Source organism: Trichosurus vulpecula, chromosome 5 (assembly GCF_011100635.1).
Source record: "Trichosurus vulpecula isolate mTriVul1 chromosome 5, mTriVul1.pri, whole genome shotgun sequence".
NCBI lineage: Eukaryota > Metazoa > Chordata > Mammalia > Diprotodontia > Phalangeridae > Trichosurus > Trichosurus vulpecula.
In genome coordinates, this window is record NC_050577.1 from 224,035,984 (window position 1) to 224,180,162 (window position 144,179).

At 37.5% G+C, this 144,179-nt stretch overlaps 1 pseudogene; it reads left to right on the forward strand.

Annotated features, from left to right (window-relative positions):
* The first annotated feature begins 31,060 nt into the window (after positions 1-31,060).
* On the forward strand, positions 31,061-109,696 carry LOC118851210 (annotated as a pseudogene).
* The last annotated feature ends 34,483 nt before the right edge of the window (positions 109,697-144,179 follow it).

A 144,179-nucleotide genomic window follows, 5' to 3' on the forward strand; every position in this document is an offset into this window, starting at 1 on the left:
ACACCAGGAACCTGAGCATTCACCTTATATTACTCAGATCTAGGCCTCTCGCAACACTTCTGGGTGATGTCCTGTTTTCCCCGCTACCAACTCCCACTCTGAGAACAGTAATCAATTTAGTGCCACCATTCCTGGAATGAACAGACAAATCAATTGCCTCAAGACTATAATCACCATTTCCTTTGACTCCCCTCTCCAAAGCACTCTTCTCTTGCCATCACTCAATGCTATGTGTTGACTTCATTAATCAAATATGAACTTACTGAAAAAAAGGACTGTCTCATAAGCAGTTAATAATTTTTTACATTAATATGGTTCTTTACATATAGGGGTGTATGCTCACAATAATCCTTTGAAGTAGGTGCTATCATTATCCCCATTTCACTGGTCAGGAAACCGAGACTTCATATAGGATCTTTCTAGGGTCCCAAAGAAAGTGAGTGTTAGTGTGGGATTTAAGTGTAGATCCTCCGAATTCTAAGCCCAGTGCTCTATTCGCTATACTCCTTAACTCACAGGGTTGTTGTAAAGATGAAATGAAATTACATCAAAAGTACTCCATGACCTCTAAGTGTTATTTTCACATTAGCTACAAGCCAAGCAGAGAAGGACTTTTGTTATAATCATCATCATTATAATAAGTAACGTTTATATAGCACCTACTAGGTACCAGGAACTTTGTAAGCCCTTCACAATTATTAACTCATTTGATCCTCAAAACAACTCTGGAAGGTAGGTGCAGTTATTAACTCCATTTTACAGATAAGGAAACTGAGATTAAGTGACTTAGGGTCACACAGAGAGTAAACACCTGAGTCTCGATTTGAACTCAGGTCTATCCTGATTTCAGCCCAGGTGATTTACCCACTATCTCACCTAAGTGCCTTTTATGTACTACATCATTAATTGTTCAGTCATGTTTCCTTACTATAATTACGGACATCTGGGTTTCTTTTAGGTCTTGTATAGGTGATAAGTGTTTCTGTGGATAGATTAATGGCAAGTGATGAATCCCCTTCCAATTCAAATCTACACACACACACACACACACACACACACACATACGTACCTTGAGAGCAGGTATTCGGGCATGCCCTAAAAGTTCATTGCCTTTCTTCAAATCTTCTGGTGATGAGCTTGTCAAAAAGTTAGGATGATAAATGGAGTCCAGAAACCTAGATCCCATTTTAAATATAACAGCAACAACAATACAGTTGTCTTTTAGACAATGCTTCAAGATGTGCAAAAACTTGTCCATGCATGATCTTATTTGATTTTCAGAAAACGCCTCTGTACATTTCACATATTAAAATCGGCATTTAATACATGAAGTCTCATGGCAGTTAGGTGGTGCAGTGAATAGAGTTTGGGCCTGCAGTCAGACCTAAGTTCAAATCCATCCTCAGATACTCATTAGCTGTGTCATCCTGGGCAAGCCAAGTCACCTTACCCTGTTTGCCTCAGTTTCCTTATCTGTAAAATTAGTTGGAGAAAGGAATGACAAACCATTCCAGTATCTTTGCCAAGAAAATTCCAAATGATGTAATAGAGTTGGGTAGGACTGAAGCAAGTAAACAAGCCTAACAGTAGTAACACATGGGATCACGGAGGCTCAGATGAGTTAAATGATTTATCCGTAATTGTCAGGGATGGGATTTTAGCCCATCCCTTTCCTGACTCCAAGTTCAGTGCTCTCTCCATGACACTATTGTGCCTCTTGCATAATGGAAAGAGTTCTTTATTTAGAGTATGAGGGCTGGGTTTGAAGCTTAGTTCTAACTTCTGATCATGGGTGAGTCACTTAATTTCTCTGGGCTCCGTTCTATACGTTGGTAAAATGGGGTTAAGGGTATGAGAACTGATAAACTCCTCATGACCCCATTTGGGGTTTTCTTGGCCAAAGATACTGGAGTGGTTTGCAATGTTCTTCTCCAGCTCATTTTACAGATGGGGAAACTGAGGTAAACAGGGTTAAATGACTTGGTCAGGGTCACACCACTAGTGAGTATCTCAAGCTGGATTTGAACTCAGAAAGATGAATCTTCCTGACTTCAGGCCAGCACTCTACCCACTGTGCAACCTATCTGCCCCATAGGGTTTTGAAGATATGCCGGAATTCAAATTACTTATTGATTGCCCTTCATCTATACCATGTCCTCAAAGTTTTAATGCAGTTTTAAGCTTAAAATGTGGACACTTTGATTACATGCATTACTTCTGGTGATTATGATGGATCTGATCAAAGACAGAACAAGGCAAAATATGTTCCATATACAATGTTTGAAGTGTCCTGGTTATACTAGAAAATTATTTTAATTGTTCAAAATGTGTTTTGCTTCTATGAGAGTATGACAGGCAATGTGACATAGTAGACGGCAAGCCTTAGAGTTAAAATAACCTGTGTTCAAATCTTGCTCAGACACGAGCTTTGTGATCCTGGGGAAATGACTTATCTTCTTAGTGCCCTAGGCTATTCTCTAAACTGACAATTGTGGTGCAGGTACCAATTTTCTTGAGTATGTGGAATTTCCTCATTAGTGATTTCACATGCCAGTGGAATCACAAATCCATTTTTAAATTGATTTATGGAAAATAATGGAAGAAATTTCTGCCCACAAAAAGCTGATTTGGCTATATAAATAAACTTTTCCAGACAGCTTCAATAACAGAGTTTACAATGAATGTCTTCATTTCATGGAAGATGGCTCCAATAAGCTTCTTTATCAGGAAAGGAAAGAGAATGATAGTGAACCTGATGAAATGCAGAGAAAGACAGAACTGGGAATACCTGCAAGATGTTGGAGATGAAAGGAACCTGAATTTGCTGCCCCTGGAGATCTCCAAGTCTGGAACTGGATGAATGCTTCTCAGGTTAAATTCACATTTTGGCTAAGAACTAGATTAGATGGCTTAATTCCCTCTGACTCTGAGATTTTAGGATTGTCCCATGTAGGAACTAATTGTCTTGCCAATGGAAGTAATTTCCTTCTTTCTTTCTTTCTTTTTTTCTCTTTCTTTCTTTTTCGTTCTTTCTTTCTCTTCCTTCCTTCATCTCTTTCTTCCTTTCTTTCTCTCCCTCCTTCTTTCTATTTCTTTCCTTCTTTCTCTCTCACCTTTCTTCTTTCTTTCTTCCTTTATTCCTTCTTCCCTCCCTTCCTCCCTTCCTTCCTTCCTTCCTTCCTTCCTCTTTCCTTCTTTTTCTTTCTTTCTTTCTTTCTTTCTTTCTTTCTTTCTTTCTTTCTTTCTTTCTTTCTTTCTTTCTTTCTTCTTCCATCCTTCCTTCTTTCCTTTGTTCTTTTCCTGTCTTCTTTCTTTTCATTTTCCCTTTCTTTCTCTCCCTTCTCTATCTCTTTCTTCTTTCCTCCTCCTCCTCCTCCTCCTCCTCCTCCTCTTCCTCCTCCTCCTCCTCCTCCCTCCTCCTCCTCCTCCTCCTCTCTCTCTCTTCTTCTTCTTCTTCTTCTTCTTCTTCTTCTTCTTCTTCTTCTTCTTCTTCTTCTTCTTCTTCTTCTTCTCTCTCTCTCTCTCTCTCTCTCTCTCTCTCTCTCTCTCTCTCTCCCTCTCTCTCTCCTTAACTCCCATCTTTCCTCTGTCCCTTTTGAAATGTTCTATTGGTATTTTTATCTTTTCTTCCTCTTCTTCTTTTTTTACATCCCTGTCACTTTTCATGCACTTTTCCCCTGTCACAATATAGCCCTGTCTTATAACAAATAGGGATAGTCAAGATAAAAGAACCAACAAATTGGTCATCTCTGAAAATATCACATATAGTCCAGTCATCAGTCTCTCTGTCAAGGGGCAGGAAGCTTGATTCACCATGAACTCAATGAAAGAGAACAGTATTTCTTCAAGGGTTTTACTTTACTTTACTCTTCTTTTCTTTATTTTCATTTTTTTTTATCTTTGTACCCTGAATGACTGGCAAATAACAAATGCTTGCTGACTAATCTGTGTGTGTGTGTGTGTATGTGTAGATAGGGTATTGATAGTAACTGCTCTTATATGCTAGAGTACAAACAATGAAATATCTATTATTTTTAAAAGAAGTTGGATTATATACAGGGTCAATGCCATGATGTATGCTTTAAGTTACTATTTCTACTCCCAGTCAACCATAAGGAATTTTGAGATCTGTCAAGTGTGACTCAGGACTAATGGTCTTATGCTTTGTTATGATAAAGGACCCTGTTGTCTCTGCAGCTATGCACAGAACCAATGTGGTCTTATAAATAGCAGTAACAATTGCTTAAGGTAAGGATGATATAAAGATTTTATTTTTTTATTTAATATATTTAGTTTTCAGCATTGATTTTCACAAGAGTTTGAATTACAAATTTTCTCCCCATTTCTACCCTCCCCCCCCACTCCAAGATGGCATATATTCTGGTTGCCCTATTCCCCAATCAGCCCTCCCTCCTGTCACCCCACTCCCCTCTCATCACCTTTTCCCTTCCTTTCTTGTAGGGCAAGATAAATTTATACGTCCAATTGCCTGTGTATCTTATTTTCTAGTTGCATGCAAAAACTTTTTTTTGTTGTTTTTGAACATCTGTTTTTAAAAACTTTGAGTTCTAGAGGGGTGGAGCCAAGATGGTGGCTGGAAAGCAGGCACTTGCATGAGCTCCCTGCCAGGGTCCCTCCAAAAAACCTATAAAAATTGGCTCTGAACAAATTCTAGAACTACAGAACCCACAAAATAGCAGAGGGAAGCAGGGATCCAGCCTAGGACAGCCTGGATGGTCGCTGGATGAGGTCTATTGTTCACAGAACGGAGGGGAGTGGAGCTCAGCCTGGGCGGCTGCAGGAACAACTAGACCAGGGGCCGGGCAGAACAGGCCCTAGAGCCCTGAATCAGTGAGCTTTGGCAGTTACCAGATTTCACCAAAGACAACAGAGAAGGTTAATGGGAAAAGCTGCGAGGGACAGAGTTTGTGGTTCGGCTGCCCCAGGGACAGCAGGGGAGGAACAGCTACAGCTGCAGTTCCTTCCGGCCCCAGGCCCACCTGGTTGGGAGGAATTAAGTGGTGGATCAGAGCAGGAGTGCAGAGCCTGCTTAAGATTTTTGTCAGGTCCGGGTTGGTGGTTCTTGAGGAAGGAGAAGTGCTGGTGAGGCAGATCTGGCTGTATAGAAATTGCTCTGAAATCAACGGCTCATCCCCTCAAGCTTGAAACATAGAACTCTTTGCTCTACAAGCAGTCATACCCTGACGAAAAACTCAAGTGTCAAGTAAGTTGGCTGGGAACATGGCCAGGCAGCAAAAACAGACTAAGATTCGGTCTCAGACTTTGGAATCTTTCTTTGGTGACAAAGAAGACCAAAACATACAGACTAAAGACGTCAATAAAGCCAAAGATCCTACAACAAAAGCCTCCAAGAAAAACATGAACTGGTCTCAGGCCATGGAAGAGCTCAAAAAGGATTTGGAAAAGCAAGTTAGAGAAGTAGAGGAAAAACTGGGAGGAGAAATGAGAATGATGCAAGAAAACCATGAAAAACAAGTCAATGACTCGCTAAAGGAGACACAAAAAAATACTGAAAAAAATATTGAAGAAAACAGCACTTTAAAAAATAGACTAACCCAAATGGCAAAACAGCTCCAAAAACACAATGAGAAGAATGCCCTGAAAGGCAGAATTAGCCAAATGGAAAAGGAGGTCCAAAAGACCACTGAAGAAAATACTACCTTAAAAATTAGATTGGAGCAAGTGGAAGCTAGTGACTTTATGAGAAATCAAGGTATTATAAAACAGAACCAAAGGAATGAAAAAGTGTGAGACAATGTGAAATATCTCATTGGAAAAACCACTGACCTGGAGAATAGATCCAGGAGAGATATTTAAAAATTATTGGACTACCTGAAAGCCATGATCAAAAAAGAGCCTAGATATCACCTTTCAAGAAATTATCAAGGAGAACTGCCCTGATATTCTAGAGACAGAGGGTAAAATAGAAATTGAAAGAATCCACAGAATGCCTCCTTAAAAAGATCCCAAAAAGAAAACTCTCGGGATTATTGTTACCAAATTCCAGAGTTCCCAGATCAAGGAGAAAATACTGCAAGCAGCAAGAAAGAAACAATTTCAGTATTGTGGAAAAAACAATCAGGATAACACAGGATCTACCAGCTTCCACATTAAGGGACCGAAGGGCTTGGAAAACGATAGTTCAGAGGTCAATGGAGCTAGGATTAAAAGCAAGAATCACCTACCCAGCAAAGCTGAATATCATGCTCCAAGGCAAAATATGGACTTTCAATCTTTCTCAGTGAAAAGACCAGAGCTGAATAGAAAATTTGACTTTCAAACACAAGAATCAAGAGAAGCATGAAAAGGTAAACAAGAAAGAGAAATCATAAGGGACTTACTAAAGTTGAACTGTTTTGTTTACATGGAAAGATGATATGTATAATTCATGAGACCTCAATATCATAGTAGCTGAAAGGAATATGCATATATATATATGTGTGTGTGTGTGTGTGTGTGTGTGTGTGTATGTGTGTGTGTGTATGCATATATATACATATGTGTGTGTCTATGTATGTATATATGTAGATGTGTGTATATATATATATATATATATATATATATATATATATATATATAGAGAGAGAGAGAGAGAGAGAGAGAGAGAGAGAGAGGGCACAGGGTGAATTGAATATAAAGGGGTGATATCTAAAAAAATAAAATCAAATTAAGGGATAAGAGAGGAATATACTGAGAGAGGGAGAAAGGGAAAGATAGAATGGGGTAAATTATCTCCCATAAAAGTGGCAAGAAAAGCAGTTCTCTAGGAAGGGAAGAGGGGGCAGGTGAGCAGGAATGAGTAAATCTTGCTCTCATCAGATTTGACCTGAGGAGGGAATACTATACACACTAAATTGGGTATCTTACCCCACAGGAAAGAAAGAGAAAGAAGATAAAAAAGGGCGGACAATAGAAGGGAGGGCAGATGGGGGAGGAGGTAATCAAAAACAAACACTTTCGAAAAGGGACAGGGTCAAGGGAGAAAATTCAATAAAGGGGGATAGGTTAGGAAGGAGCGAGCAAAACATAATTAATCTTTCACAACATGAGTATTGTGGAAGGGTTTTACATAATGCATGTGGCCTATGATGAATCACTTGCCTTCTTATGGAGGGTTGGTGGGGAGGGAAGAGGGGAGAGAATTTGCAACTCAAAGTTTTAAAAACAGATGTTCAAAAACAACAAAAAAAGAGTTTTTGCATGCAAGTAGGAAATAAGATACAAAGGGAAATGGAGTGTAGAAATTTATCTTGCCCTACAAGAGAAGAAAGGAAAGGGGGATGGGAGGAGAGTGGGGTGACAGATGGGAGGGTTGACTAGGGAATGGGGCAACCAGGATATACACCATCTTAGAGTGGGTGGGGGGGTAGAAATGGGGAGAAAATTCATAATTCAAACTCTTGTGAAAATCAATGCTGAAAACTAAACAAATTAAATAAATTAAATTTAAAAAAATTTGAGTTCCAAATTCTCTCTCCTCTTCCCTCCCCACCAACCCTCCATAAGAAAGCAAGTGATTCAACATAGGCCACATGCATATCATTGTGTGTAATCCTTCAACAATACTCATGCTGGGAAAGACTAACTATATTTTGCTCCTTCCTAACCTATCCCCCTGTATTGAATTTTCTCCCTTGACCCTGTCCCTTTTCGAAAATGTTTGTTTTTGATTACCTCCACCCCCATCTGCCCTCCCTTCTCTCATCCCTCCCTTTTTTTAATCTTTCTCCTTCTTTCCTGTGGGGTAAGATACCCAATTGAGTATGTATGGTATTCCCTCCTCAGGTCAAATCTGATGAGAGCAAGATTCACTCATTCCCTCTCCCCTGACTTCTCTTCTCTTTCTAAAGAACTGCTTTTTCTTGCCACTTTTATGGGATATAATTTACCCCATTCTATCTCTCCCTATCTCCCTCTCTCAATATATTCCTCTCTCATACTTTAATTTGATTTTATTTCTTTTAGATATCTTCCCTTCATCTTCAACTCACCCTGTGCCCTCTCTCTCTCTCTCTCTCTCTCTCTCTCTCTCTCTCTCTCTATATATATATATATATATATATATGTATATAAATATACATACATATATACGTACATACACACTCACATATACATATATACATAAACATATATATGTTAATATATATGTATATATAGATATATAAAAATATATATCTATATAAACACATATGCATATTCCCTTCAGCTGCCATAATACTGAGGTCTCATGAATCAAACACATCATCTTTCCACATAGGAATGTAAACAAAACAGTTCAACTTTAGTAAGTCCCTTGCAATTTCTTTTTCTTGATTACCTTTTCGTGCTTTTCTTGATTCTTGTGTTTGAAAGTCAAATTTTCTATTCAGCTCTGGTCTTTTCACTGAGAAACCTTGAAAGTTCTCTATTTTATTGAAAATCCATATTTTGCCTTGGAGCATGATACTCAGTTTTGTGGGTAGGTGATTATTGGTTTTAATCCTAGCTCCATTGACCTCTGAAATATCGTTTTCCAAGCCCTTCGATCTCTTAATATAGAAGCTGCTAGATCTTGGGTTATTCTGATTGTGTTTCCACAATACTCAAATTGTTTCTTTCTTGCTGCTTGCAGTATTTTCTCCTTGATCTGGGAGCTCTGGAGTTTGGTGACAATATTCCTAGGAGATTTCTTTCTGGTATCTATTTGAGGAGGCGATCTGTGGATTATTTCAATTTCTATTTTGCTGTGTGGCTGTAGAATATCAGAGCAGTTCTCCTTGATAATTTCTTGAAAGATGATATCTAGACTCTTTTTTGATCATGGCTTTCAGGTAGTCCAATAATTTTTAAATTATCTCTCCTGGATCTATTTTCCAGGTCAGTGGTTTTTCCAATGAGATATTTCACATTGTCTTCCACTTTTTCATTCCTTTGGGTCTCTTTAATAATATCTTGATTTCTCATAAAGTCACTAGCTTCCACTTGCTCCAATCTAATTTTTAAGGCAGCATTTTCTTCAGTGGTCTTTTGGACCTCCTTTTCCATTTGGCTAATTCTGCCTTTCATGGAATTCTTCTCCTCATTGGCTTTTTGGAGCTCTTTTACCATTTGAGTTAGTCTATTTTTAAGGTGTTGTTTTCTTCAGTCTATTTTTCAGTATTTTTTTGGGTCTCCTTTAGCATGTCATTGACTTGTTTTTCATGGTTTTCTCGCATCTTTCTCATTTCTCTTCCCATTTTTTCCTCTATTTCTCTAACTTGCTTTTCCAAATCCTTTTTGAGCTCTTCCATGGCCTGAGATCAGTTCATGTTTTTCTTGGAGGCTTTTGATGTAGGCTCTTTGACTTTGTTGACATCTCTAGGCTGTATGTTTTGGTCTTCTTTGTCACCAAAGAATGATTCCAAAGTCTGAGACTGAATCTGGGTGCGTTTTTGTTGCCTGGCCATGTTCCCAGCCAAGTTACTTGACTCTTGAGTTTTTCAGCAGGGTATGACTGCTTGTTGAGTAAAGAGTACTATTTTCCAAGCTTGGGGGATGCGCCAGCTCTACCACACAAGCACTCCTCCTTCCCCAAGAACCCCCAACCCAGACTGGGCTTAGATCTTCAGCAGGCTGTGCACTCCTGCTCTCATCCGTCACTTAATTCCTCCCACCAGGTGGGCCTGGGGCCAGAAGCAACTGCAACTGTACTTTGTAGCTGCCTCACCTCCACTGACCCTGGGGTGGTGGCCAAATCATGAACTCCTTCTTTCACTCTGTCCCCAGCGGCTTTTCCCAATAACCTTCTCTGTTGGCTTTGGTATTTGTGGGTTGCGAAGTCTGGTAACTGCCACAGCCCACCGAATCAAGGCGCTAGGGCACGCCCCGCCTGTCTCCTGGTCTGGTTGGTCCGTGCCGCCCACGCTGGGCTCTGCTCCACTGCGCTCTGCTCCCAGCTCCGTGCGTGAAAGACCTGACCCAGCAACCATCCAGGCTGTCCTGGGCTGGAGCCCTTCTTTCCTGTGCTGTTTTTTTGGCTCTGCAATTCTAGCATAGGTTCCGAGCCATTTTTTATTGGCTTTTGGAGGGACTTGGCGTGGAGCTCACGCTAGTCCCTGCTTTCCAGCTGCCTTCTTGGCCCCTCCCCCCCCTTCATATAAAGGTTTTTAACTGGAAGAGACTGATCTTCTATAGGATGCCTCTCCTAACCCTTCTCTTCTAATGTTTTCCCTTTATTATCTATTTTCATTTTATCCTGCATATAATTTATTCACATATATTAGTTTCCTTTTTTGTTCCATTAGAATGTGGTTTTCCTGAGGGTAGAGTTTTTTCCATACATCTTTTGGTATTCCCAGAGTTTGGCACAGTGCCTGGCACAGAGTAGGAGCTTAATAAGTGCTCACTAATGAGCCATTGACTGACTGATCTTAAAGAGCATTTGTTCCAATCCTATAATTTCTACAAATATGGAAAAAGTATAACGTGGTTCATTGACTTTAGGATCATACATTAAGAGCTAGAAGGCAATCGTAGAATCACAGATTTTCAGAGTTGAAAGGCACTAGAAAAGCACACTTGGGCTGCTAAGGCTATCAAGTGCCTTTAGTGAGTCTGGCTTTTGTTTGAATGGGGCAGTTAAAATGGGATCTTTTCGTTTTGGAGTGTTTCTCAGCACTAAGGCAATCTGCAGTCAGTGATTTGAAACAATGTATATGACATGGTGCTAGTGATTGAAGAACTTTCCCACACTCTAAATGGGCCCCAGCCCTCAGGGTCCTATCAGGGTCCTCCTAAAAGAGCTCTGAGGTTGATGTTTTGCCTTTGGGGGGGGTACACTCATCAAAAAGTTGTTGACAAAACCCTGGGCAAGCCATTGAAACAGCCCCCCCACTACCCTACCCTCCCACCCCTCCGCTTTGATAACCCAGGTGTTGGTGCTTCTCTGGTAACTATGTATTGCTATGGATAGACCTGTTTGTGTTATTTGCTCCATTCCAATAATGTATGCTTGTAATTTCTATTTGCATTTGCTCTGAATTTCAGGGGGCTGATCTTTTCCCCCTGAATTAAGTGAATTATAAACATATGTTTAATTAAACTGAGATTGCTAACTCCTTAACCTTGCTTTCCTTAGAAAAGCAGATCAAAGAATCTCTGTTGGCAGCCCTTCTGTGTGCTGGTGTCATTGGTCTTACATGGCCACAGTAGCTACCAGCAACATTGTTGTTACACCATCTAATCTAATCTGTACATGAAAAGAATCTCTGTTATAACATAATCAAAAAGTGGCTTTCAAACCTCTTCTTGAAGCTATCTAAAGAGTAAGGAACTCATCACTTCTGGAGGCAGTCATTTCACATTTGGGTGGTTCTGGGATGGTGCTAGGTGGTGCAATGTTTGGAGTCAGGAAGACCTGAGTTCAAGTCCAGCCATTCACTTAACTCTGTTTGCCTCAGTTCTTCATCCATAAAATAAGCTGGAGAAGGAAATGGCAAACCACTGCAGTATCTTTTGCCAAAAAACAAACAAAAAAAAATGTGGTCACGCAGAGCCAGACACAACTGAAAAATGAGTAAACAACAACAATTAGGAGGGAGATTTTTCTAGATAGATATCATGCCTAAAGTTGAGCAAAGGTCACCTTTCCTCTCATTCTATGGAAAAGAAAATGGAAGCCTGAAAGGGGTAAAGTCAGTTGCCCAAGGTTGCACAGGAATTTGAACCCAGAACTTCTGGTATAAAATCTTCTATTCTTTTCTCTTCACTACAATGCCTTAGGAAAAACTCAGAGGGTCTTTGTTTCAATAGTATAACCTGTACTGTCTCTTCTTGACTTAACAGAAATTTAACTTATAGTGGTTCACTTTACAGCATTTCGCTGATTTCACCAATGTTATTCCTTAAGCACAAACTATGTCACCCAGTTAATCTATTTCTTGACATGCTCTGGTACCTAAAACCTTCTTCCCTGCTCCTTTCCTGGCTTTCACTTCAGTTTCCAGCCTTAGGCAGAGTTCCTTTTCTTAGGCTGTCTCAAATTCCCAGCCTCAGGCACAGCCCCTTTTAGGACGTTTCTCTAGTGTTTGGCCTGAAGCTCAACACCCACTCCTTGGAATTTTCCAGCTACTTCCTTGAATTCCCAAAGTTCTCACATGCCTTGCACAGACCCTTTTCTGGAAATCTTCGAAATAAATGAAACTAAATAAAATTATTATGCCTTTCTTACTCTATGTATGTAGACTCAAACAAACTTTAAACAACATTTCTAACTATGTTAGTAATTAAGTCGATGACCTAAAAAATGTATTTTCCACAATGTCCATCAAATTTGAACCTCAAGTAGTTGCTCAGAAAATTGGTCCTGTTAACATGCACTTTATTATGGGAACCTTCAATCTGACATACATCAATTCAACTCATATCATTTAACTCTTAGCACATTTTCTGGAAAGTTAACTTCAAATATAAGTTTGAAGATTGCCACATAATGTTGCAAGGGTAAAATAGTAAAGATTGTGCCAAGAAATAAAGGTAACTGAAATCCATCATATAAATGTTATTTGATGCTTTGAGAGAGAAAGCATTTGGTAGGTATGGGTCTTCCAGTCACTTAAATACCCTGCTTACATGAGTTGCCCTGGCTAAAAAATTCATCTTGTAGTCCTGCCTAGAATCAGGAAGACTCATCTTCCTGAATTCAAATCTGGTCACAGACACTTATAAGATGTGTGACCTTGGGCAAGTCACTTACCCATCCTTACCTAAGTTTCTTCATATGTAAAATGAGGTAGAGAAGGAAATGGCAAACTACTCCAATATCTCTGCCAAAATAAACCCAAAAAAACCAAAAACCCAAATGTGATCGTGAAGAATCAACAACAAAGTGAACCTTTTGCCTAATAAGACTTGTTTACGTTTAGTTATTCAGGTCTTTTAATGACAAATATACAGTCTGTCCCAATGCCTAGATTCAAAGGCTTCCTATCTTGATAAGAAGTCTTACTAGAGGCTGTCTTCTACTGGTATGATCTTCAAAAACCCTAGGTCACAACCAGGCCTTTATGAAGCAGCAGAATAGACCTTTAGTGAAGAATGGCAAATATTTAAAATGAGTCATTAGTATTTTATGTCATTTTCCCTCTGTGTATCCTTTGGGTTTTCATACTATCTGTAGGTATAAATTTAAGCTCTTGGGTACAGCACTGTCTTCGAATCTGGATGCCATGAGTTCAAATCCTTCCAAATCCCTCTTACTACCTTTTGAAATGTTTAGCAAGTCTTTTAATCTCCCCAGGTCCCAGTTTCCTCAAATGTAAATTAAGATAGAAGAGACTCAATGGCCTCTGAGGTTCTTTCCGGCTTATGGAAAGATGCCTCAAGCTGTCTTTCCTTGCTTGTTACATAAATCCCCTTTCACAAATTCTATGTTTCAGCCAAAGTTATCTTCTTGTTCCTCATAGGAAGATTTCCATTTCCCACCTTTTTGTGTTCCCACTCCCTATCCCTGATGCCTTGTCTATATTTCCTCTTTACCTCGAGCTCTGGAAATTCCTAGTTTTCTTTAAGACAGCGCAAGAACCACTTGCTATGTGAAGCTGTTTCTGATTTAGTCACCCCTCACTGTGATTACCGTCTCCCCTAAAATCACTGCATTTATTTTCTATATTTCTTTTCATAAGATATCTCTTCTGATAGGATGTAAGTTCCCCAATGTAAGGATTGTTTTACTTTTCTTTTGTTTTGTTGTTGTTAACAGTTTTTTTTGGGGGGGGGTGTTCTATTCCAATGTTTAGCACAGTGTGTGGTATGCAATAGACTCAAAAGTTTGTTGAGTGATTGATTCTTTTTAAATTTTCTTTCCAATTAAAAATGTGACTGTAACCAAAGTCCCAAAACCTCTTGATATGGGATTCTCTCTTCATTGGTGGAGATTAATGCCCCATGCCTACATGAGGGCAAGGCAGAGTTAGTGAGAGTGGGAGAGAAGAGAGCTTTCCTGTATTTAATCTCTTCAGTTTTCTTCAAGTGCTCTTAAGCATCTCAAGACTTCTTTGGGCTCTGCAGTCCTTGGGGTGCTTATGGTTTCCAGTTTCAAGAGAGAAGATGGGTATTGCCAATCCCACTTCAGGTTCCTAAAGAAAGAATTGAGACTCTGGGAAGAAGCCTCCATGAGTGGAGCTAGCAGTCTCCATCAAGGCCTTAACCCCAGCTTGCTACACTAGAAACTTTGGAGAATTTTGCTTTGGGTGGGATCTAGGACTCTCTCTTGGTTGAGCTGAGTTATCTCATGCCCAATGGGAGAGCTCCATCACACTGCAGCCTGGTTTATACTCTCTTAATGTAAATTTTTTAAACAAAGCTTATTAAAAATCCACCATATTGGCCAGACTCTTAAGGAGTCTCAGCACTGGCTTGACTCTTAAGGAATCTGAGCCGCTTATGTATACTGTCTTCGATTTCTGTTTTGCTATCAATTTGGATAGATTGATTTCTTTACTATTTACCATGTACGTTCATTGTGGAACTTGTATTTGGTGGGAAGTGAGTTAAGTCTTAGATTTAGAGCTTGGTGTCCTCCTTTCCCCATTAATGAACAATTATCAGAAGTAGACCTTACACTTTAAAACTAAATCTCTTAGATTAATGATACTTAAGGGAGTAGATAGATATAATTCTAGCCCAGTACTTCCCCTCTCTGAGGAGAGCAGAACAGTGTCCAAGCCTCTGACTCCAACGTCCTGCTTCTCCTCTCAGCAGGAATTAAAGTCTCCTTTGGAGAAGAGTGGGGGAAAAGAGGCTAGAGATGGTCTGCTCTGTTTCCCTTCGAGCCGTATAAATATAGCACAACGTTACATATGTGAGTTAACCTTCACTAGACAAATATCTATTTTATCTCCCTCTCACCCCCATTCAAAAAGAAAGAAAAGCAAAATCTTTGTAGCAAATATGTATAGAAAAGCAAAATAAAGTTCCTTATTGCCTATGTCCAATATGTATGTGTGTATGAATATATATGTGTATATGTGTATATATACATATATATGCATAACACACATATTCATATACACATACACATACACACACACACACACACACACACCCTGTCTACCTGTAGATACCCTGTATGTATACCCTGAACCCAGATCGATCGATTGATTAACATCAGCTATAGAATGTAAGATCCTTGAGGGTTGAAAATATTTCATCCTTGTCTTTAAATGCCTAGCATTGAGCAGAGTGCCTGGCATAGAGTAATTACATAATAAATGCCTGCCTGTTGTTGCCCTCTGTGCTCAGTTCCCTTCAGAGTTATGTTAGTAAATGTTTAAAATTCAGCTATCAGGGCGAAAACATCTCAATATATTTTAAAATATAATCTGAGTTATTAACATATTGTTCATCACTTTCTTAAGTCTAGACACTAAAACAATAAATCAAGCTTTGAGTTTAACCATTTACCCATTTCCAAAGTGTAAATGCTCACACAGAAAATTTAACAATTGACTCTCACTAGGCAGTTCCAGCTGGCTCCAGCACGTTGCTGCTTTATGTATTATTTTCCCCCATTAGATTATAACCTTCTTCTGGATAGGGAATGTCTTGCTTATATTTGTGCCCCTAGTGATTAGCATAGTGTCTGATCCATAGTAAATATGTAATACAGGGGTTCGGAACCTGTAGCTACATGTGGCCTCAAGGCCACAGGTTCCCAACCCCTGATTTAACCATTGTCTGCCTCTGTTTATTCAACTATAAAATGGGGATAATAATTGCACTTACTTTCCAAGGTTGTTATGAACATAAAATGAGGCAATATTTATAAATTTCTTAGCACGGCAGTTGCTTTATAAATGCTTGTTCCTTTCTTTTCCTCTTCCTGCTTGGCATCCCTATATCCTAACACTGCTCCTGTAGCTTTGGATAAGTTCATTTTCTTCTCTGACCTTCAGTTTACTCATGGATAAAATGAGATCACCGGACTTAGGATCACCAAGCTCCCCTCCAACTCTCCATATCTTTGCCCTTTGTCATATATTTCAGTATTACTTCATAATTCATTTTGGAACATCACTTCTAATCCAGGAACCCTGAACCAAAGCCTTGGGTTTACATAGGAATGATTTAATCATGGGGATGCCTCAAATACACTTCCTTTAGCTCATGTGCTCATCCAGGATTTCCTCTGGGATTATTAGAATTTGGCTCATTTTTGGTTTCATAAAGAAGAAAGCAAGATAAGAAGCCACAAAACACAGAATATGCTTATTCCATGAGGAATCATAACCAAGCCCACTGAAATTCAAAAATGTTCCCCCTCTGGTGAGCCCCTCACTCCCTCATGTTCTGTACCAGCAGTTCTCATTTTCTTTTGTCTCAGGACCCTTTTATACTCTTGAAAATTATAGAGGACCCCAAAGAACTTTTCTTTTTGAATATAGGTTATATCTATCAGTATTTATAGCATTAGAAATAAAAATATCTAAGCAATATAATAAAAATAGTTTTGACCTCAAGAACTCCTAATAGGGTTTTTTAGACACCAAGGGGTCCCTGGACCACACTTTGAAAATCATTGCTCTGTATACCATTAATACAGCCCTATAATGCTAGCCTAGGACCAAGCTTTTCACAATGCCCAATATTCTAGGGCCTTCCCTCTGTTGATCATTTCACATTCATCCCATATATAAAAACTATTTGTATGTAGTTGTTGGCATTCTGTAATCCCCACTAATTATGATCTCCTTGGGAATAGGAACTCTTATCATGTGTGTGTATGTGTTTGTGTTCGTGTATATACACATATCCTATAAAGAACCTATATGTTTGTGCATATATACACATGCATATACACCCTCATACATATCATATATATATATCCACATACATTGTGTATCTATGTATATATGTGTATATACATATGTGATACATGTGATACATACACATGCATATGTACATATACACACACGCATACACATGCACACACACAAATCCTCAGTGTTTAGCGCAGTGTCTGATACATAGAATACATTTAATAAAATATTTATTGAGGGATTTTATTGACATACACCAACAAAAAATGTATTCAGGTTGATATGGAATCAAGCAATATATTCTCCTATTGGGACCTATCATCTTTTAAGACCTAAATAGTGTGGATGACAATGTCAATGAAGGGAAGGATATAGGTTTGTTCTTTGACATGGTTCTGTGCATTACTATTCATTGGATCTGTCCCTTTTTGGGTCTGTGATTCAAGACTCTTATTTCTTCCTGGCCATCTCCATTCCTCCCCTGATTCAATCATACTGATACACAGTCATAGAGAAACTGAAGTTCTGGAAACATGAACTAAGTTTAACCCTAAAGCCCACAGACACATGGGAAATGTAGTCTTTTCCCTCATATGATTCCCTATTACATATCGAAATTTCATGTTGTGATCTTAGGAAATCAGTCATGTAAATACAAACACAATGTTAGCCTCTCCCTCTCTCCCTTTCAAGTCTTCTCGTTACTTTTGTGTACTTGCACATTTTGTTAAGAATCTCACTTCCAGAATAATGCAAAAGTTTAGACTATGATTCCCTTATAGCTGTGACCTTGTAGCTCTCTGTAAAAGTACTTCTTTATGTGTTCTTCAATAGACCCTTGCATTTTTACAACCTAATCTAATAACTGTCGCACATGGCTGGGAGAAAATATGGGCATACACAACTGGTAGCTTCGGAACAGTGATTTTTATTTCAGGAGAAAATCCAAAAAGAATGTAAGCCATTGGTCATTAGTAGTGACTCATTGCCTAGGAGGAGATGGAAGATTTTAAAAACTGGTATTTACTATAAGCGAAGTATAAAACCACACCCGAGCACAGTGGCAGCTAAAATGTTGGGCCATTCATCAGAGTGAGTAATATTTTAAATTCATATGAATTGGAAGGAAAGTGAAGGTTATGTCCATTTAAATTATTCAGCCCTTCTGTTCAGTTTCACCCACTATAATATACTACAGTTTATACTAGACTTTTTGCTAACTCTTCACTGTATCCATATTGTGGTCCTGAAAACAACTAGACAAGTTATGCCAGCTCTCTTGACACAGAAGTGTCTCCCCCTGCCCACCAGTTCTGTATTAAGAACATTGACACTAGCAAATTTGAACTTAGAAGCAAAATGTAGAGAAAAGTGCTATAATCCTAATAGTGTGAACTTATTTTCTCCCCCAACGATGTTTACACAGTATTGTTGTGGTTTCCCTAAAATGAAGGGTTTAAAAAAATAATTCCATTAGAATTAGGAAACATATTAAAGCCACGACCTCATATGTTGTTTTAAAAAGATAAAATAATGACAATAGCTCTTCTTTGTGTAATACTTTATGATACTTTGAAGTACGAAGATATGAAGTATGATAGTATGAAGAGTTTTCCTTGCAATAGCTCTGCGAGATAGCCCTGTGCTTCTCTTCCCTACCGGGCCTGTGAATATGAGTTTTCTGGATTTCCATTTTTTTCATCTGTTAAAGGCAGACAATAGTAGTATAAGTTAGGGGGATGTCAACCCCAAGTATGTGAAGAGTTCCCCAGATGCAATTGGCAGATGAGAGCAATTTGTCCCAACAGCAGTGAAAGTGGCTAAAGCAAGCATAGGAGAACACTTAGAGCTTGGTCAGACATCAAAGACACCAAGGTCATGTAGAGTATCCTGGGCTATTGCCAGTCGTCTTGACTTTTCTCTTGTCACTGGACTTCAATGTCTCTGGAAGAGAGAATGAGTCTGACAACTTTGTGCAGCTCCGCCTCACCTAAATCCAATTCAGATCAAGACACCACCTCATGATGTCATTGATCCTCTTTGAGAGGAAGGACAAACAAAACACCTATCTTATTATTTCTTCTCTACAGAACAGTAATATTCCATTATGTTCATAAAACATAAATTGTTTAGCTATTTCCAATTAATGTCACCTACTTTGTATGCATTTTAATTACTGTAAGATATGCAACTGTGAATATTTGGTATATATGGAACATCTTAACTTTTATCATTGACCTTCTCGGGAAATATGACTAACAGTGAAATCTCTAGTTCAGAGGGTGTAGACAGGGAAATTTCATAGTGACTTAGGGTAAAAGGAAAGTGCACAAAAAAAGACAGGTGGTTCCCCTATCACATGGGTGATGGAAAGCACAGGAAAGTACAGATGATAAGCTAGATAGCCTATAAGAAGATATCACTTAAATTGGTAAATAGGATATTCCAAATAAGCAAATGAGAGAAAGTCCAAGTGTTAAGAAGAGAAGAACAAACATAAATGTACTAACCAATCCCATATAATGTATAATGTTAAAAAAGCTACTGAAAAATGTCAGCTTAAGTATTTTGTTGACTTTCTGACATTTCATATTACTTCTTTATTATTTCTATTTTATGTCATCAATAAAAGAATAATTAGGAAGCCAAAGGATTGATCGAAGATCCTCCATTTTATTTTGAGAACACTATAAAAATGTATCAAGTATTGAAAAAAGTTCTTTCACAATTTGTCATTTTGATGAGATACCATATATACTATTTGCATATATTATAAATGTTAACTATTATCACTTCCACATTGTGAAAATAGTAGCTTCATTAAAAATGATTTATGGGTGCTTTTTTTTTCTTACATTAGTATCATTTCCCAGTGACCCTCCTCCAACATTTGCATGCCAATATGACCATCTATTTAAACAAAGAAGCGTAGCTTAGCAAAACAGTTCAACTTTAGATACCATCTGCACCGTTCTACATCTCTACTTCACTACTTCTCTGTGAAAGAGGAGACGTGTTGCATAAAGAATTCAGTGAAGTCACAGTTAACCACTGTGATGATCAGAGCTCTGATGACTTTCTATTTTGTCTTCCTTTATGTTATCGAGGTAATGATGTAATTTTCCTTCGTAGTTTTGTTCAGTTCACTCTAGATCAGTTCATGCAGCCTTACAGGCTACCAGACTCCTGGAACCACACATCCCAATCTTTGTGTGGCTTATGTTGTGTCTAGAACATATAATGTAAGTTCTTTGTGTCCATGAACCACTTTAATACATTTGTATGTTAAATTATTTTACAATCTCATCTCAATCTATCTTTCTAACCCTATTGTGTATTACTCCCCTTCATGCATATTATAATCCAGCCAAACTGTTCATTCCTATTCTTCTTATTCCTTATACATTGCTTACAATCTCCTACCTAAGCCTGTTTACATTGGTTTTTTTTCATGCCTGGAACGTTTTTTTTTTTTTTATTTCTCACCTCTACCTCTCAAGAACCTTCTATATTAGGCCTTTTCTTGTATAATATTCCTTTTACTTCCATTATCCTAAAATAAAAAAAATGTCATATGTTTTCGGCACTATTTGTGTATGCATCTTTGAAACAGGCTTATATATAGTGACCAGCATATGTGGCATACACAGGGTGCAAAAGTCTGTACTGTGCATTATCTTAGTGGATAATCACATCAATCTTCACCCCATTCTAACACTGGCTCATTTCCTTAATAATGCTATTCTCCAGTTTCTAAGGCAATCAAGGAAAATTTCCTTCTTTCTTCCTAAATACATAAACTCAATTAATTAATTAACTCTGATTCTGCCATGGTAGTTTATAAATAAACAAAAGAAACCTATTTTGTGTAAGCCTTTGTTCATTTCTCAGTATATTAGGCAATGAGCCTTTAGGAAGTCTTATTGGCACATAGTCAGGCTTTGTGCTAAGTATGAGGGATACAAGAAGAGGTAAAAGTCAGCCCTTGAGTTCAAGTAGCTCACAAAATAATGAGGGAGATGATGAGCAAACAAATATGCACTAACAAGCTATATGTAGGATAAATAGAAAATAATTAAAAGAGGGGAGGCACTAGAATTAAGGGGGGGTTGGGGATGTCTTCTTGTAGAAGGTGGGATTTTTGGTTGGGACTTGAAGGACACCAGGGAAGTCAGTAGGTAGAGATGAAGAGGAAGATCATTCTGGGCATGGGGGGACAGCCAGAGAAAATTCCCAGAGTCTAGAGATTGAGTACCTTGATCATAGTGTCAAATCTTCATCTCATAGACTTAGGCTCACCTCACAGTTATTGAACATACAATTTATTAACAGCATAACCAAAAATGCAAAGACGTATTCTAATACTTCTTCTAAATGTAATAGTTGTTAAAATATTGATAGTCAGAGTCTCTTCTAATGATCAGTTGCAACTGGGGACTCCTTCTAGGTAAAGGGATCACTGTTCTGTCAGGGTAGCAGATAAATTCTCCCAAGAAGTCTCCTCAGTACATCTTTTCCACAGGATAAAGGTTAAATTCAATTTTCTCAAAACAGTTCATCAGACTCCTTTTCCTTGTCAGGTAACTCAATATCTCAAAACATGAATTCTCTTAGAAGTTAGATTATTTCTGGGTTTTATGTGAAAATATTCATTGAATTATAAAATGTTAGATTCCACTTAAGGTCAAGTTCTTCTTTGTACTCAACTTGTAGAGCAGTTGTCCACTCTGGGACAACATTGTATGAGCTCTGAGTCTTGGGCAAATTATCACTATTTTAAAAATGGAATCTGTCTAGAAGACTCAAAATGTATTCTTTGCTTATTTCTAGAATTTGCTTCATGAATCTTTTATAAAAAATATATTTTATTTATTTTATAACACACCACTTACCCCCACAGATGACAAGATAAAGGTCCAAAGATGCTGAGATGTTGATAATTACCCACAACCTAATGATGGAGTCTATATTTGAACCCAAGTATCTTGTTTGCTCTTTCCAATAGGCCAACATATTTATCTTACCACACAATAGTCAAGGTTTATTTCATGAACAAGATGTCCTCGTTGCTTTGTGACTTGAAATTGAATGTTAAATATGAAGCAGATTGTGTGGAGGTCTGTCAATTAGCCGACATACATTTAAGCTCGTCTTTAGTGTTTGTTTTTCTTCTCAAACCAGGAGATAGATATATCCTTTCTCCTTCAGACTCGATTCAAACTGCAACTGAATTGAAAGTTTTTCCCTCACGGTTTTACTTCCGTGTTCTTATCCTATTCAATTCACAAAACTTTTCCTAGACATCTCTTATGTGCTAAGCACTTTGAGAGGTACTATAGTGTTCAATCTTTTTTTTTTAACTTTATGATCCCATTTGGAGTTGTTTTTTTTTGCAAAGATAGTGGAGTGATTTGTCATTTCCTTCTCCAGTGCATTTACAGATGAGGAAACTGAGGCAAACAGAGTTAAGTGGCTTTCCCTGGGTCACACAGCTTGTAAGTGTCTGAGGCCAGATTTGAAGTCAGAAAGATGAGTTGTTTTGACTCCAGACTCAGCACTTTATCCACTGGACGATAAAAAGGTAAAATTCAACTCACTGAATATTTATCACATATTTTCTCTAGTGGTTGTGTTTGGACAGCATAAATAGTAAGTAGATGGCTGAGCTTGGAGGTCGGAAGATCTGGGTTCAAACCTCATCTCTGACATTTGTTCTCTGTGCAACCATAGGAAAGCCATTTATTTTCACAAACACGTAGTATGTATAGAACAGGAAATTATTCTAACTCAAAATCACAAAAAGCACAAGAGAATAATAGTGTACAGAATACAAACATTAGCCTAGAATTGCACTCTCCATTTATTATTACTTGTGAAGTAATAGAGGGCAATATTCAAGCCTCAAAGTGATATACACATTTTTTGCAAGAATGCTGATTGGCCATGTCACCTCTTTCAAAATATTGTTTATCATTGCCCAGTCAATGGATATCAACTTTGTTTCTCAATTTTAGCTACCTCCAAAAGTTGTTGCTGTTCAAGCATTTCAATCATGTCTGACTCTTCATGACCACATTTGGGATTTTCTTGAAAAAAAATGGTTGATTTCTCATTTTCTTCTCTACCTCATTTTGCATATGAGGAAACTGAGACAAACAGGGTAAAATGACTTGCACATCCTTTAAAAGAACTGGTCTCAGGTCATGGAAGAGCTCAAAAAGGATTTGGAAAACCATGTTAGAGAAGTAGAGGAAAAATTGGGAAGAGAAATGAGAATGATGCGAGAAAACAATGAAAAAAAAGTCAGTGAATTGCTAAAGGAGACCCAAAAATACTGAAAAAATATTGAAGAAAACAACAACTTAAAAAATAGACTAACTCAAATGGCAAAAGAGCTCCAAAAAGCCAATGAGGAGAAGAATGCCTTGAGAGGCAGAATTAACCAAATGGAAAAGGAGGTCCAAAAGACAACTGAAGAAAATGCTACCTTAAAAATTAGATTGGAGCAAGTGGAAGCTAGTGACTTTATGAGAAATCAAGATATTATAAAACAGAACCAAAGGAAATGAAAAAGTGGAAGACAATGTGAAATATCTCATTGGAAAAACCACTGACCTGGAAAATAGATCCAGGAGAGATAATTTAAAAATTATTAGACTACATGAAAGCCATAATCAAAAAAAAGAGCCTAGATATCATCTTTCAAGAAATTATCAAAGAGAACTACCCTGATATTCTAGAGCCAGAGGGTAAAATAGAAATTGAAGGAATCCACAGATTGCATCCTCAAATAGATCCCAAAAAGAAATCTCCTAGGAATATTGTTGCCAAATCCCAGAGCTCCCAGATCAAGGAGCAAATACTGCAAGCAGCCAGAAAGAAACAATTTGAGTATCGTGGAAACACAATCAAAATAACACAGGATCTAGCAGCTTCCACATTAAGGGACCAAAGGGCTTGGAATATGATATTCCGCAGGTCAATGGAGCTAGGATTAAAACTAAGAATTGCTTCCCAGCACAACTGAGTATCATGCTCCAAAGAAAAATATGGATTTTCAATAAAATAGAGGACTTTCAAGCTTTCTCAGTAAAAAGACCAGAGCTGCATAGAAAATTTGACTTTCAAACACAAGAATCAAGAGAAGCATGAAAAGGTAAACAAGAAAGAGAAATCATAAGGGACTTACTAAAGTTGAACTGTTTTGTTTACATTCCTACATGGAAAGATGGTGTTTATGATTCATGAGACCTCAGTATCATAGTAGCTGAAAGGAATATGCATATATATGTGTATGTATATATATATACATATGTGAGTGTTATATATATATATATTATAGTATATATATATATATATATACATAAGTGAGAGTATGTATGATAGAGAGTATGTAGATATATTTAGAGAGAGAGAGAGAGGGCACAGGGTGAGTTGAATATGAAGGCATGATATCTAAAAAAATAATTGAGGGATAAGAGAGGAATATGTTGAGAGAGGGAGAAAGGGAGAGATAGAATGGGGTAAATTATCTCACATAAAAGTGGCAAGAAAAAGCAGTTCTGTAGGAAGGGAAGAGGAGGCAGGTGAGGAAGAACGAGTAAATCTTGCTCTCATCAGATTTGACCTGAGGAGGGAATACCATATACACCCAATTGGGTATCTTACCCCACAAGAAAGACGGAGGAAGAAGATAAAAAAGGGGGGACAATAAAAGGGAGGGCAGACAGGGGAGGAGGTAATAAACAACAAACACTTTTGAAAAGGGACAGGGTCAAGGAAGAAAATTCAATAAAGGGGGATAGGTTAGGAAGGAGCAAAACAGAGTCAATCTTTCACAACATGAGTATCGTGGAAGGGTTTTACATAATGATATGCATGTGGCCTATGTTGAATTGCTTGCCTTCTTAGCGAGGGTGGGCGGGGAGGGAAGAGGGGAGAGAATTTCGAACTCAAAGTTTTAAAAACGGACATTCAAAAACAATAAAATAGTTTTTACATGCAACTAAGGAAATAAGATACACAGGCAATGGGGTGTAGAAATTTATCTTGCCCTACAAGAGAAGAAGGAAAAGGGGGATGGGAGGTGGGATGACAGAAGGGAGGGCTGACTGGGGAACAGGGCAACCAGAATATATGCCATCTTGGAGTGGGGGGGAAGGGTAGAAATGGGGAGAAAATTCATAATTCAAACTCTTGTGAAAATCAATGTTGAAAACTAAATATATTAAATAAATTAAATAAAATTCTAAAAAAAAGTACTGCTATGAATATGATGTTGTCATACTGCTACACCACAGCCCTGGCTGGGAGAGGGGCCTGGCATGGATTGGGCCTAGAGCACCATCATCTTGCTCAAAGGTCCCTTGGCATTCCAGTAGTGGAATCTTTCAGTCACAGTATGGAAATTTTAGTGACTTCTTAAATAATTCTAAATAGTTTCTCTGAATGGCTGCATCAATTCCCCATAAGTGTCTGTCTTTTTACGTGTCCTCCAATATTGATTATTTTAGAGTTGCTGCTCTTTGTTACCTTTATGAATTTTCTGGATGCATGGTAAAACTTCAGAGTTGTTTTAATCGATATTCCTAAAACATAGATCTGACCATAAATCTGATTTTTTTTTATTTTTGCTATGGGCCACACCACATTTTACCCTTGTTGAAATTTTGTTTAGCCAATGTCAAATCAATAGATACCAATTTTGATTTTCAGTTTACTCTGCAGTAGCTTACAAAACCTTCCAGGCTACCAGTCTCCTATCTATAACTTCATATTCCAACCTGTCTATTATTTATATGTTTTATCTGACAGAAGAATGTAATTTCCTTGTGGGCAGGGACTACTTTAATAGGTTTGTATGTTAAATCTTTTCAATATTCCCCTATAGCTTTTAGACCAAATTAACAATTTTGATATTATTACTATCATAGTAAGCTGGGGCAACATTCAAAGCTCAACTTAAAATTTAAGGCCCTCCACAATCCAGCTCTCACCTACCTGCCAGGCATATTTCATATTATTTCATATTATTCCCCTTTACTCTTCATTCAAAATTGTCCTTTTTGCTTTTCCTTGGCCATAATATTCACTCTCTTTCCTCTATGTCTTTGGTCCAGTGATGCCCACCCCTATCAGGAACATACTCCCTCCTCACTTCCATGTTGTAGAATTCTTTGCTTTCTTTTTTCCATATCACAGATCATCTCCTGCACAGAATCTTTATTTACTGCCCCCCTCCACCCCATTTATTAGAACTCTTTTCCTCTTGAAGTTACTTTATATTAGTTGGTATATAATTTATAATTACATGCTTGTATACATTTTATATATCCCCCCCTCCAAAGCAGAATGAAATCTGATTGAGCTCTGGATCTATTATTTCTCCCCTTTGTATCTACAACATCTATAAAGTATCTTGCACATGGTAGGCACTAAATATTTTGGATTATTATATTCAATTTAGTTATAGTGAAACTTTAGAAAGGTACAGAAAAGCACTTTAGAAGGTGTTTTTTAGAAAGTGAGCCATTATGAGGACCTGTATACCAAGCTGAGGACATGGTTGGATTTTATTCTTTAGACATTTAGGAGCCAATGAAAAATTTTAATTGTAATTATGACATGGAGGAAGATCAATTTGTCATCTATAACCCTTATTCGGGCCTAAAGTGCTAAGGTTCTTGAAGAGAAAGTGTGGTTGTCATGAGAAGGAGAGAAAACGGACAGAGGCAAGAAACATTTAAAGGAACAAATTAACGTAACAGTGACTTATCAAATATAAAGGATGGAACAGGGGGATGAATCATATATGACTCTTAGGTTTAAACTTGGCAGCCTGAGAGAAGTGTAGTGTGGGCAGAAAAAACAAGGAAACAGGACTAGGAATATGTTATTCTTTTTTCAGGAGCAATGATGGAGGAGGAATGGAGAATGAGCTGGATTTTGACATATTAAGATTGAGTTGACAGCAGGATAACCATTCATTTATCAGATGTTTATTTGCCACCTATTACATGCAAGACACTGTGCTTGGCATTAAGCATGGGTGGGATCTGGAATGGATGCACAGATTAAAATGTCAGAGGAAATGAGAATCTTGGAGCTGGGAAGAACCTCAGAGCTTCATAGCATCATTCATTTAGAGCTATAAGAGACTTCAAAGGCCATTGCATCCACTTTCTTCTGTGTTTCATGGCACAGATAGGTTGAATTAATTGACCAAGTTCATACAGTTCATAAGACTTGCATGACATGGAATTAGGACCCATTTTCCAGACTGCAAGCCAAATTTTCTGTCTACTTATTATTAGCATGGGAAAATTTCATATTAAGAAACTCCAGCTCTGTAATTTATAGTGTTTAGAAATAATAGATCCAGAGCTCAATCACATTTCATTTATAGTTGTCTAGGATAGTGGAAGGATAAGTGACTTGCCAATGTCACGTAGTTGGCAAACGTCAGGGGCAATACTCAAATCCAGCTCATTCTAATATTGAAGACAATTTTCTAACAACCACTTTCATTCTACTTTATGATATACCTAACCAACAGAGAATTTTTATATTATGTTGAGCCCAAATTTGCCTGCCCACAATTTCCATCCATTGCTCCTAGATTTATCCTCAGGGTCCCATCAAAAAAAGTTTAAATACTGTTTCAATATAACAACCCTTCAAATATTTGGAAACCTCTATCACCACCCCCATCCTCAGTCTTCTTTTTCAGACTAATAATCATTAAATGTTTCTTACAGTCTTCCTAGTCATTTCACTGTCTTGGGATCTTTCCTCTGGACATGCTACAACTCACCAATGATCTTAAAATGTAGTGCCTAGAAAAAGGGTTGGGGATAGGAGAAATTTTGGCATATCCAGAATTCAGTATCTTAAGGAAAAAGATGAGCTATCGCATTAAAGATTGTTTTCTTAGTCCATTAAAAAAGTGAAACCATTTCATTTAGAAACAAAGTTATGTTGACAGGCAAACCAAGAAAGATCCATTAGATTCATAGATTGTAGCATCATTGATATGGAATTGGAAGGGACTTTAGAGGTCATTTGGTTAAACCCCCTCACTTACACATGGGGAAACTGAGGGAAAAGTGATCAGGTGACTTGCCCAAGATCCTACAGGTAGTAAGAGTCAGATATGGGATTTGAACCTATGCCATCAGACTCTGACTTTAGTTAAATTTAAACTCTAATGGTATTGTTGGTCTAAATAAGTGTTTTATAACAGGTTCAGTTTTACATAGCAATGTTTCCAAGATGCAAAATCTTGGAGGATGGGCCCATTTGTGAATTGAGTGTCTATTGTTAGGAGACAATTTTCCCCTAATAATAACTCGTATTTCCATAGTACTTAAAGTCTTATAAGAGCTTTGTTCCTGATAAGCTTGTAAGGCAGGTACCGCAAGCATTGTTATCTTCATTTTACATATTAGAAAAAAAGAGAAATTGGGAATTAATTAATTAGCACACAGTCACAAAGTGATAGAGATGAAATTTGAACTAAAGACTCTTCTTACTAGAGGTTTGGTGCTATATTCCCTCCACTAGGATGCCTCAGAGAAGCTCATCATCAATAAGACAGGCACCAAGCGCTGAATTTTCTGTCTTGGTAACTCATAAAGACCATCTGTTAGGACCTAGAGAGTTGTATGAAGAGAAGAAGGCAATGTGGTTTAATGGAAGGAGGGAAAATTTGGAGTCAGAATATTTAAGAATCAAATTTTACTTTTGTTATGTAAGACTTGTGTGATGCTATTCACCTTCAGAGAGAGAAGGTTGGTCTCAGAGTGCAGATTGAAACATATTTTTTCTCTTGCTTTCATTTTTTATTTTTGGAACAGAGACTAGTGCAAAAATTTGTTTGACTTGACTGTACATATTTGTCCCAGGTTTTGTTTTTCTTGCTTCTTATTGGGTGAGGAAGAGGTAAGGGATAGGGAGAGAATATCAAACTGAAAAGAAGAAGAAAAATGTCTTTGTACTTGAAAAAATGAAAAGAAAAGAAAGGGAAGTCCAGGAAGGAAGGAGGCAAGGAAGAAAGGAAGGAAGGAAGAAGGAAGGAAGGAAGGAAGGAAGGAAGGAAGGAAGGAAGGAAGGAAGGGAGGAAGGAAGGAAGGAAGGAAGGAAAAAAGAAAGAAGGAAGGAGGGAGGGAGGCAGGGAGGGAGGCAGGGAGGGAGAAAGGAAACCTATGAGGCTACAATCAGGGCTTGTCACTATACACACTTGTAATTTTTAAATATGTAAAAAAATAAAACATTGTATAAGTAAATAAATTTAATATTTTTTTTAAAAAGAGCTGTGTGATCTTTAGCATATCGCAGTCTCTCTGGATTTCAGTTCCCTCATCTGCATAATAAAGGTCTTGGACTAAATGATCTCTCCCAAATGTAGATCTTCTGTTTTTCTTGTATAGGAGGAAATAATACTTCGAATGAGTCAATTCTGAAGCTAGTCTTGTTCAAGACTTAATAGCACTTATTATGTTATGGGAAAGATAAAATAAAATATAATTCATTCATGACACATGTAACTACTGAGGAAGGGAAACCATTGATTTCATTATGCTTTTTGGCAGTGATTAAGTGACATTTTATCTATATCTGCAAAATGATTTACATAGTAAGGTATTTGTGACAGAGATCAGTTCCATTCTTGGAAAAGTGAATAGCTGTCTCCTCTTTTGTGAAGAAAAGGAACATACAGTACAATAACCTCCACTTCAATGTATTTTTGAATAACCTTTTTTGTAAGTCATTTAAAGTAATTTGTAAAAAAAAAGTATCAACATTATCTAAATGAAATGAATGATATGAACTCAGCTTCTCATTTAACTATCTTACCTTCTATCAACTTTTAGAACTCAAATAGATAGATAAATACATACACACAGACTGACAGATACATAAATAGAATACATTAAAAACCAACTTAATCTTTCCCAAAGGAGTCATAAAATCATGCATATAAAGATAGGATGCAAGTCATCTAGTCTTTGAAAAGACCTTAAAAGTATTCTTGAAATGAAGAAGTTGATGGTAGGATAAGTGGATGACATGCACAATCACATAGGTATTAAGTAACATAGTTAGAATTTAAACCTAGAACTTCTCCCTCTAAATACAACATTCTTTCCACTGTGCCACCCTCTTCTGTGTAAAATACACGGCCTAAATTGTTTTCTATTTAACTCCTATAATCATTAATAAGCTATTTCTATGACTTAGCAGTGGTAGTGATAGTGGTGGTGGTGGTGGTAGTAGTGGTAGTGGTGGTGGTGGTGGTGGTGGTAGTGGTAGTGGTGGTGGTAGTAGTGGTAGTGGTGGTGGTGGTGGTGGTGGTAGTGGTGGTGGTGGTGGTGGTAGCGGTAGTGGTGGTGGTGGTGGTGGCGGTGGTGGTAGTAGTACTAGTAGTAAGTATCCTCATTATCGCTGTTTTCATCATACCTGTTGCCATAGCTTCTCATCTTTTTCAATAGAGTTCAGACAGAAATAGTATTATGTCAAATCACTATCCTGCCATTATTTTTCTGTATCTGTTGCTCAGAGGATTATTATTACAGATGTATAAAATAACTGATTTTTGTCAATGAGTAAAAGAGTTAGGATGTAAGCTTATCCACTGCACCCTTGCTGAAAGCATCCTCCATACAGCTCCAGTAGCAGACAGGACAACAGGGAAGATGTAATTCCATTGTACTCCTTTACTAGACCCCTATATTGGAGTGATACATGTCCTAGAACTCTGCAAATAGCTTCCTCTGTGCATCATGATCATCCGTCATTTTAGTTCAGGAAGAGTTTTTTAAAAAATTCTCAATTATTTGCCAAATAAATAACACCAATTTTTTCGGTAAAAATGCATCCTTATCAAATTTTTAGGTAAGACAAAGCTTTGCATGGTCATTCTCATGCTGGATGATAGAGTCAAGGTCCCAAAAGTTTTTGACAGGATAGAGTGTTGTAATGAATCTAATTGGATGACATTCAATGGGGATAATTTGAGTCTTAAAAATCAACTTCATGAATATGGAGTGAAGGAGGGATGATGGATAACCCATCAGTTCATCTGAAAAATGTCTCATATTTTCACTAGATTGAGAGCTCAGTGTGAGTTCAAGTGTGATGTGACAGTCCAAAACGATAATGTTATCCCGGACTACCTCAGGACTGGTATATTGCTAGGCCCATTGTACTTTGTCCTTGATAGACCATATCTTGAGCATTGCGTTGAGTTCTGGTTGACACGGTTGATGGATGCTGACAAACAGCAGGCTATTCAGAAGAGGGCAACTAGAATCCTGAAGAACCTTAAGTCCGTATCATATAAGGATCATTTGAAGGAATTAGGTAATTTAGCGTAGAGAAAATAAAACTTTGTGGGAGACACAGTTTTAATCTTCAAGTATCTGAAGGGCAGTCATGTGGAAAAGGGATCAGATTTGTTCTGTTTGGCCCCAGAAAGCGGAACCAGGAACAACAAGGGAAAGTTATGTGGTAGAAAAATATGAAAAAAGTTACAACTATCCGTAAATAAAATGGGCAACTTGAGGAGGTATTGAAGAAGTTAGATGAACATTTATTGGGTATATTGTACTGATGCTTCCTGATCATGTAAGGATTAAATTAGGTGGAAGCTGACATTCTCTCCACTTCTAAAAATCCATGATCCTGAGAAAGGCACTGTGGGATAGTGAGCTCACCTTGGGAGCAGGAGACATGTAGTGACAAAATAAGTTTTATGAACCTTAAAATTCTATAGAAATAAGAGCTATTGTCATTTTAATCTGAATTTTTACATTACTAGCAATGTGTGACTGAGTAAATCATGGAACCACTTTCATCCTCATTTTCTATAAAACGCAAATAATAACCCTTGCATTTTCTCAAAAAGCCATTGTGAGTAAAATCTTTTGTAAACTTTAAAATGATAAATATGAAGTTATCTTATTAAAATGATCTATATAGGTAGGTATTTTTTCTTTCCTGCCTTGCTTAAATGTATGTGATTTTCTCTGGACTTTTGAATTAGGTATCAGTAATGGAAGAGAAGGAACACATTGTTTTTATGTTAGCAATTACTAAAAATAACTAATTGCCTTAATACTATAAGCCTTATGCTATTAAAGTAAAATTTTAAATAAAGCTTTATTCAAACTTTTTAAAAATAATTTTAAGTAAACTTTAAATAAATTTAAACTTTAAAATTTTAAATAAACTTTAAAGTTTTAAGTAAACTTTAAGCAAGCTTTTAAGTAAGTTTTAAGTAAAGCTTTATATAAACTTTAAGTAAAGCTTCACATAAACTTTATTTAAATAAAGTTTTGAGTAAACTTTATTTAAATAAAGTTTTGAGTAAACTTTATTTAAATAAAGTTTTATAGTATTTAAAAATTCAAAAAAAAACATTCTTAGTAACCTAGTCATATAAAAACCTGCTGTGAGTTAGATTTGGCCTTTCAGCCATGGTTTGCTTGAACCCTGACATAACGCAAGACTGAATGCTGGAGAGTTAGAGGATCCACCTTCCACTCATCCATCCTTCCATTCCACACATATTTATTGAGCATTTATTATGCTTACTCTGATTAAGAAAGAGTCCTAGGACCCATGGAGCTTACAGATTATGAAATATAAGATGTACATACAAATACATTGAAGATATAGAGAGAAGGTATAACAAGAGAAGTGTAAAGAGGCAGTACTGGTTGTAGAATCAAGAAAGTGTGGAGATGGAATTTAAGTTCAGGTTTGAAGGATAGGTAAGAGTCAGGCAGGTGAAGCTAGGAAAACAGTATTCCAGATGGAGAAAACAGTGTGAACAAAAACTTGCAGGTGGGAAAGCATGGGATATGTTTAGGAAAAAGTAAATTATCCAGGTTGGATGGAACATAAAGTTTGTGAAGGATAAAAATGGAGAATAATATTGGGAAGAAGGCCTATGGCCATGTCACAGAAGACCTTTAGTGCCAGGCTAAGGATTTTGAAATTAATTTAGGATGCAAATCTTTGAGTCTAATCAAAGCATTGTGGTAAATGCATTGGAAGGGAAAATTGAGCATAAAAGTGAAAGCATAATTCTTGACAAAAGATATGAGGGTGGTGTAGTCCTGCTGTGGCAGTGGGCATACAGAGAAGGGTTTGGGTTTGACAGGTATTGAAAGACAGAAACAAGATTTAGGGATTGATGGAGTGAAAGAAGAATCAGTGTTTTGAGTGTGAGTGACTGAGATGACAATCATTCTATTTACAACAGAGATGATCTATTGAATGCTAGGAATTAAAACATTAATGGAATGGAATGCATTATATTGGGTCTTGTGGATTCCAAATACCTCCATTATTCTCTCAGTTCTCAATATTTATGTAGTCTGCAATTCTATGGAATGCACTATACCTACCTAGCACATTGACACTTATACAGAGAAATATATTACATGGCAGGTAGGTGATAGGGAGCACCAGGACTAGAGTTAGGAAGGCCTAAGTTCAAATCTGGACTCAGACACTTATTTGGTCCATGACCCTTGGCATAACCCTGTGTACCTCCATTTCCTCATCTGTAAAAAGAACTGGACAAGGAAATGGTAAACCCTTCCAATATCTTTGCCAAGAAAATACCAAATGGGGCCATGAAGAATCAGACACAACTCAAATAACTAAACAACAACATAATGTGGTAGAGTGGATAGAATGTTTGATTTCTAGTCAGGAAGACCTGAATTTGAATCCTGAATCATTCACTAGCTCTATGACAAACCATTTAACCTCTCTGTGCCTCAGTTTCTTCATCTGGTAAAGGGGGATAATAATAGCACTTAGTTCCCAGGTTTCTCTAAGAATTAAATGAATTCACAGTCCTCCATAATCCAGCCCCCTCTAACCTTTCCAATCTCCTTATTCCTTACTGCGCAACAAATATTCTTTTGTCAGGAGACATTGGCCTCCTAGCTATCCCTCAAATAAGACATTTCCTCTCTCATCTCCATACATTTTCTCTGGCTGTCCTCCAAGCCTGGAATGCCTTTCCTCAACTCTGACTGCTGACATCCTTGGCTTCAGTGAAATCCCAACTAAAATTTGACCTTTTATAGGAAGCTTTCCCCAACTCCTCTTAATTCTAGTGCTTTCTCTCTTTTAATTATTTCCTATTTATCCTGTATATTGCTTACTTTGCATGTATTTGTTTGCATGTTGTTTCCCCTATTAGATCAGATTGGATTAGCTCCTTGAGGGTGGAGACTGTCTTTTGCCCCTTTTTTGAATCCCCACCACTTGGTACAGTGTCTGGCACATAATAAGCATTTAATAAATGTTTACTGATTGATTGAGATAACATATATATGCATATATATAAACACACACATACATATATATACATATATGTATTTATGTATAAATAACTATGCCAACCTTAAAACACTATATTTTGATCCTTACTCTTAAAAACATTTGAAGTTTAGCTAAAGAGATAAGAGATGGACAGATGTAGCCAGAATGGACTTTGTTTTCTTTGAATGACTCAGCTCGCCTCACTGAGCTTCCCTGGATGCTGGGGCTTGCTCTTCCGGGGCAGGACCAGAGCTTCCTGTGTGATGAGTCGTGGCGCTGGCTGAGGGGAGGTGTGTTAACGTGGTCTACGCTGGGGGAGGGGCCAAGTCAAGAACCAATCGGCCCTGGTCGTTCAGGCGGCGCTTGATGATGTCAAAAACTCTATAAGAGGGGAGAGGACAGCTTGAAGATCCTCCTTTCCTTTTCCGGTTGGAACCAGAGACACCTACAGCCGAAGCTGAGCTGCCGGTAGCAGAGCTGACTAGAGGCTAGTGGGTAATCTTCTTACCATAGAGGGGAAGCATGTATACGATTTTGTCTTATACCATCTCGCTTCTCTGTGGCCTTCTGATTACCCTTGTAAGGTGGACTTTTTGGGCCTGGAAGCTTTTGATGAAAATATCAAAATGGGGACGCTGGTTTGTGGGCTTGTTATTGTGGAGTGTAAATACATGCTTTAGTTCTCCTGCCTTCTGCCTAGAGAATTCCTTATATCCTGCGGTTCCGGACCTTTTAGGTATATATGAGATTCTCTTTGAAATCATAAATTCTGCCTTCCTAATATAACAGATCATCAATAAAACTAACAAGAAAAGACAATGTCTGATAGAAAATATTTATTAAGTGGCCATTACATATGCAAAGCACCAGCTAAGAACTAGGAATACAAAGACAAAATTGAAATTGACCTCAAGACCTTAAATTTTACTAGGGGGAAATAATATATAAATAGGCATATATTTAAGTAAATACAAAATATTTTTGGAGGGGGGAAGGCAAGGCAATTGGGGTTAAGTGACTTGCCCAGGGTTACACAGCTAGTAAGTGTGTCAAGTGTCTGAGGTTGGATTTGAACTCAGGTCCTCCTGATTCCAGGGCCAGTGCTCTACTCACTGTGCCACCTAGTTGCCCCAAAATATATATTTTTTAAAATACAAATAGTTTGGGGACTGGGGAGAGTAGTAACAACTGGCAGTATCAGGAAAACCATTATCTTAGAGAAATTACTAGAATCAACTTTGAAGGGAAAGAGGGATTTTATGAGTCTGAGGTGAAAGTTGTCTTGGCTTTAGTGGCTGCAAATAATTTGATATGACATGTGCCCATTTGAGCCTAACAAAAACCGTGTAAGGTGAGTACTGCAGATAATCTTAGTCTATTTTGTAGATGAGGAAACAAAGGGCCAGAGAGTTTTAGTGACTTGACAACAGTCACATAGTTCTTACTTGTCAGAGATGATATTTGAGCTCTATCCTTCCTGATTCCAAGGCCAATGCCCTATCCATTTAACTCTCACCAAGAAAGGGGGGCACAGGAAATACATGCTATAGAAATAAAAGATAAGATAATTATGTCCAGGGTTATTAGAGAAAGTTCCATATAAGAGGTGGGGTTTAAACTGAGCCTTGAAGGATAGATAGGAATTATATGGGAAAATATGGGAAAGAACACAAACCAATGCTCAGAGGAAAGAAATTAATATTTTGAGACAGATAACAGGGAAATTTTGCTGTAATAAATGATTCCTCTGAGATAATATTCAGAGATAATGCTTGAAATGTAGAAGTAAAACCATGAAGGTGAATAAGGAGAGCAATGATGGGGGCTGGGAAACTGGCACCTTGAGAAAGAGCTTCATTTATTTCCCACAGTTGGAGCTTCCTACCTGACATGACATGCTCTATGACCTTAGTCTCAAGGCATGACATCACTCCCCATTGCCTGTTCCAAGCCATGATTCCCAGTGTCCAGTCACCATGGCATAATCTTACTGTAGAACTCATCATCTTCTTTCAGTCCCATTGGAGTATGAGGCATTTTGGGGAAATATTTTTTTAACACCCAAAACTCAACTTAATTTGCCCAAGATACAAAAATTCCTATCTGTGGCTCAAGGACAAGAGAGTGGAGGGCCAGGAATTCCAGGCTAAGAACACTCTATTTGAATGTGTAGATAGTAAGAAACCCTAGATTTGAAATCAGGCTCTGTTGATTAATACCTTTTGGCCTTTAGCCAAGTGCCTTTATTTCCTGTGTCATGGACTTGAACTAAAAGAATAATAGCCTCCTTCAGAACTAAATACTATGATGTTAATATAAACTGTTGAAAATACTTAAGGAGGAGCATATTATGATGAGAATTCTTCAAACCCTTAGATTACATGCCAAAAGCTTGAAGTACACGTTTTAGTCCACAGAGGATACTTAAAAAAGTTTTTGGTTGGCATCCAAATAATAGATATTTTTTTTGAAATATACATTCTCTTCAAATGACTTTTTCAAGTTTCTATCCAATTTATTTGTCATTTGCCTGAAGATTTTAAATAACTTCTCTAGTCAATTTTTCCTCTTGGAGCAGTAGGTTCTAAATCATAAAAATTATTATCAATAATATGTATAACGATTGTGCAGTTGCCTGCTACACTCAGTAAGGAAATTCAGTATTTGATTAAATGAATTTCTTAGAAATACAATCACAATATTTATAATCTATGAGCTAACATCTTTTCATCCATCAGTAGCAGAAATCTTGACCATTTTAAGCCTTATTCAATGCTCTTCATGAGTTACTGTGACCAATGAAATCCATCATTTCGTGGTCAGCTTCTTGTTCATGACCATTTCTGAACTTAGCTAAGCTGTCCCTGACTGAATACCATTCTAGCTTATAGGCTAGGCCCTACCAGAGCTTATGGCCCACTGGTAAAACCTTACAGAGCATATAGATGAAATGTCAGAGTAGGACTTTAGAGAAGACCCCAAATGATCTTGTGATTTACATTTCCTTACATGTTTTCCATGAGGATAAAAACTACACAACCCAAATACTTCACCAGTATACATAAAATAATCAAAGAAGCAGAGGGCAGATGCTCTATTCAATCTGACCAACTGAATTTTCAAAAGGCATATCAGGGACCTAAAATCTGAGGGCTACTGTGAAGGGGACTAGGGTGTATGTGTGTGTGTCCATACATATATTACATACATATATACACATACCTACATACATACACATACATGTGTATGCATGTGCATATATACATACATATACATACATATACACATACACATACACACACATACGTACACACCCACCAACTATGCTCAAGGAGTTTAAATTCTGTTGGTGGGAAACATGTAATGTGGGTAAGTAAACACAAGACATATAGATTGGACCTGCCTTGTTATTTTATTGGCATTGGTAAGACCCAGATGAAGAAACTCCTTCTGTCAATGTAATATTAAATGATTTGCCAAGTATCACATAGCCAAGAAATGTTGAAGTGAAGGGGAAGGGAATAAACATTAATACACCACCTACTATGTGCCAGCAATTGTACTAAGCACTTTTTACAGATATGAGCAGAACTAGAAGCCAGGTCTTCTTGACTCTGACTCCCTGTCCATACTGTCATTCTGCCTCCTGAAAAATAAAATGTATATTCAGTAAATTCAGGAAGTTGGGAGAAGGCAAAACCAACAACCAGGACAATGCAGAAGGGTCTCATGTAGAAGATAGGAGTTGAGGTAACCTTTGAAGAGCTTTCTAAGAGGTGTGTGTTAGGAAATAGTTCAGTCTCTATGAAGGACTTGTGGAAAAGTTTGAAGAAGGATTGTACCATATGAACAGTGGGGATAGGCTGCAGTCTATCTCACTGGAAGGAATGACCATGCTGTTAAGATTCATTACCATGTTATGTATGCAAATTATTCATAAGTTAGATTCAGAGTCTGAGAAAATCATTGAAGCATTGAAATCATTGCCACCATATGAAAACTGGGATTTGTCCTCTATGAATATCAATTTCTTTATTTACAAAATGAGTATAGTAATGCTTCTGATACCTCAAAGGGTCAATGAGTCTACAGTTAAATCAATTTGCTAACTTTAAAGTCCTATATAAATGGATGTATTATAATGGTTGTTATCATTATTATAGAAAAATCATTCATCCCATCTTGTTCAGGGAAGATCTAATACAAATGGTCCTGGGACAAGCCACTATCCTACTATATTTAATGTTCTGCAGACTACTGAAAAATGGATATAATAACTGTTTCTTGTATTTGAACTGTCTTACGGAATAGATGCATCTTCTGTATTTTTATAGAAAGGATGCTTGGTACAATTCCTAAAGCAGATGTAGTAGCGAAGGAATGATATGTACCTCATCCCATGTGATATGGTCTTCTTTGGGAGAGAGCTTTTCAATATCTGTAACTTGGAAATTGTGAAAACATTGTACAACGACATTTATATTAAATGGTGTTCTTGAGTTTTTATGAATCAGTGTCATGCCTGTTTCTGTAATATTAGTTCCAGGTAAATTTATTGGTTGAGTGTTCTGGAGTATCTTGAAGTCTGTACTCATAATACATATCTGCATGTTGTCAAGAGGCAGCATGAGGTAGTGGATGGAGGTTTAGCCTGGAAGTCAAGGAGATCTCAGTTCAACCCTGGCTCTGAAACATAATGCTTGTGACCTTGGGCAAATCACTTAACCTCTTAGTTCTCCAGGCAATGCTCTAAGTCTAAGTTGTAGAGAAAGTTCCACCCTACATTGGTATAGGGACCTTTCTCCTCTGGGCGTTCCCTATACTAATGAAATAAAATGCACAGCTATTATTCCATTTGTAGGATAAGGATTTGTGGTATATCAATCTATGAAAAATAGCAAACTTTTCATTTAAAATTCTAGCCACCAGATCATGATCTCCTATGTTTTCACCAAGTGCCAGATTTTTGCTGGCTGCAGTACTCCGCTATACGGTTTCTACTGCTTTGATCATTAAGTCTTAGTTCCTTAAACATAACTCTTCTGTCACATCTGGTGGTACTGCCTTGTTCAGAAACTGCTATCATCAAATCCTCTGTTTACATAAGGCAACCTGGGAGATTCAGCCACTGGTTCAGCCCTTCTCCATGTAGCATATATTTGCTGAGTTCATGTGGATATCATTCATGGAAGGCCTTTGGATTCTACTCTTTAATATTAGCTCATGCATGGATTTCATCTGGAAGTAGACTACTTGTGATTACATTCAACAAATCCAATGGTGAATACCTGTTGCCATTGTGTGCTATTGCTCAGTGAAGTAATGTCTTTTTGTTAAAAAAAACCAAAACTTTTCTGTCTATCATGACTTCTGAGAATCTCTATAAATTCTTTTTCTCCTTTAAAAATTTGTTTTAACAAGGTTTTGAGTAGAAGCATGACTTTTTTCTATTTGCCTTTGGGTAACGAGACTGTCTCTGATTAATATTATGAAAGTTTTTGTTAATATAGTTTTCAAATTTGCTATGGTTCTTTTCAGTTTTAGAACAGTATATTAAAAGTAGTATTCCACAGGTGTCAATTGTTTTAAATACATTTTCCTGTTGTGTTTTTATTTCAAATATAGTAAACATCTTAGAATATCCAGCCAAAGAAATGATGTGAAGAAATAATGCTCATATGAAGAATTGTGAGTGATTAACAACCATATGAAACATTACTCTAAATCATTAATAAGAAAAATAAAAACATCAGAATAACTCCAACATGGTAAAGATGACAAACTGGGAATAATCAATGTTGGAAGGCATATGGAAAGACAAACATACTGTTGATGGAGCTACAAATTTTTTCAAACATTACGTAAAATAATCTGCAATTATGCTATAAATGTGAGTGAAATCTCCACACCCTCTGCAGAGATCCTAGTGCTAGACATACACGCTATGGAGGTAGAAAAAGAAAGGTACTGTGAAGTTCCTGCAAATGGCCCTAAATTCACCCTAATACACCCAAAATCTTAATGAATTTATAAGATTTAGTCATTTAAAACTACAGTAAGACGTTTGAGACAACCTGTATTTATAATACTATTTATGGTAGCAAACAAAGTAGATGCCTATCAGCAGGGAAATGATAAACCAATAGCAGCATATGAGCGTATTAAAATATTACCATGCCATGACATATAATATGAAGGATACAGAGATTCATCAGAAAACTTTTAGCAACTGAAGCAAAATGAAATAAGCAGATTGACGAAAATAATAGCCATAATAACTATAACAATGTAGATAGAATAAATAATAACAGCAATCAAAACTGAAAGCCGCATAATTATGATGATCACATGTTGACCTAAAGAATAAAAGTGGAGGGGGCGGAGCCAAGATGGCAGCTGGAAAGCAGGGACTAGCATGAGTTCCCCACCAAGTCCCTCCAAAAACCTATAAAAATGGCTCTGAACCAATTCTAGAACTGCAGAACCTGTAAAATAGCAGAGGGAAGCAGGGCTCCAGCCCAGGACAGCCTGGAGGAGGTCTTTCAGGAACAGAGCTGGGAGCGGAGCAGAGCCCAGCAGGGCTGCGTGGACCAACCAGACCAGGAGCCGGGCAGAGCGGGCCCTGGCGCCCAGAAACAGTGAGCTGTGGCAGTTACCAGACTTCTCAACCCACAAACACCAAAAAAAACAGAGAAGAACTGCAGAACCCACAAAATAGCGGAGAGAAGCAGGGCTCTAGCCCAGGACAGCCTGGATGGTCTCTGGGTAAGGTCTATTCTGCACGGAGCTGGGAGCAGAGCAGAGCCTAGCATGGGTGGCGCAGACTAACCAGACCAGGAGCCGGGCAGAGCATGCCCTAGCGCCCTGAATCAGTGAGCTGCAGCAGACTTCTCAACCCACAAACAACAAAGACCAAAACATACAGCCAGAAGAAGTCAACAAAGTCAAAGAGCCTATATCAAAAGCCTCCAAGAAAAACATGAACTGGTCTCAGGCCATGGAAGAGCTCAAAAAGGATTTGGAAAAGCAAGTTAGAAAAGTAGAGGAAAAATTGGGAAGAGAAATGAGAAGGATGTGAGAAAACCATGAAAAACAAGTCAATGACTTGCTAAAGGAGACCCCAAAAAATACTGAAAAATACACTGAAGAAAACAACACCTTAAAAAATAAACTAACTCAAATGGTAAAAGAGCTCCAAAAAGCCAGTGAGGAGAAGAATGCCTTGAAAGGCAGAATTAGCCAAATGGAAAAGGAGCTCCAAAAGACCACTGAAGAAAATACTACCTTCAAAATGAGATTGGAGCAAGTGGAAGCTAGTGACTTTATGAGAAATCAAGATATTATAAAACAGAACCAAAGGAATGAAAAAAAAATGGAAGATGATGTGAAATATCTCATTTAAAAACCACTGACCTGGAAAATAGATCCAGGACAGATAATTTAAAAATAATTGGACTACCTGAAAGCCATAGAGCCTAGATATCATCTTTCAAGAAATCGTCAAAGAGAACTGCCCTGATATTCTAGAGCCACAGGACAAAATAGAAATTGAAAGAATCCATCGATCGCCTCCTCAAATAGATCCCAAAAAGAAATCTCCCAGGAATATTGTCACCAAATTCCAGAGCTCCCAGATCAAGGAGAAAATGCTGCAAGCATCCAGAAAGAAACAATTTGAGTATTGTGGAAACATAATCAAAATAATACAAGATCTAGCAGATTCTACATTAAGAGATTGAAGGGCTTAGAATATGATATTCTGGAGGTCAATGGAGTTGGATTAAAACCAAAAATCACCTACCCAGCAAAACTGAGTATCATGCTCCAAGGAAAAATATGGAGTTTCAATAAAACAGAGGACTTTCAAGCTTTCTCAGTGAAAAGACCAGAGCTGAATAGAAAATTTGACTTTCAAACACAAGAATCAAGAGAAGCATGAAAAGGTAATCAAGAAAAAGAACAAGAAAAAGAAATCGCAAGGGACTTACTGAAGTTGAACTGTTTTGTTTACATTCCTACATGGAAAGACGATGTGTGTAAATCATGAGACCTCAGTATTAGGGTAGTTGAAGGGAATATGCATACACACACACACACACACACACACACACACACACACACATACACACACACATATATATGTGTGTGTGTATGTGTGTGTATGTATATATATATATGTATATGTGTGTGTATGTATGTATATATGTATGTGTGTATATAAATACATATGCATATATATATATAGAGAGAGAGGCCACAGGGTGAGTTGAAGATGAAGGGATGATATCTAAAAGAAATAAAATCATATTAAGGAATGAGAGAGGAATATATTGAGAGAGGGAGAAAGGGAAAGATAGAATGGGGTAAATTATCTCACATAAAAATGGCAAGAAAAAGCAGTTCTGTAGGAAGGGAAGAGGAGGCAGGGAGGGGGAATGAGTGAATCTTGCTCTCATCAGATTTGACCTGAGGAGGGAATACCATACACCCTTAATTGGGTATCTTACCCCACAGGAAAGAAGGAGGAAGAAGATAAAAAGGGGGGATGATAGAAGGAAGGGCAGATGGGGGAGGAGGTAGTCAAAAACAAACACTTTCGAAAAGGGATAGGGTCAAGGGAGAAAATTGGATAAAGGGGGATAGGTTAGGAAGGAGCAAAATATAGTTAGTCTTTCACAACACGAGTATTGTGGAAGGGTTATACATAATGATATGCATGTGGCCTATGTTGAATTGCTTGCCTTCTTAGTGAGGGTGGGTGGGAAGGGAAGAGGGGAGAGAATTTGGAACTCAAAGTTTTAAAAACAGATGTTCAAAAACAACGAAAAAAGAGTTTTTGCATGCAACTAGAAAATAAGATACACAGGCAATGGGGCATAGAAATTTCTCTTGCCCTACAAGAATGGAAGGGAAAAGTGGATGGGAGGGGAGTGGGGTGACAGAAGGGAGGGCTGACTGGGGAACAGGGCAACCAGAATATACGCCATATTGGAGTGGGGGGGGAGGGTAGAAATCGGGAGAAAATTTGTAATTCAAACTCTTGTGAAAATCAATGCTGAAAACTAAATATATTAAATATATTAAATTAAAAAAAAGAATAAAAGTGAAAATGCATCTCCTTCCTCTCTTTTCATACGTGGGACCTAAGGAGATGGAACACAATTTATAATGGTTGCAATGACTAATAGGTTGATAAATTTTCTTAATTTCCTTTTATTATTTTATTTTATTATTTTATTATGAGTGACATTTTGGTAGATGGTGGAGGGATATATTGGTAAATAAAGCTGATGTAAAACATATAAAGGAAAATACATAAATATATATTCATAACATATATAAATAAATGAAAAATGCATAGATGTTTTGTTTCATTTTTAATCATCTGCAGAGCTCTCCTTGATAGCTTTAGGCTGTGTTTCTCTTGCCTGAAGTAGGCTAAGGTATTTTTTAAGTATTTCTTTTGTAAATTGGTTTAATTTGTTCTCCAGATTCAAAGTCAAAGCCTTTAGTTTCTAGCTTTCCTCAGTGTATATTAAGAATTGAATACTTATTGAGTCCCAATGACATGATAACTGGAGAAACAAATCCACAAAATGAAGGAGATACTTTATTCCATCAATTCACATTATGAAAATAAGATATTTTAGTGTAGGTCCTCAGATCTAGAAGCCACATTTCCTTCAATTCAGGGGAAATAAAAAAGGAACTGAAATCAGGGAAAACCATAATGGGCTTACGTTGTCTCTCTAAAACCATACTATATTTGATATCAATTGTTCTTGACATTATTGTGCTGATATGTTTCAAATTGAGGGCCATTTTCCATATGGACTTGAAATATCCCAGCTTTTGTTCTATATTCGAGCCTATTTTATACATTTTTCTCTCCAAGTCAGAGGCTTTGTAGTCATCAGTAGTATAAATATTATGGTGAGTTTAGACAACTTGTTCAGTAAGTAACACAATGATAACAAATTGGTCTTCATATACATAGGACTTTTTGACAAAGACTTATGCACATATAGTTCTAAGTGTTTATGGATTAAAAAAAACAGTATGTAGATGTTTTCCAAAAAGCTGCAAGTGCTTTCCCTAACACACACACACACACACACACACACACACACACACATATATACACACACATTTTTGTGGCATATATTTGAAAGAAATACTGAAAATTTTTTCTTTTGGTAACGGAGATGGGATATCTTCTGTTAAGAAAGGTCAAAACAGACTCATGTCTGAGAAAAGAAATGATAGAGTGCTCTGCTAGGAATTCCAGCAACATTCTTAAGTTTTGGATTAAATAATGATGATCTTATCAAGCCATGCTCTTTCCATTTTGTAGATTTGCCATCACCTACCTTAGTATAACTCTTTGGTTTTTCAGTAGTGATATTCAAGCTTTCTGTTTCTTATTCAATTGAACTGGCGTTGTCATTGGTTTTGTCATCCTTCCACTGTATAGAATACAAGATATTTTCAACATTCTCCATTTTCAGGAATTCTATTTTCTGATTTGATATTCCAGCCCTTGAAGTAAAGTTTTCATTGATGTTGGATGTTTTATTTTTTGTGATTCTTTATATTATATTTTTTTAAAAAAAATTGTTTGCTATTTAATGGAAGCTAGGATTTCTGATACACTTTTATTTTCTCTTTCATATTTTCTCTGTTGGTGATTTGTCCTGCACTATGCTATGCACTAGGTACTAAAAGGAGGTCCCTGATATCAAAGATCTTAGTCCTTTTTAAAAAAAAATCTGAATGTGGTGTCAAATTGCCTTTTTAAAGTATTGAACAAATTCCCAGATCCACCAATAATGTATTAGTGTGCTTGCCTTCCTGCAGCCTTCCAACAATTGTCATTTTCCTTTTTTGACATCTTGGCCAATCTGATAGGTATAAGGTATATCATCAGATTTATTTTTATATGGGTTTCTCTAATCATTAAAGATTTTGTAGCAGTTCTTTATATATCTCTTTTTAACTCAGATTTCATCTTTTGAGAACTACATATTCTTATCATTTGACTCTTTGTCTACTTGAGAATGGTTTCCTATATTTGAATCACCTCTTATAATATATATATATATATATATAGGCATTATTATGTAGTTTATTATATTACATATACATTTTATGTCATATTAATATGATGTTATGGTATTATTAACTTAAATATAATTTATCAGAGAAACTAGTCACAAAGGTTTTTTTTTTTCTTTCAGTTACCCATTTCCCTTTTTGTTTTGATTGCATAAAAATTTTTCAATTTTAAGTAATCAGAATTGTCAATTTTGTTTTATAGGATCCTTTCCATCCCTATTTTCGGTGGGCGAGTTGTATACATTTCCGTATTCAATCTCTTTCTTTGATTTTGTGCTAGGGAAGCGGAAAGATATTTTGCAATAAATAGTATTTGATGCTTCATTTCTTCTAGGAATTCTAATATACCTTGTAAAATAGTTGTGTTTTTGTTTAAAGTTTTGTTCAGAGATATTTTGGAGTTTTCCTCATTATTTGTGTTTGTGCCCTGAACATTCCTGTATCCAAAATATATCTTTATGTTCTATTTCTTTTTCTGTTTACTCATTTCATCCAGCCTCACTTTCTCAACTTGAAATTCATCATGGTCTATCTCTACATACTTTGGGATGGAATGGTAGAGGTTTTATGGCCTTGATATGTATTAATCAGGGTCCTGTCATTGTTTCCTCTGACTCATGTGCTTTTCAAGAATCTCAGAGGCAGCTCAAGTGAAGTACAAACTTTCATCAACCTAAGTGGTCTGATCTACAGTGTTGTCTGACAGCTTGCCTCCCAGTATGAATTTTTCAGAATCCAAACTCTGAGCTGAAATCAGTATAACATTGCTGTAGTCTCCAAATTTCTCTAGCATATCTGTGGTTCATGTTCCTGACTTGCTGCTCCAATCTATATAGCTGCAGGTTTTATGTTTCCCTGGCTACAATTTTAGCACTGTCCCATCCCATCAAAGCATGAATGATGGATTGCAATTTGAGGGGTTTATTGTTTTATATTATTTTGTTATTATGTAAATATGGCATTATTTAAAAAAATACAGTGTTCAGTTTTAGGGGGAAAAACTACCTCTTAAGACAAACAGAATTCTAAGATGAAGCTGTTTTTCTCTAGTGCTTATCACCTGTGTGACCCTGGATGAGTTATGCAGCCATCCTAGTCTTCAGTTTGCTCGTCTACAAAAATGGGGATGGCTGAACCAGATGATTATTCTATCAATCCATCATTCAATCAATGAACAACCATTTATTGAGCACTCTGCCTTAGGACTAGACACTGGAGATACTGGAGGAAAATTGAAAGAATTGCTGCTCTTAAAAAATATGGAGGGAATGTAAAATGAGGGGCCCTTGACATATTTATTCTTTAGACATGTAAAGTTGTTCTCTTTTCAAGACACTATTTCAAAAATAGTCTCATGATCCACATTAGGGAGCTGTTGCATTCATTTTAAACTTTAGCATCTAATACTATTTCTTGCAAAATAACCCTCCTTTTCCCAGGCATCAAACTAAGAGAAATAATGAAGCATAAAGGAAAAACATATCTTTTTTGTATAGTGATTGCTATATAGCCTCTTTTTCATTATTTCTTCATATTTGACATTATGCTGTTGAAAATTATTTTTAATTGCATACATCACAAGGCTCTGCAAATAGGTTTTATATACTCTTTTTTCTTTAAAAAAATAGTGCTTGAAATCAAATTGAATCCAACATTCAATGCTATTATCAAGTAACATTCTGATAGATTATTTAACATTAGATTCATATTAGATTTGGTTCTATAATTATGGTGAAATAAGTGTGTCAAGTAGGGCATGTCCTTCAAAGAACTAATGAGTAGTTCATGTGAACTGCCCTATTAAACCCTATTTTATATAATGATCCACTACTCTTTTATAACTAGGAATTCAGATTGATGCCACACTGTGAAGGAAGTGTGGTGAGGGAGACCACCTTCCAATTGAAAGCAATTACCATTAATCTTTTAATCCAGAAATAGCGGGAAAGGTCCTTGCCACAAATTTGAAAATATTATCTGAAAACTAAAGAAAAAAATGAACTGTGGAATGTTCATTGTAAGTTGCATTGTTTGCCAAAGTTGCCAAGCATTTTCCCTGAGAGATTATAAATTGCAATTAGCTTATTAATCTAAAGAGTATTAATGTGCTTAGAATGGTTTGTGTTAATTATATTCATTAAAGTAAACTGTCTTGCAAGCATACCCAAAAGAATGCTCAAGCCTATTGAAAAATACCTTTTCTTCATCACTGAATTGAACACAAATGTTCTCACAGTGATGTCTAACCTTTTTACATCCTACTGTGTGATTGGCAAAGCCAAGAACCAAGAAGAGTTTTCTTCCTTAGATCTCCTTGTCTGAGGAATAACAGACTCAATGACAGCTGTTCTATAATGGAAAGAATTTATGGGTGTCTACATCTTTTCTAAGTTTTATTTTTGAAATTAGTAGTGCTAAGAAATCTCATCTTCTTTGGCAGACCAATTCTGACACCATCTTCTGGACATTTCGGTTATGCGGACTGATAGTTTTATAGTCTCTTCAATTGTCACAAAATTCATTTCCAATCTTTGAAGTTATTGAGGTACTGACCAGTCACATTCATTTCTAAGTGTATTCCTAGTCTATAAATAGGAATCCTAGGTGTATCTATATTTCTGTTTGAGAATGGGTCCATGATTCACTGGGTCTGTGGGTTCATAGTCATGGGTGCCTATTCCAACAGTTTATCCTTGCCTTCTTATTTGATGAGATGCCTCTCCACACCCTCCCCTTTAATTATACATGGAAGGACTAACTGATATTTTGGAGCCCTTCTTTAAGCTACTTTACTAATCTATCAGTACATGGTTTTCCTATTTGTTAACTCACTCTTGACACTTCACCAAGCCCTGTCCCTCTATAAAAATAAAGTTGTTCAATAGCATAGTTTATGCCATTTATCACATACAAGTTGTGATTTTTTATAGTAATCAAAATATGTATCATGTTCCAGGAAATGGATATGAATACAAAGAATGAAATAATCTCTATTCCCAAGGGTTACATTCTAATCAAAAGAAGGTAGTACTTTCTAGAAAAGAGAAGTTTTTCACATCTTGTCCCCTGAATTCCAGCAATCATCTCAATCTCCCCACTCCCTGATCCATCAGAACCCTGGACTCTTCCTCAGGGACACCTAGTTCTAATAGATGAGTTTTTCCCCTCTTATCTTGCTCAGGATCAACCTTCCACACCACTTCCCTGGCCATCTCCACAAGATAAACTGCTTGTACATTCTTCCTATTTGTAGCTTCCCTTTATATGTTGTTTTCCACCTTTACAATGTAAGCTCTTTGTAGGAAAGGACTGTCTTTCTTGCTTCTGCTTTATTTGCAGAATTTACCACTGTGTGTGAAACATAGTAAGTACTTGATAAATGCATTATCCTCCTCTCTTTATCTATTTATTATGTAGAGGTGAGGATAGAGTATATTTAAAACATGGGACTGGATCTGCGTCTTTGAATAGATCATCTCCCATTAGAGATGATAGATGGGGTTCCACACGGTGGAACTCGTATGTTCACAACTATCTTCTTTAAACAATATTTCATTTGATGTATCATCACTATGTTACATATTTATGTGTACCTTCTTTATACCTTTATATATACCTTTATACCTGTGTGTATGAGTATCGATCAATCAATTCATGAATGAAAAATCATTCAGTGAGCATACATTAAGTGCAAGGCATCATACTAAGCAGTGGAGATAGAAATACAAAAGTAGGCAGTCACTGATCTCAAGGAGCTCACATTCTAATGAGGGAGACAAGGCATATGGATGTTTTCAGATGCAAATGAGATGGAAAGGTCTTATGATTTTTAGGGTGAAGTTTCAAAGCAGATGGCAATATATCATTTTTAAAATCATGCCCACTGATGAAATTATCTCAGTTTCTTTATTTTTTTTTGAGAGGAATTCCTGATGTCTTTATTTGTTTTTTTTTTATTTATTTAACATATTTAGTTTTCAGCATTGGTTTTTATGAGTTTCAATTACAAATTTTCTCCCCATTTCTACCCTCCCCACCCACTCCAAGATGGCGTATGTTCTGGTAGCCCTGTTCCCCAGTCAGCCCTCCCTTCTGTCACCCCATTCCCCTCCCATCCCCTTTTCCCTTCCCCTCTTGTAGGGCAAGCTAAATTTCTACTCCCCATTGCCTGTGTATCTTATTTTCTAGTTGCATGCAAAAAACATTTTTTTTTGGTTTTTGAACATCTGTTTTTAAAAACTTTGAGTTCCAAATTCTCCCCCCTCCTCTCTTCCCACCCACCCTCCCCAAGAAGTCAAGCAATTCAACATAGGCCACATGTGTATCATTACGTATAACCCTTCCACAATACTCATGTTGTGAAAGACTAACTATATTTTGCTCCTTCTCAACCCATCCCCCTTTATTGAATTTTCTCCCTTGACCCTGTCCCTTTCCAAAGTGTTTGTTTTTGATTACCTCCACCCCCATCTTCCCTCCCCTCCATCATCCCCCCCCTTTTTTATCTTCTTCCCTCTTCTTTCCTGTGGGGTAAGATATCCAACTGGGTATGTATGGTATTCTCTCCTCAGGCCCAATCTGATGAGATATTCCCCCCTCACCTGCCCTCTCCCCTCCTCCCACAGAACTGCTGCCTCTTGCCACCTTTATGTGAGATAATCCACCCCATTCTATCTCTCCCTATCTCCCTCTCTCAATATGTTCCTCTCTCATCCCTTAATTTGATTTTATTTCTTTTAGATATCTTCCTTTCATCTTCAACTCACCCTGTGTCCTCTCTCTCTCTCTCTCTGTATATATATATATATATATATATATATATATATATATATATATATATATATGTGTGTGTGTGTGTGTGTGTGTGTGTGTGTGTGTGTGTTTATATATACACATAGATATATACATACATACACATTCACTTATACATATATATACATAAAAATATATACATATATGCATATTACCTTCAGCTACCCTAATACTGAGGTCTAATGAATCATACACATCATCTTTCCATGTAGGAATGTAAACAAAACAGTTCAACTTTAGTAAGTCCCTTGCAATTTCTTTTTCTTGTTCTTTTTCTTGATTACCTTTTCATGCTTCTCTTGATTCTTGTGTTTGAAAGTCAAATTTTCTATTCAGTTCTGGTCTTTTCACTGAAAAAGCTTGAAAGTCCTCTATTTTATTAAAAATCCATATTTTTCCTTGGAGCATGATACTCAGTTTTGCTGGGTAGGTGATTCTTGGTTTTAATCGTAGCTCCATTGACCTCCGGAATATCGTATTCCAAGCCCTTCGATCTCTTAATGTAGAAGCTGCCAGATCTCAGGTTATTCTGATTGTGTTTCCACAATACTCAAATTGTTTCTTTCTGGCTGCTTGCAGTATTTTCTCCTTGATCTGGGAGCTCTGGAATTTGGTGACAATATTCCTAGGAGATTTCTTTTTGGGATCTATTTGAGGAGGCGACTGATGGATTCTTTCAATTTCTATTTTGACCTGTGGCTCTAGAATATCAGAGCAGTTCTTGATAATTTCTTGAAAAATGATATCTAGGCTCTTTTTTTGATCATGGCTTTCAGGTAGTCTAATAATTTTTAAATTATCTCTCCTGGATCTATTTTCCAGGTCAGTGGTTTTTCCAAGGAGATATTTCACATTGTCTTCCATTTTTTCATTCCTTTGGTTTTGTTTTATAATATCTTGATTTCTCATAAAGTCACTAGCTTCCACTTGCTTCAATCTAATTTTTAAAGTACTATTTTCTTCAGTGGTCTTTTGGACCTCCTTTTCCATTTGGCTAATTCTGCCTTTCAAGGCATTCTTCTCCTCATTGGCTTTTTGGAGCTCTTTTGACATTTGAGTTAGTCTATTTTTTAAGGTGTTGTTTTCTTCAGTGTATTTTTCAGTATTTTTTTGGGTCTCCTTTAGCAAGTCATTGACTTGTTTTTCATGGTTTTCTCACATCCTTCTCATTTCTCTTCCCAATTTTTCCTCTACTTCTCTAACTTGCTTTTCCAAATCCTTTTTGAGCTCTTCCATAGCCTGGGACCAGTTCATGTTTTTCTTAGAGGCTTTTGGTGTAGGCTCTTGCACTTTGTTGACTTCTTTAGGCTGTATATTTTGGTCTTCTTTGTCACCAAAGAAAGAATCCAAAGTCTGAGACTGAATCTGGGTGTGTTTTCGCTGCCTGACCATATTCCCAACCAACTAACTTGACCCTTGAGTTTTTCAGCAGGGTATGACTGCTTGTAGACTAAAGAGTTCTATGTTCCAGTTTTTGGGGGGATGTGCCAGCTCTGCCACACCAGCACTGCTCCTTCCCCAAGAACCCCCAACCTGGACTGGGCTTAGATCTTCGGCAGGGTGTGCACTCCTGCTCTGATCTGCCACTTAATTCCTCCCACCAGGTGGGCCTGGGGCCTGCAGCTGTAGCTGCCCCACCTCTGCTGCCCCTGGGGCTGGTAGCCAAACCGGAACTCCTTCCACTCCTGCTGCTTTTCCCACTAACCTTCTCCGCTGTCTTTGGTGTTTGTGGGTTGAGAAGTCTAGTAACTGCCGCAGCTCACTGATTCAGGGCGCTAGGGCACTTTCCACCCAGCTTCTGGTCTGGTTGGTCCACACAGCTCACGCTGGGCTCGGCTGGGCTCGGCTCCCCACGGTTCCCCTCTGCTCCCTGCTTCGTGTGTGATAGACCTCACCCAGAGACCATCCAGGCTGTCCTGGGCTGGAGCCCTGCTTCCCTCTGCTGTTTTGTGGGTTCTTCCTTTCTAAAACTGGTTCAGAGCCATTTTTTATAGGTTTTTGGAGGGACTCAGCAGGGAGGTCACACTAGTCCCTGCTTTCCAGCTGCCATCTTGGCCAATAATCTCAGTTTCTAATAGTGAATAATTTGACAATGTCTAGGACTTCAGTGCCAAAGACCAGTGGTCTGGGAGATGCTAACACTTTCGTTGCTATTGGTCTTCACTATCTGTTAATGGCAGTTGGTCAGCAGTTAGTGTTGGTGTTATCAAGGGAGGTGAATATCTGCTCTATAGTGATTTCTCCCATCAGAGATGGCTATGGGGCTTGGGCTGAAAGAAGAACCGATTGGTCTAGACGATACTGTATTCCCAAGGTTGTTCGGTTCAGATCCTTGACTGTTTGTATTGGGATCTGGGAAGTTATAGTCAAGGTCAGTAATGGTGGTTGGAACTTGGCTGACCCATGACTGCTTTCTACCTGAATCTATCTCCTTTATTTAAAGATAATCAACTTCCTTCTGCTATTAAATACTTAAATTTATTAGTAGTATTTGTTAGGATTACATGTTTCGTTTGGGTTCATTTCAATGGAATGAGAATCATATTTCCTCCTTTATCTACCTATAGGGTACCAATGATTTCATCACAGTGACCCTGCTATTTATCAACAGATCAACCCTTTAGCAGAAAGTGTGCTCTAGCCAGTTAAAAATAGAATAATAAAGTGAAAACCTTCAACTAATTTTTATATGGCATATCCCTGGCATAAATATGGCATATCTTCTCGCTCTCTAATTTCCCTTCTACTACTGTTGTCCATCTTATCCTACCCCACTTACTGCTGCAAATATTTATGAACTAATAGTTAATATTTTGTAATAATATTTCGAGTTCAATTTGTTAATTTGTTTATTATGTGGTATAGTATGACTTTGGGCAAGTCACTTAAACTCTTACTCTTAAGACAGTAAGTTACAGAGAAGGTGCTAACTTATTTTGACAAGGGTATTTCTTCGTCTGTGACTACCCTACACCAGTGAAATCTATCCCAGGTTTTGTCCTTATCCCAACGTTGCACTCTGGTACATGAAGCCACAACTTTTCCCCTAAATTCTCTTTTCTTCCTCCTTTCAACTTTAAATTACTATACCCTTTTCTACTATTGATTTTCTTTTTTTCCAGTATTGACTTTCTACATAATACTTTCATATAACACACTGAAAATATTGATTTGGATATTTTCTCCTTCCATTTAAATTTTTAGTTTAAAACCATGTGGAACAAGACATTAAGTCTCTGGCCAACCACATTCTTCCCTGTTCTTGTGGAATTGAGTACACCCCTAACCTCAAATGTATCACTCTAGCATTTTAAGCTATTGCAAAAATAAAATAAGAATATTTTTAAGTTGGAATCATGTCAGTCTTTTTCATAGACATATTTCCTACAAACATTTCCCCCTTTCTTCTCAAATCCCATTTGTAATTGGCATAGAGATAAAAAACCCGTTAGTGGTGCTCCTAAATTTCTTTTCTTTCCTACTCAGTAATTCAAAAATCATTAGAAACATGTTCCAGGTTTCTTCTGATTGCATCATTTGCTCTTGTATGAATCAGCAGAAGTGGGTAGCAGTGGGTGGGTTTGACAAGGCTTGGAGAGCTCTCAGTAATATCTTGGATACATTCTCTAAGAAGCCAGCACACCTCCTGATTAGTCATATCGGGGCCACATCGACTTGATCTTCCCAGTGCTCTGGCAGGGAGTCACCAAGCCCCAAGAAAGAGACTCTATTGGGATCAGTAAAAACGTCTGTGTATTTCTATAATTCCATGGAAATTTATGCATACCATCAAATTCAGTCCAAAACCAGACAAGAACAAAGTTTGTGTACTTGACATTACCCATCTGAAGATTAGGTTCAGCTATCATAGTAGACACGAAACACCAGATTTCAGTAATGTATGACTTTGGAAAAGCATCTTGAAATGAGAAATATGAAGTGGATGGTAGTATAGTTAGGTTGTATTTTAAACAGTCATCATCATGAAAAAATATAGAAGAAAATAGAAGGTTAAATCTTTCACAGCTCTGACGAGGGGTTGAATTCATAACCAGTCATGCCACAGAAGATGTTATCAGAGGTAAAATTGATTAGCTCTGATATGTAGATATCCATATAAATAATAGATTCTTATATTAACACTCATATCCATATAACTAACAAGTTTTATTCAGTTTAACATATTAATCTTTTTCATAAATAAAACTAATGCAGCTAGAGCAAAAAGGAAATATATCACATGTGGGGAAATCTTTCCATCAAAATTCTGACAACTGTCTACTGTGAAGAATTTCTATGGTCTTGGCACAATCCTCCAAGATTTGGGGCCATTCCCCAATACATAAATGACTGAAAGCTGTGAACAAGAAATTTTCAAAGAAACAACACACACTCTCAACAATCATCTGAGAAAGTTAGAAAATTATCCATTACCTTTGACCCAGTCATCTAACTACTGGGCCTACATTCAAAGACTTATTGGCAGCATGCAAAGGTCTATCTGTACAAAAATATTCATAGCAGTTAAGTGGAGTGGTGAATGGAGAGCCAGACATTGAGTCAGGAAGACCTGAGTTTGAATCTTGCCTCAGATTCTTGCTAGCTTTGTGACCTTGCATGAGAAAGTTCACCTCAGCCTCAGTTTCCTTATCTGTAAAATTGGGATACTTTAACTTACCTCATAAGATTGCTGTAAGGATCAGTGGAATTTTATAAATATATATATATATATATATATATATATATATATATATATATATACACTATGTGTTATAATATATAATATATTATATATTATATTATGTTTTATATATATATATACACACATATAACTTTGCAAACCTTAAAGTATTATGTAATGTTAGCTATTATTATTAGGATAACAGCACTGTATGAAATAGCCATAAATGAGAAACAGACTATATAGCTAAAAACAGGGATTTTCCTTAAGTGACTATGTCAGTCTTCTCTTCAGACAACTACAGTGCTTCCCAATTGCATCTTGGGCAAAACAAAAACTCCTCATTTTAGCCAACCTAGTCCTAACCTATCCTTCCAGCTTTAATATAGATTACTACCCTTCCAGAAATCAGCAATCCAGCCAAAATGACTTTCTCTTTGTTCCTCACACACGATACTGACCCATAAGCATTCTGTCCTCACCTCCACCCCAGAGAATTTCTTTCTTCATAAAAACACAACTGAAATATCACTTCTACCTGAAGTCTTTCTAGATCTTTCCATTTGCTACTGCCCTCCCTCACAAGCTACCTTGCTTTTATTACTCTTTAAAATTAATTTTCTTTATTGTAGTGATCTATCTCTATGAAACTTCCGTTAAACATGACAAATAAGAGGTCTGTTGCTTTCAGTGTTTATTGACCTAATTCTTATTGAAAGTTCCATCAACAGACCTTGATTACACTTTGTAGGGGAATCAAAAAAGCATAAATTTAGAAACAAAAAGGACATTTGGAAATATCAAGTTCAATCTTTTTTTCACAGATGAGGAAACTGAGGCTCAGAGGAATTAATAGCTTTCATTAAGGGTATTCATGATATATAGAAACAAAATTTGTCAAACCAAAAGCAAAGATCATAGCGTAGAATCTTAGATGGAAGTCAGGCAGTCAATAAACATTTACATGGACATACTATGTATCAGGCACTATGCTAAGATCTGGAAGTGACCTTTGAGGCCATCTAGCTCAACTCTCTGATTTTATGGATGAGAAAAAGAGGCCCAGGAATTTTAAATAACTTGTCCAAGATTACATAGGTAGTAAGAGGCAAGATTTAAGCATAGGTCTTCTGACCTTAAAACCCATAGTCTTTCCACACTAACAAGAGACCTCTTTTCAAGCTGACGAGGAGGGAAAGGCATACACAAATCGATATTATATTAAAAGCAGAGGGATGCCAAGTAGAAAAAAAGAAGTACCAGGCAAGCTTCTAAGAGAGATATGAGGTAACTCTTGCCTGTAGGTAAGTGACATTTTGTTGTTGTTGGGTCATTCCAGTTATATTTCTCTGTGACCCCATTTGGGATTTTCTTTTCTTTCTTTTTTTTGGCAGGGCAGTTGGGGTTAAATAACTTTCCCAAGGTCACACAGCCAGTAAATTGTCAAGTGTCTGAGGCCAGAATTGAACTCAGGTCCTCCTGACTCCAAGGCCAGAACTCTATCCACTGTGCCACTTAACTGCCCTAAATATTATTATAGAAGACATGAGATGGTGCCTGCACTGGGTCTGGAAGTAATTTCCCAAATTGCCTGGCAAAGCATTTACTAGCCCTGTCCAATTCAAAAATTTTTAGCAATGACTTGGATAAGCACATAAAAGACTTTAAAAAAATGAATTTACCAGTCAGTCAACAAGTATTTATTAAGCACTTACCATGTGTCAAGCACTGTGCTAAGCATTAGGGATACTAATAAAGGCTAAAGACAGTCCCTGATCTCAAGGAGTTCACATACCAATGGGGGAGAAAATGTATAATAAGTAGGTACATACAAGATCAATATAGAATAGGGACAATGGAAGGCTTAAGGGGTGAATTTAACACTGAACATACAATATGGGAGTCAAAAGAGTTTTGAGCTATGAATCACCAATTCTCTGGCTAGGATTTAGTCTTTCTGGGATCCTAATAATATTCTGAGATGTGAGACTCAAGTTTGGAAAACAAATCTCAGTTTGACAAAACAACATGGCCTGCTACAAGTAACAAAAGGCAAGGTCAAACAGTGATGTGTCAAGCGCTTAGACAAAGTCATTATGTGCATTGTGTAAAGATGGTCTTTATATAACAATGATTACAAGAATGACGATGGATTTGAATGGGGAAATGATTTTCTTTCAGGGCACAGTAACCCTTGCATGAGGTGTCAGGACAATAAAAAGGCTTCTAAATTAAGATTTTTTAAAAGAGTGTACATGCAAAGAGAAAATGAGTGTCTTATGACATATGTCTTCCTAGGTGATAAATTCGTCCTTGTATAATCAACAAGAATGGATGGATATCAAAATTAGGTGACTCAGACAGTAGAAAAGTTTAAGTACAAGATCTAATTTCAATGTGAAGTCTTCCAAGTGATAGCATCTTGGAAAATGTTGGGTTTGAAATGTTTATGATATTTCAGCTTAAGAAAGGTAATGTGATATAGTGGGAAGGAAAGAAGGAAGTAAGGAAGGAGGGAAGGAAGAAATGAAGGAAAGAAGGAAGGAGGAAAGGGAAGAAGGAAGGAAGGAAGGAACAAAGGAACGAAGGAATAAAGGAAGGAAGGAAGGAAGGAAGGAAGGAAGAAAACATATATTTATTAAGCAATTACTATGTGCCGAACACTGTGCTAAATGCTGGAGATACAAATATAAGCAAATAGAAAGACTGTCCTTGCCCAGAAAGAGCTTACATTCTCATAGGGGAGGAAACACACATAAAGGAGAGCTGAAAAGAAGGCAGTGGGAGGTGGAAAGGTAGCTGGTGAAGGGAGCATAGTTTTGAATTTCAACAGCACTGATGCTTCTGGGAGGGGAATGGAGGCTGACCAGACTTTCTCCACAAATTGGAAGTCCCACAACAGCCTCACCAATAGAGAAGAAGATGGGCCTCATGCAGGTATTTTCTAGGTTGAGAAGGCCACCGGGATATATAGATGTTCTGGGGAGAGGAAGCTCCAGGTATTATGAGAAGTTCCAAAATGAGACAGCAGCAGAGGCCTGATTTTGTAGTCAAGAATTCAAGAAGATGGCCAGAAGGGAAAGGATAGCTGGCCTGGGGCCCTCCACAAAATGGATAGTCTAGGGTTAATTCACCAGTGATGGATAGAGAGCCAGCCTTGGCGAGGAAAGAACTAGATTCATGTCCCTCATTTGCCATATACTGTCTGTGTGACGCTGAGAAAACCACAACCTCTCAGTATCTTCAGGAAACCCTCCAAGATGGCTTGAGGACTTGATGATTTGCATTTGTGGGGGGAGTTTCTATGCTGGATCACTCTCACAACAATAGTCACAATTTTGGATCCCTTCCTGTCTCTGCCCCAACCTCAAACAAATGTAATTTAATTGAATTTAGTTCAGCATGACTTAACTGAAGCAAGAATAGGCACAGTGGCCCTAGAGAATGACTGTACTGACCCAGCAGATTAGGGAAGGATTAATGAATGGACACCAGAACAATTAAAGACTAAAATTTTGGACTGGATAGTCATTTTGCCAATGGTTTGGGTAGTACTTCTCCTAATGTCTTGTAGATGATTCCTTGAAATCTTTGCTCTGTGTCCTAGGTCTTAGAATTATAGATTTAGAGCTGGTTTTAGACCTCCAAAATCACAGAGTCCAAATCCACCATTTTACAAATGAGAAGACATGAAATGACTTTTCCACATTCCAGGTAATTAAAGTAGAGCTGGGATTTTGGAATAGGTACTTGACTCCAACGGAAGAAATTTGATCATTGAAATTTAGGAGAGGCGATGTCTAAACTATACCTTCCTTCCAAACACAAAGTTCCCTATCCAAGGAAAAAAAATAAACAACTCAAGAACTGTATCTGAATTAAGGCATTCAATACCTAGAGTTTCCTTAATCTAGTCATCTAGAGATTGATGCATTCTCACACCTCACCATACATCCTATCCCATAAATCATATTTTTGATCCCTTAGAAAGATCCACCAAGTCCCTGGGTATTGCCAGCTCAGTTGCCTAGGGGACTCTGAAAACCTTATGGATTCATTTTTGGATCAGAGAATTTGAGTAACTCAAAAGCCTTGTGCCACTAGCCATCATGGTAATTGATGGTCTCCCATTTCGATCCAGACCAATGACCCAAAAGAGCAAGAACTGGTTGATACAAATAGGGAGAGAGTTTGAGCTATAATTTGAATATGCCCTGCTCAACACTTTGGATTTTGACATTCCTAATAAACACTGGCTTTTTGACCAGCTTGGATAGATAGACAGATAGAACAGACAAATAGATGGGCAGATACACATAGATAACTACATACTACATACATATGTATATGTATATAAAGCTTCATGTTTACTATGTGCCACATATGATGCCAAACAAGACAGCCCCTTCCTTCAAAGAGCTTACATTCTAATGAAAAAAGACAACACATTGACATTTAAAAGACAGGAAGAGAGAAAACACGTTTGCCATAGGAATGGGCTGGAAATGCAGTGAAGGCAAGATAAGGTCAAAGTTAGTCTATCAGAGGCAGGAATATTTCCAGGAGCTTAGTCTAAGGTTCCCTTGGGAGAAGAAGGGTGAGGGGGGATAGTGGAAAATGCATGGCATGGGGATGACCAGGAAGTAGAAGTGTGATATCTGCTTCACATAACCTTGGATCCCATATTAGGTCCTGACCTAGATTCTTGGGCTGGTGTAGTCTGAAGCCTACTCAAACCCACAATACAACCAAATCTCTATTATCTTTTGGGTGATCTGCAATTCTTTGGAGATAGTAGAATTCCATGATTTCCATTTAATATGAATTCCATTCATTTTCATTCATTACAAGAAGATTCATATTAAAAATAAGGATTTTCATTTCACAGGGAAGAGTGAGATCATTTCAAAGCCTTACATGCTCCCCAAAATGCTATCCAGCCTAGTCTCATTCTTCTCTTCATTTCTGTACTCAACTTTCTGCTTATAGGTAGTGTCATCCCAAGATACACATGCTGATTGGACAGCAACATGGACGATTCACTTAACTCCATAAGAAAAGTTGTGTATTGAGTAGGATACAATTGGGCCAGCACATCTTTAGGTGACTACGCCCACTGGTTCTTCTCCTAATGTGGGTGAGAATTTAACAGTGGCAACCCAAAGCTTGTCTATTACATTCCCATACATTTATCAATGATTTTTTATAAAGGAATATTATTTTATTTTTCATAAAATTCCAAAGAAATGGGAGGGAAAGGAAACAAACATTTAAATAGTAAAATCTGCTATGTGCCAGGCACTGTGCTAAGAATTTTACAAATATCTCATTCAATAATCACAATAAACCTGTGAGGTAGATATTATTATTATCCCCATTTTACAACTGAAGAAACTGAGGCAAACAGGTTAAGCAACTTTCCCAGGGTAGTATAGCTAGGAAGTGTCTGAGACGACATTTGAACTCAAGTCTTCTTGACACGAAGTCCAGAGCTCTATCCCTTGTGCCACCAATTGTCTCCTCTAGCTTTCTGATGAGAAGATGAAGAGTCACTGGGAATGTGCGTCCCAAGATGTGTTGGCTTATGCCAAAATATAAAACCCGATAATCCATATGTGCTTGGATGCTATCACAGTCTGGACTACATTCATTCTTCATTCACTTGGTTTTTCCTCTGTGGATAGCTAAGCTTATTTGCATGATTATGAGTATTGTTTAGGAGTCTCTGCAATGTTTCAAAGCCTGATGTAATTAGCAACATGACATCTGTTAATAAAAGCACCTGGAGGACTTCACTATCTTTGAAAGTGGTTCTATCCATTTGGCAGTCTGGTGAAGCCTATGGAGTTTTTCGAAAAAATAATTGTTTGTAAATGCATAAAATAAAACACATAGGATCACAAAGGACCACACTGACCAGAGACAAGGAGTGGAAGGACCCAGCATCTTCCCCAAAACAAGAGCATGTGATGGTACCTGGTAGCTACTGCATATTGAAATACAATGATCACTATATTAAAAATAAATTTCATGGACTTCAATTTAGGAACTAGATCTGGAAGAATCCCATTTCAATTTGAAGAACATTTTCCATGATAGCAAAAAAAAAAAACAAAAAAAAACAAAAAAAAAACCACCTGCGGTTTACATATCTCTCGCTATTGTTTTTTTTTTTGTTTTGTTTTTGCCTAACAGTCGCTAGAGAGTCATTGAATAATTGTATTTCCTTTCTTGTATGTTTCAAGGAATTTTGTATGATTTACCTTATGCACGGGAGACAACTTGGAGGGGACCCTTTATTACAGCACTTTGATCAATTGAATTCAATGCTTTTCTGAAGTTGATAAGAAACAAGCAGAAAGTAATTTTGCATATCCTATCCCTTCCAATTAATTGTGGGACTTTAAAAGTTGTAGTATTCAATTCTTTCTTCATACCCTTGTCAAAAATATTCTCAGAGGGGCAGAGCCATGATGGCGGGTGGAAAGCAGGGGCTAGCGTGAGCTCCCCACCAAGTCCCTCCAAAAACCTATAAAAAATGGCTATGAACCAATTCTAGAACTGCAAAACCCACAAAATAGTAGAGTGAAGCTGGGCTCCAGCCCAGGACAGCCTGGATGGTTGCCAGGTGAGGTCTTTCCCACAGGGAGCTGGGAGTGGAGCAGAGCCCGGCGTGGACCGCACGGACCAACCAGACCAGGAGCCTGGCAGAGCAGGCCCTAGCGCCCTGAATCAGTGAGCTGTGGCAGTTGCCAGACAACCAGACCAGGAGCCAGGGGGAGCATGCCCTAGTGCCCTGAATCAGTGAGCTGCAGCAGTTACCAGACCTTTCAACCCACAAACACCAAGGACAACAGAGAAGGTTAGTGGGAAAAGCTGCTGGGGACAGGGGGATAGAGTTCAAGGTTTTGCCACCACCCTGGGGGGCAGAGGAGGTGGGGCAGCTACAGAACTACAGCTGCAGTTGCTTCTGGTCCCAGGCCTACCTGGTGAGAGGAATTAAGTGGTGGATCAGAGCAGGAGTGAAAAGCCTGCTGGAGATCTAAGTCCAGTCCAGGCTGGGAGTCCTTGGGGAAGGAGGAGTGCTGGTGTGGCAGAGCTGGCACATCCCCCCAAGCTTGGAACATAGAACTCTTTACTCTACAAGCAGTCATACCCTGCTGAAAAACTCAAGGGTCAAGTAAGTTGTCTGGGAACATGGCCAGGCAGCGAAAAACACACCCAGATTCAGTCTCAGACTTTGGAATCACTCTTTGGTGACAAAGAAGACCAAAACATACAACCAGAAGAAGTTAACAAAGTCAAAGAGCCTACATTAAAAGCCTCCAAGAAAAACATGAACTGGTCTCAGGCCATGGAAGAGCTCAAAAAGGACTTGGAAAAGCAAGTTAGAAACGTAGAGGAAAAATTGGGAAGAGAAATGAGAAGGATGTGAGAAAACCATGAAAAACAAGTCAATGACTTCCTAAAGGAGACCCAAAAAATACTGAAAAATAGACTGAAGAAAACAACACCTTAAAAAATAGACTAACTTAAATGGCAAAGGAGCTCCAAAAAGCCAATGAGGAGAAGAATGCCTTGAAAGGCAGAATTAGCCAAATGGAAAAGGAGGACCAAAAGACCACTGAAGAAAATAGTACTTTAAAAATTAGATTGGAGCAAGTGAAGCTAGTGACTTTATGAGAAATCAAGATATTATAAAACACAATCAAAGGAATGAAAAAAAAGGAAGATAATGTGAAATATCTCATTGGAAAAACCATTGACCTGGAAAATAGATCCAGGAGAGATAATTTAAAAATTGTTGGACTACCTGAAAGCCATGACCAAAAAGGAGCCTAGATATCATCTTTCAAGAAATTATCAAGGAGAATTGTCCTGATACTCTACAGCCACACAGCAAAATAGAAATTGAAATAATCCACAGATCGCCTCCTCAAATAGATACCAGAAAGAAATCTCCTAGGAATATTGTCACCAAATTCCAGAGCTCCCAGGTCAAGGAGAAAATACTGCAAGCAGCCAGAAAGAAACAATTTAATTATTGTGGAAAACAATCAGAATAACCGAAGATCTAGCAGCTTCCACATTAAGAGATCGAAGGGCTTAGAATACGATATTCTGGAGGTCAATGGAGCTAGGATTAAAACCAAGAATCACCTACCCAGCAAAACTGAGTATCATGCTCCAAGGCAAAATACGGATTTTCAGTAAAATAGAGGACTTTCAAGCTTTCTCAGTGAAAAGACCAGAGCTGAATACAAAATTTGACTTTCAAACACAAGAATCAAGAGTAGCATGAAAAGGTAATCAAGAAAAAGAAATTACAAGGGACTTACTAAAGTTGAACTGTTTTGTTTACATTCCTAAGTGGAAAGATGATGTGTATGATTGATGAGTACTCAGTATTAGGGTAGCTGAAGGGAATAGGCATATATATATATATATATATATATAATATATATATATATATATATATATATACACACATATATATACAAACATATATATGTATATATGTATATATATATTTATGTGTATATATATGTGAATGTGTATGTATGTATATATGTATGTGTGTGTATATGTATATATATATATATATATATATATATATATATATATATATATATACAGAGAGAGAAAGAGAGAGAGAGCAGGCAAACGGTGAGTTGAAGATGAAGCGAAGATATCTAAAAGAAATAAAATCAAATTAAGGGATGAGAGAGGAATATACTGAGAGAGGGAGATAGGGAGAGATAGAATGGGGTAAATTATCTTCTACGAAAGTGGCAAGAAAAAGCAGTTCTGTAGGAAGAGAAGAGAAGGCAGGTGAGGGGGAATGAGTGAATCTTGCTCTCATCAGATTTGACCTGAGGAGGGAATACAATACATGCTCAACTGAGTATCTTACCCCACAGGAAAGAAGGAGGAAGAAGATAAAAAAGGGGGGATGATAGAAGGAAGGGCAGATGGAGGTGGAGGTAATCAAAAACAAACACTTTGAAAAGGGACAGGGTCAAGGGAGAAAATTCAACAAAGGGGGATAGGTTAGGAAGAAGTAAAATACAGTTAGTCTTTCACAATATGAGTATTGTGGAAGGGTTATACATAATGATACGCATGTGGCCCATGTTGAATTGCTTGACTTCTTAGCGAGGGTGGGTGGGAAGGGAAGAGGGGAGAGAATTTGGAACTCAAAGTTTTAAAAACGGATGTTCAAAAACAAAAAAAAAAATGTTTTTGCATGCAACTAGAAAATAAGATACACAGGCAATGGGGCGTAGAAATTTATCTGGCCCTACAAGAAAGGAAGGGAAAAGGGGTGGGAAGGGAGTGGGGTGACAGAAGGGAGGGCTGACTGGGAAACAGGGCAACCAGAATATACGCCATCTTGGAGTGGGGGGGAGGGTAAAAATGGGGAGAAAATTTGTAATTCAAACTCTTGTGAAAATCAATGCTGAAAACCAAATATATTAAATTAAAAAAAACTATCAAAAAATTTAAAAAAATATTCTCAATATATGTGCCTACATAACTTTTATAAATATTTCATACTCAAATGGATCTGATTTCATTGCTTTAGATGCTACTTCCAGTGATGCAGATAGTTCCTTATCCATATGTGTCCAATATCCTGTGTGACAACCATATGAGACCAACATAGGGGGCTCACCTAATGTGCTAGAAGCCCTCCTTGAGGAGAAATCAAGGGAAAATTTCATAGAGATGTAAAAGTGAGCATATTCATCAGTAGCCATTAGTGTTTTCTCACTCACCTTCACTGGATGACCTTTTTAGCCATAGCAATTCCTGGTGTAGGTGGCGTCCGTGATGATGAGTCATTGCTCTTTGGATTGTTTCAGTCTCCATTCATTCACTCATTTAACAAACATTGATTTACTGCCTACTCTATATAACATACCATGCTGAGTTCTATTGACATTACAAAGATGTATATGGTTCACTCTCATGGAACTCACATTCTAAAAGTGAAGAGAATGCTAATGTTACACAAAAATTTGGATGGGACCTGTGATTTCATTGATTTAGTGGGTTCATCATGAATTGAGTGGGCTGAAGCATGAACTATGGACAACGTAGAGGAAGCAGAATAAAATTGACGTTGTCTAAGTAGTGTATGATGGAGAGTGAGGGATAGTCAACCAACAGAATGTGGGCTTCATTGATTCCTAATCACAAGAGATAAAGCATTTTGGGTAGAGAGCCTTGGGGGACTTAGAGGAGGGTATAAACCAGAGTCACAAAAGATGAGAAGGCATGAAAGATCTCTAATCTATAGTATAGTAAGGATCAAAGGATCTTAGATTTAGAGCTTGAAGCATCTTAGGGGCCATTTCATTCAACCTTCTCATTTGGGGTATTGGGAAAATGAGTTCATAAGAAGTTATGAAAGTTGCTTAAGTTTAGGGGATGAAATTCAACCCTAGGTTCTTCCTCTGACTCCAAATATAACACTGTTCAATGGCATCACACTATCATTAATCTATTCAATGCATTCAGAAGGAGACTAATGCATGCATTAAGGAGTTCTTTGAAAAAAATCATGGAAATAAATGCCTCCATCTTATTATATACCTTTGTAATGAGTGGTGATGACATATCAGGAGATTAGGGTGATCCTTAAACCTGACAGAAACCTCTCTGACACAAGAAGTTGGGGCAGGGTCAATATTGATCCAAGGATACGTGAATCAGATGTTGAGCTTCTATGCCTCAGCCATCTACATGCCATGAACTTTCTACTCAGGCCATCATCACTCCCTTTCCCTGGGTATCTTAGACCAGTGGTATCAAACTCAAACAGAAACATGACCACTAAACTGAACATAAGAATCCCTGTCGGCCTGATATTAACTTAGAAAAACAAGTAATATTAACCATTGTAATATGTTTTATTTATTTTGTAAAATATTTTAATTACATTTAAAATCTTTTATTTTATTTTTAATTTATGGAACAAAACAAACATTTCAATAACACAGTGTAATAAAAAAGATGATTTCATATGAAACTGCAAATCTATTAAGTACCACTTGTTATTTTATATATATATATATATACATATACAAGTTATCATGTAAATCTTTGTTTCCCTTTTTTCTTTCTTCCCCCACAACCTAGAGATCGCTACATTAGACACAAATAGGTACATATATATATATATATATATATATGCAAAATTATTCTATACATACTTCTATTTATCAGTTCTTTCTCTGAATGCGGATAGCATCTTTCTTCATATGTCCTTTATGGTTAATTTGGGTATTTATAATAGGCTAAATGACTTATTCTTTCAAAGTAGTTCAGCAGCACTTAGAAGTATTGCAGGCTCATGTGACTCATGGGCCTTGTATTTGACACCTCCATCTTAGATTATATTCCCAGCAACCTTTCAGCTTTATTTTCATCTTATCTTGATAGGATCCGTGCCTTTCAGTCCATTTATCTAACATGCCATTATGGCATACCTCTCTCTCTTCTCCTCTTTCTAGTTGTCCTCTATGTGTTGTCTTTCCCACCACCCCATTAGAATCTAAGCTCCCTGAACAGTTATCTGACTTGTCTGTATTTGTTTCCTAGTACACAGCATCACCCCTGACAAGTAGTGAACATTGGCACCTGCTCTGCCATTTACAATCTTGGAGAATTTACTGGAGCACTGAGTAGTCAAATCACTTGTCCAGAGTCACATAGAGTTTATATTCATACGATCAAAGATTTAGAAAGGTTAGGGATCTAAGAAGTCATACAATCCGATCCCCTCATTTCAGAAATGAGATATCTGAGACCCGAGGAGGGTAAATGACTTGTCTAAGGTCTCACTGGTAATGTGTCTGAGGTAGGCTTTGAAGAAAAATCATTTGACTCAGAAGTTAGTGCTATTTCCATTGTATGATTTAGCCCCTGACATATTGATAAAACTAGGCCTTCCTGACTCTGAGGAAAACAGACATACACATACACACACACACACACACACACACACACACACACACCTCTAATAGACTTGCAATCTCATCAATTTGAATGTGACTTCCAATGAAGCAGATTGCAACCCACCTATCCATGCCTGCCCATTATATCTGACTTTGCCCCACATCCTCTTATAAACTCATCTAGGTAGGTAGAGGTTGTGCTAATATCAATGGAACCCCTGGGCTATCCATTGACATTCCCTAGCACTAGCTACATAACTGTATTATCTTGACAAACCTTACCCCATCCCCACCCCCAATCATGCACCAAATGAAAATGGTTAATAATTTTAAAGTAACTATTTGGGCTTGGAGTGTAGTTCATCTCCCTTGAACCAATTTTAAATTGCATCAGGCACTGCCTATGGAGAATGATTGAAGGTCTTACCTTTTTTCTTCTTTAGATACATATGTTAGCCACACAGACACAAAGCCTGGATATCTTAGTGATCACCAGAAACATTCAGCTTCCTCATGTCCTTTTGTTCTGTTATATTTTTGTGGGATGAATCACCCAGTGTGAGGAACTCTGATGTTACTTTTAAACTGTCGAGCTGGGGCACCCACAAAAGAACAAACTTGAAAGTGAGGCGTGTTCTTTCTTCATTTTTAGAAGCATCCTTTTCTCCACCTATCCTCCCCCTCCCCCCCCAAAAAAATTAAAGCTGTACATCAAATAGATGCTGAGACTAGGCTTTTCACCCTATCCTCCCTCCCTGCACCTATACCTTGCCGAGATCCAGAAGATAATGGAAAGAAAAAGCGGAAACTCATTTCTGGCTGGTTAAACAGGAGGGGAGAGTTTTCTTAAAAGAGGAAGGTATACAGGAAAGGGCAGCTGTTCTTTGTTCTTTTTTTTTTGGTGGCCTTTGTTATTGTTACTGTTGTTTTTCCCCTAGTGTCGAACTAAAAATATCCGGCAGTGAGAAAATGGTGCATTTCTGTAATTTCTTGTAAGACAAGAGCTGTTAACCACCACTACTCTGCACTGTTAGTGGTCCTTAAGGTTTCAAATCGTGATACCTTAAGTTGCTGACTGTGAAACACGTTTGCTACCACTGATTGCCTCTGTTCTTTCAATAATAGAGACATTTGAAACACCTGTATTCAGGCAGTTAAAAAAAAAACATCATTCCCTTCTCTACCATTCAGCAGCAATCCAGCAAGTATTTATGAAATGTCGACCATGGGTGAAGCACTGTGCTAGGCACTGGACAAAAAAAGAAAAAAAAAAGTGGAAATTGTCTCTTTCCCTTGGAAGCTTGGTTTTTACTGAGAGAAAGCAAATACACAGAGAAGAAAATGCAAAATATAAGGATAAGGATTATGTCATTAATTTGGGAACTCCCAGGTGAGGACACTCTGTCTACCTGTGCAGATAAGCACCATCTCTACCAGGATTAGTTTTAGAGAGTTGCTAGCAGCACTGAAAGGTTAGCATCTTGCCCAGAGTGACACAAGCAATATGTGTCAGAGGCAGGACTCAAATCCATGTTTTCTTTTGCAGATCTCTATGCACAATCTCTTTCAATGTAAAATATTACAAAGGATCCTGCAAGGTCTTGGGGGAGGGCACTAAAAGCTATGTGTATGAGGATGTGTGCAAGGCCTATGTCTGAACCTGTCCTTGAAGTGAGCCTACACTAGAGGAAAATGGTAGGTTGTTGTGTTTGTCCTTCATTTTCGAAGAGGAGCATGGCATCAGGGAAATACGACATGACTTTCACTTGACTTTGATTTGAGTGAGGGAGGGCTGTGCAAGGTCAAGAGCCTCACTTCATCCTCCAGAGTCATCTGGATCCAGTGACCAGATATTCATCAGGACGACTGGAGATGACCCAGGATACAATGGGAGACCCTGACCCTTTTAGGCTAAGACCTTTTCACTTACTCACTTAGAGTGAGGCAACGCTCATTCAGTGAATAGTCCTCTTTGATTGGACCACAATAGATCCCTGCCCAAGCTTTATTTAATGACTGTATTTTGGGCCCTCCTGGCTTAGACTCAATGTCAATGGTAACTTTCTCTTTGTCTCAGCAATTCTGAGGGTCTTCCCCTCCTAGCTTGAGAGGAAAATCGCAAAAGGCCAAGCTAAGGAGGAATAATATTCTAGGCCTAAGGGAGAGTCTGTGCAAAGTCAGAGAGAAAGGAGTTGGAATAACTGTATTATGTCCCCAGAAAAGCGAGAAGGAAGTTTGGATGGAACATAGAGTATATTAGGGATAGAAATATTAAATCAATACAGAAAGATAGTAATAATAGGGAACAAGAAATATTGGAAACAGATAGTGTGTTTGAAATGCCAAACAGAGGATTCCATATTTTATCTTCAAGGTAAATGGGAGTCAGTGAAGTTTTTGGAGGAGGTCAGTGACATGGATCTCATCTTTAGGAAAATGAGTTTGGCAACTAGGTGTAGGCTGAAATGGAGAACAGAGGCATGCGGGGGAGAAATATCCATTAGGAAGTTATTACAATAGTCCAGGAGACGGATGATAAAGGCCCAAAATAGGGTGTTGGACTGTGAGTGGAGATATGGGGACAGATGTGAGAAACATAGCAAAGGAATAATTGACAAAAACGGTAAATAGATGGTGAGAGAAATTAGTTGAATCTTAATGGGGGACATCCCTAGAATCTGAATTTATTGCCACCGTGCCCATTTATGTGGGTGAAGAATATTGCAGAAGAGCATTTAACTCTGATTCATTAGGAAGTTCAATTAGAAAATGACGGTAGCTATAGATAACAGTAATGTGAATGCAGTAAAACGGAGTGCCATAATGTTGATGACTAATGCATACTTGAACTCCATTAACTGAGTCATCCTATGCCTAGAGAAAGAGTTTGGGACCTTAGTTGGAAAGAAAAATTAAAATGAAAGAGAAACCAATGAAAAAATCCATGCATGTCCTTATTAATATACTGTTTTTCATCTTTAGAGCGTGAATGCCAGAGTAATTTGTTCTATAAATTAGACTTCAGTCTATTACTCCTTTCAAGGTACAATTAACAATTGACAGCTTAATATTGGAGTGGGAAGGGGTTCATGCTTTTTGCGGGGTAGAGTTTTCTCCACTGTTCCACCAGTAATTTACATTGACGTCAACAGGAGTTATGTGTTTTTTGAGGTGGGAGAACTGATTGGAATTTCTTCCCTCACTGATGTGTCCTCACAATGGTTGAGCATTCAGAGCTAGCTCACCTTAGTCTGTGTCTCCACTTAGACACTAGCATTTTTTTTCTTGCTCTTGAGTGTTCCTTTATTCTAACTGCATGGGACAATGACAAACACTGACTAGAATCAGATATTTACAGCCTATGACCTTGGGCAAGTCATTTAACCTTAAGTCTCAGTTTCTTTATTGGAAAAATGCTTAGGTCTCCTCCCACTAAAAATCTATGATCTCACAAGGGTATAGCTAAGCCATCTAGCCAAGAAAACCTCAATGAGATTCATTCTTTACTTTCTATTCCATGTCATATACAAGTATTAAGTGCTTACTGATGCAATAAATAGTGCTAAATATTGGGAAGACAAAGATAAAAGTCTCAACCCAAGGCCTTGAGAGGCAGTGTAGCAAAGTGGTTAGACTTCTGTACTTAGCTGTGTGTTTATGTCCTCTTTTTTATGGTAGGTCTATGACCTTGGACAAATTATTTAACATTTCTAGACTTTGCTTCCTTACCTCTGAACGTTAATACTGTCTATAATACCTACTTGACAATATTCTTGTAAGTCTAGTTCTTATTTGTAAAATGAATTACAAAGAATTATATATATATACAATAGACCAAAGAGACGAATCTGTTTGTAAGTAGACATGATCTTATTTTTAAAGTTATTATTAGAGCCAGAAGAAACATTAAAGGGAGTGTCCAACCCCCTCATTTTATAGGTGGGAAAACTAAAACAAGTAACTGGCTCAGAGTCACACAGCTGGTAAATCTCTATGGCAGGATTTGAACCCAGGTCTTCCTGACCTAGGTGGTGCAGGGCTGCTAAATGGTGCAATGGATATAGCACTGGGCTTGGAATCAGAAGACTCACCTTCCTGAGTGCAAATGCAGCCTCAGACGCTTAACTAGCTGTGTGACCCTGAGCAAGTCACTTAATGGGTTTTTGCCTCAGTTTCCTCATCCATCAAATAAGCTGGAGAAGGAAATGGCAAACCATTCCAGTATCTTTGCCAAGAAAACCCCAAATGGGGGCATGAAGAGTCAGCCACAGCAATTTCCTGAGACTGAAGTGACTCAGCAACAAGTTCCTGATTCTATGGATGAAACCCTATTCACCATATGAATGAATGAATAAAAAAGCATTCATTAGGAATTTAGTATGAATTAGGCACTGTGTTAAGGACTTGAGACATGAAAACAAGAAAGTCCCTGTAGGGAAGGAGTTTATATTCTGATAGTGGAGACAACACGTAGAAGAGAAAAAGGTTCTTTTGGCTTGGAAAGTTATAGGGATGGTGAGTGGAGATAGAGAGAATGTGACGTATTCTTTCTAGAAATAATGTGAGTATAAATCTGCAGATTGCTCCTAGAGTAAGAGTTAGGCATCTGAGGGAAAAGGAAGTGGCGGAACCATGGTAGGAGGATGTCTGTGGTTAAGAAAATTGGGTAAGGGTGGGAGGGGAAATCTGCTATTAGAAGCCCATCACTTAGTCATTACTCATCGGTCAGTACAACACAAGTCCAGGCCAGGAGTACCAAAGTTGAGTGGCTTAGTTCTTTTAGAGCATCATCTTTGGTGGTCTATTTGCAAGGAGACAGTAGTAGCAACCAATATGGGTGTATCTCTTTGAGAAAGCTTTTTATTTTTATCCAAAATATCAATAACAGACACAGTGAAAGGCCACTACAAAAAGGCAGGAAGTGCCCACTCCTATCGCTCACAGCAGTGGGCAACAGGGAGTTGGATGGAGGTATCAAGGGAGGAAGAGGGCAGAGATCTAGCCAGCTGGAGTCCTGGGGCAGGTATGGAGTAGGGAAATCAAGTCAGATCAAAGAGCAAGAAAATGGGCAGGTTGAGAAGAGCTACCCACCCCAGCCAGCAGGGTGGTGGTGGGAAAGGGAATCCCTAGAGGGCCCTTCTCTCTTCACCAGGGGTCCATGGGGCTGGCTCCCTGGAATTTTTCTGCTCTCATATAAGGAGTCAGTTCAGGACTGTGCCTCCATCAGTAGTCCCAGGAAAGTCTCCTCCCTCCAGGATCTCAGACCAGGGACAACCAACTCTCAACACCATGGCTACTGCTGCCATCCAAATTGGGAGAAGGCACCAGAGGAAGAGGCCAGGGAAAGAATCAAGAGCTGAAGCCAACCATTTATTAACTCCCACTCGCCCACCCAGCCTATTTTATACTCTTTACATTGCACATTTTACTTAAAATTTTTTCTCTATCTGGCACGGAGGAGAAAGAACAATATATTACATACTAAGACAAAGGCCCACCATTGCCTACAACATCAACACAATTTGGGATCTGCAAGAATCTATTTTCCTGACGTGGCAGGTTAACCTTGGAAGGAGCTGAGGTTGAGTACAGTGTCTGAAGTATCAAAAAGGAAGGAATCAGAGAGGTAAGGAGTGTCCATAAATAATAAAAAAAATCATAAAAATCACACCCCAGGCTCTCCCCTCATTTCTAACAAAAACAAGACAAAACCAAAAACAAAAAAATAAAGACACATAAATAAGACAGGCCACAGCAGGTGTTGGGAGATGCTGGAGGCAAGGCCCACCCAAGCTGGTATCTCCCACCATGCACCAGGGCAGGAGCAGCCTCCACCCCAAGGAATGACTTAGTTATCAACTAGTTCTCAAGGAAAAAATGTATACAACACACTTTTAAATTTCATCTCTATTATTAATGTTTCGCCATCATTTTCTTAAGACAATCAACAAAATAATAAATCAAACCCTGATTTGTGTCAATTGCTGCTTTCCAAGATACAAATAGTCACACTGAAAATTTAACAATTGGCTCTCATGAGTAAGTTCCAGCTCACCACCAGATCAAATAAAACAGGCATCCATTCAACAAATATTCAATGAGCAGCTAATGCTATGCTTGGCAATGTTCTAGACACTGAAAGGAACCAATTGCACAATATATGAATTTCAGTTGTTCATAGTCAATGATAAAACCAAAAAGTATTCCCTGACCTCAGAGAGTTCATATTCCACTGGTGGAATAAAGCATGAGTGATCATGGTGTGATGTAGAGAATTCCAGACTTTGAATCAGAAAGATTTAACTCAGTATCCTGGCTGTAACAGTTATTGGGAGCTCATGGATCTCATTTATTTATCTTTCAAATTAAGTGGCTGAACTCTATGACCTCAAAGGTCCTTTTCAGCTCTAGTTCTATGGTAGTGCTATAATTTCATGTATATGACTTAGAAAATATAGACTATTTGTGTAGGGAGACATTTGTTAATGTGTTAATGAAGGCTTCACATAGGCAGCCTTGAAAGAATCTAAGGATTCTAAGAGACCAAGGTGAGTAGGAACCGCATTCTAGGCATGGGGGACAGTCTGTGCCAAAGCACTAAGGTTGGAACTTGGAAGGTGAATTTGTGGAACAGTAAGTAGACCATTTTGGAAGGGATACAGAATGCATTAAAGAGAAATAATAGGAAAAAAATCTAGAAAGGTAAGCTTCTCAGACCATTATCAATGTAATTATCAGCATAATTATGTAATTATCAATCTAGAGAATCAGTATTTTATCTTAGATCAGGGAGTTCTTAACCTGGGTTCTATGAACTGAAAATCTCCATTTCTATCTTTCTATAAATACACATACATGTTGTTTATATGTGTATATGTTATATGTATTCAAGATATAATTACATGTTTGATATATAATTATATTTCTATTTCATACATAAATTATATATATACACATATACACACATATACTATATATACACTCTATACATATACATGCACACACACATATTTATATGTATACACACACAAATACATGCAAATAAAACTAGGGGTAGCTAGGTCTCTAGAGTGCCAAGCACTTACTAGCTGTGTGACCCCGGGCAAGTCACTTAATCCTGTTTGCCTCAGTTTCCTCACCTGTAAAATGAGCTGGAGAATCAAATGGCAAACCACTTCAGTATCTTTGCCAAGAAAACCCAAAAATAGTCAGATGCTACTGAAAAATGACTGAACAACAAAATATTTAGCATTATTTTAAAATAATTGGCTTGTTTTAATCATAGTATTTTAATTTTTTTTCCATTTTAAAAACATCATTCTAAGAACGGATCCATAGATTTCAAAAGACTGTCAAAGAGGTCCCTGATACACATGGACAAAAGGTTAAGAGGCAGTGTATTAAAGCAATGAGGGAACCATTGAAATTCTTGAATCTGGGAGCAACATAGGCAGATCTTTGTCTAAGGAGTGTTACTTCAGCGTCTATGTGAAGAATGGGATGGAAAGAAGAGAGATTGAAAGCAGAAAGACCTATCAGGAGACTATTACCCATAAATCGAGCAAAGACCTTTGAAGAAGTAAAATGACTAGCTAGATTGTACTAATATTTATGCCATTGCAAAGGGACAACTATTTTTTACCATGTATTCAAGACACTGATATCATAAAAGCAAGATGAAACTATGTGTGCAAAATGTTGAAATTGTTAATGAATTTTGGTAAAAAAATATGCTTTCCATAAGAAATAGATCTCTGTGTATTCTTTATTTTGAAGAGAACATTGCTCAGCTTTTCAAATTAATTTCAAACTTTACGTTCTATGCAAGGATATTTAGAAGTGCTAATTTGTTATCTTTATAGACAGACATCCAAATAGACAGACAAAAATGAGAAGTTTTATAGGAGGATTAATTTAATTCTGAACTGAGTTACATGGCAGAAGGCATAATACAGAAGAAAAAGTAAATAAATATGCATGAACGTGCATTAGTCAGAATGAAAGCATTTTATAATAGTAATAATAAAAACCTTGGAGAAAGTGAGATTTTTATCCATAGAATCAACTACCCAAGATTATGTTCATAGAAGGTTCTGGATGGGGTCAAACCTAAGCACTGATGCCCTGCTCTTCTCAGTGCCATCTGCCTTCTTGGACCACTATTTCAGGAAGGGCCCAGGCCATTGTTGATTTCATTCATGACCTTACTCTCCAGACTTTTTTTTTCTTTTTCCTCCTTGCTAAGTAACTTTTTCACATTCAAGGACTGTACCTTTCTTGAACCATTTTATGAATTCTCTCTTCCCTACAACCCCATTAGGTTAATTTCTTGAGAGCACTGAGTGCCTTGTTTCCTTGTATTTGTATTTCCACTGCTTTGCACAGTGCCTGGCATTTGGTAAGCACTTAATAGATGCTTGTGCTTTCTCTCTCTGTCTCTCTTTCTGTCTCCCTCTCCCACTCTGTCTCTGTCTGTCTCTCTCTCTGTCTTTCTGTCTCCCTCTCCCACTCTGTCTCTCTGTCTCTCTGTCTCTCTCTCTCTCTCTCTCTCTTCTCTCTCTCCCTCTCTCTCTCTCTCTCTGTCTCTCTTCCTCTGTCTCCTCGCTCTCACTCTCCCTTTCTCTCTTTCTCTTTCTCTTCTGCTCTTTCTTCTTTCTTCTCTCCTTTTTCTTCTCTTCATTCCCCTCCTCCCTTCTCTCCATAACCTATATATCTCTTTCTCTCTTTCCCTCTTTCTTCCTCTCTCTCTCTTTCCCTTTGTCTCACCCTCCCTCACTCCCTTTCTTTTTCTCTTTCTCTTCTTCTCTTTCTTCTTTCTTTCTCTCCTTTTTCTTCTCTTCATTCCCTTCCTCCCTTCCCTCCAAAATCCATATATCTATCTATCGAAGCATGTTGAGCTCTTGGAACAATGTCAAAACCTCAGACAGCCTGGCTCATCTAATGATTCTGATGTAGTCTACAATGCAAGTACTTTAGCTATGGAATGTATTCTTTTTTTCTAGCCTTGTATGATGTCCATAAAAGGAAACTCCCTTTAATGTTTATTGTTGCAAATGATTAGGATCCCAGATTCAGAGATAGAAAGAGGTTTCATACGCCAGTGAGTCCAACCCCATGATTTACAGAGGAAGAACCTAGGCCAATAGAAGTTTAATGACTTGCCCAGGATAACCAATGAGCAAATATGGCTGAGGCAAGATTTGAACCCAAGCCTTTCTGTCTTAATTCAGTACCCTATTCACTATATAATATTTTTGGCTTACTATCGACTAAAGCTATGTCACCATAGCATGCTTGCCAGGTACAAGATTAAAACCACTTATTATGTCATTAACTACTATTATGAGCTACACATTCTTTTGAGACAGTTCCATGGTCTAGACCAGGGCTTCTTAAATGGTTTCCACTCACGACCCTTTCGGCACTTCTTAAACTGCTTAAGAAATTTAAGAAGCGCTGGTCTAGACAACAGAATTCTAGATCTGTGTTAGAATCTATATTTGATTCCTATCTCTGAAGTTTTTCTCCCCATGCCAGCTTGAACAAGGCATTTTTCTATCAAGGACTCAGTTTCCTTATCTGTAAAATGAGGAGAGAGTAAACACTGCTTTTTATATATTTCTATAAGGTTCATAGAAATATTAATGTATGCCATTTGTGAAGTTATGTGCTGAAAATATTGTCCACATTTAATTTTGGACCAGATCTATTAATTCATGAGTACAAGAAAATCCCCATGAGGATTCTGCCACTTAGTTTTTTAGAGATTTGCCTGGGGCACTCAAAGTAAAATGATTTATCTAGCATACACAAGCTACAGGTATAAGAGGCATGACTTGAATCCAGGTCTTTCCAACTCTAAAGGCTATTCTTTTTGTCATTACCACAACGCTGCCTCAACACTTTACAGGTGAGGAAACTGAGATCTTGAGGGCCATGTTCCAAATTAGGAATCGGGCTCCCTTCATTACATGTCATGCTTCCTAGAAGCAGATTTCCCAGCCTCTTGACCATCAGGATTGCCTGTTATACCTGCCAACAAGTCCTCTATTACATGGAAAGTTATCTTTTTTTTTGATTCAAAGAAATAAAAAATAGATTCAAACATTTTGTAGCCATGAATTCAGTTTAGCAAATACTTATTAAATGTCTACTATGTGCTCAGAACCACATGTACCATAAGAAAAGTGAGAACAGTCCTTGGCATCAAGAATATTACATTTTACCTGGAGAGCTGCACAAGGAATTGTACACTATGTTTGCGCCACCTCTTCCATCCTGGACCCAGCACAGGTGACCTCCAAAATCTATTAACCAAATCCCTGGGAAAGTTAATCTATTCATCTTTTGAACCCATGACCTGGGGCTAAACTCTCTTGAATGAGTCCAAACTTGCCTAGCTTTTTCTATACAAGAAGGAAGAAGGACCTATTATGTGCCAGGCACCCACTATGCCAAGCTTTACTAATATTTCATTTGATCCTCCTAACAACTCTGGGAGATAAATGCTATTTTCATCCCCAATTTACAGCTGAGAAAACCAAGATGGGCAGAGGTTAAGTGACTCCCCCAGGGTCACGGAAGGGTCAAGTAAGCATCTGATACCACATTCAAACTCAGGTCTTCCTTATTTCAGGTCCAAGGCTATCCACTGCACCACCTAGTTCCCTCTGGCAATTTCCATTCAACTGACCTCAAGCAATATAAAATGATGTTTCACATCCCATCCACCTAGGCCATCTTGCCATCTGCACTGCCCTGCCCCCACTGCAAGACCCACACATCCACTTTTTGCTCTAAGGAGAGTAATCAAACCAATACTACCACTGTTTTGGAAAAGATCTATCAGTTGATTGATGTATGGATCATATCACCATCCCTGTAACTCCCCAGACCACAGCACCCTTCCCTTGCTGCCATCTTTTTTTAGAATGTAAGCTAATTGGAATCAGGAACTGTCTCAGTTTTTATATTTATATACTCAGCATTGACCATATAGCTTTGTTGTGGTTGTTCGGTCATTCCAGTCGTGTCCGACTCTGCATAATCCCATTCTTGGCAAAGATACCAGAGTGGTTTGCCATTTCCTGATCCATCTCATTTTACAGAATGAGGAAACTGAGGCAAACAGGGTAAAGTGATTTGCCCAGATTCACATAGTTAGTGCCTCATGCCAGATTTGAACTGGGGAAAATGAATCTTCCTAATTCCAAGCCTAGTGTTCTATCCACTGTGCCACCTAACTACCCTACCATACAGCCTAGTACATTTTTAGTTTATTTGTTTCATTTATTTAATTCCTAGTCCCACAACTTACAATCCCCCTTCATTTATTGCATTTCAACAATAGCAAAACATTCACAGGGAGAAAATTTTCCAGTGACTTTATTGATCCTTTTATATCAATAAAAATCTGCTTTACAGTATTGTTCTCCTCATGGAACCTTTCCATCAGATCAGAGATGAATGACTCTAGTCATCTCAAAGCACTCACATTTTTCTTGTGAAAGTTACAATTGTGCCTTTACCAGAGCTGATGTGTAGAAGTGTGTGTAGGAAGTTAATTCATGCACGAGATATATTCTCTGCTATATGTAATGCTGAAACCACTTAACAAAGAAGAAAGTTAGGGAAATCCACTCATGGACACCTCCTCTCCCTCCTTGAGTGAAATTAAAATTCAGTCACTTTAAGTTAATGTTTAGTTCTGTAGTGAAACTTGATTTGTGAGTTAGAGATTTTTTTAAAAAGAGCATAACCAAGATTATCATTATACTTTGTCCACCAATTTATAGCAAAATTATTTGTCATAGATATTGACGTGTAGATGCTGGAGTCTACATTTTTATAGCTATTTTGATGTTCTTTATTTCTTTATAAGGGAAGAGAAGTGTGGAAGAGTGGATAGAAGGCTGGCCTTGAAGTTAGGAAGCACTGGGTCCAAGTATTGCCATCAACTTATGTTGACGCTATGGCCCTGGGAAAGTCAATTAACATTGAAATTCCCTAGACAAACCTCTAAGACGCTTAAGTCTCAGAGCAAATCCCAATCTTTGGGAGACTGATTCATTCACTGGCAAAAATAGAGCATTAAGAAAAAAATAAATTTTATGTTGAGTGTTTTCTGATGGGCATTCTTCATACTGAGGTGGAGGGGAAATTATTTTAGCAGCCACTTTAAGAAACATTTCCTCTGGATCCTAACCATAAAAATAATAAAAAAAAATCATTTGGACTTTTAGTATGCTACATATAGCTCTACATGTAAGAAGATGATAATTCATATATCTCCTGTAGGTGTAAACTAAACCCATGACATGGGAGCGTTGGCTGCAAGAGACCTGGGACTTGTCCTTGATACTTTTGTAGTAAGTTATTTGTTACTCCCACCTTATACTGATTATGATCTTTGCCCAAATTTCTACTCAATAGTCCCATTTCTTGCCTTTGAAGTCCTCCTTTCCCCCCACCAAAAAAAAAATCTCACCTCTCTTCCACTCTGACAGCCTTTCAACTAAAGATGGTGATGATGTTCCTCTTAAGTCTTATCTCTAAGTAAAACATCCCCAGTTCCTTCAGCTGACCCTTGTTGTTGTGGAGGTTCTTTATCTTTAATTTTCGAAGGGGACCAATGACATCACAGTGATATCTTAACTTGTGAGTGAATTGGATTTAAGTGAGGCAGAGGTGCACAAAGCCATTGGCCTCACTCTCTCTTCCAGAGTCATCAAAGCCCATTGGCAAAAGTCAAAATAATTGTCTTTTGTTGGGATGCAGTGGATGACCATGGTCTTCTTGATGTCCGACCAAGCTCTAAGCACTCCACAGCTTCTGCTTCATCCACCTTCATGGACATTGGAACAAATTGTTCTCATCTGCCCATTCCACTGTTCATTTTATATGAATTTGTGCAGGTTTTTGGAGGATACAGCTGAGGAAAGAGAAATCAAAGAACTGTGTAGGGACTATGGAAAAAATGCATATTTCCTCTTTTGTATTCTATCTGATTAAATTCTGGATTTTTTGTTTTCAACCTGAGTTAGAGATGGATTACTGCTCACAAGGTGGTCATCATATGAAGTATTAGAAGCTTTTGGGGCTGAGAAGAGAAAAACCAGAAGACACAGCAGCCACCTGAAGAGAGAGGATGATTTTGGAGATTGGCCCCTGCTGCTTGAGAGGCAGAGGCTCAAATCGAGTCACTTTGTGAAGGTATTTAAATGCCATGCGGGGAGTTTGCATCTACCCTAGAGGGAATACAGGTCACTGGAGATTTATGAGCTATTGAGTGGCTTGCTCAGATCCACGCATCAGAAAAGTATGTTGTCAGATATATGCACACACTTGTATGTATATATGTATACATATAAAATCCATGTTGTATCATATTTTTTATTTATTTGCTAAATCTTTCCCAATTAGATTTTAATCTGGCTAGTACTTCTGACAATTATGACATGCTACCCTACCTCCCTCTTTTCCCCATACCTTCTCCTCTCCCCCTACTATCTATCTATCTATCTATCTATCTACCTATCTATTTGTCTATCTGTCTGTCTTTCTATCCATCTATCCATCTGTTTATCTGTCTGTCTATCCATCTGTTTATCTGTCTATCTATCTATCTATCTACCTATCATGGCTGGATTAGAATCTGAAAGCAGGGAGACCAAAGAGGATGCTATTGCAATAAGTGAGTGGAGAGATAATGTGCTTCTGCCCCAGCATGGTGATTGCATAAGTGAAGAAAAAGAGTCAGGTGGGAAAGATGGTACGGATACAGAATTGAGAAGACTTGCCAACTAATTAGATATCATGAGGCAAGGATGAACCTAGGTCTAAGGTTTTGAATAAATGTGACTTGTTAGGAGGATGGTGAGGTCCTAGATAAAAATAAGGGATTTAAGAGGACATATATACTAAGGTGGGGGGGAGGAATCATGACTTGTTTGTGACAGTAAAGACATTCATTTTATTATTTGACATAAATAACTCCTAAAGTGCTATCCACTCTCTCTCCACCAAGTATTGATTTAGTATATAGGTGGTATGGCCAAAACCATTTCTTTCAATTGATCCCATTTAAATTCTGATTTTTACCTAATACATTGGTTGTTCTTGTGCCTCACAAAGAGAATGTACATTTTCATTAACTAGTGTCATAAATTAAGCTAAACTGATGAGAAAAGAGAACTCAAATAAACTGCTTCACTCCAGAGTCAAAAAAGCTCAGCATGGAGGTAAAGTTTCTGGCTTGACTTTGATGTAACCAAATTCATCTCCCAGTGTTATGCAAAAACTCGAATTGCAAGCACTGATGGACCTAAGTGGGCCGGCTTTGTAAGTGCTCTTGCTTTAAAGAAAGCATTTCAAGGGGCTTTTCAATTATGTTACTTGGAGTTTTGTTTTGAGGCATATGACTATGACTGTTTTCTCAGAGTCTGATGGAAAGTGACAGCATTTAATATTTGTATTTTTTGGACTTGGTTAACACTCTCATTTCCTTTTGCTTACTTCTGGGTAAACATAAAAGGAATGGTCTTCTATGCTCAGATTGCTTATATAATATCTGATGAAATTTAGCAAGTAAGACTCCATGTTGGTAAAATGGATCAGGTTTACCAGGAGCCCAAAGGGATAAGCATTGTTTTTGTCTGCCTCTGCATTACAGTGAGGTCATTAATGGTACTGCTGCCAATGTGGAGCAGTCAACCTCTGTCAATTTTAGAAAGGGGAGGGGGAAGGAGGAATAGAGAGATGGAGAGAGGGAAAGAGAGAGATAGAGACAGAGAGAGAGAAAGAGAGACAGAGACAGAGAAACAGAAACAGAGAGACAGAGACAGAGGCAAAGACAGAGAGATAAAGAGAGGAGAGAGAGAGAGAGAGACAGACAGACAGAGAGAGAGAGAGAGAGACAGAGACAGAGAGAGAGAGAGAGATTGAGTATACATTCTACATGTGCATAAATAGAGGGATAGGGACTAGATCTGCAAATTTACTGGGATTTGAAAAAACAGGTAAAGGAACTCCCTCTATCAATGCAAGTTGGTACCTTCTCTACAAATTATTGTATTAGATAATTGTTTAAAGAAGTGAGAAGTTAAATGACTTCTCCAGTGTCACAAAACCAACATGAGTCTTCTTGACTTGAACTCAGGTCAGGTCTTCCTGACTTTGAGGCCAGTGATCTAGCCTCTATCCAGTGGTGTCAAAGTCAAATAGCAACAGATCCCTACAGGTGGCATATTGACTTAGAAAACCATAAATTAACATTATTCATATTGTATAATTTTAAATTTTTATTGTGCTAAACTTTTGCCAATTAGATTTTAATCTATTTGGTACCTCTGACAATTATGACATGCCTACCTCTTTCCACCCATTCTTTCTCCTCTCCCTCTCCCTCCTACTTCTTCTTCTCTTCCCTGCCGTGTTTTTCCCATCTCTTCGTATCTCTTCTCTTCTCTCTCCATATGAACTCTATGCGTGTCTGTGCGTGTGTGTGTGTGTGTGTGTGTGTGTGTGTGTGTGTGTATACCTCAGATAGTGTCGAGATACCCTCACAGGGTTGCCACCTACACAAAATAGCCAACACAGACTACATTTTTACTAAACATTTTTGGGAGTATAAAGGAAAGATAAGGAATCCAAAGCCTAGAAATAAATACATCAATAATATTGTCTAATGGATATTCTATAGTTGAAATTCATTGACAGAAAAATTATTGGAATCCACGATATTGTCTAATGGATATTCTATGTCTGCATAGAGATGACTCAAGCTAGTGTGGAGGATGTTGTTGGTTTCTGTGTGTCTATTTCTTTTTTTTAATTCAATGTCTCTCCCTTCATTACCAGCATCAGGATTCATTTATTCAACACCTATTTTTCAAGCACAAATCATTTCAAAACATAAAATCATTCTTTTACACATTTGAAAACAATGGATATTGTATTTATATAATTAAAGACATAAATCAGACATCCTGAAGTAAATTTGAATTGAACAACAACCAAAACCAATTTAAGTTACTCCAAAATAAGTTCTCTGTTTGTTAGATTAAAAAGTCAATGAATAAATCCTCATACTTGTTTGATGCAAGTTAAGAATTAGGCCTTGCAATGGATTACATTTCAGGAGGCTATTTCTTCAGGATTCCTTAATGCCTTGACACTGGTCTAAGCTGGTTCACGCCATTATTATCTGATATGGTCAGCCCAGATGTAAATCATTAACCCATATCAGCATTGTTTGTTGATTAGCAATGCTCTACTAATATTGATGAGATGCATGCACCATTGGTTTTCAATAAGGCTTTGTAGAATTGCTATAACATATAGTTTGGCCCAATAAGCTACTAACTAAACACGAAACAGAAATAGCTAATAAAGACCAGATGGGGCAGTTCAGAGACCTCACAGCTGTTTTATTTCTGGTGTTCAAATCCTCCCTTGTTCTTCTTAGTCCTCCTCTCTGAAGCCTCACTGTGAGACTGGGAAATGGGAGAGGTAGAGGAGAGAGTGACCAAAAATAGAATAGAAGAAATACTGAAGAGACAGGCAAGGCAGATTCCTTCAAACAATGGTGCCAATGGAAAGGTATGATGGGTCAGTTTAATAGGGACCTCAAATGATGAACAGAGGGCAAAGGACTATGGATCCCATACACAGCAGCATATATGTGTATGTATATATGCATATATGTGCACATATGTATATGTGTATACATATGTGTATATACGTATGTGTGTATATGTATATGTATTCTGTGAGTGTACATGCACACATTTGCACATGTGTATAAATATACACATATGTACTATAATACACACATAGATACATATTATATGGATACATATAGCTGTACGGATTGTGTGTGTATTCACACACATATCACAATGCAGGATGATTCTTGAATATTATATATATATGTGTGTGTGTGTATTATAAATATACAACTATATGTGTATATGCATATACATACATATATGTAAATATTTGTGGTAACTAGGTAGCACAGTGGATAGAATGCTGGCCTTGGAATCAGGAAAACTTATCTTCATGAGTTTGAATCTGGCCTCAGACACTTAGAAACTGTGTGATACTGGGAAAGTCACTTAACCCTGTTTGCCTCAGTTTCCTCACCTACAAAATGAGCTGGAGAAGTAAAAGGCAAATCAATCCATTATCTTTGCCTAGAAAACCCCGAAAGGGGTCATGAAGGATTGGACGTGCCTGAAAAAACACATACACACCCACACACACATTGTTGCTCAGTCATTTCAGTCATGCCTGAATTTCCATGATCCCATTTCCGTAACCCTCTCCATTACTGGGGACACTCCAGAAAAATGTGTATCCAGCTCTGATTATGGTAAGGTGGCCTTCATTTGACAGCCTTGTCTCACTCAGGGCTGCTATTTGGATGCGATATTTGGAAAGTTCTCTCACAATAAGAGCTTTCCATCTTTCAGGTCTACCGAATTTTGTGTTGTCCATAAATGTGCGTACACTCCATGTATCAATGGTGAGTGAAATCATCCTCACAAAAGTTTTTTTTTTTTTTAACATTTTCTGTGTGTCTGTCTTGACTGCAAGGTAGGATCCCTGAATGACAAAGGAAACAAGCCAGCTTTGGGTTAAGTGAAGCTGACAATTTTTAGGGCACCTTTTCTAGCCCCTTCCTACTACCTGCATGTGAGCAGTGAAATCCTTTAAAAAGTCTGATCAGACATCCGGGGGATGCCAAATCTCACTGCTTCTTCAGTCAAGTGAGAAGACAACCCTATGTCCTGGACCGACTATGCGCAGGGTTGTGACTACAGCTCTCAAGGTATCTGGACCTGCTGCTTCATCACTCACCTGTCGCCACAGAAAGTCAAGGTAAATAAAAATGGTAAAATGGTATGGGTGATGTATTTTGACTCATGCATAAATTGGATTTAAGTAAGGTGTAGTTGTCCAAAATTGTTGGCCTTCCTTTCTCTTTTAGAATCATTCGAATTCAATGACAAGACAAAAGCCAAGACTACTGGCAATGGTTCAGGATGCAGTGGTTGTCCTTGGTATCTTTGATGGCTAACCAAGCTCTAAGTGCTCCACAGCACCTGTTTCTACCACTTTCATGGCCCATTGAACAAACTGTTCACATCTGCCAAGGAAGTCTTCACATCTTTGGTATAGACACCATGGTAACTCACTGATGATTTTGAGGTCAATTGGGCACCCTCAATCTGGTTTAGACCATCTGCAAAAGAGTTTTACCAGAATTTGGCCAATGAACATACTGCAGCTTCTTGGAACCATAGATGAGGCCTGGGTGGTAGTTGGATGAGCAACCCTCTTACTAGAGATATCAGTCCTCCCTTGAATACCACATAGACCCTGAACTCATCTTATATTTAATGTGTCAAACACTGAACTAATTGTTCACCTCTTCCCCTCCCCTCTTCCAAACTTCCCTAATTCTAACACCAATACACACATCTAAGTAACTTATGTACTCTATTAACAATACTTGAGTGCTGAATCTATTAGTGTTCAAGGAGTAACTGTTCAATGATGGAAAATGCATGGCTTGTAATACAGGTGTATCTCCCCCTGGAAGCTAAAGGTAATTAGATCAGGCTTTATCTTTCCTGTAAGCACCATGGTTGTTCTATAATAGACCATTGGTTACATGTGCAGAAACCACTCTTCATCTGATCAGATGAGTCAGAATCAGAACATTTTCTCAAAGCAAAAGCAAAGATATATCAAGAATAAGGCATGCCAACCTAATTCTGTTTTTCTTTTTTAAATTTTTATTTAATTTATTTATTTTTAGTTTTCAACAATCACTTCCATAAAATTGTGAGTTCTAAATTTTCTCCCCCTCCCCCTCCCCCTCCTCCCTCCTCCCAACATGGTGTGCAATCTGATATAGGTTCTACATATGTATTCATATTAAATATATTTTCATATTAGTCATGTTGTAAAAAAAGAATTAGAACAAATGGGAGAAACCACAAGGAGGAGGAGGAGGAGGAGGAGGAAGAAGAAGAAGAGAACAAATAGCATGCTTCAATCTGCATTCATAGTTCTTTCTCTGGATATGGATAGAATTTTCCATCACAAGTCTTTTGAGGTTGTCGTAAATCCTTACATTGCTAAGAAGAGCTAAGTCTTTCAAAGTTAGGCATTGCTCAATGTTGCTGTCAATGTGTACAGTGTTCTCCTGGTTCTGCTTAGCTCACTCAGCATCAGTTCATGTAAGTCTTTCCAGGTTTTTCTGAAGGCCACCTATTCCTAATTTCTTATGGAACAATAGTATTCCGTCACATTCATATACCACAACTTGTTCAGCTATTTCCCCAATTTATGGGCATCTCTTCAATTTCCAGTTCTTGGCCACCACAAAAAGAGCTGCCTTAAATATTTTTGTAAATGTGGGTTCTTCTCCAATTTTTTTTACCTCTTTGGGATATAGACCTAGAAGTGGTAAGGGTATGCACAATTTTATAGCATAGTTCCAAATTGCTCTCCAAAATGGTTGAATCAGTTCACAGTTCCACTCACAATGTAATTGTGTTCCAATTTTTCCACGTCTTCTCCAGCATTTATCATTTTCCTGTTTTGTCATGTTAGCCAATCTGTTAGGTGTGATGTCATACCTCAGAGTTGTTTTGATATGCGTTTCCCTAATCAACAGTGATTTAGAGCATTTTTTCATATGACTTTAGATAGCTTTAGTTTCTTCCCCTGAAAACTTCCTGTTCATATCCTTTTATGATTTATCAATTGGAGAATGACTTGTACTCATATAAATTTGACTGAGTTATCTACATATTTTAGAAATGAGGGCCTTTATCAGAGACACTGGTTGCAAAAAATTGTTTCCCATCTTTCTGCTTCCCTTCTAATCTTGGCAGCATTGGCTTTATTCATGCAAAACTTTTCAATTTAATGTAATCAAAATGATCCATTTTGCATTTCATAATGTTCTCTATCTCTTATTTGGTCATAAATTCTTCTGTTCTCCATAAATCTGACAGGTAAACTATTGCTTGCTCTCCTAATTTTCTTATGGTATCAACTATAATTCTATTTTTCTTTGATGAGTTTATGAAGCTTTCATATCAGGAAAGCAGTGTAAATGTAGTTCTATATTTTAGGAAAGGGTTTGATCAAATAGTTCATCATATTCTTGTGGAAAAGATGGAGAAGCTGAGGTAAGATGAAAGCACAGTTAAGTGTATTGAGAATTATTTGGATGGTGAGAGTCAAAGGGTAGTTCTTGAGTTTGATATCATCTTAGGAACTGTCAAGGGATCTATGTTCTGTCCTGTTCTTTACCATTTTTAGCCAAAACTTAAAGGAAGACATGGCATGATCATAAAATTTTCAGATGATACATAGCTTGGATAGACAATATTGGATGACAGAGTTAGGATCAAAGGAGATACTGGCAAGCTGGAATATTGTGCCAATTTGAATGAGATTAATTTTAATGGGGATGAAATGTAAAGTTCTACTTTGTGTTTAAGAAATCAATCATTTAGGTATAAGATGGGAGAGACATTGTTATGTAGCATTGTTTTTGGAAAATAGCTGGAGATTTAGTGTATTTTAATTTTAATGTGAATCAACACTATGGTAAAGAAAATAAGAAATTATTATATTTATATATAATATAATGTAAATATTATATATAAATATATGTACACACATATACACATTTTACATTTAATTTTGGATTGCATTGAGACATAGCTTCCAAGAAAAAGGAAGTGATAGTTCCTCTAAACATTGCAGTGGTCACAAACATTTTTGGAGTGTTGTTTTTGATTCTTGACTCCATATTTTTAGGATGTGGATAATCTGAAGGGCTTCTGGAGTATGGCAACTGGAATAATGTAGGGCTTCAGCCTTGAGCCATAGAATATGCGAATCCATTGAAAGAATTCAAAATGTGTAGGCTGGAAAAGACTTGGGGTGGCAGGGAACGTGACAGAACTCTTCAAGTACTACAAAGGTTTAGATATGGAAAAGGGATTAATGAGATTTGTTCCATTAGGTCCCAGAAGCCAGAAGTAGGACCAATGAGTGGAAAGTACAAAGAGGCAAGTGGATTAAATCAATAACCACTACACCTCCCCAAATTAGAGCTATACAGAAGGAGGTGGTCTACACTAGGAGATGATAAGTTCCTCCTCACTTGACCTTTTCAAGCCAAGCCTGGATGAACCCTTATTGGTTGCATCATAGAAGGATTCCTATTGAGTTATGGGTTGAAGAAGATGACTGCTGATCTCCCTTTTAAGTTGGAATATCTGTGATTATATTATTACTACAAATTCATAAAAAAATCAAAATGATGGGTGACATAAAGACACCTTATAGACAAAAGTCGGATCCATTTTCCCAATAATAACTTAGGGACAAGTTAGTGTAAAGGAAATTATGAAGTAAATGCATGAAAAGGAGATGGGCTGGTTATCTAGAGATAAGAGATGGCAATGAATGGACTCTCTGAGGAGGCAGACCTCCAACACATTTAGTAGATGCTACAAGGTGGATTACTAGAAAAACACAGCCAAAAAATTGTACAAGTTAAGAAAATTAAGAAAAGGTTGTGATCTGCCATTTGGAAGGATTTTATTGATGAAATCATGGATCTTCCAAAATTTTAAAGCACCTTATTTCAAATTAGACCCTAAAAGGTTGCAGCAATCTCTAAAGGATAGTAGCCCATAAGATCTTTTATGAGAATTACTCAAGTATCTTAATGTGATTTTCAGAGTTCTAAAACCACATGATTATGGGGGAAAAAAAGCCACAGTTCAAACCTGAATTAGGATAATCAAGGAATTGCCCATAGTAATAAATCAATACCCAGCTTTGGCCATAATCTAGTTGGTTGCATATTATAATGAGATTAGAAGCCCAAAGCACAATAATCATTCAAAGTGAGAGTGCTACTTAAATCCCATAAGAAATGATGCCTCAGGTCACAGTTACCCTCGAAAACTCTAAGGTAGCTGATATCAACTCTCTACCACCTTTATAGTGCCACAGTCCAGGGATGGGAACCAAGAACTAGCACAACAGGACCATTAAGCAGAGGAGCCTGAGGCTGCCTTATGACTCTTGTTCCTGTGCTGGCATACTCTGTGTGTGTGGACACATGTAGCATGAGCCTGACCAATGTAGAATCCTGGGGAGAGTCCTCAGTTACCACAGAACATGATTCAAAGAAAAGAAACTGAATGTTAAGACAAAGAATCACCCCCATCTCACCTCAACTATCTCCTTCAAAGCCCTGCTCAAATTCCTCCCCGAGTTTTCTTCTCTGACATTACTTACTCCATTTACTATCCGCTGACATTCCTATAAAAAAAAAAGATGCACTAGAGTATTTTTAAATATGCTTTGCTTTTATTGACACCTTTTGTTTTTATATTGGATTTATTCTCAAATATCCCCCAAACCTTGTGAGCCTTCCTTCATAATACAATATAGGGTGTGCCAAAATTTTTGGAAAACTTTTAAGCTTGTAAATATTGTTACTATATATAATTTATATCTGTGTGAATATATGTGTGTGCATGTATATACATATATGTGTGTATATATATACGTGCGCCTGCACATGCATAGGCATATTTAGCAAACAGATACGCCTGTATATATATAAATGTGTGTCCATGTATAGATGCATATATGTTCATGTATGCACATGTACATACACAGTATATACTATTTATACAGTATTTTGTATATATAATGATGTTGTATTATGCATGTATACCATGTATACATGTTTGCAATACACATATAAAGACATACTTATATGTATGTATATATATATGTGTGTGTGTGTGTGTGTGTGTGTGTGTCTGTGTGTGTGTGTGTATATATATATATATATATATATATATATATATACACAAAATTATATCAGACCTGTAAATTCATGGGAATGAGGAGCTCCTGATGAGAAACGTCCTCCCCCAAAGCACATAATCCTCTATTCTGCAATTTATAGTCTTTGAGGATAGAGACTATATGATCTGCCCAGGGTCATACAGAAGTTTTTGTCTGAGGCGGGTCTTGAACCTGCATCTTCCTGGTGCTCGGGCCAAATCTCTATGGGACATACCATGCCGCCTCTCAAGTCAAAGTTATCATTTGCTTTGTTTTCAACTGTACCTATGGTTTCATCTATGTAGGTAGCTCTGGGATGTCTAACCACCCCCTGCCTGCAGCAGCCCAGAAACTGCTTAGCATATAGAGTAATCTGGGGTACCAAGTAGTTATGTGACTTGCCCAGAGTCACAGAATACATATGTAAAAGTAGCAAGACTTTAACCGAGGTCTTCCTGATTCCAAGACTGGTTATCTATCACTATGCAGGTTGATTCTTTTTTTTTTCTTTTAACAAGTTTATTGATGTCTTCTGTTTCTCACATCATCATAATTATTCCTAGTATTCTTCCCCCTCCCCCTCTCAGAGAGCTATCCCATATAATAAATACTATTTTTAAAAGAAGACGAATAATCAGCATGACTGATCGATATATTGAGGAAATTCTGCAAACCTGTGTCATGTTTAACAATTGTGGATCTCCTACCTCTGAGAAGGGGTGGGTGGGGGATGCCTTCTCATAACTCTTTATTTGAGCCCTGCTTGATCTTTATAATTTTCTTGGGTTCACTTTTGAATTTTTGTTGTGTGGTTATTTTTTCCTTTCACATTGTTGTAGTCCTTGTGTATGTTGTTTTCTTGTCTCTGCTCACTTCACTCTACATTGTTCGTGTAAATCTTTCCACACATCTCTAAATTTATCACACATATTCTTTCTTATGGCACTGAAAAAATTCCATGGCATTCACATAACACTTCCTTTCTTATTCTGGGAGCATTAATTTTGTCTATGCAGAAGTTTTTTTTTTTTTCATGTAATCAAAGTTATCTATTTTATCTTTTGTAATTATCTCTATTTCTTGTTTTGTTAAGAATGTATGTCCTACCTATAACTGTGAGAATTATATAATTTCTTTCTCTTCTAGTTTCTGTAATAGTCTGATCATTATTATTAAGGTCATGTACCCATTTAGAATATACCATGGACAACATATGTACAAGTTGATTATTGAATACAAAATCTATAGAAAACTGGGAGGAGGTAATGCTGTAAATTGAGAGGGAATAAAAGCCTTGATATAGGAGGTGAGAAGCAATTTTAGTGTTTAATATCACCAGCGTCTGCCTGTGAGCCTTCAGAGTTCTACTCAACTATCCCAGCATGCACTGCTCCTCCGGTTTTCTTAATTTCTTAGATGCCTAACTCCCTAGAATCTATGTGGTTTTCACATCCACTCAGTGAGACCAACCCAGTGATTTTCCTTCAGGAATAGCTGTCTAATAAGTGTTGGATATGAGAAAGAAAGAAAAAAAAAAAGCACGCCACTTTTATAGAACAAAGCAAGCTAATTAAAGCAATTTGCAAAATCAAGAGTGACACTGAATTACCACTGTAGCCCATCAGTTGGATAAGAGTGATTTACACCTAGCTAATGAACAATTCTCCTACTTTCTTCACAAATCAATTATTTGGTAAGTTTGGAGGTCAAGCAACCAGAACAAGCCAACTCTTGCTGTTTTAATAAACTATGCCAATATCCTTCTGACCGTAGCAAGATCTCAGTAAATGTTGGTTTATGCTGGGGCTATTCACATCTATTTGTGATTTTTCTTTTCTGTGGACTTGGACATGACTTAAGTTTCTAAGAGGCAATATGACTTCCCCGACAGGAAGCTCTAAGTTTATATTTACTGACTTAAAAGGATTGGGGAAAACATGTGTAGAAACATAGAATTTTCCACCTTATTACCAAAAAATGCTGCAAAGCCCAGCTCCAAAGACATATTTCTGGCCTACTCCACTAAAGATCTCCCTTTGAAGATGACACTGATGGTTAGCAGTCTCAAACCCCCATAAAGGTACTGTCATGCACCCCATAGTTCTGTACTTTATCCTTAAGGATAGCAGGGGAAGTTTTGTTACATGACTTATTGAAATCTAAGTGTATTATATTTTGGATGTCACTAAGCCCTGATCTAGGTTTTATTTATCTTGTCAAAGAAGGAAAGAAGCTGAGTTTTAATAACTTTTACTGTCCTTTGGGCATATTTGTTTTGTTTTGTTTTGTTTTTTTGTGAGGCAATTGGGGTTAAGTGACTTGCCTAGGGTCACACAACTAGTATGTGTCAAATGTCTGAGACCAGATTTGAACTCAGGTCCTCCTGAATCCAGGGCCAGCACTCTATCCACCGTGCCACCTAGTTGCCTCCATCTTTGCTTTTTGGTGGGGTAAAATAAAGGCTGTCCTGTGGAACTGGGGACCCTTTGCCTCACATCTACAGAGATCTGGACAGTAACTACATTTTGAGAATTTCCAGGGGATACATAGATGAGGTCAAAGTTAACCAAAGGGTTATGACTTGGAGCTGTTCCCAATCATTATTTCGGTTAATATAAACACCCCAAAATTTAACAATCCACTACAGTTTATAAGGGGAATGAGTAAAGATGAGACAAAACTATGTGCAACTGAAACAGCTCCAACCTGAGTTATTTAAACTAGTTACTGACTCTGAAAAACAGGGAAATCAATCAAAGCAAAGACTCTAATATTAAATTGCAAAAAAAAAAAAAAAAGGGAAGCTTAAATGATGTAAAACAGTGACCTAATAAAATTGCCAAAAGCAGTGAAGTAGAAAAATGAGCCTGTCAAAACTTTGGCATAGGAACCATATATGGAAATTTAGGTTTTTCTGTGGCCATTTATAAATGAAACTGGAAAGAAGATGATAAATTGATGAGATAGGGAAGAGGTTTGCCAGTTTCTATAGTCATCTATACACATCGTTGATGACTGTGGAAACTTCACAGAGGGAAGCATAATAGCTCAGTAGCTACAATAAAGGACAAGGAACATGAAATGACATTTAAGAAGATGATGTCGGGAAGAGCACCTGGACCTCACTAAATACATAGCATATTTGAGGTGACACAATTTTCAAAGCATTCAGGAATTGGTTTCAGAAATATCTCAAAGATAGGACAATTCTGAAAAATGGAAAAGATCACATTCATTACAAATAAAGAAAAGAGATGAACAAAACACATCAGCAACCACAGACTAACATGTCTACTTTCTCATTTCTATTCAATATTTATTACTACATAATTATCATTTGATCTTATTAAAAAACATTCTCATTTCAATGAATTCTTTATTTGTATTATTATTAAAGGTAATAATATTTGATAATTACAATAATGATGAAAAATATAATGAACCAAAATGAAAAGAATGTTTTTGACAACGTGAACAGATATCATAACAGATTTGGAAAGTATACTATTAAAAGTTATACAATATTCATGACACAGAGTCTATCACCCTAAAGAATCTGTAGAAAAATTAACTCTTCCTTGTCAAAAAAGAAAATGAGGATTGATAAGAATTCTTATAGCATGTGATAAGTAGGTCAATACAGCACAGAAATTATATTGTGATCAGTGATAGCCAAGACTGAGAGCAGGAGCACGCAATTGGATTTGCCAAATATAAATGAAAGCAAAACTACCTTGTATCTGAATAGAGGCTTTAAAATGTTGAAGGTGCAATAATATAATCAAAAGGCCTTCAGTGATTCACATCTACATGTTAGACAAATGCCTAAAGGCCTATTAATTTGCTTTTGGAAATGGAGGTGTTTATGGTGGTAATTCAGGACTAGGCCATCACCAACAAAAATAAAAAATGCATACACATATAGATAAAAACACATATAAATAGACACACATAAATATATACATGTACACTATATATACATTGCCTATATACACATAGCTATGTGTATATACATGTGTTTATATATACATATGCACATAGGAAAATGTAGAAACTGTGTAACATTAATAATTGAGTATCTACTGAATATCTAATAAAGTATGACTGTTGGCTTAGAACTATATGTCCAAAACTTATTACTTTTCATGAACTGGGAGAAGAAAAATGCCCACATTACAAACACAGACCTCAAACTATCCTTGAGAACTCACCCAGTAAATTGCATTGGAACCAGATCCTCATCACCAAATAAACCATTGCACGCAGTCATCCAGACTTTTGTAGCATCAATCTGTGAAAACTTAAGAACAACACTTCTCATAGATGTTGTCATGCTAAATGTTCATAATCTCCAACCTATATGGAGCAAGAATACTTCAAAATGTGCACAACATAGAGGAGAGATATCGAAACCAGGTGGGAACGGAAGGAGTTACATAGCAGTCTTGCCTTCCTTCCTTCTATTGGACAAGGAAGCTTTCTGTGAGCTTATCCAAGATGAGTTGATATTATACATTTATTCAGCAAAACAAAGCAGTCATTCTTCCTCCCATTGTAATAGTCTTCTTTCTACTATTGTAATAGTCTGAAGAACATTAAAAATAACAGGAAAAAAAAGAAGGCTAGTGACCGGTCCCAGGACAGTTTCATCTGAAGTCCAGTGAACGAAAGCAAAGGGTTTTTTGATAAGAAAAATAACGACTGACATTGATATAGTAACTAAAATTTGTAAAGCTTTTATATTCATCATCTTATCTAAGCATCACAATGTACGAAGTGGTACTGATATTATCATCCTCTTTTTACAGATAAAGACACTGAGGTACATATGACTTATCTAGGGTCACACAGCTGAGAAATAGATGAATTGGGATGCAAACCCAGGTCTGCCTTACTCTAGATCTAATAAGCTACCCATTATACCACATTGCTTTGCACATATTAAGGTTTTCCTTAATTAAAAATAAACATAAGAAGAAAGTCATAGGTTAGAGTTGGAAGAAACCTTAAAGATAATGTCATCTAACCCTCTTGTTTCATAAAGGAAAAAAGTGGAGCCAAGAAACATTACTTAGGCAGTTAGTGACTTGGAGGCAGAGCACTTTGGTTAGAGCTCAAAACTTAGCACAACACTAAGCCACTGAATTCTTCATGTCTTAGTTTCCTCATCAGCAAAATGGGGCAATAATTACTATGCTACCGACCTCATGTAGTCATGGAGGAGATTTTTTTTTAAGTGTAAAACATGGCATGCACAGGAGCTATTATGGTGATCAATACTATATTAAGTGGTATGTAATAGGGGAAAAGAGCCAGTTATTAATGGCTTACAAATCTATTTTTGTTCACTGCCCTTTAATTAGAGAGAAATGATTATTTCTCTCATATTAATAGTCAGCTATTAAAATTGCGGAGATCCTAGCTCTTTCTCCCAATCCTAAGTCTTTGTCCCATCTCTCAAGGACAGGGCTGATTCAAGATAGGATTAACATTCTCTTCATTCTGGTTACTGCTACTCCACCCAATTAGCTTGGGTGGGGGATATAGATCCTTTGTTTAGATATGAGCTTCTTAATTTCTTTTTTTTCCCCATTGGATCCCTGGCACTTTAGCAGTTAGTTGGGATTGTGTGGCCTAAGGCATATACAGTGCATAGTGTGCGTGATTTGTGTTTAGAACCAAGGCTGCAGTGAAGTTTCTGAATGCAGCAGGGGCAAATGCTACCAGAAACACCTTGAATTCATTACATGTTTAATTTTGAATTAATTTTTGGTTGTTGCACATTCAGAATCCTTTTACTGTTGCCAAATTTTTCACAACCCCACATGGGGTCATGAGCCACATTTTAAGAAGGGCTAGCCCTCCGTTGCCTGAGTTTGAGGGTGGTCTGAGTGTAGTCTCTCTGGCCAAGAGTGACATGATGTCACTGTCAGCCACCTCTCATTAATTGTTAATCAATCAGAGTTGATTGCAGTCCTCAGGAGCACTCTGCCTCCAAAGGGCAGATAAGCCATGAGCCCACTGCCATGATGGCTTTTGGCATTTGAGAATGTCACTGGCCCTTTTATTAAAAATGCTGGCATTATTAATAAAAATGACTGATTACCCAGAAATTATATCTCTAACTTTTTAAATGCCACAAATCTTCTCTTAAGGCAGGTAGGCTATACAGTGGATAGAGTGCTGGATCTGAGGTCAAGACAACCTGAATTCAAATTTGGCCTCAGACAGCTGTAAGGCCCCAGGCAAGCAGCTTAATGTCTGTTTTGCCTCAGTTTCCTCAACTATAAAATGGAGATGTTAACAACACCTTCCTTGAATGATTATTGTAAAGATCAAATGAGAAAATATTTGTATGGCACTTAGCCTGGTTGTTATTGTTTGTCCTTTATTCTTGAAGAGGACCATTTACATCACAGGGTGATATCTTGACTCATGCATGGATTGGATTTAAGTGAGGCTAAAGCTCCACAAAGACATCAGCCTCACACCCTTTTCCAGTGTCATGCAAGTCCAGTGGCAAGACAAAAAGTCAGTATGACTAGTGATGGCCCAGGATGCAGTGGATGGCCTTGGTACCTCTGATGTCTGACCAAGCTGCTCCACAGCTCTTGCTTCAGCCACCTTCATAGCCATTGGAACAAATTGTTCTCATCCACCCCTTCTACTGCGAAAAGTCTTCACATGCTTGGGGCAGACATCCCCCTAACTCAATGACAGGTTTGAGGCCTGGCTGTTATTTTCAAACTAGTTTAGCTCATCTGCCAAGACCAGTTTACTGGGGTGTGGCTGCTACGTATGTCACCCTTTGTTGGAGAGTCCAGTGCCAGGTAAACACCAAAGGAAGATGAGTAGCCCTGAAAAAGGCTCAGCAAGCCCTCAACCAGAGGTGCTATTCCTCCTTGAACACCCATACATAGTAGGTAATATATAAATAATATAAATACTTATTCCCTTCCTCTTTTCTTTCCCTTCTTGCTAAACGTTCATTATTCTTTCCCCCACTCCCCACTTCTGTTCTTAACTCTTCCTTCAATTCCTTCTTGTTTGCATTTGGTCATAAATTCCTACTTCTTTTTCTAACAGAATTTCTACAAGACTCATTCCTTATGCTCTGGGACTCTGAAGTCCAAGATTCAAATCATATGTTCACTAGCAGTGTACTAGCTATATAAGATATGGGTTGTGTAGCAGATAGAGCACTACAATTGGATTCAAGAAGATATGGGTTTATATCCTGATATAGGTACTGACCCCAAGCAAACTATCTTACCTTTTTAGCCTCAATGTCCTCAGCTGTAAAATAGGGATAAACATACCTGGAATATTTGAATCAATCAATCAATAAACGAATGAAATTTCACAGTTTGTTTTTTTTTTTAACTTATATAATATAATGTACAGACAGAACACTGAATTCAGAATCAACAGCCCTGTGTTCGAAACTCTGCATGCCATTTAGTATCCATGTGAACTTGGACAGCTAACTTTACCTCTGTGACCCTCAGTTCCCTTATTTCTAACACAAGGCAGTTGGATTTTATGTCCTTTAAGGTCCCTTTCACCACTAAGTCTACGATTCTATCATCACATGTATACAAAATGCTTTGCCAGCCTCAACACATTTATAAATATCAGAGGTTTTTTTTTTTTTTTTTTTTTTTTTTAGTATTGAATGTTACAAGGCAGTCTGGATCTTTTATTATAGATGTCTCCTTTTTTCACATGGAGAAAATTAATGTATTAATACACACCTGGCAGGAATGTTATGAGAATTAAATTAGATACCACCACAAATTGAGTTCCTTTGGAAAAAGTGATGGTATTAAGGATAACCTCATTACAGTAACAGCACAGCATTCAGATTCTTAGCGACATTGAAAGTGCTTTCAATCCTGAACCAAAGAATTGCAGTTTACATTTACAGATTAATATATATTTCGTGAGTTTCATCTTCATTTCAACTAATTTTCCAAGCAATAAACTTAGAAGGCTATGTAACAGAATCAAGAGAACAGTAGGTAGCTACAGAATTTTGACTGGTCCCCTACTCAAAGCCACTGATTACATTATTTCAGGTTCAGGTGACACTATCTCAGAATTCTTTCTCTTAGATCCATCTGTGTAATAGCATGTCTACACCTGACCAAATTGCATGGTATTCTATGATGATATAATTTATCAACATTAAAAAGAGATGCATGAAATTAATCCATCCAGTTTGGAAAACATTTGGAATTATGTTAAGAAAGTGATGAAAATATCTATGTACTTTTACCCAGAGGTCCCATTGCTCAGCATATAATTCAAAGGACTATGGAGAGAAAGATGGGTCCCATACACAGCAGCACCTGCTATCTTTTTGGCTCCATTGCTCAGCTGCCCTCTCTTCCTCATTGTGCTGAAACATTAACCATGGGGGAAAGTTTTCTATAAACCTAAAAAGCAAACAGGAAATTCTTAAAAGTTTATATATCCAATAATCATTCCTTTGCTTAATCACAAACTGACTATATCTTGGCAACAAGGGCTGATTCTTTCTATGAGAAATAAATTATTTGTTCTTCACTCAAATCTTTTTTATTACAGAAATAATGCTTGCATAATTTATTGTTTTTATGGGATGGGCAATAAATCAGAAATTAAAATGACTGTAAATACGTTTTGCAAATAGTTTCATTGCCAATGCCAAGTAGATATGTTATAAGTAGAGAAGATGTATAGATGCATATATATATATATATATATGGATATGGATATATATATGTGTGTGTGTGTGTATATATATATATATATATGCATACATATATGTATATATGTGTATATGTGTGCCTGTTTATTTGTTTGCTTATTTGGAGGTATTATTTTCCAGTCTGTTCTAGGACTTGAAGCAGGAAGACTACTAGACTTGTAGGCAGAGGACCTGGTTTAAATCTAAGTTCTTCTGCTTTCTTTCTTTATGACCTTGGGTGAGTCTCTGAACCATTCTTAGTTTCCTTATCTGCAACATGATGCATGGAGTAGGCATACCTAAGCCTCCTTTCTTTGGACTTAGGATCCTATGAGCCTATCCTATTTTTGGTTGTCAGTTTTAGCAGAGAAATATAATTATTTAAAGATATTGATTTTCTTTTTAAAAAGTTTTAAAAATAGGGTACAGAGACAAATGAATAGGAATTTAAGTGAGTACTTTACAAGGAATACAGTAATAAGTTAAATATGTCAATGAAATCAAACTGAGTGGTTATAAAAATTCCCTGTAAAAAATCTCCTTGAAAAAAATTCATTAAGAGAATGGAAAATTAGAATCCACCATGATGATGATTCAATTTTTAATAACCAGAAAATCTTGCTCAACCATCTTTTATCTGAAATGATTCTCTTCCTTTCCTTAGGTAGTTGAGGAGAGAATGAAAAATCAGGCTATTCTTTCTCCATGTTATTTGGATATTCTAAGCAGGTATTCACCATGTCAAGCAATATTTATTTTACTTCTAGTCTTTCCTTGAAATTACTGTAGACCTAAGAACACAATGATGCCTGAAGGGGACATCTACTTTGGTTGACTTTTGAACAAATGCCAGCCCAGCACTCATCTTTTCTAAATGCAACCAATTTGGGGACTGAATTATTTCTCTCATAATTTAGCAGCATGAACAATTAGGAAAATATTCCTTAAAATGACTGTTATTATGAACATCAATGGAAATGGTGATTCAAAATGTACATACACGGTTTTACTGAATTTAGAAGTATTGATTAAGGTTCTCGAGAATCCTAGAAGAGAAAGCTTTTAAACTCAAGGAATAGTAGAGAAAAACTATATACACTAGCTCTCTCCTAGGCTCTGACAGAAAGGCTAGAGCATGTGGAATTCCATCAGTTTTCAAAGAGTATTCCTGGCAATGGTTTTCCTGAAGCTGGGGGAAATATAAATGAAATGCTTTCCTCTCTCCCCCTTTCAAATACAGTTCTCAGAAGCAAATGTAGCTGATGTATTGTCCCTAACTCTGTCTTCTTTTTGGTCTTAATGTCAATCCCTGATCCTCTTTGAATCAATGCTCCCATTGTATAGGTGAACTTGGAAATGAAAATATGGCTCTTATTTTATTCCGTTATGTCTCTACAGCTGTTTAAATTATCTCATAAAGAAAAATTAAGTTCATTTTCAAACACTTCCACAGAAGAGAGGCATAGGGATGGGTAGGGGTGGGGTGGGAGGGGTGGCTGCAGCTGTTTTGGCTTACCTATAATACCATGAAAGTGTTCACAGACATATGGAAAGAGCATTCTTATTTACCCAGCGGCTGAAACAGCATCCTTGCCATTGTCCCTTCTCAATCACTGAAAATCAAGTGGGATTTAATAGAGATAGAGGTAGACCAAAACATTATGGAAGAAGCAATAAAAACTGACATTTACATACCACTTAGAGATTCTACCTACATTGCTTCTTGTGATGGCAAGGTATATGATACAGTGGCACTAGTGGAAGAAAGCTGAAAACAATGCCTTGAGGTCACAGGAATGAAGTTTTATAGCTGAAAGTACCTGTAAAGGCCATCTAGTCTAACTTTGATTTTACATATGAAAGTGAAGTTCTCAGGGATTAAGTGACTTGTCCATGGTCACACACACAGTAAATGTTAGGGGCAGGTTTTGAATCCATATCTTTTTTTTTTTTGATACAGAGTTAAGTGACTTGCCCAGGGTCACACAACTATTATATAGGGGCAGCACTTTATCTATCATGCCACCTAGCTGCCCTGAACCCATATCTTCTTATGTCTGGGGCCAGCATTCTCTGGAAAAAACAACCAATTGATCAGCAAACATTAGTGAAATGAGTACTACGTGCCAGGATCTTTGCTAAGTTCTGGGGATACAAAAAGGGGCAAAAGATGGTTCTTGTTCTCAAGGAGCTTACTGGGAGAGACAACAAAAACAAGCATTTATTAAGCACTTACCGTGTGCCAGTCCTTGTACTAAGTACTACAGATTCAAAGAAACACAAAAATACACAAGCAACAACAACACACAAACAAAAAAACCTGTCTCTGCTCTAAAAAAGCTCACATTTTCCTGGGAGAGACAGTATGCAAACAGTTATGTGTGAACAAGATATGTACAAGATAAATCTGAGATAGTCAATGGTAGGAAGTCACTAGCATTAAGGGGGATCAGGAAAGGCTTTGTATAGAAGGCAGGATTTTAGCTGAGACTAATGGTATCCAAGCAAAAGTGATATGATAAAACCTTGGCAAAAGGAGACCACTGCTACCACATCCTCACCATAAAAAGATCTAGTTTCTGGGAGGAGTTTTGAAGGAGAGAAACAGTAAATTGCCCAATGCTTTGGGTGACTTCCTCCATTGTTCCCTACCCTATGGAGACCTCCCTCTGGCTTTAAACCAATACTCTGGCCTTTGAATTTATTTCTTCTATACACTATTTATCTAGATGTATACATAGAATTCTGCTAACTATTTAAAATCATGATGGATCACAGGTTTCCACCAACCCGCATTTCCCTCAATCCCTTGGAATATGAGAAAGGCAACAGCTGGAAGACAGCTTGGAATTAATATGAAATGATGCCGGAAAGGCAGTTTAGAGCCAGATGATCAAGGGCCTCAAATCCTAGGTTTGTATTTTTTCCTGCAAGATAGAGAGCTAGTCAACACAATTGAGAATCACCATGATTCACTGGATAGATACTTGGCCTTAGAGTCAGGAAGACTTGATAAAGTCATGATTCAGACTGTCTTTTTGACCTTGGACAAATCACTTAACCTCAAAGTATTCCAGGCTACTCTCTAAAATTCAGGGATTCTTAACGTAGCATCCATGACTTTGTGGGGTAGGTGAGGGGGAGTCTGTGAACTTAGGTGGGAAAAAAATCCACCACCTCTTTATTTCATTATAATTGGTTTTCTTTGTCACCCTAAGTATTTTGTTTCATGCATTTAAAAACATCACTTGAATTTGTATACATCACAACCAATTCTATTCTTTTTACCCATTTGAGGAAAAGTTAGACTTAGTCCTAGTTAAGCCTAATCCATTTCTGTATGTCTTAGATCCCTTTCTGCCTGCCCCAGGACCTTTTTCCACCAAAGTTGCCCTGACCCTGGCATTTTTAATCTCTCCATTTGTTCTGGCTCCTTCATTTGTCTCTACCATCATATAACAAATTTTTGTTCCACATTATTCAGCTAGGATCCCAAATCTTCCCTCCAATTCACAAACTTCACAAAAAATTACCTGTGCTTGATTTTTCCAATTCATCACTCCCACTCTCTCCTCAGCCTCTTGCTCTCTTGCTTCTGAAACAGGACAAGAAACTAGAACTAGTTTCCTTTTAGCTCTTGTCCAAGATTATACAACTTGCAGGAGTCTAAGATAGGATTCAAACCCAAGACTTCCTGACTCCCAAGTCCAGTACTTACTGCAATGCACTTTGTTGCCTCTGATACTGAACACTCATATTTGTGTAGTAATTTAATGATTACAATCTCTTTTCTCCTTAAGGATTAGTTTCCCCATTTTATAGATGAAGAAGCTGACACTCAAGGTTTTCAAGATTTGAAATACTTTCTGGGGGTTACACAGCTAGTAAGTAAGTGTCAGAGCTAGAATAGGGATTCACCATGAGTTCACTATTACACTACATAGAATTTGAAAGGGAAAGGAATCATTGAAACACAAGAAACCATGTAAATACCAAGCACAATCAAACCTTGCTAGCAGATTTGAGGCTTATGTAAATAAATACACAATTGTCATCAATAGCATCATTATTGTAACTAGCATTTCTATAACACTCTAAGTCTGTTGTTCCGCTTGTTTGGCGTCGTGACCCACTTTGGGGTTTTCTAGGCAAAGACACTGGAGTGGTTTGCCATTTCCTTCTCCAGCTCATTTTACAAGTAAGGAAACTGAGGCAACCAAGGTGAATTGACTTGCCCAGGGTCACACAGCTAGTAAGTGTCTGAGGCTGGATATGAACTCATGAAGATGAATCTTCCTGACTTCAAGCCTGGCACTCTATCCATTGTCCCATTTGATCCTCAGAACAATACTGTGAGGAAGCCACTATTACGATTTCTATGCTACAAATAAGGAAATTGAGGCTCACTTTAAGGGACTTTTCCAGGGTCACACATCTAGGACCTGTCTGAGGCAGGATTATGAGCCTCACTCCAAATTTAAGAGATTATCCACTGTACAACCTAAAAAATGCTAGATTCAAAGGTAATAATAATGAATGTGATTGCCAGTTGTCAGATGACTTTAGGCAAGTCATTGAACCAAACTATTCCACAATTCCTTGTCTTTCCAATGAGAAGGTTGGACTAAATGACCTATATAGTACCCTCGCACCTCTAATTCTCTGTCCCTAAGTGTTTCACATATCGAGGGGAGTGACATAATGCAATACCTATTGTTAAAAGTGACAAAGAATTTGTACACACCTATGGTTAGTTTCTTGTTCCTGGGCAAAGTTGGTCACCATTGTTATTAGCAAATGAGTGGCAGTCTGATGATTACTGAAAGAAGGATGACATTAACAACTATTTTTGACATAGAGTCATCCACATTCATAAAAAGAAGAATAGAAAAGGATTGTTTAGCCCTGCTTTTAGTACTCGTTTGCAGTAATGTTTAAAATAAATGGAGCCAACCAAATGGAAGTTGTATGTGGTTAATTTCCTTTCGATAAGGTTCTGGCACATATCTGGCTCAGATTTGGTTTTTTTCAACATGAAGACAAAACATGTGCACTGTGATCTCCCTCCCTCCCCTCCATCCATCCATTAAATGTCAGGGCTAAAGAGAGCGTCTATTGTTTAGAATATGCAAGAGAGATTGCAGTTTTAGACTGAGTCATACGGACTTCCTGACTTTTCTATATAATTCAGATGGTTTTATTTTCCATGCATGAGAATGATGAATTTTGGAGTTCTATTTGAGAATACTCACTGTTTGTGTAAACAGTGGAAAGAGTCTGTTAAAGTAGAGCCAGAACTCTGTTCAAAACTGGGATTCAAACAGTACCATCAGACAATTTTTTTTCATGGGTTGTAATAATAATAATGATGATAACTTCCATTTACATAGTGTTTTATGATATACAAAGGTGTCTTTCCTCACACCAACTCTGTGAGGAAGGAAGTACAATTAATATTGTCTTTGTTTTAAATGCCTCCTATTGTGCATGGCGTCTAAACCTTTCTCCCCTCCCCCTGCAAGTCTCTGGGCTCACACAGACCTTTTGGAATTCTACCAACTCATCCATGGCCTTTCCCCACGTCAGAGCAAAACTACAGGGAAATGTCTAAAATGAGCTTAGGATTGGCTCACAGCTACATTTCACCAAATGCAGAGAATAGGGCCCCTAATTCAAAGGTACTCATTGCCCAGTGCATAATGTGCCCACTAGAATTTTATTTCCTTCATTACAGAAAATGCGAAAGATGCAAAAGATCCACAGACTCACAAATACAGGAAACATATAGCACTCATTTCCTCTGTTAGATTCATTAGAGATTGGGATTGATGGCAGAGGAACAGAAGTCCAAGGAGAGCTAATGTTGGCAGCATCCAACAAGGAGGTTGCTCTGAAAGACACCAGTTGTCTCTCTTTTATCCCTCACACTCACCTTCCCTCTCTTAATTATTTCCTGTTTATGTCATTTATATCTTCTTTGTATAGACTTGTTGCTTCTTATCTCCTCCATTAGATTGCAAGCTCCTTGAAAGCAGGAACTGTCATGTGCCTCTTTTTTTTTTTCTCCAGTGCTTAGCACTGTGCCTGGCACATAATAGGCATGTAATAGACACATAATAGACTGAGAGATCTGTGATGACTTCTATTTTCCCTTCCAGCTCTAATCCTATGACCCTAAGCAAATCCAATTTATCCTGTATATGATATCTTTGTGCACAGTTGTTTGAACATCCCCTCTCTGATTGGACAAGAAGTTCCTAGAGAATCACAACTGTCTTTTGTTGTTGTTCTGTCCTTTCAGTCGTGTTTGACTCTCTATGACCCAATTTGGGTTTTTCTTGGCAAAGAAATTGGAGAAGTTGGTCATTGCCTTCTCCAGCTCATTTTACGGATGAGGAAATTGAGGCAAACTTTTTTTACTATTACATTCCTATTATGTGTTAGTTGATGGGGATATCTCTCCCAAATGCCCCCCCTTGCTCTCAAGGAACACACATTGTATCATAGGAGACAACACCTAAATATTTAACTGTATACAAGATAAATACCAGATAATTTAGGGGAAGCTAATTACAGTGACAGTGATATACCTGTTAAACCCCATGTTAAATTGCTCTATTAGCGCTCACCAATAGGTGATAAAGATACGACCTTATGATAGCCAAAAGAGAGTTGGAAGGGAGCTGAGAGAACATCTGGTCCAATTCACTTGTTTTACAGTGAGGAAATTGAGGTACAAGGAAGTCATCTGCCTATCACAAAGATCCTTAGCATTACAGAAAGATTCAAATCATGTTCTATGACCTCTTACTATAATACCCCCAAACGAATGCTAGCTAATTTCTAAAGTAGGGAAAACAATTTGAAAAACCAATGAGTTGTATTTTTGTTTAGAATTTTAATCCAAAAGTTTGAGACTCTACTTTGAGTGCTAACTTTTGGGTGCTGGGGAGAGAAGCAGACCTGTAATTTCATTAGGATAGAGAATATTCGCTACTAACTCACTCGAATAAGTGGCGTAAAGTGCTACAAGTGAGATAATGAGAAATTAAATGACCTTCTAAGGTCATACAGTCAATAGCTATCAGAAAGGCTTGAGCTGACATATTCCTGACTTTGAGACTGGTCTTCTAACTACTAAACCACTGTTCTCTCTCAATTTGATTACAGATAACGAATAGAGCCAAGTATAGACCAGCAAATTAATACAGCAAAATAGACACCAGTATATTTAAATTTCATAAGCAACCTTTTTCCCATCAGAAATTTAAGTTCTCCAAATATTATCTTTTCAGGAGAGAAGCCTTTAACCCAACATATCAGTGTCCCTAGCAGTAGAAGCATACCTAAAAGCATAATTTATCAACTTACTAATTGTTTCCCCTGACTTTGAAGGGGCCCACATTCTGCTTGCATTTTGAACACTGTCTGGTTGTGATATATCACTGCCCAGGGATAACACAGTCCTATCTAGTTGTAACATAACATCTTCAAAAATGGCATGATGCTTTTTATTCAGATGTCATATCATCTTACTACAACTCTAGAAATTCAGTCCTCACAATCTATCATTTCATTGTATGTCTTACACTGTTTTACTATTGTCTCATATGTATTAATATCTCCTCTCCAATGAGATTTCAATATCCTTGAGATCATGGAACATATTGCCTCTTTTTTCATTCACAGATTTCTCAGCAACGTGAAACAAGATAGATGACATCTGGAATATTGTGTTCTGTTCTACAGAACACACAAAAGAAGTGAGTTTGATAAGTTGGATGGTATCCAGGGGAGAACTTGAAACCATGCCATGCAAGAATTGGTTGAAGGAATTATTTTAGGCTGAAAAATAATGTTATAAAAGCATGACACAATTAAAGCTGTCAAATATTTAGAGGGCTATTGTGTGGAAGAGGTATCAGACTTGTTCAACATGGCTTTAGAATACAGAAATAGTAATGGGTAGAAAGAACGGGGTGGCAAATTTCAGCTTGAAATGATAAGAGGAAAAATCCTATCAATTAGAGTTGTGCAAAAGTGAAATGGGATATTTCAGATAGTAGTGGATTCCTCACCAATGCATGTCTTCCAGAAGAAACTAAATGGCCACTTTATAGAGATATTATAGATAAGATCAATGCCATGGGTAAGGATAAGAGATCAGGAGCTAGAAAGGATCCTAGAGGCACTCAAGTCTAAAGTATGCTTTTACAGTTAAGAAAATAGGCCCACAGAGGTTAAATGACTTGCACATGATCACAGAGAGTAAGAAGACAAGGGATTTGAATGTAGATCTTCTGACTCTAAATCCAGAATGCTTTCCACAGCATTGGGGTTGTAATGATGTCCTCTGTGGAAAGGTCCTTCTAGCTGTAACTCTAAGTCAATAAATCTGCAGTTCTATGATTCCAAGATGAGATGCAACCCTATTTTTCTAAGAGACTGTGGACAAGTGTTGAATTCTCTGAGATTTGATTTCATCATATGTAAAAGTCATAATAATAATGATAATAATACCTGCATTGACTACTGCTTAGAGCTGTAGTGAGGAGTAAATGAAATGGTTTATATTTAGTCACTTAGAAATATGAAAAAAATAAGTTTTGTGAAAAATATAAGGTATAATTGGCAATCATGACCAAATTGATAACACATCAAAGTCCTATCAGAAGGAAACCCTTACAGCAATATACCTCTATGTAATAGCAATATTAACATAAATTTAGTAAAATGAATAATAATCATTTTAGAAAGCCTTATGAAATGGCTATGTTCCAATGACTAGACAATTTTCACAAAACTTTGTTAAATGGCTATGATAAAACAATGAATTCAAAGGCCCTCCAAGGTTGACATCCATCAGTATGAGCTCAAGAAACAATATCTTAATAAAGAAGCATTGAATGACAAGCAAGATAGAGGACCAGACATTTTCTCCAGTGTCCATTTACTCAAAAAAGTCATAAAAGAGGAATTCTGCAGCAGAGATAGAACAATTTACAACTATATCCATAGGTCATAAAACCAAGAAGCTTAAAATGGTGAAAGCCCAATGAATCAACAATGGAGAATGATAAGCCCTCATGAGCTCACTCAACAGTTTCCATACTCCCTTTCACCTTCCTCTTCCCTCCCCCAACCAGGCTTCTCCCTGAATCAAGGTACACTACTAGACACATAGGCTTGTCTTTTGGGATCCACTCTGCCTGCATCTTTACTTATCCTGCCCTTCTGTGGAAAGAAGCATCAGAACTCTTCTCCAACACTCACCTGTGGAGGTAGGGGGAATATAGGTTATCCAGGGGAAAAAGGACTGGCATTAAGCTCTGACCAGTCCTTTACCCTAAGAAATCACTTGGGGCAAGGACTGAGAACAATGAAAAGTGAATTCCTCAGCAGGGGAGGGGACCCTACAAAAAGAGATGAAGTCACCAAAAAACTCAGGAGGATGAAGACTGCATTGAACACCTAGAGCACAAGGAGATAAATCAGGCTGGGAAATACTAAAATCAGAATGAAGGAAAGATAATTACTATGATATCTAAAAGATGATAAATTGTCTAATTAATATCATAATTCCTATTATAATAATAATATGACATGATAATAATATCATCAGAACTTTCTTAATAAAGAAGCATTGAATGAAAAGCAAGATAGAGGACCAGACATTTTCTCCAGTCTCCATTTACTCAAAAAAAGTCATAAAAGAAGAATTCTGAAACATGAAACAGTAAGGATTGAATGATTCAAGAGAGCAATCAAAATCTTGAGAGAAGTTAAAAAGAGCTGCTGCAACTGGACCAAGCATCTGCAAATGGGCCAAGGGCCACTTGTGCTGTGAGCTGCTCCAGACCATGCCCAAGATGGAATTCGCCTACTCATGCCAGATGTGGTGGAGGGCTGGTCAGGCCAGGTGCACTGTCCCTCGCAGTGCCTGTTCAACTGCCTGGCGCACCACTACACCGAGACCAAGGACTCAGGCATCTTCCTGATCCATAACCTCAAGGACTCAGAGCCAATGCAGCTGCTGCTCATGCATACTTTTAACCCAGAGTCTTTGGTGTGACAGAATTTTCCATCCAATGAAGATTGGCCATTTGTAAAATGCCTTGGAGCATGTGGAAGGGAGCTCCTTCAATGCACCCTGGGAAAAATATGTCCACCTGGGTTGACAGTTAATGGAAATTGAGAAGCAGCTTAACAATAATGGGTTTTGAATTTGCACTCCACCCCATAGATGTCACTTTTGACAACTTTGCAGTTGGTCCTAGAGATAGAAAGGTGATCATTGCAGATGCTGAAAGTGTTCGGGTTGCAGACAAAAGATTAATTAGAGGAAATAAACCTGAAAACTTGGCTGTACGGGATGAAAGCAAGTTATTGATAAAGTTATTGATAAATAAACTTATTATTTTCAAAAGAAATTATTTGTTCTCGTGCCACTGTGGATCACAATTACTATGTTGATTGTCAGAACCTCTTGCCTAGACATGCCACCTGGAGTGGCACTTCTGGAGTACTACTTCATGACCCACCAGGCAAAACTGTCAAAGATGACCAATTAGAGAACTTGCTTGATGAGTGTGCCCACCCAAAGAAGCCATTTGCCAGTTTCAAGCTGCAAAAGAACTGCAAGGGTATTTAGCACAATTAAGTACCAACTATGCTGATTGTTTTCCTTCTTTTTCTCCTTTGACTAGTACTGGCTAAAACTAAAGATATCTCATGGTGTAGGGAGAAATGAAATTTGCAAGAGTTACCTTCAAAAGATAAATTTAATCTAGTAAATTTAATATGTTAACATCTATCAAATGTGGCATTTCAAAGATAATATGATGCTTCTTTGCAGACAAATGTGTGAAGATTTGAGCTACCATTGGTTTTCTCCCATGAATATCTGAGGGGTAAATCAGCAATTATTGTAAAGCTGTTGGAGATATCTGATAGCTTAATTGGCTTGTGTATCAAGCATAACCTGCATTAGTATCACAATTTTGTGAAGCTCTTCCATTTACTTGGAAAGTCAAGTTAGAATGGCCTACTTTATAGGCCTCTTTTCCTCCTGCTATGCAGAAATTTTTTCCCTTCTATTTTATGTTCACTTTATTAAATTTATATACATGCAGTTAAATGTAGGTATTGCATTTTTTTAAAACTTAAATGGTTGTTCATTCATTGCCATGTAGCTCATATTTAGTATGAGGGAAGGATTCCCATGTTTGCTGTCTTTAATTGGATGTTCTGTATATGCCAGTTTTTATTTTGTTTTGTTTTGTTTTACATTCTGACAATGTTATGAACTTTATTTTTCTTTCTTATAGTTCCGTCATTGCAGCTCTCATGAGAGCCTTTCAGATCTATTAGTAGTTATACAAATTTCTACTCACAATGCCAATAAATATAATTGAGTGGGGATATGTTGGCATATGTTTCCAAATGTTTAACTTAGATTGACTGGAGACATTAAGAAGAACTTAGTAGGAAGCTATAGTTTAAGATACACTTTTGACAGGGGAGGGGGAAAATTCTGAAGTGTTGTTTTGAAAGGTGAAGTAGTCCAGTGGAGTAAATAAAGCATATGCCAAAGAAACATTAGTCCTTAGGCTAGATTAAAAAACAAACAAAGAAACAAAACATTTTCAAGTTCTTTAGCCTGACTAATCCTAGATTCATCAGACACCTAGCTGTTTTGTTTTTAAGATGTAAATTTTCTTCAATCCTTTTTAATTTTTAATAACTGATTTCAAAGTTATTCTAGGTCTGTACATTTTAGGGTAATTTTGGTCACTTGTGATTGTGTGTGTGTGTGTGTGTGTGTGTTATTTCCTTGAGTTAACAAAATCATTTGAGTTTATCAGTGTTTAACATTTATCTACTTTAGGAGTAGGCAACTATTTTAGTCATGGAGGAACTGATGTAAATTTTTACTCCAAGGAAAACTGAACATCAACATATGGTTTAAGCTATTCAGCCAACCTGCTGACTATCTCGACTATGGTATTCATTGCTTATATACAAGGGTAATAGCTCTTTATATCATACATGATAATGGTGTATGTGCCATTTAAGACTGATAATCATGCTGTAAGTTACCTACCATTGATGTAGGTAATTTTAGCTCATTTTTTTGTTTACAGTATAATTTGGTACCAGTATCTGATATGATTGACTTTATTCTAAATAAAAAAGTGATTGAAATATACACAACCAAAATAACTTTCTTGAAAATTACAAGAGCTTGCGGTTTTTTGCATTTTTAAACAATTATCAATTAAGCTGCAATATTAATAATGAAAAGGGTAGCCACTTGTTTTTTACAGTAGCAAAAGCATCGGATTATACCAGAAGTATGCCTTCATGATGGATTATTTTGAGTACTGTATTGGAAATTACTTTAAAACCAAATTAAAGTAGATTTTTTTTGCTTTCTTTGTAAAGAGCAGGGCAAAATAGACTTGGTAGTTCCGAAAATTTATTTAAATATTAAAAATTGATTATATTTGCCAAATATAAAATTAGTATAGATTATGCAAGTCATTTAGACTTTAAGTTTCTTAAATGTAGTCATAATCTAGGTCTCTCTAAACATATCTTAATTGGTGAAAATAATTTAATTTTTGCAAGTTATGAAAGGTTTTGTCATAAGTAAATTTATTTTATCTATGACAGACATTCACCCCATTCTCAGCACTTTCAAAAGCTTTCAAATAATGGCTACATTCTTGAAACAAAGCATCCTTTTTATTTGAAGAGTCTATATCACAGACCTTGGAATACCAGTGAAAATTAGAAACGAAAGACCTTGACCTAACATTGAAACTGATGTTCATTTTATTTTATTCTGAAGTTTTATTTGAATTTGTGGTTACTGAATGGTATATGAGAACACTGCCAGCAATGATCAATAGCAAAGGTAGTTTTTCATAACTGCCATTTTTCCCTTTTAAATTTGTTGTGGGACTTAGTTCCATTTGAAATGGGTTGATACAGAATATTACAGAAAGAAATTAGAATTTTAAAACAATAGTATAGAAAAAAAAACTTGTGTGTGAAAAGTAGTAAATATTTTTAATTATTTTATTTTAGTTAATTTATTCATTTTTAGCTTTCAACATTCACTTCCATAAGTTTAATTTTCCCCCTCCCTCCCCAAGACAGCCTGCAACCTGATATAGGCTCTGCATATACATTCCTGTTAAACATATTTTCACATTAGTTATGTTGGAAAGAAGAACTACAACCAATGGGAGAAACCATGAGAAAGAAAAAAAAACAAAACAAAACAAAAAAGAAAAAAAGAAAACAGTCTGCTTCATTCTGCATTCAGATTTCATAGTTCTTTCTCTGGATATGGATGGCATTTTCCATCATGAGTCCTTTGGAATTGTTTTAGGTCCTTGCATTGCTGAGAAGGGCCAAGTCTATCAAAGTCAGTCATCCCAGACTGTGGCTGTTACTGTGTATCATGTTCTCCTGGTTCTGTTCACTTCACTAAGCACCAGTTCATATAAATCTTTCCAGGTTTTTCTGAAGTCTGCCTGTTCATCATTTCTTATAGCACAATAGTATTCCAGTATATTCATATACCACAACTTGTTCCCCAATTGATAAGCATCCCATCAATTTTCAGTCCTTGGCCACCACAAAGAGAACTGCTATAAATATTCTTGTACATGTGGGTCCTTTTCCCAATTTTATGATCTCTTTGGGATACAGCCCTAGAAGCAGTATTGCTGGGTCAAAGGGTAGAGCAATAAATATTTTGTTCAATTTGCACCTATCAGCTATTTATTATACAGCAGCAGTTTGTATTTTTAACCACTGTCCATTAATACCCAAACTCATAAAATGTTTTTGAGTGAGACATATGTGCATTAAAATTTTCTTTTGTACTTTAAGTTACTGTTTAATTTCAATATTTTTACCAGAACTATCTCCCTGTGCCTTTATATTACAAAGTTATTTTTACAGCTTTTAATGCTCTTAATAAAGAACGCTTTATGAATCTCATGAAAAAATTATGGTCTGTATAGCAGAAATAATTGGTAGGTTGGAAAAATTTGAATTCCCAATAGTGAATTTCTCCATGAAGTAAAAGGGCAAATGGTAGATTGGTAATAAAATGTGAAATAAAGGACAGTCTGGAAAAAAAGAAGCAAAAAACAAAAACAAAGCAAAACAAACAAACAAACAAACCCAAGATATATAATCTCTATATAAGCAGAGCCCACTGATCACAACGAAAATGCATAGGGACAGCTTAATGATTATAAGGCTACATAATAATTCAAAAACTCCAAATATCTAAATAATATTCTTTATCATTATCAATATCTACAAGAAAACTTTCAAGAACTTTGGAATACAGAAAACAAAACAACTGAAAAGATCTAGATTGTCTCTAGAAATCAAAGCAAAAACCAAATAAATAAAAATACCTATGATTCAAACTCAGCGACAATGCAAATTTAAGCAGTTCTAAGGATAACACATTCTGCAAGTGGCCAGGAAAAGAAAATAACCATATATAAATGGAAGGAAATTCAAATAAGCAAAGATTATTCTGCAACCACCAGAAATTGTGGAAGAGAATGGAATAATATATTCTGAAAATCAAAGGACCTAAACAAGCAATACCAAAGAGAAGCATGGACACATTCCTTGAAACAAACAAACAAAAACAGAACAAAGAGTCATTGAAAATGGCTGTCACATTCATTTGTTTAGACTCATGGAGAGTTTTATATCAATTTAAAACCAGATCATTGCCATTAGAAATTGCTGAAATCCTTATGGAGATTAGACATATTGGTTGATGCAGATTATCCAAGAAAAACAAACATTAGAAACTATACGACATTTCACCATAGGTTGCAAAAATTTATCACTTACCAAATATCTAGGTAGATACAGCTTTATGCCTAGAATTATATTCCAGAACCTTACCATCCTTCACAAATGAACAGATGACAAATATCTACACTAAAAATACAGACTTCAAAATATCCTTGAAAATTCAACAAATAAACTACATTCAAACTAAAGCATGTCTGAGGCAAAAAATGCTGCCCACAATCACCCAGACACAACATTGACCTATAAAAATTGAAGAACAACATTTTTGAGAGACAGTGCCATAAAAATATCATAATTTCCCAAACGTGTGGAATGAAATATAGATACCCAACTTAAGAAACCAAAACTATGTAAAAACATGATGAAGTTCAAATCCTCACTATGATATTGTTTGCTTTTGCAGGTGTTCTAAAGATGTATTCAGTGATCCTGGAGAAGATATGTTTATATCCCATCACTTTTATTTCAATTATAAAAAATATTCTTGCCACCCCCAAATATTTTTTCCAAACTTTAAATATAATGGAACAATAGGAAGATAGCTGCTTGTCCAAGGATCACTTTTATCTGAACTCTAACAAATATAAGATGAGAAAAATTATGACAACAATAACACCTATCATCATCATCACCACCACCACCACCACCATCAACATCATCATCATCATCATCATCATCATCATCATCATCGTTTAGTTAGCTCTAGTGTTTGCTGTCACAAATGGTGGTTTTGTATAGTAGACAGAGTAATGGATTTGAGGTCAGGAAGACCTAGGTTCAAATAAAATTCAAAGTGTCCTCAGACACTTATTAACTATGTGATCATATGCAAGTCATTTATTCTCTTCTACTGCCAGTTTTCTCATCTGCAAAATGGGAGTACTTGGTGTTAAAGAGATAGAACATCTCATTTCCCACCTCTGTGCCTTTGACAGGTTGCCTCCATGCCTAGCATCTCCTCCCTCCTTACTCCCACCTAGGTGTCTCCAGTGCTCGTGTGTCCTATGCAACCTGTTACAAGAGTTCTTTCCTGATTTTCCCAGTTTTCCATGATTCCCCTCTTCAAATTACTTGGAATAAATGGCCTTTGAGGTCCCTTCTGGCACTAGATTCATTTTCTTAAGTTTCCTTCACAAGAAATCACTTAATCCCTCTAGGTCTGTTTGCTCATCTGCAGAATGTGTAAATTGGACTAGGTGGTCCAACTGGATCCCTTCTAAATCTAAAGCTATGGTCTTCTATTTATTTTTGTTAATTTAATTTATTTTTTAACATATTTAGTTTTCAGCATTGGTTTTCAAAAGAGTTTGAATTACAAATTTTCTCCCCATTTCTACCCTCCCCCCCACTCCAAGATGGCGTATATTCTGGTTGCCTTGTTCCCCAGTAAGCCCTCCCTTCTGTCACCCCACTCCCCTCCTATCCCCTTTTCCCTTCCTTTTTTGTAAGGCAAGCTAAATTTCTACTCCCCATTGCCTGTGTATCTTATTTTCTAGTTGCATGCAAAAAACTTTTTTTTTGTTTTTGAACATCTGTTTTTAAAAACTTTTTGAGTTCCAAATTCTCCCCCCTCCTCCCTTCCCACCCACCCTCCCCAAGAAGTCAAGCAATTCAACATAGGTCACATGTGTATCGTTATGCATAACCCTTCCACAATGCTCATGTTGTGAAAGACTATATTTTGCTCCTTCCCAACCCATCCCCCTTTATTGAGTTTTCTCCCTTGACCCTGTCCCCTTTTGAAAGCGTTTTTGACTACCTCCACCCCCATTTGCCCTCCCCTCCATCATCCCACCCTTTTTTTGTCTTCTTCGCTCTTCTTTCCTGTGGGGTAAGACACCAAATTGGGTATGTATGGTATTCCCTCCTCAGGCCAAATTTGATGAGAGCAACATTCACTCATTCCCCCCTCACCTGCCCTCTCCCCTCCTCCCACAGAACTGCTTCCTCTTGCCACCTTTATGAGAGATAATCCACCCCATTCTATCTCTCCCTATCTCCCTCTCTCAATATGTTCCTCTCTCATCCCTTAATTTGATTTTATTTCTTTTAGATATCTTCCCTTCATCTTCAACTTATCCTGTGTCCTCTCTCTCTCTCTCTCTCTCTCTCTCTCTCTCTCTCTCTCTCTCTCTCTCTTTCTCTCTTCTCTCTCTCTCTCCTCTCTCTCTCTCTCTCTCTCTCTCTCTCTCTATATATATATATATATATATATACATATATATATATATATATATATATCCACACACACACACACACATAGATGTATACATACATACACATTCACTTATATGTATACATAAACATATATACATATATGCATATTCCCTTCAGCTACCCTAATACTGAGGTCTCATGAATCATACATGTTATCTTTCCATGTAGGAATGTAAACAAAACAGTTCAACTTTAGTAAGTCCCTTGAAATTTCTTTTTCTTGTTCTTTTTCTTGATTACCTTTTCGTGCTTCTCTTGATTCTTGTGTTTGAAAGTCAAATTTTCTATTCAGTTCTGGTCTTTTCACTGAGAAAGCTTTAAATAACTCTATTTTATTAAAAATCCATATTTTGTCTTGGAGCATGGTACTCAGTTTTTCTGGGTAGGTGATTCTTGGTTTTACTCCTAGCTCCATTGACCTCCGGAATATCGTATTCCAAGCCCTTCAATCTCTTAATGTAGAAGCTGCCAGATCTCAGGTTATTCTGATTGTGTTTCCACAATACTCAAATTGTTTCTTTCTGGCTGCTTGCAGTATTTTCTCCTTGATCTGGGACCTCTGGAATTTGGCAACAATATTCCTAGGAGATTTCTTTTTGGGATCTATTTCAGGAGGTGATAGATGGATTCTTTCAATTTCTATTTTACCCTATGGCTCTAGAATATCAGGGCAGTTCTCCTTGATAATTTCTTGAAAGATGATATCAAGGCTCTTTTTTTGATCATGGCTTTCAGGTAGTCCAATAATTTTTAAATTATCTCTCCTGGATCTATTTTCCAGGTCAGTGGTTTTTCCAATGAGATATTTCACATTGTCTTCTATTTTTTCATTCCTTTGGTTCTGTTTTATAATATCTTAATTTCTCATAAAGTCACTAGCTTCCACTTGCTCCAATCTAATTTTTAAAGTAGTGTTTTCTTCAGTGGTCTTTTGGACCTCCTTTTCCATTTGGCTAATTCTGCCTTTCAAGGCATTCTTCTCCTCATTGGCTTTTTGGAGTTCTTTTGACATTGGAGTTAGTCTGTTTTTTAAGGTGTTGTTTTCTTCAGTGTATTTTTCAGTATTTTTTTGGGTCTCCTTTAGCAAGTCATTAACTTGTTTTTCATGGTTTACTCGCATCCTTCTCATTTCTCTTCCCAATTTTTCCTCTACTTCTCTAACTTGCTTTTCCAAATCCTTTTTGAGCTCTTCCATGGCCTGGGACCAGTTCATGTTTTTCTTGGAGGCTTTTGGTGTAGGCTCTTGCGCTTTGTTGACTTCTTTAGGCTGTATGTTTTGGTCTTCTTTGTCACCAAAGAAAGAATCCAAAGTCTGAGACTGAATCTGGGTGTGTTTTCACTGCCTGGCCATATTCCCAACCAACTAACTGGACCCTTGAGTTTTTCAGTGGGGTATGACTGCTTGTAGACTAAAGAGTTCTATGTTCCACTTTTGGGGGGATGCGCCAGCTCTGCCACACCAGCACTGCTCCTTCCCCAAGAACACCCAACCCGGACTGGGCTTAGATCTTCAGGAGGCTGTGCACTCCTGCTCTGATCTGCCACTTAATTCCTCCCACCAGGTGGGCCTGGGGCTGGAAGCAATAACAGCTGTAGTTGCCCCACCTCTGCTGCCCCTGGGGCTGGAAGCCGAACCCCGAACTCCTTCCACTCCCGCAGCTTTTCCCACTAACCTTCTCTGCTGTCTTTGGTGTTTGTGGGTTGAGAAGTCTGGTAACTGCTGCAGCTCACTGATTCAGGGTCCTAGGGCCCCCTCTGCCCGACTCCTGCTCTGGTTGGTCCGCACTGCTCAGGCTGGGCTCTGCTCCACTCCGTTCCCAGCTCCCAGCTCCCAGCTCCCAGCTCCCAGCTCGGTGTGGGATAGACCTCACCCAGAGACCATCCAGGCTGTCCTGGGCTGGAGCCCTGCTTCCCTCTGCTGTTTTGTGGGTTCTGCTGTTCTAGAATTGGTTCAGAGCCATTTTTTATAGGTTTTTGGAGGGACTCGGCAGGGAGGTCACACTAGTCCCTGCTTTCCAGCCACCATCTTGGCTCCACCCCACTATGGTCTTCTATTTATATATCAGTTATTTTACATGGTTTTTTTACATACAGTTTTACATACAATTTTCCATATAGTTTTGGAAAATATGCTGCCCAGGACCAGTGGTCAGTACTTGACTATGAGTAAAATATTCCTGCTATTGGCCACTGAGTAACTTTCAGTTATATTCCAACCACTCACCAGTTATTGTTTGACCTTATGATGACACCACCAAGCAGTCAGTTTTTTTGCATGCCCTCTTGTATCTCCAGCTGTCATAGAGACCAATAAACTAGTTCTATCTAAAGGCCAATTGACCCTTCATTTAGCAGCCCTTAAACTCAATGCCACTCCTTTGAGTCATTAACAAGATAAAAAATAAATACAAAATGAACCCATAAATACCAGAAGAAGGATATGGATTGTGAGAAACTTGACACGCACCACAGGGAAAAAAATAATTATCTTAATTTTCTGTCATTGTAATGAATAAAAACACAAATGATATTCTGAATATTTTATTTTATAATGGAGGATATCTCTTTTTGTTCTGACAGTATGTTTTTGTCAGTTTGGGCAGTTTTATACCTTGAATGAGTTCAAAATTGGTCTCTAACATAAAACTAATCTTCCTATAATTTCCATGACCAAAAAGTGGACAGTACCGATAGGGAGAAAGGCAGAAAACGGAAAATTGGAAGGAAAAATAAAATTTTCTGCCTTTGAACCTCATTTCCCTTGTCTTTGTATTTAGACTTTTGGCACAAAGGAAATTTCCTATGAAGAAATTTTTTTTTATCTCCTAGACGATATTTTTCCTGGTCATACTAACAAGAAGAAATTTTCTGTTCATAAGAACTATATATGGCTGAAGATATATCAGGTGGTGAGAGGAAATTTGGTTGCATTCGCTCTGAAACATGACGGCTAGTCATGGAAGACAAAAATCCTCCAACAATCACAATTTAAGGTACCTTAAAGGACAATGAGAAGACTGCATTGTCAGTTTTAAAAGGCTGTTATTATTACATATTTAGATTATTTGTATATTACCAATAACATCTCATATTTAGGAAGTAGTATATAGCAATACTGATATTGATATTCATATTATCATGCCTTTATCTAATCTAATCTATATCTATAACCATATATACATATATGCAACATATACTATTATTCACAGACACCCATGTCATGTAGGAATTATAATATTGTAGAAGAAATGAGTCTGGTCACATAGTGTTTAAAAGGGATAGCAAGTAGAAAATTTGAACACATGTCCAGGGATGTTAAAATACCCCATTATAGGCAGTATATTGGCTAGACCCTATGTGTGTTGGGCAAAAGGGAGAGAAGAGTGGGGTCATAAGAGGACGTGGACAAGATTCATGTAGGATAAGAAGGCATATGGGTTACTATCAGTATTACTGTCAAATACTCACAGCAGTGGGATCCTGGTTCTCACTCATTCATCATAACTCCATCGAAGAATGAAATAATAGTGGAGACAATATTCTTTACTCTTTGTGTTCTTAAACAACCATGAACAAATGTCAAAACAATACAGATTTTAGGGTTCTGTATACTGTCTAGGTCTGCCTGGGTAGTGCTTCAGTAGAAACATGTAATGGGATATTGGGAATATGCAATAAAGTTTCAATCATATATCATAGGAAGTATGTCATAGAAAGTATCCCTTCTTAAACTTAAAAAAATTTCTTAATCAGCCAAGATTCACCTTCTTACCTTACCACATAACCCCCCCCCAAAAAATACACACTCACACACACACACAAGAACACAAGAAAAACAAACCCTATCACATATAGTCAATCAAAATAAATTGCCATATTGACCATGACCAAAAGAAAGTTGGCTTATTCTGTACTCTGAGTCCTTCACTTCTCTATTAAGTGGTCCAGAACATATTTCATCATTAGTATGCTGGAGTCCTGGTTGATGGTTAAATTAATAAGATTTCAGCACAATACTATTCTATCACCTTTATGAATCATAACTGGTTCATCCATTCCTCGACTTATAGGTGTCATCTCAGATTCCCATTCTTTGCCACTTCAAAATGAGCAATAAATATTTTTGTATATCTTTAGATTTTTTTTAATTTAGAATTTTAAATTTAACTTATCCTCCCTCTAATTCCCCTTCACTCCTTTTCCTTTCTATTCTCCTGTTGTGTGAAATGTATTTCTGTAACCAATCCCCTCTCAGTCATCACCAGTCCCCTTATACCCTCTCCTCCTTGTTTGTTTAGCTATCTATTTGTGTACCTTGATTATACGGGATAATTCCCCCTAACCTTTCTCCTTCCCCACCCCAGTGTATTCCTCTCCTCTTTTCTTTCCTTTTTTTTCTTAAGATCATCAAGACAAAACAGAACCACTCCCAGGCTTTGTCTATTTGGAGTCCCTCTAAGAACTCCAATAATGATAGGGTTCAAAGGGGACACACACATCATCACCCCACATTTAAATGAAAGCAAGGTGTCTGTTTTAGTCCTTTAGTATTGTTCATTCATGTTTACCTTTTTATGTTTTGCTTAACTCCTATTCTTGAACTTCAAAATTTCTCTACAGCTCTGGTCTTTCCATCAGGAATGCTTGGAAGTCCTCTATTTCATTAAAAGTCTGCTTTCTTCCTCTCCCCCACCCCACCCCAGTTTTTCTGGATAAGTTATTCTCAGCTATAAGTCCACATTCTTTGCCTTTTGAGGTACATTCCAAATTATCCACTTGTTTATAGTGGTGTTTGCTAAATTGTGTGTAATCCTGATTGTGGCTCCTCAGTATATAAATTGTTTCTTTCTGAATGCTTACAATATTTTTTTTCTTTAACCTGGGAACTGTGGATTTTGGCTCTGGTGTTCTGGAAGTCTTCATTTTAGTATCTCTTTCAGGATGTGACTCAAGGGTTCTATTTCTACTTTGCTTTCTGGTTCTAAGTGATCTGGGAAGTTATCTTTTAAGTTTCTTGAAGTATGATGTCTAAACACTTTTTTTTTTGCTCCATAATGTTCAGATATTCCAATGATTCTTATTTTTTTTTCTTTTTGATCTGTTTTCCAGGTCAATTGTTTTTGCTCTGAGATACTTTACATTTTTTCAGTCTTTTGTCTTTGTTTTAATGTTTCTTGTTGCTTTATGAAGTCATTGGCTTCTCTTTGGTCCATTCTAATTTTCAAGGAGTTTTTTGCTAAGGAAACAAAAGTTTTGTACCATTTGTTCCAGAGTGTTAATTGCCTTTCCAATTCTTTCTTCCATAGCTCTCATTTCTTTTCTATTTTTTTCCTCAAGTGTTTTCATTCAATTTATAAAAATTAAAATCTTTTATTAAAACTCTTGCTGGTGTGTGGGGGCGGAGCCAAGATGGCGGCTGGAAAGCAGGGACTAGCGTGACCTCCCTGCCAAGTCCCTCAAAAGACCTATGAAAAATGGCTCTGAACCAATTCTAGAATGGAAGAACCCACAAAACAGCAGAGGGAAGCAGGGCTTCAGCCCAGGACAGCATGGATGGTCTCTGGGTGAGGTCTATCACACACGGAGCTGAGAGCTGGGAGCTGGGAGCTGGGAGCGGAGCAGAGCAGAGTCCTGCCTGAGCGGCTCGGACCAACCAGACCAGGAGCCGGGCGCAGCGGGCCCTAGCACCCTGAATCAGTGAGCTGCGGCAGGTACCAGACTTCTCAACCTACAAACACCAAAGACAGTGGAGAAGCTTAGTGGGAAAAGCTGCAGGAGTGGAAGGAGTTCGCGGTTTGGCTACCAGTCCTGGGGGCAGCAGAGGTGGGGCAGCTACAGCTGTTGTTGCTTGCGGCCCCAAGCCCACCTGGTGGGAGGAATAAAGTGGCGGATCAGAGAAGGAGTGCACAGCATGCTGAAGATCTAAGCCCAGTCTGGGTTGGGGGTTCTTGGGGAAGGAGCAGTGCTGGTGTGGCAGAGCTGGCACATCCCCCCAAACGTGGAACATAGAACTCTTTAGTCTACAAGCAGTCATACCCTGCTGAAAATCTCAAGGGTCAAGTTAGTTGGTTGGGAAAATGGCCAGGCAGTGAAAACGTACCCAGATTCAGTCTCAGACTTTGGATTCTTTCTTTGGTGACAAAGAAGACCAAAACATACAGCCTAAAGAAGTCAACAAAGCACAAGAGCCTACACCAAAGCCTCCAAGAAAAACATGAACTGGTCCCAGGCCATGGAAGAGCTCAAAAAGGATTTGGAAAAGCAAGTTAGAGAAGTAGAGGAACAATTGGGAAGAGAAATGAGAAGGATGTGAGAAAACCATGAAAAACAAGTTAATGACTTGCTAAAAGAGACCCAAAAAAAATACTGAAAAATACACTGAAGAAAACAACACCTTAAAAAACAGACTAACTCCAATGTCAAAAGAGCTCCAAAAAGCCAATGAGGAGAATAATGCCTTGAAAGGCAGAATTAGCCAAATGGAAAAGGAGGTCCAAAAGACCACTGAAGAAAATACTACCTTCAAAATTAGATTGGAGCAAGTGGAAGCTAGTGACTTTATGAGAAATCAAGATGTTATAAAACAGAACCAAAGGAATGAAAAATGGAAGACAATGTGAAATATCTCCTTGGAAAAACCACTGACCTGGAAAATAATCCAGGAGAGATAATTTAAAAATTATTGGACTACCTGAAAGCCATGATCAAAAAAAGAGCCTAGGTATCATCTTTCAAGAAATTATCAAGGAGCACTGCCCTGATATTCTAGAGCCACAGGGCAAAATAGAAATTGAAAGAATCCATCAATCGCCTCCTCAAATAGATCCCAAAAAGAAATCTCCTAGGAATATTGTCGCCAAATTCCAGAGCTCCCAGATCAAGGAGATAATACTTAAAGCAGCCATAAAGAAACAATTTGAGTATCATGGAAACCCAATCAGAATAACCCAAGATCTGGCAGCTTTTACATTAAGAGATCGAAGGGCTTGGAATACAATATTCCGGAGGTCAATGGAGCTAGGATTAAAACCAAGAATCACTTACCCAGCAAAACTGAGTATCATGCTCCAAGGCAAAATATGGATTTTTAATAAAATGGAGGACTTTCAAGCTTTCTCAGTGAAAAGACCAGAACTGAATAGAAAATTTGACTTTCAAACACAAGCATCAAGAGAATCATGAAAATGTAATCAAGAAAAAGAACAAGAAAAAAAATTTCAAGGGACTTACTAAAGTTGAACTGTTTTGTTTACATTCCTACATGGAAAGATAACATGTATGATTCATAAGACCTCAGTACTAGGGTAGCTGAAGGGAATATGCATATATGTATATATGTTCATGTATGTATAAGTGAATGTGTATGTATGTATATATCCATGTGCATATATATATATTATATATATATATATATATATATATATATATATATATATATATATATAAGAGAGAGAGGAGAGAGAGAGAGAGAGAGAGAGAGAGAGAGAGAGAGAGGGCAGGCACAGGGTGAGTTGAAAATGAAGGGAAGATATCTAAAAGAAATAAAATGAAATTAAGGTATGAGAGAGCAACATACTGAGAGAGGGAGATAGGGAGAGATAGAATGGGGTGGATTATCTCGCATAAAAGTGGCAAGAGGAAGCAGTTCTGTGGGAGGAGGGGAGAGGGCAGGTGAGGGGGGAATGAGTGAATCTTGCTCTCATCAGATTTGGCCTGGGGAGGGAATACCATACATACTCAATTGGGTATCTTACCCCACAGGGAAGAAGAGGGAAGAAGATAAAAAAGGGTGGGATGATGGAGGGGAGGGCAGATGGGGGTGGAGGTAATCAAAAACAAACACTTTCAAAAGGGGACAGGGTCAAGGGAGAAAATTCAATAAAGGGGGATGGGTTGGGAAGGAGCAAAATATAGTTAGTTTTTCACAACATGAGTATTGTGGAAGGGTTATACATAACGATACACATGTGGCCTATGTTGAATTGCTTGACTTCTTAGGGAGGGTGGGTGGGAAGGGAGGAGGGGGAAGAATTTGGAACTCAAAGCTTTTAAAAACAGACATTCAAAAACAAAAAAAAAAAAGTTTTTTGCATGCAACTAGAAAATAAGATACACAGGCAATGGGGAGTAGAAATTTATCTTGCCCTACAAAAAAGGAAGAGAAAAGGGGATGGAAGGGGAGAGGGGTGACAGAAGGGAGGGCTGACTGTGGAACAGGGCAAGCAAAATATATGCCATCTTGGAGTGGGGGGGAGGGTAGAAATGGGGAGAAAATTTATAATTCAAACTCTTGTGAAAACCAATGCTGAAAACTAAATATGTTAAATAAATAAATTAAATTTTAAAAAAAAAGGAAGAAAGAAAAAAAAATTAAAAAAACAAAAAACAAAAAACTCTTGCTTTATCTCTTCCAGAGATTCTAGTTGAGTTTGTCCCCAAGATTTTCTTTTTGTTTTCTTTTTCTTTCAGGCTTTATATTTTTCATGTTTTGGAGCCATTCTCTTCTGAGTTTGTGTTTTGAATGTCCCTATCATGTAATAGCTCATTATGGTAGGTTTCTTTTTCATTTGCTCATTCTTTCAGCCTACTTACTGATTTTGGACTTGGTGTTAAAGTTGTCTCTGTCTTAGTTCTGGAGGCAAGGTCTCGGCTAGTCCTTTGCTGCTTTCTTGGGGTATTGAGTATTGTGTTATTCACAGAACTCAGGAACAGACGGGGAACCTATAAATTTTCAGTGCTCCCAAGGTAGTCTGATGCAGGACAAAGTCTGAACTCAGCAAGTTGCTGACCTAGGTTTGGGTTTGTGCAAGAGTCGATTTCTGCTGGACTCTGCCCTTTTTGGTCACCTTGAATGCTCTGCTCATTCAGAGCAACAGAAGTGTAGGCTTCTCATTGGTGTGGGCTTCCTGCCCTGGTTATACCCGTAGCTTGGGCTAGATGCTAGAAATGAGACCCTGCTCTGAGTCTGGGACCTGAACTACACCACTGCTGTTTCTGCTTGCTTCAGAACTCTCTATTCTCTTGCAAAGCCTCCACAGAGAATGTCAATCCCCTGTGCAAGTCTCCTCCTCAATCTGCCCTGGATCTATGACCTCAATACAGGTTGTGGGTGACAAAGCTGCCAGTTGACAATGTGTTCCTTTCACAGTGTTCCAGTCTTGGTCAGGGAATGCCCTGCATGGAACTAAGTCCTCCTCTTGCCCTGGCACATAGCCTTTTCCTCAGTGCTAGAGCAATCTCATGACATACTTTTGTCCCTACCTAAAGACAGACAACCCCTATGCTGAGCTATGCTGAACAAAAGATTGTCTAAGACTTTTGGGGAATTTCTCCATCTATCTCTATCTGGTGCATTTTCTTCATCAGTTGGGAGGAGTTTTTGAAGTGAAGCTCATTACATTGCTTCCTCTCACTCCTCTGTCTTGGGTCTCAGACCAAGGGATTTTTGGTTGTTTGTTTTGTTTTTATAGTATCTCTGTTAATCCATTAAACTTGAAACAGTGTGTGTGCCTGTGTGTGTGTGTGTGTGTGTGTGTGTGTGTGTGTATAGCATCCAGAGACCATCAATATGGGTAATTCCTTGTGTGTAAAATTCCCCTAGCGATCGAAAGAAGAACTCATCTAAAATTCATAGTTTTAGAGAGTTGTCTAGGTCACTGACTGATTAAAATGCAATGCAATCAGTATGATTTGGAATTGGGTCTTGATCCCAGATCTTCCTAACTCCAAAGCTGACTTTCTGACTCTATTTTCTAGATTTTGCTGCTTCTCACTTGAGCCATCATATCTCCAAAAGCTATAGTGAAATTTAGTCTGAAACAATTTTTCCAGCTCTATATAACAAAGAATCTAGATCATAAACAATGCCTTACACAGAGTAGGCACTTTATTAATATTTTATTGAGTTGAATTGAGTCTCTGAATAATTTTCTGCTATTGTGGGAACTTTAAATTTTATTATCTTTTATTTTTTGTTGACTTTTTAATTTTTAGAAAAATATGTAATACCAGTAAAATTCCATGATGATAAATTCCATGGGGCCTCCCAACTGCTTTATTATGGAATTTTTGCATAATGAATGCACTGTTAAAAATCACAGTTCCAGTCTTCATATGTGGGGATATTGAAAAACAACTTCTCTATAACAATTCAATTGAATTCAGCAAGCATTTACCAATTGCCTATTGTGTGCCATTCAGTGCTGTAGTTACTAAGGGTCAAGATAGGAACTGGACATGTGATATCACGGAAATTGGCCAGTGAAACTTCTTTCACCAGGGCAAGTCAAATACATTCTCTGCAATTTAAACTCTTAAAGAGTTTCCTAGAACACTAAGAGATTAAGTTATATGACGAAGTCTATACAGTCAGTGCTGCTTCAGAGGGAGCACTTGAACTCAGGTGTTCCTGATTTTCTAGGCTATGTCTATCACTAGAGCTTTTTACAATTGGACACACACAGATAAAAACAAACAAAAACACCTCCTGAGGGCAACTAAATGGTGCAGTGAATAAAGTCAGGAGGACCTGAGTTCAAATGTTCAAATGTGGCCTCAGACATTTGATACTCACCAGCTGTGTGACCCTGGGCAAGTCACTTAACCCTTATTTCCTTGCCACAAAAACAAAATAAACCAACAGAAAAACAGCCCCTGCCCTCAAAAACCCTGAATTTTACTCATATGGTTGTATTATGGAAAGAGATTGAGAAAATTTTGAATCAAATTGCAATGTTGCCACTAACCAGCTAGCTATATAACTTTAGACATATTTCCCCTTCTGTGAAAGAAGGGATTTAATGTTTAACATGATTGAGACCTGTTGAAGACCTTAGCTTAAAAAGGCCAAGGTCTCCCACTGCATCCTGGGCCATCTCCAGTTGTACTGATCTATATCTGGCCACTGGACCCAGATGCTCTGGAAGAGAAAGTGAGGTTGGTGACTTTGCACAAGGCTCCCTCACTTAAATACAATTCATTGCATGCCATGACATCACCTCCTTGATGTCATGTCCTTTTTTGAGAATGAAGGACAAATAACAACAACGACAACACGTATAACCTTTATCAGATTGCTTGATGTCTTGGGGAGGGGGGAGGAAAGGGAGGGAGGGAGAAAAATTTACAGAAATGCATGTTGAAAACTATCTTTACACATAATTGAAAAAAGTATTAAGTGCAAAAAAAAATTAAAAAGAAGAAAAGATTTAAACTTGATCAGTAATTCTTACCTTGAGTATCTATGAATGTGTGTTTTCTTTCATCATATTTCAATACAATACAATATAATACGTAATACAATACAATATAATATAATGTGGTATGATATAATAATATGATGCAATATAATACAATATAATGTAACACAGTGTAATACAATGTAATATAATGTAATACAATATAATACAATATAACATAATACAATGTGATACGATACGATACGATAAAATACAATACAATATAATATAAATTTCTTTCTTTGTCATTTTTTATTTTATACATTTGAAAGCTCCGTTCTGTGAAGGGGTGCATAGCCTTCACCGACAGTCAAAAGGGTCAACGACACAACACAATGACAGACAGAGTTAAGAACCCTTGAACTAACTCAACTCCTAACTACTCTCTCTAAAATCCTATTAAGGAAAAAGATCCTCAAAGCTCAGACTGGATGGCACCTTAGAGTCCACCTAGCTCAACCTCCTTATTTTATATGTAACACAGGAGCTTTGACAAAGAAATGTTTACTTCAAAAGGTATAATCACCAATATACCAACTTCTTCCACCCAGGCATGGGAGGCACAACCTCCTTCCCCTCTGCACCACTTGAAATCTCTGGGAAGGGAAAGGGGAAGGTTCATGGCCTAGCTCCAGTCCCCTAGACCATAGTCCAAATTCCAACTCCAGCACCCCCACTACGAGGAGTTCAAATCCCAGACGTGCTAACGTCTCAGGGCTTGCATCCTGGGCTGACTAGCTGTACCACTCCACCTGTAATTCTGACTTAAAGATTGCCATGGTTCAAATTTCCGGTCCTCTAGCACCTGAAACTGAGAATAAACAACACAGAGCAAAAACAAACACCACTAGACCCAGGATTTTTTTGTTTGTTTGTTTGTTTTGAGCTGAGAGAAAAAAGATGTAGGCAGGGGAAGGCAAAGCTTTCCTCTTTTGTGGTTCAATGCATGGCAACTACACAGGGTACAGCCAATAGGAGTCACCACAAAGAATGCACCCTAAAAGATGATAGAAAAGGGTATGAATAGATCAATTTCGCCATTTTGTCACAAGCAACCAATCAAAGGAGATTCCACCTACGTGGTAGGAGACATAATGGGCTCCATGTGGCAACTGAGCATTCCCAGAAGCCTGGGTTACATGAATTTGAAAATGGGGCAGTGAGAAGTTCATATACTTGCCAAAGGGCACATAGGTAATAAGTGGTGGAACCAAAATTTATGACAAGGTCCTCTGACTCCATTGTACCATGCTGTTTTTCCTTCAAACACACACTTTGGGAGCAGTTGGAAAAAGAATGAGATATTATGTATACCACACCCCAAACCTTTTCATTCTACTTGTCATTGTTATTGTTTATGTCAGGGCTATTTACACATTTCTACTCATAACACCTTTTCAACTGAGAAACTTTTAGGTGACCCCACATATATAGGTATTCAAGTCAAACATTAACTGATAATAATTCACAAAGAAATATATTTAAAAATAATTCTTTGGTATAAGTAAAATTTTACCATTTATTAAAGGTGAAAGAAAATAGGCATCCTGATGAGATGGATGTGCTTATTTATTTTTACATAAAGAATTAAATTTTGGTGGAATATTTGATATTGCAGAATCATCTTCAACATTTTTCAGAGTTGATTGATATATTGATTTTATGATCACCAATGCTGAGACCACTACTTTGCATAAACATGTAGTACAAGATGGCAGAAGTATGTTTAGGGACATTTCAGAAATTTTTGAAAATTATGTCCAAATTCAAAATTTATTTAATGATTTTGTATGTATAGTAAAAACACTGCAATTTATAACATAGAATAGTCTCAAATCTGAGCTTAGGTGTTTCTGGCAGCATTCATTGACAGTTCATTGGTGTTGCATGGTGTGACAGCATGTACAGGGCAAAGTGTGTATGCCATGTGTTCAGAAACAAAGATGCAGTGAAGTTGCATAATACAACACAGGCAAGTGCTGTCAAAAACACCTTGGATTCATTACACATGTGATTTTGAATTAATTTTTGGTCATTGCACATTCAGAAACCTTTTACTGTTGCCTAATTTTCTTGAACCCCACATTCAGGTACTTGAAATTCTATGGGGTCTCGACCCACAGTTTAAGAAGCGCTGGTTTATGTTATGCTTTCATCAAAGAGGTGTAGGTGGAGAGGGAAAAGATAATTGGATAATATAGCATCCCAAAATTCTCAGTGTAGTTTCAAGTTGTTAAAAGTTTAATGTGATTTCATCCATGTGAGTATACAAATGTGAAATACAGGGTCTTTCAAAAGATAGATAAATATGGAATATAGGGTATCCCCAAAGTCTTAGTGGAGTTTTAAGCTATTAAAGTTTAAAAGCTCAAAAATAAAAATAGCTTCTTTAAGCTATTAAAGCTTAAAATTGCACTAAGATATTGGAGACACTCTGTATTTTACATTTATATAATGCTTTATAGTGCAGTAAGCAGTCTACAGAGAGTTTTTCTCAAGGCAGCACTCTGAGGAGGTAGTGTTGGGCTTATTATCAGGCCAAATATGTTCCCAGCACCACAGATTTAGAGCTGGAAAGGATCTCCAAGGTCATACTGCCAGCTCCCTCATTTTGCAGGTGAGGAGAGTAAGGCCCAGTCTGGGATGTGATTTGCCCAAATTTGACAAGATTATATGTATCAGAGCTAGGATTTGAACCCAGACCCTCTCATCCTAGATTCAGAAATCTGAGGAAATGTAGGCTTGGGGAAAGTTTGTGACTTATCCAAAATCATCTAACAAGGAAATTTCAGGGGAATTGTGTTAAAGATTTCCCAAATGCATTTTAATGTGATTGTGACTCCATTCTGGAGTGTTGGTGTTTGACACCATTATGGATAGAGCTCTGTACTTAAAATGAAGTAAGACCTGAGTTCAAATCCTGATTTTGACATTTACTGTATGTGACCCTAGGAAAACTAATTAATTTCTCTTAGCCTTAGTTTCCTCATGTATCAAATGAGGATAATAAGGCCTACTTCACTGGAATACATTTTCAAGCACCAGAATGCTATATAAGGTGTCCCAAAATTCTTAATTCTTTAAACCCTAGTAAATTAAAACCACAGTTACTGTTACTGATTTTAAATAAAGAGGATTCAGAGCTAACCCAAACTGTTGTGAAATGATCAGTTCTTTGGTTCTCCTGTTTCGTCCTTCTTAACTCAAGTGCACCAACCATTCCAATGGTGGCATTGAGGAGAAAACTCTTGACTTAGAGTCAAAAGCCTGAAGCAAGAATTTTGTTGCCCCCAGTGCTCTTGGGATGATCCCTCAGCTTCCTAGATGGATGGTAGGAGAGGGGGACAGAGCAGAAGACACTCTGAGTAGTACCTCCTCCCCTGAAAATGTCTCTTCACCTTGATGGTTCTCTTACATTTATCTTTCAAATGTGTTACCATTTTTTTAACTCCTTTCCCCTTCAAGACTGAACTGTTCTGAAGCATTTAAGCATAGCTCTATTCCAAGGGAATGTGAGCTCTTGAATGGCAGGGTCCATTCCATTGTTTGTATCATAAGTGGATAGCAATGTCCCTGGCACATAGCAAGTGCATGATAAATGGCTGTGTTAAATTGAATCTCACTTATAGAAAAATCAGCCTATTATTGTTGGTTTCTATTTGGTCCTATTTGGATGGGGAAGAAGACTTGAGTTATTCAGATATGATAGAAATGGGAAAAATAAAAGGGGAAAGGGAAGCTTCAAAAAACTCAATCAATAAGTATTTATCAAGCACCTACTGTGTGCCAGATGTTATGGTACTGGTAGGTACTGGGAATCCAAAAACAAGAATAAAAAATATCATTTTTTACAAAACAATTTAAAAAAATCTTTCGACAACAACAACAAAATACCCAAAGAAAACAAAGAGAAGTTTGGAAGAGGACAAAACAGGGTAATTTTGTTACTACTTTGTTAAATTCAACATGCTTTTTTGAAATAAATAAAGTGTACATAACAGAATTTCAAAGTTTCATGTAGCCATAGCCATCTTCTTGCTTTCACTGTTAGAATATTTAAATTTGTTGATGCCTCTAAAGTTCATCATAAAAAAAAAAAAACCAAAGGAGTATTTAAGAGAACAAAGTGAACAAGAGGATGATGGGAGAAGAAGGCATATATGACACAATTTGCCTCATGTCCTTCACCTTCTTCAAGGATAGATAGCCATGCTTATCAATTCATGTGCTGAGAGCGACCTGCCCATGAGCAATATTCTAGTCTGGTTCTGGCCCCTTCAATAATACTCAAGTGGTTGAATTATAAGCATTTCTGCTTCCATGTTTCCAAAAGTTCTGTTATTTACCTTAAGATTTTCTTATACCATCAAACACTTTGATATTTCATAAATGTCATGTAAGCTATAGAGTTATTAAGTATTGTGGAGCTCCCATCTACTTAGAGAATCAAAGTGATTTATTAATGAACATCTCAATGCTCCAGAAAGCATTCAAGCTTAGCTAATAAGCTAGAAAGTGCTTAAAATGTAGACAGAATAGGGAACTACATGTAAATGGGGGTTAGGATGCTAGAGAGTATAAAGTCACCCCAAATGCTGGTTAAATGGAGAGAAATATAACAGGCATGAAAGAAGTCTATAGTGAAGGTGCAGACTTTAGGGAAGGAGATTTATGAGTTATTTTAAAATGTGTCATATTTACAATAATTCAATAAATATCCATTCACATTTAATAAATATATTTAGTCTGACACTCTTTTGCCTAGAGTAATTTTCCCCTCAGAAAGAAAGCATGGTATGGCGGATAGGTGGGTGGCCTTAAAGGCAGCAAAAGTGGAGTTCAAGCCTGGCCTGTCAATACTAACTAGCATATAATCCTGGTCAAGTCACTTAACCTTTCAGTGGCCCAGCAAACTCTCTGAAGTGCAGAAGAACTGTCAAGTCCCATAGATAGAAAGTGTGTTTGCATGGAGTTCTTCACACCAAAGAAATCACAACCACTATCATAAATAGACAGAGTAACAGTCAGATAAATAAATAAGTAGATAGATAGATAGATAGATAGACAGACAGATAGATAGATAGATAGATGAATGAATGAATGAATTGATAAATGGACAAATAAATAAATGAATAGAGAGATAGGCACATAGATAGATGAACACATTTGTATATCACCTATCTACTCAAAAGTCCCATTTGTCTATACTGGGGTGGGGGGAGCTGGGGTCTTAAGGCTACATATGGTCCTCTAGGTCCTAAAGTATGGCCCTTTGACTGACTCTGAACAGCACAAAACAAATCCCCTTAATAAAAGAATTTGTTCTGTAAAACTTGTACTCAGTCGAAAAGCCTCACCCAAGGACCTAGAAGGCCATATGTGGCCTCAAGGCCACAGGTTCCCTACTCCTGGCCATTATACATATTAGTAGGCCTCGTGTCAATTTTGGGTCTCAGTACACGAACTGTGCATTTACTCAGAGTCAGCTGTCAGATCACCTCAGGGGTTTGCAGTCTCTACCCCACTCCTTACTCCCTTCCATTTGTTCTTAGTTTGATTCAAAGGTTCTCAGTAGGAACAGAAAAGAGCATGCAGGGACTGGAACTAATTGAATGCAAATCAAAATAGGAAGCAAACGTCAGCATTTACCATGTGAGTTTGCTGAAATCAATTCAAATTACTTTTTCCTCATGCTTGAAGCCAACTAAAGTCCTTTGAAAAAGGTTTTTCACCCAGCCAGTTCAAACTGGAACAGAATGAGAAGATTACAATGCTCTCTCTCTCTCTCTCTCTCCCTCTCTCTCTAAAAGCAACACTTGACTTGGTTGGAGACTCAGTCAACATGCTTTAAGAAAAATAAAGTATTTCTGCTCTTTACGTGTGTATCCTTGCAAAGACTGGTTGAAGGAACTGTAGTTTTTGACCCTGGAGAAGACTTAGTAGAAGGCAGAAAATTAGTCTTAAGCGTTTGAAGAATTGGCATGGAGAAAATGGATTATTTATTATGCTTGGCCCCAGAGAATTGAATTTGTAGCAAGAATGGCAGTTACAGAGAATTAGCTTTTGACTCAACACAAGGGGATGAAGAAAGAATATGTTCTAATGGAATGTTCTAAAAATAAGAAAGTAGAATTTGCTCATTCAGGTGAACTGCCTTCACAATTCTTCAAAAAGAGATTGGATGATCCTTTTTTCAGGGATATTGTACAGGGAATTCCTTTTCAGGTATAGGTTGTACTAGAGGACTGACTACCGCTCTTCTGACTCTGTAATTCTCTGGATCCAATAACCTCTATCTTCTCTTTTCAACTCTTAGAAACTATGGAGGTATGAGGCAAACAATGGTTCATATGGAACTAGGGTGAATGGAAGCTGTTGACATTTATGACTTGCACCATGTTTTCCATGTCATAAAGAAAATTCCCTGATAATATATTTTACTTTTGTTCTTCTTTTAATTTTCCCCATTAGTTATATGTTGCAGATATCTCTATCTGCCATGCAACTCTCCATTGTCCTCTGATGCTAATTTTCAATTTCAGAGATTAATGTTTTCTTTGTCTTATAGTCATACAACATGAATAAAAAAATAGGTAAATCAATAAATGAAAAAATTAATAACTGAATGAATGAATGAATAAATAAATAGATGGATGGATGGTTAAAATGGAATACAGTATTAATATTAGAAAGATAGGACTAATTCACAAAACCAGAATAAGAAGAAAAGCAATTGGTGGAGGAAGGGGGGGGGGCAGTCTTTTTAAATAGCTAACAAGGGTCTGATAGCCAAGATATATAAGCAACCAATGCAATTATACAAGACTGTTACATATTACTCAACATATAAGTGGTCAAAGTATTCGAACAATGGTTAATTGTGAACAACTATTAAGCACATGAATGAATGCTTCAAATCAATGAAAAGAAGAAAGAGGCAAACCAAAACAAATCTGAGGTTTTTTCCTCATATTTGGCACATTGGAGAAGATGACAAATGGTTGGGACTATTCAATGGTGGAAAAGGGCATGGATTATGGAAATACAGGCATGGTAGTACACTGTCATGGAATAGTGTATTGCTCCAACAATTCTGAAAAGCAATTTGGAATTACCATAAGGAAGTGGCTTTATCTTTTGCTCACACCAAGAGATTCCATCATTAGGCATATACACCAACATGGGAAATGATAAAAAAGAAAGGTACCATATGCACCAAAATATTTATAGGACTTCTTTTCAAAGTATCAAGCAACTGGAAACAGTCTAGCTGCTCTTCGGTTGGGGGAGAGCTAAATAAATTGTGACATATGAGTGAAATCTTACTGCACTGTAAGAAATTATGAAAACGATGATTACACAGAATCATGGGAAGGCTTATGTGTACTGATGCAAAGTGACATAAGCAGAACAAAAAAAATATGCACAATTGCCGCAGCAATGAACTGGATATAATAACAATGAAACCATTGAAAACAATTATTTAAAAAATATGATAATCAAGCTTGGCACTGAAGAAGAATGTACTTCTTTCCTTTCTTCATAGGAGATTGGGATTCTCAATGTAGAGTATTATACATAATTCTGGAGTTGGCTAATGATTTAGTTTTATTGAGCTTTTTTTTAAACCTTATTCTTTTCAATTATTATAATAGACACATTGGAAAATGTACATAAGATAAAAAAACTTTTTAAAAGGAAAAATATTTTGCACGAAAAAGGAAAAAAGGCCTTCATTTCTAGGACAATCTCCAGATATGGTCAGAAGGAAAGATGAGAGTGTCAAAAAGTAATGATGAGAGTGGATAGAAGGAAAGCCAGGGTGTTCCTCCTGAATTCTCTAAATGTCAGGGAAAACCAAGAAAATCCTCTAGTACATGACATGGGAGAGCTGCTGTGGTGAGCTTGGCATACAACAAAAATTGTGCAGGATGGACTGATATGGTTCATAACTGAAAAGGATTGTAGTTCAAGCCTTTCATTTGACAGATGAGGAAACTAAGGCCAAAAGGGAATAAACAACTTCACCAAAGATGCAGAGAGAGAGAGAGAGAGAGAAAGAGAGAGAGAGAGAGAGAGAGAGGAGGGAGGGGGAGAGAGAAGAAGGGAGAGAAAGAGAGAGAGAGAGGGGGAGAGAGGGGGGAGAGAGGTGGAGAGAGAGGGGGGGGGGGAGAGAGAGAGAGACAGACAGAGAGAGAGAGACAGAGACAACAGCTTCACCCAGGCCCTCTGAGACCAGAATCAATGCTATTTCCTCTGTACTGACTGTAAGAATTGACAAAATGCTTAGCCCTACTTCTGAAATAACAACAAAAATACACACCAGTTGAGATATCTTATTACGTTACAATCACAATACAAAAATAAACCTGCAGAAAGACCAGAAGGGGCAATATTTCATGGAATGCTTGGGTTATACGCTCCCTGCCTGAGGATACTAGGGACTTGTTTTCCTTCCAATTTTTAGGACCTGCCCTTGCATTTCCATTTGCCAAGCTTTCCTTGTGATGACTGCCAAGTCTTGGCTCATCATCATCCCTTTTCCAGACTTGGCAGAGTGAGCTAGCAAGGGGAATACATGGTCCGATTTGAATGAGGTAAAACACTTTATTAAAAGGACTTCTTGTCTCTACATAAGCAAAGGGCTATGGAGTGGGAGAGAGGGAGAAATGGGGGGGCTAGTTATGTTGGGGTATCGCCATGTGTTCCTCATGATTTGTCAGTTGAACATGTATTATACCATGCCTAGATGTTCACCAATTATCTATTTCTTTCCAAGTTCAGTTCCAAAAGATCTAGGCTGGATTAGAGAGGATTCTCTTATTAATAACTTAATGGTACTTAGAGTGATTGCCAACATTTGCAATAGAATGCTACAGGGAATTTTGTTTTCCTCTTCATGATGAGATCTTTCTCTTGCGCATACTAGTCTGACTTAGCTACCCCTTCCCAAGTCACTGAACAAAAGAGTTTATTTTTTGTTTTTCTTTTTGTTTTTTTTAATTTGCTTATCATTTTCCAAACACACTTCTGACTTCAATTTAATTCAATAAATATTTGTTGGATGTTTACTACATGAAAGGTGCTTGAATAGGAGTACCCATGGTGTTGTAAATTGAATCTGATTCAAGCCGGTCTGGTGTTTCAGGTTGAGAACTGGAACAAAATGAAGTGCTCAAAAACCATCTAACAGTTAGCAAAGGAAGGGTCATTTGACCACAACAGGGAAAGGATATTCAGCAAAGAAGAGTTATCAATTCATTTGAGTGCAGCCTCCCTGCCTCTTTGTTGACCATATTGGTGTGTTGGTCAAGCCTATGGGTGAATCACTATTGTCTCCTGGGCTTTTGTATTTAGGTTACCAGAAAACTATACTGATTACCACAGTCTCCTGAGCCAATTCATTCTGAAGGATGGCTTCAATATCTTTTAAAGAAAAACTGGCTAAGCCTACATAGCAGATAATACTTCTACCACACCTGGCTTTCTTCAGATGCTTCACATGCTACTTTCTATATGAGCACTTTCCTAAGCATCTATCTCAGTAGATAGTTCTTTTTTTCCTTGAAAGAACTTTGTATTTATTTTGTGAACTATGTTTTGCATTTACTTATCTTATACACGTTATTAGCTCCCACATAAAATATAAGCAACTTGAGGGCTTAAAACTTAATAAGTTCTTAATAAATGCTTTCATTCACTTAACTTGCATCTAGGGATAAAAAAAAATCCCTGTGCTTAAGAAGCGTATATTATACTGTGACGATACACAATGTAAATATATAAATACATACATGAACTTATGAGGAAGAAGAGATGATTAACGAGCAAGAGGGCTCAGGAAAGGCTTATTATGGAAAGTGTCACATAAGTAGAACTTTGAAGAAAGATAATTTCTAAGACTTGAAGGTGAGGAGTGAATACATGCCATTTATAGAAAACAAACTGTGCAAGGGATTGTTTCGACAATCCAGCTAGCAGCTGCTGTGCGGTGTGTAAAACCAACAAAAACCACAGAATGCTGCAAGCCCAGGTTCTTTTGATCTGCTTTATCAAGGAAAGCAGCACTAAGGGGTTGACAGTCTTACTTTAATCCAGCATACAAATACCATTCACTTAATTCAGGGGAAAAAGTCATCACCCTGAACTTCAGAGCAAATACAAACAAATTACAAACATTGACAGACAGACCAAATACAATTCATAGTTACCAACAACTGAGTTCAGCCAGGGAGCTCATAACAACAGCTGGCCCAGAGTCACACGTGCCACTACTGCTGTGGGTCAGAGCTACAAAAAAGGAAAGCCAACCCCTGGTTTTATATCTTTTTCAGGATCAAGGGTGAGTCACACATGTGACTCACCCATGTGACCTAAAATCATCACAAAAAATGCAACTTAAACCCACGTGGTCTAAAAGCCTCTGAAGTCACAAACATGTCACTCAAACCCATGTAAACTAGGCTTTCCCTAGAGGCAAGGAGGTCATCAAGGACTCTTACTTTAATCAAGGAAATGAAGGCCAAACTCTTCAAGGGCACTTGGTTTAATTAAGTGCTAAGAGCCCATTTTGATTGCAAATACAGGGATGGAGATGGGAAATGGATTAGAATGTTTTGGGAACAATAAACAGGCCAGTTTGGTTAGACAATGGAAGAACAAAATAAAGAAAAAGAAGGAAGGACAGAAGGAAGAAAGGAAGGAAGGAAGGAAGGAGGAAAGAGGGTGGGAGGGAGGAAGGGAGGAAGGAAGGACAGAAGGATCAACTTTACTTGTGCTTTAAGAAGAGTACTTTCATAGTCATAGTCAGTCAGTAAACATTTATCAAGTGCTTACTGTGTGCCAGACATTATCTTAAACACTAGCAACAGCATAGAAGATATATTAGAAAGGGAGGAAATGATGAGATTGAAGTCTACTTAGGAAGTTATTATAATTGTCCAGGTAGAAGAGAATGAGAGCCTGAAGTAGCACAGTGTCTATATGATTGAAGAGTAGGAGAAAAGAGATAAATGTGCGAGTCCAGTGTTAGGTGTCTTTTATGTATGACAGCTGTTTATATAAGAGTCTTTTAGTCCATTTGGTGATGGGAGGCTATTTACAGAATATTGACCATATTTGAATTTCTACTTGGACTGTTGGACATGAATATATGGAATTTACCATATTTTATGGAGATTTTAAAGAGCTAAGAAAAGTAATAGTGATCCTCACTTTCAGGCAATATTATATTTAGAGAGAGAGATTTATAATTTTTTACGTGAAAGTTCACTCATGAACACTTTCTCGTGAGTATTCTGGCATACTGACATAAATTAATTCCTATGTATTCTTAGACAGTGCCATTCATATATAGCTCATGGGAACAGACATGGGAACAGACAGTAGATCAAGAACTGGAAGGAACCTTATAGATCACCTGTTCCAAAACCCTCATCTTACAGATGAGCAAACTAAGGCCCAATGAAGTAAGTAAAGTTCAAAAGTAGCAAAGCCAGGATGGAAACAGCTCCTATGACTCTAAGCTCAGCTTTCTTCCCACAGCAATATGTAGTGTAGTGGGAAAAGTTCTCGATCAGGAGAACAAAGACCTAAGTTCAAATGTGCTACTTATTATAGTATGACATTGGACAACTCATTTAACTTCTATGGCCCTGTGTCATCACCTGTAAACTGAAGAAAGAGATCTGTAAGGTCCCCTCCAGTTCTGAATTCTATGATCTTGTATACAGAGGAAAAATGTGAAATTATAAAGTGCCTAGTTTATCAGGAATTAGCATTTTAGACTTTGCTTTTTGATGTTTCATCAGTATACCGATGGCTCTGTTAGATCACTGACATGAACCTCTTCTTAATTATGAAACCAATTATCATCAACATTACACCATGGTGAAAGGTGATGGACTCAGGGTGCAGAGTGAGATACACACACATACATATGTATATACACTTACATATGTATATCTATCTATCTTTCTATCTATATTTACCTATACATGGTCAATGTGGGAATTTATTTGCCTTGACAATGTTTGTTAGGAGCTTTTTCTTCTTTATTTCTCAATGGGATGTTGAGATGGAGAGGAAATAGATTATTATTTATTAAAAATGAATTTAATTTAAAAAATCTCACCATGATAATTCATATTAATTCATAAAGCAGGTAGCAGACAATATACATGTCTAGTCATTCTTCACCAATCCCCATTTGTAATTGTTATTTTTTTTTACTTTTTTAAACAACCAAATATTCCTTTCTTTCTATTTTTCTTTATGGAGTTATTACCTTAATGCTAATCGAAATATAACCATAAAATGACACCATCACGGCAATCCTCTTTCATGGTTTTAATGTTATATTCTGTACTATGAAGTGACATTCTATGAAGTTCCTAATATGCATTCTCTTCTTGAAAATGAAAACATGAAGTGTCTTTCACAATGAGATCACTCACTTCTAATTTTAAAGACACAAAGGAAAAATTCTTAAACCTAGCACTGAAATCATAGGAATTTATATTAGGTAGCAAACAAAGCACTACTAGAAGAGATGAAGTAGAGTTAAAATAGTAAGAAAGAGGCAAAATTTGGTTATTTAACTCACAATCAGCTCCCAAAATGTGGGTAGCTTTTCTTAGACCCTATTAAATAACCAGGGTTGAGTGACTCAGTTCACACAAAATAGCTACTGCCTAAAACTTTTACCCCACTCTTGAATCAAAGCTTTTAGTGAGGTTGAAGAAGTTAACTTTTTCCCTCATTTTACATTGCTACAATTCACTCTCTAAGTTCCCAAAAGACTTGAGAAATATCACAGTGAAGCCAGATGGTGTGTTGGACTAAAATGGCACCAAATATCTCAAAGATAGCTCCCTTCCATGACACTTTGACAGCCAATGGAGATTTGGGAAGCTGGAAGAAGGTTCAGAGGAACAATCTTTATTTTACATGCTTACCTGCAACCAAATGTCCTCAGTTTCCAGATCCCAGGAAACATTTCAGAAGAGTTAATCACTCTTTGACTTCATGTCTACCATGTACAATGATGATAGGAAAAATTAACCAGTGCTGTTCCCCAAGCAGAACATTCTATCTATTACTTCTGTGTCTTTAGTTTGTCCCCTATGCCTAAAATGCTTTCTCTTCATCTCTGCCTCTTGGAATCTCTAATTCTCTTTAAGGGTAAACTCAAATGCCACCTCCTACAGGAGACCATCCTTGATTCACACCACATCCCCCATTTTTAGTGTTCTCCCTCCTCCACCCTTAAATTTCTCAATTTCCAGGTAAATGTCTTGTACATATTTTGCATTTACTTATCTATACTTGCATCCCTCCCTGTAGACTATAAGCTCCTTGAACTCAAGAACTCTTTCCTTTTCTTTAATCATGTACCTTCTTTGCTTAACACAGTGTCTGGCACATAATAAACAGCTAATAGTATTTATTGAGTTCTCAGAGTTTGTTGGTGGGAATCTCAGATCTTTGGAGTATTGAAATAGGATTATTTCATGACTTAATTAAAAGCAATAGCAGAGATGCAGAAATGGAATTAGTATTAGTAATAAGTTTGTTCTTCTTTATTCAAAACAAATTCAAAATATCCCTGAGAAATGATTGGAATTAAACACTTATTAAAGATAAGACTTACCCACTATCACCTGATTGCAATGTTGATACAAAGAAAAATAAGAACAGTGTTTCTCATAGATATCACCATGCTGAACACTCCTAAACTCCAATTTGAGTTGAATGAAAAGGTCTCAAAATCTAGAGATTTTGAACAAATATGTATCAACTGAGACTAAAGTTGTCTTGACAATGGTACAGAAGATTAACTTGAATCACAACATTTCAATAATAAGAATCAATTATTTTGAGCACTTGGATAACAATTGCTGAACATTTAACATAAAAGATTTGTGAAGAAGAAGAAGGAGAAGGAGAAGGAGAAGAAGAAGAAGAAGAAGAAGAAGAAGAAGAAGAAGAAGAAGAAGAAGAAGAAGAAGAAGAAGAAGAAGAAGAAGAAGAAGAAAGGAGGAGGAGGAGAAGGAGGATGACTGTATATGAAGCTACTATAAAATAGCAAATAGCATAAACAGTATCATTTGTTCTCTCATTTAACTTACTTCCACACCTCTACCTTTTGAAAATCCCTGAATTTCTTCGCGGCTCAGTTCCTATGTCACTTCCTTGGGGAAGCCTGTTATAATTCTTTCTGTTTATCGGTAGTCTCTCCCAGGCTCAATTACTATGCAATTATATGGTTTATCCTACCCATACAATGTACTGTAAACTCTTTGAGGACAGGGACTCCTTTTTATTTTTGTATCTCTAAGGTTGTGCTTAGAACCAGAATTTAGAAAAGGTTTATTGGATGGAATTACCTCCAATTTTTCTAAAATATTCACCACTATGCATATAACTACTTTCAGGAACTCTTCTGATCAGTCTGGTTACAGGAAGAGAAACTATAGAAATGCTGTTTGAACCCTGGCACATGCCCTTCTGGGAGTTAAGTGAAGGATATAGTAATTTTATGTGACATTATTCACATGAACAGCCTCCAAGTCCTAAGTTGGGAACCAACAAGCAGACTGTCCCTCAGCTGGGTGGCATTTGAATTGTTATCCTCAGCAGCTCCCACTGTTTTGTTTCCAAAGCTCTCTCTCTTCAAACACTGTGAAAATCAGCCTGACTGAAAATGATAATAGTTAAGCAGAAATTCTCCTAACTTTTCTAGATTCAGTATGCACACTCTACTTGGTCCTTCCCCCACTCAGAAAATCTCTTATTCTGCAAAGAAATCTGGAGAAATGTGAAGCAATGCCCTAAGTGGGTTGTCTTCCTTTGCATCTCTGACATTTTAGCAGCAATTGCATTCATAGTTGAACTATCTTTTGTTAACTCGCAAACTCTTTTATAAAAAAGACCATAGGATTTAGCGCTGGGAGCAATCCTAGAGGCCATTTTTTACAACTTTCTAATTTTATAATTAAGGAAACTGAGTTTCAGTATTATTAAAATAAGTGACAGAGCCAGGATTCAAATTCAGTTCCTTCCACTCTCAAATCCACCATTCTTTTCATGACTGATATGGTAAAATGACATTTTGTTCTAGCTTCCTCTGCCTAGTTTGTGTCTCAAGATACAAATAACAAATAGTAGATGGAAGGTGGGAATATTGAATGTGGGACAGCATGTGGACTAGGTGAAAGAAAAAAGAAGAGAAGAGAGAAAAATGACACCCTACTAGGACAACGGTGTGTTCTTTCTTCCAAGTGGACTCGAAGAACATTCAATACCAGTTTATACTCAGCTGTGGGAAAATCTTTACCCACCCACTCCCATCCCTGTCTTGGTGGCTAGGTGGAGCACTGGGTTAAAGTATTGGACTTGAAGTCAGGAAGATTCAAGTTTGATACCTACATAGAACATATGTAAGAAAAGACATAAGTAAGGTTTTAAATGCTGGGCAATGTGGAGATACCCATAGTAATAAAAGTCATTAAGATTGCCGAGACTGATAGTTGGCCACATTAACTAGCAGAGTAACCATTATAACCACTGAGCCTTTTGAAGATCCCTGTATATTTTTTAAAGGGATGAGAATCTGAATCCTTTTTTTGTATTAAAGTACATTTATATGAGAAGTAATACAATCCATTTATTTGAAATTACAGATAGCTCATTTAATAAAAATTCAAAATCTGCCTTGCTCTTTGTCTTCCAAAGATTATTTCCATGTGTTGTAATTCACCATAGTATAGTAAAGTTGTTTGGAAAATTAAAGTCATAAAACCTTAGTTGGTTGTTTGTCTGAATGGTGGCAATGACTGTCTCAGTGGGTGGCTGCAAATGCTGGAAAAAGTCATTGTCAAGATATGCAGACAGAATAAGTACTATTTACTAAAGGGTAATGAATAAGAACTAATAATAGACTTATTGTTGCAAGAAAAAAAATTATCTCCCTGGGAGCCACATCTACAGTTAATGTCAGTACACTTAACATGCACATGTTTTCACTATAAACCATTCAAGTGTCCTTCTGGACAAGAAACAGTACACAACATGTCTTGTGTTTTCATGCATCTGTATTGCATTACATGTGGCATTAAACCAGGATGATGGTCCTGGTTGGTGCTGCCTTGTGTTTATTTGTAGCATGGATGGAGACATCATCAAAATCAATGAAATACACAATCCAAAAAGACTGGCTGGTCACAGGGGGAAAAGGAAGGAATGGATAGTCCATGTGCACGGCTGACATATTTATGAGACCAAAAGAAAAAAAAAAAAAACAAGCCAGGAATTGCCCTTGGCATGCCAACTATTTGGGGAACTTGTGGGTGGACATGGACAGAAGTCTCACAGGCAGAGAGGGCAAAGCTGGGTAGTAATGTGTAAGAATGGCAGGAACATCCGTATTGATGATCTCGGAAAGCCATCTAAGTATCTGAGGATAGATGGGGTGCACTATTCAGATTCCTGGGGAACTCAAGACATTCCTGTCCCATGGAAAACTATTAATTTGGAGTGAAATTGAAAGTACTATAGGATCATCGATTTTGAGCTAGAATAGAACTTGAAGGCCACTGAGACCATCCGCCTACCCCTATATAGATAAGGAAACTGAGGAATAGCAAAGAAAATTTAAGTGGGTTGCCCACTCATATAGCAGGATTCTGAGGCAGGATTCAAAAGCAATTCTTTTTTTTACTTCAACTCTTGAACCCTTTCTGCTACATTATGCTTCCTTTTAAAAATTGACCTCACACAAACCTCACCATAGTAGAATGATATCATGGCAAGGGTACTTATTGTGGCATCAAAAGACCTGGATGTGAGGTTCTTTGTAAAATCTTAGGTGTAGAGTTAGAAGGAACCTTAACCAACATCTAGAAATGTTCTCATTTTATAGATGGGGAAACTGAGGCTGGAGAGAAAAAGAGATTAAGTCAAAGGTATAAAGGTAGAAAATAACGGGTCAAAAAACCCGGATGTGAAGTTCTTCATGAGATGTAACAACAATGTTGCTAGCATCTGCTCTCAGGGTGTGAGGCCAACAAGGCCAGCACACAGGAGGGCTGCTAGCACAGATTCTTTGATCTGCTTTTCTAAGGAATGCAACTTTAAGGGGTTAACAATCTCACTTTAATTAAACATACATATATCATTCACTTAGTTCAGGGGGGGGGGGGAAGCCAGCACCCTGAACCTCAGAGCAAATACAAACAGAAATTACAGAGACAATATAAACGGATCAGCATTTCTGTCCAACCAAATCACAATACATAGTTTCCAGAGAAGCACCAACATCTTCAGAGCAAATACAAACAGAAATTACGAACATACGTTATACAAACAGAGCAAATAACACACACCGAGATCAACAGACAGGACTCTATCTGTCTGACCAAAAAATTACACGGTGACCAGAGAGAGAGAGGCACCAACACTTGGGTTTTCAAAGCTGGGGGGAGCTGCTTCAGTGGCTACCCAGAGTCTCATCACCAA